The following is a 124670-nucleotide window of genomic DNA, read 5'->3' as shown; positions in this document are numbered from 1 at the left end:
CCACCATAGTTTTAAGATATTTGTGTCCTCTTAAACCAGTGTTTTGAGCCCCAAGCGTTAACTCTGGGGTGGCTAGACACACCACGTGTGCATATGTTCACAGTGAGTAAGAGAGTGAGTGAGTGAGTGAGTGAGTGAGTGAGTGAGTGAGTGAGTGAGTGAGTGAGTGAGTGAGTGAGTGAGTGAGTGAGTGTGTGTGTGTGTGTGTGTGTGAGTGTGTGAGTGTGTGAGTGTGTGAGCGAGTGAGTGAGTGAGTGAGTGAGTGAGTGAGTGAGTGAGTGAGTGAGTGAGTGAGAGAGTGAGAGTCAGATTCAGATTCAGATTCAGATTCAGATTCAGATGTTTATTCAGGTAAGGTATATACATACAAGTGATGTTACATTAATGGATTGATATATAGATAGAGCTAGTACATACAATGCCTAAAGCCACTATTACGCAATGCGTTTCGGGCAAGAAAACATTAATATCTAGAACTTAATACTAATTGAGCATAAAGAATAAAAGATGATGAGAACAAATACAAATAAAGATAAAAAAAAGGGGGAACATGACTGAAAAAGCAGCACAAATACAATTAGGTTGACAAACAGTGTTGATTAAAAAAAAAAAAAAGAAAATAACAGACATGGGTTGACAATAGAGGAGTGAGGTAGATTACAGGGAATTTATTAGGTAGTGTTTAGTTTTTATCTTAAACTGGTTGAGAGAGGTACAGTCTTTAACATGGTTGGGAAGGTCATTCCACATTCTGGGCCCCTTGATTTGCAGAGCATTTCTAGTTTGATTAAGACGTACTCTAGGAATATCAAAACTGTATTTATTTCTGGTGTGGTGCTCATGGGTTCTGTTACAACCTTCTATGAAGCTTTTAAGATCAGGATTGGCATTATAGTTTAGCGTTTTATATATGTATAATACACATGAGAGAATGTGCAGTGACTTAATATCTAACATATTAAGAGATTTGAGTAGGGGTACCGAGTGATGTCTGGGGCCAGAGTTGGATATTGTTCTAATAGCGGCTTTGTGTTGGGTAATTAGAGGACGTAAGTGATTTTGGGTAGTAGAACCCCAAGCACAAATACCATAGTTGAGATAAGGATAGATAAGGGAGTAATAGAGAGTCACCAGGGCAGGGCGTGGTACATAATATCTGATCTTAGAAAGAATGCCCACAGTTTTTGAAACTTTTTTTGATATATTTAGAATGTGTCCCTGGAAATTCAGCTTGTGGTCAATGAGAATGCCAAGGAATTTGCCATCTAATTTGTTACAAATTTGGGTATTGTTTATTTTGAGATTTATAAGGCTAGAGGATTTATTGCCAAACAGAATATAGAAGGTTTTGTCAATGTTAAGGGTGAGTTTGTTGGCAGTTAGCCAAAGATGGACTTTATTTAGCTCAGTATTTACTGTGGCATTTAGAGCAAGAGGGTCAGGACTGGAGTAAATGAAGGTCGTGTCGTCAGCAAATAGAATTGGTTTGAGGTGTTGGGAGGCATTTGGAAGGTCATTAATGTAGATGAGAAAGAGGAGAGGGCCAAGTATGCTGCCCTGAGGAACACCAATGTTGATGGGTAGGGTGGGAGAAATTGTATTATTCACAGAAACATATTGGAGCCTGTCAGTAAGGTAGGACTCGAGGTATTGTAGGGAGTGTCCTCTGACTCCATAATGATGTAATTTAAGAAGAAGGTTATGGTGGTTGACAGTATCAAAAGCTTTACGCAGGTCCACAAATAACCCAACAGGGAACTCCTTTTTATCAAGAGCTGTATGAATCGAGTTAAGCATACTAATAAGTGCATCGTTAGTGCTTTTTTTGGGCCTGAAGCCATATTGGCAAGGGCTAAGTATATTGAGTTTGGCTAGATATGAGTAAAGCTGCTTGTATATAAGTTTTTCAAAAATTTTTGACAAGTTTGGCAGGATTGATATAGGTCTGTAGTTGTTAACATCTGTGGGGTCACCACATTTGTGGACAGGCGTTACTCTCGCTTTTTTTAGAATATCTGGAAAGGTTTGGAGTTCAAGTGACTTGTTGAAGAGCAAAGCAATAGCAGGGGCTAAAGATCTGGAGGCTTTTTTGTAAATTAAAGTTGGTATCTCCTCAAGGGCACCAGACTTGGTTTTGAGGGAAAGGATTATCTCATTGACGTCAGAGGAGTTAATAGGCTTTAGGTACAGAGACTGTGGATAGTTACCTGTAAGATAGTCCTTAATGTCAGTACTGGAAGATGGAATATCATTTGCAAGGGATGAACCAATGGAAGAGAAGAACCTATTAAACTCAATAGCAGAATCAGAGGCTGAAAGCTGACCATCGTTATTAGACAGGAGAGTCGGTTTGTTATTTAAAGATTTCTTTGATCCCAATATTTGTGAAATTGTGCTCCAAGTTTGTTTAATGTTGCTCTTTATTTGAGTAAATTTATCTTCGTAGTAATTAGTTTTGGCTCGTCTAATTATCTTAGATAGCAATAATGAGTAATTCTTTGAGAATTCTTTGGAGACAATTCCTAACCTATACTTCTTCTCAAGGTCGTGTTTTTTGTTAATGGATTTCAGTATTCCCTTTGTAAGCCAAGGATTGTTAAGCCTTTTGCTTGTGACTTGTTTTGTAAGCCTAGGACAGTGGGTGTTATAAAGGCTAAGAGTTGTTTGTTGCTAATGTTAAGGTGGTTTGCTAATGTTAGTTATGAGAAATGTGGGGTAGTGGTCTGTAGTGCTAGAGTGAGAGAGAGTGTGTGTGTGTGTTTGTTCTGTCCCATCAGGAAAGTAGACTTAACCACTAGGTTGTTTGTGATCCTCGTCTCCTGTCTATGTGGATTCAAGGAGTTAACGTAAGATCGAGTTGATAAAGTATTTGTTGTACTTTGGGGGGTTAATAAATAACAACTAAGGTGGTAATCAGAGTATCTTGCCCAAAACGCCATGCGTACTAGTGGCTTTAAGGTATTGTATGTACTACCTTATCTTTAAATCAAACAGAATATTTGTACTTTACTCTGCAACTATGTATGTACTTTTCCTAAATAAATTATTATTATTATTATTATTAGTATCCTTTTACCCTGGTCGTAGTGGGGGGGAGGGGGGTAATCTCTCTAGACTGCAGATGTTTTTAAGTTAAATATTATTTGCTGGGAATTGTCTTCCCTGGGGGCCGGGCCTAACCTAACGCCACTGTTTTAGATGATTGATAAAGATTAAGCAACCCAAAAGGTGGCACGGGCATGAATAGCCCATAAACCATTTTAGGAACGCCTTGACCTTAGATATTGGCCCCTCACAGAGCAAGCACTAGTTCATTCTTAACAGTGAACCTATAGCACATTTATAAACACCAGTACCACTAACATTGTACACCACACTGCAAAATCAAACCAAAGGGATTAATCATCAATTTTAAAACGTTATTAAATATAAATCATCAACTACAAAACCCTGTGTGGAATCCCTAAACTTTGCAAGACGTAATGACCCTTGATCAATTCTTGTGATACAGTACTGTGACGGTAAAGGCTCGGCTCTATATTGGTGTAGGAGTACCTTGAACAAAAATGCTTCCAATAAAATATTTTTTAATAAATTAAGATTAAATTTGCCAAATGAAAAGGTAATACAGTATGTGTTTTATCTGGTTATACTACAGTATAAAACTGTATATTCATATCTATAAACATTGATTATCACAAGCCTATTATGGTCTTCATTTATAATAATATACAATTAAAGAATTTTTACTTAAGATTTATGGACAAATGCTAATAAAACTTATATAAAATTCACACACATATTGCCTAATATATCTTGGTGTCGCCTAGAATGTCAAATGCAAAGTTCACATGCTTCAGACAAAATTAACTTTAATTATTGAATTAAATCTTTGCCAATTATAACAAATGCAACAGTTATGGATTACAATTAATAGTCATCGTAACAAATATAAGCACTTGCTTTTGAACCAATTGCTGGGTTAAAGAACGACAATGACCCATAATTAACACCCAGACGGTGCACCTATGTAAAAGTACACGACTAAAAGTGGTTAACAAATCAAATGAGGGAGGAGGGGGGGACAGATAGTGATTTAAGCAGTGTAAGGGTCAAGTTTGGAGCAATGTAAGCATCAAATTTGGAACAGTGTAAACATCAAATTTAGAGCAGTGTAAGGATTAAAATTGGAGCAGTGTAAGGATTAAGGTTGGAGCAGTGAAAGGGGCAAATTTGTAATTACCTAGGTAAAATTAAGTTAACCAATCACATGTGTAAAAGTAGTTAACAAATCAAATAGGAAAAATCAGATAATGTTTGAAGCAATGTATGGGTCAAATTTTGAAGCAGTGTAAGGGGGGTCAAGTTTGGAGCAGTGTAAGGGTTAAGATTGAAACAGTTTAAGGCTTGAGACTGGAGCAGTGTAACTGTTAAGGATGATCATTGGTGGTGGGGGTGGGGGGGCAGTATACAGCTATTTACTGACAATGTGTGCACAACCCAGCAACCTTTCTGTACCACAACCTTAATCACATAAATACTGTGTTCTAATACTAATAAAAAATCAACATTCCAGACACACACATCAGTGAATTAGATATGTTATATTATTAGACAATTAAAAAAAAAACAAATTTCTTAAACTGTTCTATCATGTTCTTAGTAATTATTAATTATGATCATTGACTTTTAAACTCTCAAGAGATTCAAAATTGTCAGCTGTTAATTTATTCAACTTGTAATAATTATTTTACAGTCACTTTTCTCTTTACTGTGGAGTAAAGAGAATGCCTTTTAAAATTCCTTTTACTGTGGAATTGGTTGATTCATTATAGGTCTACAGCACTATGAATACCTTCACTATACACTAGCTGCCACTTAATGTGAAATAGACCACTAGCATTATGCCTAAAAAAATTTTTTTTTTCATAGTTTCTTGCTTGAACTACTGTAAATTTATAACTTCACTTGTCATTTAACAGCCACAGCAAGACTACCTAACCTACAGCTGTAAGCACCATTATGACTAGGACCATCATTGTATCTCCAGTTTCTCGCTTCATCTTGAGTTTATTTAAAAAAAAGAGTTTGATAAACTACTCATATGTCTGGATAATAATGGCTAAGCATCTTCATAAAAACATATAAAGTCTCCTGAAGTAATTCTGTATGAACAAAATGCTCAACAAAAAATTTGTCAATTTGCTATTTATGAGTCTTGTGTTAAAATTATATTCATCCAAATTAATTGAAAGATTTTGTCCTTTCACTGATCCTGAGCAACCTCATCACAACCTGCCACCACTCTGCGGCATGTTGAGTGCTACCTCAATTCACATGCAATTTTGACTTGAAGGAGACTATGACTGAAACAAGCAAAATAATAACAACAATTCTACGTACACAAGCCCATCCCACACATGGAATGTCAAATACAAAAATAATTAAATTATTTTACATTAAATATCACACCCTCATAAATAATCCCACACCAAAACATCAATGTTATTCACCACAACTAAACCAGTCAAAAATTAGAATACTATACAGGATATATATAAATTATTATAAAATTAGTAAGGTACCATATTCAATGTTAATTTTCAACAAATGTAGAAGTAATGCATGGAACATTGAAGTGCTTAGTTATACTTCAACCCCTATTAAAAGTACATTTGCATACTAATGAACTAATGGCACCTGAAAAACAACAAAATTATTATCAAACTAAAGACCACTAATAAAATTTGTTTTTAATTTTTTTTCTACAAAAATCAACATAAAAACAATGTGTCTTGTATCAAGTGTGCTTGAATGCTGTTTCAAATGTGAAAATAATGGTTACTTATTTCAATTGCTTAACCAAAGAAAATAAGTACAGTAATTATCAAAGAAGGCACCAAGCCGGGAAGGCTATGTAGCACCATCAAATGTGCAGAATAATCAGAGGTTGCTAAATATCACTAAAATACCAATAAGAGAACAGAAAGGCATGAGGCGAACAATATCAAAAGTATCCGATTCACCAAGAATTCTATCGAGGGACAAGTGACCGAGAGGGACGGTCGGAAAGCAAGACGCACGCGTCCTGGAAGTCAAGACATTCAACATGGATATGCACAACTGTAAGAGGGACAATGCAGTTAGGACAATAAGGAGCAGGGCAGCGTTCCATTAAGTGCTTGTGAGCTAAGTGCGTATGACCAATACGCAACCTTGCCAGAGCCATTTCCTACAGCCGGTTATGGTGATATGAGGAAGGCCACAAGGACACACTACTCTTGAGAGTATGCAGTTTGTTACCAGTAACAGACAACCAACAACCCTGCCAATGGGCAAGGATGGAGGAATGAATAAGTGGGTAAAAGTCGGAATAAGGAATACCTTTACGGAAGATGGGACAAGTGCGGATGGCTTCCTTAGCGGCAGTGTCCGCACGCTCATTTAAAGACACACCAATATGGCTGGGAACCCAGCAAAACTCGACTGTCTTAGATTTACTGGAGATGAGAAACAGCCAATGTTGAATCTCGATTACCACTGGATGGACTGGATTAAAGGACTCAGAACCATGAGGGCACAGAGAGTCAACTACAACCACAAAGGAGGATTGACAGCGAGAAAGCAGGAGACGAAGAACATAAAGAATAGCATAAAGTTCTGCCGTAAAGATGCTATTCTCCGGATGCAGGCGACACATATAGGTGCGGACAGAAAAAACAACAGAAAAGGAAAGCACTCACATAAACCTAATGGTAAATCTTTACAATTAGGTTTACACATATAATTGTAAATAAAAAATGTTTCCATATTATAATATTGTAGCAAACTACAAACATCTGCTCAGTTTTTCAATGCCGTTTTAAAATAATACACAACACAGTAGTTGCCTAGATAAGTTGTCTAACAGTGCATGTCGCATCGCTGGCTCGTGTGCTAATTTCATGAATTTTCAATTGTTTGTTTACATTGTTCGAGAGTTCTTTTGGGGATTTTGAGGCATCAATATTTCTTTACAACCAGCAGTAGTCACTTTTTTTTTCCGCTGATTTTGTGGGTGCTTCCCCGAACATGATTAAAATTCATCGCCAATTTTGTCATACTATCAGTGCGCCTCTTCAGAGGGGACCAGGTTCTGGCCCATGTCTCCAGGAGGTCTAAAAGAACTCCACAACTGATGGCACCTAGTAGTTAGGTTCTGTATCAGCATTGCAGCTTCAGAGGGGCCACAAGGGGTGCCCACTAGAAAAGAAGTTAAACTCTTAACTCAAAAGAGTGGATATGAAAATTATCCCCTCGCCTGTGCACAAAAACTATATCAATAAAATGGAATGTGTATGTCTGAGGTGGAGGCTATATATTTGGAGTTAGCCTCACCCAACTTTCCAAGATGAATAAAGCTCAGAAGGGAAGTGTCAAAGACTAGTCAGGGTCGGTCCAAGTAAATTGATTTAAGAAATATTGGTATTTATAGACCCCCCCCCCCATTGTGATTTTCAAGACGTCTGAAATGATGGTTGTTTCCCATAGAGTTGTTTAGCAGTCGACGTACAGTACTGTACTTTGTAATACATTTCTGAGCATCGGAGGGTGGGAGGGAAGAGACAGAATGAGAAGGGGATGGGGGAGGGAACGAGGCCCCGGTGCAGCCAAGTACCCCTTCTAGTACCTACCTTGAGGTTACCTTTACCTAGTACCTAGTAAATAATAAAAAAAATAATTTGTTCTTGAAGAATATAAGTACTGTATGGAAAAGGTAAAGAAACATACATATATATTGAAGTCTTTTCGGACTTCATAGACAGGATAAAATACAGAACAGTTTGCCAAATCATGGTGCAGGGGTGAGGACACTCGTGTTCAAGTTGGATGGTTATTACGTTTGTTGCTTCACTGACAATCAAATTTCCCAAGTAAAAATTTGTGTACTCGCCTCCATTGATCTCCGCACAGCTGCTAACCAAAATGGTAGACTGGAAGGCAACAAGTGAGGGCTGCCATCACCCCTGACTCTGGTGATGGTGGCATGTGTTGCCATCTAGTTGCAACTGGGGCAGTGGCTAGCTGTCAATCGGTAATTTGCACAGCAATAATTGGGCACTATGATAAATTCAAATTACAGTACCATTTAAAGGGGCTTCTTGAGTGATATTTCCTAACTTTTTATTATAGAAAGCAGTAATGCTGTGTGATACTGTTTGAAATGTGGTTTCACTAGTAAAGTGAAAATTCCATCTCCTTTATGTACAGGAATCAATCCTGTTAAAACTACCTGTGTGTTCATGTATATGTGAACTATGTGAAAGGTCTTTGAAGGCTCAGTATGACTACGAAATACAAGAATTTAATTTTTTTTTAAATAAAATACACAAACTTATTTTTTAGCAAGTTCAGTACTACAATTTTCATTTGTATGCAGACGTGCAGTTTTTCAGCAGAACAAGGTTCCATATTCAAATACAGAGGCAATGACTGTATATACAGTACATAATAGAAGTCTAAGCTTTTAGTTTACCATTTTTAATCAAACTATCCACTTTGAACCTTTGAATATACAGTGAGAAACAGAACTACCAACTCTTTACTGGTGAATATATAGTAATTGAGAAATAAAAGAATACTTTGTATTTCAGTAAACATTAAAATTAAATTACAGATTTAAAATAATGATTAACAAGTATTAATGTGGAACATTTACATAACAAATCTACTACAGTACAGTATATTAATCATCTGTTGTAGAAATCCTTCAGAACAAACAAGAAACATAATTAAATAACATAACTACAATAATAACAGTGATTTTTCAACATCTAACAATGCTTTCGGATAACCCAACCAACACACATGAAATTAAATTAAAGTGACAATATTTCGGTTTGTCGTGGACCTTTAAAAAGTCGTGACACAACTGAATATAATTAAGGATCCAAGACAGACTGAAACCTTGACATTTCATGTGTGGGTTACATTGTTTGTTTCAGTCATGTTATTGTGACTTATTCTCTGCAATAGGTTCTAAATTGTTCTACCACATGTAACATGGCATTAAATGTAAGCAATATTCTATAACTGGTTAACAAATACTAAAACTTCAGATAAAGCTTTACAAACAGACTTCACTACTGAAGGAAAGCTAACTTATTTATATTTCATTCTGTCTGATATTATTTGCTAAATATTACTGGGCACTACTATATCAACATCAGACTAGTAAATATAATACAGTATCTAGGTCCTTACAACTACAAACATTTTATAATTTAAGAAATATCTTTCACGTAACCTTAGAATGTGGAAGAAAATAGTACTGACTAATTTGTACATCTCTGTGATTAATGCCTAACACCCCAAGACTGAGGTTTAGTACGTGCAGCACATCTCTGTGATCAGTTTAGTAGATGTAGTACATCTGTGATAATGCCTAATACCACAAGACTGAGGTTTAGTACAGGCAGTACGTCTTCAAAATATAACCCAGGCCTATCAAGCTCAGACAGAGGCTATGGAGACAAAAATCCAAACAACAGATATTTTCATAGGATATTTGGAAATGTAATATACCTGGTGACTACTCAAATTTCCTCTTCACAGCTATCGATCAAATTCTAATTCAATTAAATAGAATGTTTGAAAATGGAATTCAAAAGCTGTACTAAATTACCCTCCAAACAAACATTGACTGTGTTAGGCCATACGAGGCATCAATCACCTTCTCATCATACCTAAGTGCTGCACATAATTTGTATAAAACTTATTTGTTTACTTTAAAATTAAATACAAATAAAATAGAAAATACGGGTAAAAAATATTTTTTTTACTAAAGTAAACTTGTAAATTACTTATTGTAAAATTATCAGTCTTGAATACATAAGTACAATAATTACAATTATGGCTACTCTAAAGCTTTTATTCCACGATAAAATCAGAATAAAGCACAAAAAATAACAAGCAAGAAAAACATTGAGGCTGTACAATGGGCTCAAACCCGTACACAGCTGCAACATTTCCCCCATAGATGCATCACATTGTTGTGATTTCATTGTGTGTATTGCTCCATCTTCAAGTTTACCAGGAGAAATTAGCCAAGGTAGTTGCAGTTTAGTTCCCACTACTGTATTATGCACGCAGTAGTTGACAAAGAGGTGCACCATCTCTTCAGTACTGCAATTACCACATCAACCCCTAAAACAGCTCGCCAATGGGTGCATTCTGAAGCCACAGGTCATGTAAGAAATTGTACAGGTCATCTGTAACGCCAACCTAGAATGAGAAAAATAGCATATATGTTGTAAATATTTTAAACTGAAAATACTTCATGTTGATAAGTCACTGATAATGAGGACACATGATTATTACAATACTGATTAATACATAACAAATATTTAAATATATACATAGCTGCAAAATTTTTTAATAATAATTTGCAAAATACAGTACATGTAATGCAATGCATTACATATGTAATTATGCAAATATGTGAGAATGCAAATATGTAAAACTAAAGCTGCTAATAAACCAAAGTAAAAATACACCTATTTGCACTGTGTATGACATCCAGACACAGTGATCAATGTCATTTCCACCTTGCCTCACTCTCATGAGATATGGGAAGACACCTGTTAGGAAGGGACGCACGAGCATTATTGGAAAAGTGGGTTAGGTACATCAAATAGTGGCAGCTTATCTTTCATGATTCAGTACCTCCCGTGCTTGGCAAAATATATATTTCAAGATATCAGTACAAGGCATTCAAGGAACTATTTCAGTAGCTCTGTATGAAATACTGTACTGCAAAGCACAAATTAATTATCATTCATTCCCTCCTAATAAAATCAGTGTTGAATGTAATGAAACACCATTTTCTGGGTGAGCCCCAGAGGCTCCCTGGAGCTATTGGACTGATATATGCTGTATTAGTCTGGGGCTTTAGTCAATGGAGTTCTGTCTACCGGGGACCACTAGCCAGAACATGGCCCCTCAGAGAGGTGCAGGGAGCAATGGCCCTAGGAAAATCCCCTTGTATTTGGGGGTATTCCATCTGACATTGACCGGGGTTAGGTACTCAAAAGTAGGCATCTCAAAACAAACCCCCTCATGGTAGGAAATGGCAAAAAACCCAAGACCGAACAGAGAAACAGAACTCCCCAAAAGGAAGCAAAGTTAACAAGCAAAAGTCATTCACCTCAGTCGTGCCGCTTGTCCAAGCAGCTGTGCCGCTTGTCCAAGCAGCCGTGCCACTTGTCCAAGCAGCCGTGCCGCTTGTCCAAGCAGCCCTCCCCAGGAGGGGGGAGCCCCAGACCCTTGCACTGGATACTCACATTTCAGTTCAGAGGCTGAGCATCAAACACTAAATCGCCGACTGGAGGGAGAGAGCTCACCAAGAAAATGGCGCTTTATTACATTCAATGCTGATTTTCTGAGGGGGAGCCTCTCAGGCTCTCTGGAACTACATAACCAAAGATAAGTAAAAGAGGGACATACCTGGGAGGCTTCCACACCGCGTGCCTGAACTCAACTGGCAACCGGCTGTAAGACAACAGACGAGACAACTGGCTGCAACCTGTGTCCCAAGGCAACACATGAACAACTGGGACCGGGAACATTCACCAATTAGCACGGAATTAACATGCATTTTCAAAGACAGAAAACACAAGACCGGGCAAAAAGACCAACACCCAAACGTTCCAAGAGGAACAGACAGGGTAGGGCACCCCAAAGAAAGAACAAAATAGAAAGATAGCAACGGGAGGAGAAAAAGACTCCAGATGGAGGTGAAACAACAACCCTTAAAAGCGAGCTCACACGCCCCCACAGTTACATGTAAACAAACAAGCTACAGCACCACCCTGGTGGCCAGAAAAGGAAGTGCCCACAGAAGAAAACGCCATCAAAACAAAGGAGACGCGTCGGTCGTAAGGAAGTCGAAATCCTGACAGCAAATGGGGGAAACGAAAGCAGATGTGAAGGAGGAACGCAAACAACCCCAGCCCCAGCTCCGACCCCAAAATCTGCAGACATTAGGAAGCCGACAGCAGGGGAAGGAACAGAGGAACCACAACAGCAGGGAAAGGGTCCACGGGCATGGACTAAACCAAGGCCGAAGTGACCAGTACCCCCAAGGCTGACCTTACCAAAACGGGGCAGCCTCGGGGCATTCGAGCGGGCAACCAACCCAGTGCATTGCAAAAACCTAAACCAACCAAGCAACGTGACAGCTGCTTGACCCCTAGGATCTTCCTAGCCCCTAGGACCCCTAGGAACGAACAACCTACGAACTCACACAGGGTGAGATAGGACTCAGAGGACGCATCCAGTGGTCAACCAAGCCCCGACGGGATTTTCCAGGGCCCGCAGGGGGTTTTGTCTGCAGGAAGCCCAGGCACAGGTGCTGCAAAACCAGTTGAACCCAAGGAAACAACGGCAAAGAGGGAACTGGGCTAATAACTGAATCCCCATGAAGTGTACAAGTTCGAAGGCCTAGAGGAGGGCAACCAACATTATCCTAATTAGATTGAATAGTTAAACTAAGTAGATCTCCTCCATGCAAGAAACAAAAAGAAACTAAAATCCCTGCAAAAGTACAATGACAACAGGAGGAACAGGAAACACGGCAGCCACTAGGCATGCACCCCTATCCAGCAACAATAACACTCCCTACCCAGAGTCAAACAAAGGCCATGAAACCCCAGCTTGCCACAAGGGTGGGGTAAATGCCGAGCAGCAGGAACCCCAACAGGAGTGGAAGCCCAAAGATTCTAGGGAAGGCAACCCCTAGAACCCAAGGGTAGTATTTATAGGACGCTCAGGGAAGGCAGCCCTAAGCTCATGCAGTCACAGTACACTATGTTACTCCTGGCCACTACGCCACAAACAGCAGGAAAACACCACAAGTGCACAAAATCCAGCACGAAACCAAGGCCAGAGTTGACAATCGCCCCAGAGCGCTTCAGCCTATGAACTGAGGTGTGAGTAGCTTGTCCAGGGCTCCCCCCCACCTCCCCATACCGAGGAGGGGGAGGGCTGCACGGACAAGCAGTGCGGCAGTGGTGAATGACGTTTAATTGTTTCCTTTTGGGAAGTTCTGTTTCTCAGTTTTTTTTTTGTTTTTTTTTTTCAATTTCTTACCATGTGGGGTTTTTGACATGCCTTCCTTTCTGGGTGCCTAACCATGGTCGATGGCAGATGGAATACCCTCAAATACACGGGGATTTTCCTAGGGCCATTTGCTCCCTGTGCCTCTCTGAGGGGGCCATGTTTGGTTAGTGGTCCCCGGTAGGCAGAACTCCATTGACTGAAGCCCCAGACTAATATAGCATATATCAGTCCAATAGCTCCAGGGAGCCTCTGGGGCTCCCCACAGAAAATGTTTCCAGCTTATTGTCATCTAAAGATGAACTTATAGCTAGTTTTTGATCTACACCCTGTAATCTTTCATATAGAAGAGGATAGCAGCACATTGCTGTGTATACCTAAGCTTGTTTAGATTAAAAAAAAAATCTATTATGCATTGTTCACATAATTCCTGTTGTCAGGGACAGGAAGCTTGTACCTATAAGCTTATCTAAGTCCCCTCTACACTAACTACACTCGACTTTCTTCAAGATTGCAAACCCTTACAATTTCCTAACAACTGGATACCCATTTAGCTAGTAGGTGAAGAGGGGCAGCAAATGAAAGGAAACGTACCATTTCACTCCTGTCCGAGGTTAGAACTCGGGTCCCCGTGTCCGTCTTCTCCCGTTTCCTTACTTTACTCACTAATACTGGCATATACACTGTATAGTACTCTCATCATCTATTCAATCCACATTGCCATAACATTCTTGCATGCTTTCCTAACTATTATGAATCAGACTGTCAAACTCCATGTCTGATATTGTTACAGTGTACTGTATTAACTTTTTATGTAATTACCTAAGTGTAGTTACAGGATGAGAGCTACGCTCATGGTGTCCCGTCTTCCCAGCACTGTCATATAACGCTTTGAAATTACTGACATGTGATAATACTCGTATGTTCCTCAGACTCTAATGAAGATTTTTCACATGTTTTGTATTCTAACCCATATATATACAACTTTTTAAATTAGAATTCAGGCTAAAAGTTTAGCATTAAATCCAAGTGTACTTATACCCCCATACATTAAATATATGTATGTATGTATGTACAGTATCAAGTATGATGTATGTGTTTATGTATAAATAAAAAAAAAAAAAAAAAAAAAAAAAAAAAATAGGCACTGAATGTACTGGACTGTACATGATAACCATCATCCTGAAGAAGCCACTGGCACACATTTCCTACTTTGGTTAAAAATGGTTTAAACCTAAATTTAAGTGACCTTGATTTGATCAAACAAGTCAAAGTCTAATTCATCAATTGAAGTACCACTGAGAATTACAGTAACTAAATTTTATGACATTTTGCATAGTCACAATAATTCCTAAGAATATCTTAGTACAGCTGTACTGATTTCACAAAGCCTGCTTCCCATGACACGAAGTGCAACTGATCTCTAAGCATTAAAATCAACCCTCGACCTTTGAAGCCCATCTAATTGGTTTGGATTGCCATGGATTTCAATGCTCTTTAATTTTGACTACTGTATGTTGCTATATATATATATATAAGAAATTCACATTTATTAGCAACATAAATTAACAAATGTAACGATAAAAACTGGATCTTAATATTAAGTTTAAATAATTACTAAAAATCAAAGAAAAGTTTCCAAACCAAATGTAGTGAAAATTGCCTCAGAATGCAGTTTATCAGCTTGACGGGGCTAGACCCGTTTCACCCTTGTTGATTCTCTGCTCCATCACCCTGACAAGAGCTTTACTGCTCTTGCCACAACCAGGCAGCAAGAATAACGGATGACCAAAGTGAGCAAATAATCTAACCCAATAATATCAAATAATCCATGGATTAAACAGATAATTTCAGAATACCACTAACAAATAGTGGACAGAAAGGTGCAAATGACCAGCCTCCCTGCACATGCAAGGAATAACAATAGTTGTTACACGAGATCTCATTACAAATGTTTATAAGGATTATGCTACGTACGTATTTTAAAGCAGGGTAGCACAAGCAAAAATCTTCCTAAGCGCTTGGTAACTAACCATGTTCATACCGTCTAGTATAAAACACCCAGTAGAATAGAAAAATATATATTATTGTGTGAACAAAATATTGGTAGCCTTTGCAAGTAAACAAAACACTAAAATTAGAAGTGGGGAAAATCTAGGACAGATTTTTGAGGTTTAAATTATTTTAAAATCTAGGACAGATTTTAAATAAAGTATTGGAAGACAGAAACATGAGCTAGAGCCATCTTCATAGGGTAGTAGAGCAAGTCCCTCTAATGTTGTAGTCTAGAATTTGCACTTGCACAGAATATATAAAATTGTTACTATACGAAAGTATTTATATATATATATATATAAAAAAAAGCATGGCGGCATAGGTCCATATGCAATATCACCCCAAATTTCAGAGCCCACCATCAACATACCTGTAATGATCATCCTTTAATTACTAACAGTAACTGGTCATGATATATGTCCCACTCTCATGACAGTCCATGCATTTCTGAAGCATCACAAGTACATTAAGAATGTTTTTTTTTTTTTTTTTTAACTGTAGTAACACAAATGGCTGCCTAAATGTGGATGAAAATAGTTCCCATGAAAGCATGGCTACCAAGACAAAATAAGAATGACTAAAGCAAAGCTACACGAGAGTACAGTGGCAGTATTGCAAGGTGCACATTAGCTATGGAGGGACATGCTCCACACTCCTCTATTTCTAAGCTGGATATTTCTCTTACCAAAACTTTCTTTACATATTTTTGCGATGGTCTATACAGTAGTCCATTCTGCGAGCAGGAAATCAAGTGTTTTAAAGTACAAAATTTCTTCATGGTTAATGCAATATAATATTCAAATGTAAATCTCTAATTGTCAGAAATGCACGGCTTACATGCAAATTTTGATTCTAAAATACAAGATGGTATCAAATTCAATAAATGTATAAAAATATTTACATTAAGACACTACACAGCATTCTAAAACTAATACCAATAATATTATCTTCATCAAAACATAAGTGTTCAAATTAAAGCACCAAAAGTTAAATAACAAATTATTTATTGAAACCAAGGTTATGCTTTGTATGACAACAAATTAATAACCACACAACAGAAGATGAAGAAATGACAACATTTCTGTGCATCCTGGACTATTATCACGTCCACGCCTGACTTGATAATGCTCCAGCACAGACCAAAATGTAGTCGTTTCTCCATTTTCTGATGTGTGGTTTAGTCATCATATCTTCAGCCATGTTCTCGAGACTCATCGCCTCCATGACAATGAACTCTTTTTGCTCTTTCAATAAAATTTTCCTTAGAAAATCTAATTTCAGGATTCTCTCTGATAAGGAATAAATTTCTTTACTTGCCAAGACATTCACGCACTCTTCATCAAAGGTTATAATAATAATAATAATAATTATTATTATTATTATAATGTTTGATGAATCTAATGTTATCAATTGTAGGCAGAGAGAGAACTGGTTACCACCATTAACCCTTAAACTATGCAGGCTATTTCATTGCATTGTCTATCATGTGCAAGAAAAAACAAATCTGATTTTTGTTCTTTTGACATTGTTCATTAGTATCCACGAAGCACAAAAATCCATGTAAAAAGTGTCTACCTTTCATGGTGTAGCTATAGTGGCCCAGAGAAATTGTATTTTTCTTATACAGTATAGAAATGAAGCGAGGTGCTGCATGGAAATAACTTGGTCCATTTATTTTCATTGTTTCACTATTTATTTAATTTTTTGGCGCTCACGTGTTGTATTGATGTATCAATAATGGTATTCATTATAATTTGGGAAATAAAGATATGTACAGATATATATATGTGTATAAATATACACACATCCTGTATACAGTATATTTATTCATAAAAATATGAATCCTATAACTGTACATAGCACATATTTTACATGCCAATATATTCGTGGATATCACTGATTTGCCATCTAAAAGTTCAATGGCTCATAGCATGGCCACCCTGCATGTTTCTCTGTTAGAGGGTGATGTGCCATATATGGTCTGCATCTTTTTACCAAGGTCCTGGAAGGAAACTAAGGGACTCATGATTTTTTCCAAATATGCCATTTATTTTGGCAAATAGACCTCAACAGAGGTCTAGTGTCAAATGACATCCCACCAGAATCTAGAATGGGTGGTACTTTTAATAAAATGCGGCACCTTAAATCACCTCCAGGCGAATTAAGCCTGTGGACTAGAATCTTGAATGGGTGGGGCTTTTCAATAAAATGAGGCACCTTAAATCATCTCCAGGCAACTTGAGCCTGTGGGTCAATCGCCTGAGAGCAACTGAAGCTGTTTAAGGGTTTAAAGTGATATCACACCATGATTTTTCTGGCTTAGCCCCCTCCCCCCCAAGTGAGTACCATCTATATGGACCACTCAGAGAACCATTAAGTGGAAAGCATCATCACTGATGAGGTATGGAGAACAATGCATAATAGCTCAACAAGAGAAATCCCCTTTCAAAAGGAATTAGGCATTAGTGTCATGGAGGAGGAAGTGTATTAAAATTATTAGGAGGCAACTTATAAACATGAGAATTTAACAACCTGGGTCACAATACTAAATCTCTTTTATTTAACTTTTACTGCAATCTTTTCAACCATCCTTGTAACTAAGATAAAGCTGCAAACACACAAATACATACATACACCAACAAACAAGGGGGCCTTGCGGCTGAGTGGACAGCGCTCTGGGGTCATAGTCCTAAGGGCCCAAGTTCGATCCCCAAAAGAGGCATAAACAAATGGATAGTTTCTTTCATCCTGGTGACCCTATTCACCTAGCAGTAAATAGGTACCTGGGAGTTAGGCAGCTGCTATGGGCTGCTCTCTCTCTCTCTCTGTATATGTATGTGTGTGTATTTTATATATTATATATATATATATATATATATATATATATATATATATATATATATATATATATATATATATATATATATATATATATATATATATATATATATATATATATATATATATATATATATATATATATATATATATATATAAATATAAATATAAATATAAATCTATCTCCATATACCTGTACATGCAATAGACAATCACAAAACACTGATCATTTTTATGCGGAAAAACAGCAGAGAAATGTGAAAGAAAGTGAACGTTTTGGCCTGATTAAAGCCGTTGTCAACACCAGACTGACTAGAGGAAAGAGAGGGAGGGTACAGGCCAACACCTGGGACCTGACCAACCCATCTCTAGGGAAAGAATTAACCAGAAACAGGTATAGCTTAGCTTAGAATAGTCAAAACGGATTAAGCGGTCAGAGAATAAGGATGAAAGAAACATTCACCTCCTTTCACATTCCTCTGTGGAGTAACAGCCTATGTAAGGTTTTTCAGACATGTAAGTATTTTTCATATATGTAAAGTACCTCTGAGTGGATGTTTGAAGGAACATGTGTAACATGAGCTAAAGCATATCTACAAGTTGGCTTGCCTATCATATAGAGTAAAAGGTTCCCCATTGCTTACAATGACAGGCAGTAAAGAGTGAGTAGGATTGGGAAGGTTGACCTAGTACTGTATATACAAGTAGCATATATTATTTTTTGTATTTATATATACAAGAGTTCTTACATTCTTGTACAGCCACGACCACACACAGCATTTTGGGCAAGTCCTTAATCCTACTTTTCACATACACACCCAGGAAGCAGCCCGTAGCAGCTGTCTAACTCCCTGGTACCTATTTACTGCTAAGTGAACAGGATTATCGGTATGAAAAAACTGCCCATTTGTTTCTGCCTTCCGCCAGGGATCGAACCTGGACCCTCAGGACTATGAACCCCAAGCACTGTCCACTCATCCGGCAGGCTTCATATATACACGCACACACTTACACAAACATGTAAATGTGTACACACACATGTACACAAAAGCATACAACAATTTATCTTAATACACATTTAGTAGTTTAACTTAATTATTTCCTTTAAATATTTTACAAAAGATAAAAGTGCGAAGATTGCAATTTAATTCGTTATTTCGTCCGTAATCAAAATATAAGCTAAACATTACAATGCATGGCATTGCATTGTTTTATGGTATATCACACATTCAAGCTTCATTAAAAAAAAAATCAACATACAATAAAATGCTGACTGAACAAACTTTTTTAGTACCAATGCTTCAAAATGAAAATTAAACGACATGCTATTTTGCCAATGGGTAAAAGTGAAGAAAGAAAGACATGCTGTTTTCCTTCAAAAGTTGTGACACATACTATAAAACATTCTACAAAATAATGTCTCGCATACTACTCTATATTCCTGAGAATAATATCTATCATACTGTGCCATTATTTGTCAACTTTACTATTTAAATGATTGGTTTTATAAAAATATTTATATTCAGAACATCAGTGAGTAAAGATACATGTGAATCAAATTGGCTACTGCATCAAATAACAAGTGTAGGGTTTGTATATTGGTTTGAAAGTATTAATAATACTATAATTTAAGCAATGTGCAAGTCTTCGTTTGCTCTGTTTTGTCTTAAAAGTGGAATTTGTGCATTAAATACATTTATTTAATCGTATTTAAAAGGATAGGACATTAGGTAAGAAATAGGTGGATTTAAATGGGCTAAGTATATGTGAGTGGGTATATTTGAGAAGGATATATCACATGAGGAAATCATGAGAGTGAATGTATTTGAAAAGGCATATGGTGTGAATTGGCACATATGAAATACATCTATCTTGAGGTTATCTTGAGATGATTTCGGGGCTTTTAGTGTCCCTGCAGCCCGGTCCTCGACCAAGGCCTCCACCCCCCAGGAAGCAGCCCGTGACAGCTGACTACTAACACCCAGGTACCTATTTTACTGCTAGGTAACAGGGGCATAGGGTAAAAGAAACTCTGCCCATTGTTTCTCGCTGGCGCCTGGGATCGAACCCAGGCCCACAAGTCCAGCATGCTGTCCGCTCGGCCGACTGGCTCCCAGAAACACCAAGAGATACATAGAGATAGTTAACCATACATAGAAGAGATAACCATACATAGAGAAACACCAAGTAAACAGCAGAATATACTGAAGACAATATTTTTTTCTGCAAAGGGAGGGGGGCTTCTTTATTAATTCTAACAGATACATACACAACTAGTGCTTATAAAGAGGAAAGACGACAAGATGAAGGTGGGCCAAGGCTAAAAGTGTGATGCTCCTGGGTAACACGCTCATCCTCTCTAGGTTGTACCATGGCATTAAGGGTATGGATGGGTTTTGTTGGTTATATTAAAATATTACATTACAGCCTTGGAGAAACTTGCCAGGATCAGGGGCCAGATTCACGAAAGCACTTACGAACCTGTACATCTTTTCTCAATCTTTGGCGACTTTGTTTCCAATTATTAAACAGTTAATGAGCTCCGAAGCACCAGGAGGATGTTTATAACAATAACAACAGTTGAATGGGAAGTTTTCATGCTTGTAAACTATTTAATAAATGTAACCAAAGCCGTCAAAGATTGAGGAAAGATGTAAACGTTCGTAAGTGCTTGCGCAAGTGCTTTCGTGAATCTGGCCCCAGAATAACACCCATCTCGTCTATCTCTCCTCACAACTTCCACTTTTGCTTAATCTCACTTCTTCAGGGAAGTCTAATCTTTCAGCTTGGTGTTCATATACATTAGCGTCTCTCAACCTTAGCTTCGTGGTACCCTAAGGTAACTGGGGGGGGGGTTCAACAAGAGATAGTGATCAATAGGGTAATTCTAATCATATGTATTTTTGAGTCATTTCTGTGTTGAATTTTTCTCATTTAACCAGCATCAAAAGCAAAGACTGAAATTGTCTCCTTTCAGTTGTCAATGAAATGTTCGTATCTAACATACAACTCAGAATTATTTCAAGGGTTTGCTCTAGGGGGGCAATATCACCCCCATTGAGGATGGCTTCTCTACATCATTATTAACACCATGCTTTCTTCAACAATATTTTGAAAAGGGCATATGACACAAGGAAAGTATGCGAGTAGATATAGCTCAGGGTTTATGAGTGGCTACACCTGACAATTTGTGATACAAGGGAAGTATGTGAGTAGGTATATCTGAGGGGATTTATGAATGAGTACGTCTGAGGATTTGTGATATGAGGAATTATGCAAGTAGGCACATCTGAGGGATTTATGAAGAACGGATATATCTGAGAAGGATATATAATGTAAGGTAACAGAAGACTACAGAAGGCCAAAGATGTATGGAAAAACATACACAGAGAAGAAGAAGATAAATTAATGAGAGAACACCACAACTGAGCCAAACCCTATCTGGACGTTAATTTTCATGACATAAGAAATACAGGTACAGCAATTCAGAATGTACTGGGTTTCTCTTGCCACAGACAAAGCCCTTAAAGCAGAGAAGCAGTGTGGTAATATCTATAACCGCATAAACAACTATGACTGGATATTTTAAACATTGATAATCAATGTATACATCCATCAATCAATACTACCAACTTTACCAAGCTATTAAAATATGAGTAATATGTTTGACAAGTAAGAAATAAATGGAGATATCAGAGTAAATACCGTACTAAATAAAGGCAAATTGGGGGACCTTTGACAAGCTGCCAGCTTCCTGTCTTCATTGAGGCCACTAGTATAAGTGGCCCTTGGGTAAATTCAGGTAAATATCATAGACAGCAAATAAGAATGAAATTAACGTGGATAAGACAAACAGACGAGATGGATTATCGTAAGTGATATTGTATTAATTTCCCTTCAAGTGAGGATCGAGAATATAATATGGGGGGGGGGGGCAACATTCTCAAAGACTAGTGGTCAAATATAGAATGATGTGCACGACATTACTATCACTGGCATTTTGGCAAAGAAAGAAATGCTGGAGGAATGATGAGTTTATCTGGAGTAATACTGAACATTTCAAAGTGAATGTATACAATACAAAGTAGAATGTATAACATTGAAGTGAATGTATATAGTACAGTATTTAAAATCACAATATATGCTGATATTAAATTGCAGTGTTGTTGAATAGAGATGTTTTTATGAAAATATAGTTTTGATACACGGCAACTTTTATGAACATGTGCTAGTTTTGATCAATATGTGAGACTCGATGAATACGTGGCAATTCTAATGATTATTGTAATGATTTAGTAAATAAGACAGTGTATTTATTCTAACAATTACTATAATGTACTGAATAAAAGAAAAACATCATGTTCTGCATCAATCAAGGCATAACTCCTTGCATCAGTTTTGAATGTTAAGTACTATTGTACTAAAGTTACTATATTCAAAATCCTGTACTGGTGTGTAAATTTCTTTAATATACTGTGCCATACTCTACTGTGAATGTAATGAGTGATTGAGTGAATGTGATAAGCCTTTAAAATACAGTATTCAAAATAATTCCCTATGGTAATTTGGCAACTAGCAGAAATACACACACCACTTCTCCTTATAACATTTATATTATCTCGTGTTATCTTTATCTCCACTCAAGTAGGTCCCACAAAATGTAAATATTTTATGTCTTCTTACAATCATACTCAAAAGTGAAAACTAAGCACAATTGTCTTGTGAATGGAAGTATGTACAGTACAGATTAACATTCTGAAACCTTCCTTCCATCAAACCATACACTTGAAGCAGTTTATATTAACATCTAAAAATATGATAACTATCTACAAGCCAATTGTTGTACTCTACATGATTTCAATGCCACCAAATTCCTGAACTGCTTCATTAACATACCTTATAAGGTGTAGGGTTGAGGTTACGCTTGTGGTCCTGCCTCAGTGTCTGCAGTGACTCCGTCACGCGGTCCCTGATTTCCTCCAGATTTGGCAAGTCTTGTTGGATTTTACCATCTTTCCAATACAGCTGAAATTAAAATGCAATTCTTGGTATGGCTAAATTTGGTGCTCAATACTGCTACATTTGATTACAGGAGTGGGTAGACAAATGGCTGCTAGAATACTACGCTGTATACCTACATTCATATTCAATGTAAATTATATGAACATGGAATGCAATCCACAATAGCGTGATTAATAACATTTCATTCATTTAGATCACTGGAGATTCAAACTTGGGCTTCAAAAGTATGAGTATCCCAATATACTCCCAAAATAAGTATTGTATTCCAATATATTCTCCAAAAGTATTACAATTAATTCATTCAATCCATGATCCACTCTACAGCATATCATATGATGAAAATAAAAATAAAAATGTAGCATAAATATAAAAGTAACAATACTCATTATCTAAGTGTGTAATTGTACATGTTAAATTGCACAAGTTCTTCTTTCAAGTTTGTATGCAAGAGGTTTTAATTGAACAAAGTTTCAGGTACTTTGACTACAATATGTATACTCACTTTGAACAAAGACTCCACTTTAGCAGGACTGACATATGCTCGTTTGCTCTCCTGGAATGGGTGTCGACAAAGAACTCTGCTGCCACATTTCGGAGCCGATTCCGAGGTCCGATGCATCAGGTCTATCAGTGCATGACCTGCAAATTGCATAATACAAACCATTAACTGAGAATGCTGATTTTTCTTCGTGTTTATTAGGCAATTAAGAGTAAAACATGAATGGAATGAGAAAGTGATCTTAGTGTGTGCTGTGAATAATGATAAAAGCTTATTTTTTTAAATTATATTTGCTATTTTTCACTGTATGCAAGTCAAGGAACAGTGTGAGTGGATGGAACACCTCATTTTTTGCTCGACCTTTCCAAGGTCAAGGTACAAAAATTACACATAGCACAACTTGCCGACATACTGTACAAGAGTTCACGATTTCTGCATGGAATTGAACCGATTTCCAATGGATACTTATCTCCCAGAACAACATGACCTTTTAATTCTTCACTAAAAACAGCCCACATCATGAAATAAATAAAAATGTACGAGTTCTGCACAGCATTAAACTACGTGGATAGGATTTGAGCTTGCTGTTGATAGGGCTGTAAGTAATGTTTCTCCAAGCCACACGTCTCTGTGTGAGGCATGTAAAAACTGTGCTTTGGGCTGGTGCAGCTTTAAAAGCATGTGTAGGTCAGAGATGTGGGGAATGATTTTTGCATCTTTTGTGGGATCTGATGTAATGTATAGCATGATGAACTTTTATCCAGTGAGCAAGGGTTCAATTTCCTACAGAGTCCATAAATTTTTCAGTTATTTCATAGTACAGCACCTTATTGTGAGCTCCTTTTTAAAAGCACAAAACTGTTCAAGGGCTAAAGACATTTTAATGTTAAAATGTATGAATAATACTTCCAGTGTATTGCACTTGCAAATATATGGTATAATGAAGAATAATTTATCCCCTTGGTCTTCCTTATTTCAACAAAACAGACGATGGGGGAAACTGTTAGTCTGACAATGTGTTAGCCACATATGGTTAACTCATGGACATATTCACATGAATTAGAAATAAAATCCAGTAAGCAGATAAATACAAAACTTACCAATAAAAACCAATGAAAGTAAATCTAACAATTACAGTATGTGGTGTCTGACATTACACCCAACTTCCCAACATCACTTATTGCCTGCAAACTGACACTAGTTCCTCCCCATTCTAGAATTATTCTTATAATTCACAAAGCCACCATAATTAAACCACAGCATGTGGAACAGTAATTTTGGTAACCAGTAGGTACTCTCTGAGTTAGACCTAATACTGTAACTCAAAGCTCTGGGTAATTCTACCAAAATCGAGCCCGAGTTGTAGATTCGGCCAACACTAGATTCGGTCAGAAATCCTAATCACAAGACTTTGCCATCGAGTTACTGAACAACAGGTAGAAATCTTTGTTTATGTGATGCAATTACATGTACATTAAAACAATGCATTAATAACAAAAAGAAAAATATCAAATATTTTAAACAAACACTTATTATCAATTACTGTATAACAAATACTGTCAGAACTGTATGTACAGGCTGTATAGTGCATTTCCCTGCTAAAATAAGGGAGTTTATTTAGTTTGCCAGTTTACGTATAGTGCCTGCCTCCAGTGGATCCATCCCAGCCCTTGCACCAGTATGATCAGGAAGGGACATTTGAAAAGATTCCTCCTGCACTGGTGTGCAATACATACTGACTATGCCCTGACTGTGCATCATAGTCCATGGGACCATTATAACCTGTAAAGAAGTAGCTGAATGATTAAACACACACAAACGTGTTGGCAACAGATACTAGAGATCAGTCAATGAAGACATTTTGACACCAGTAACAAACAGAATTTGATGTTAAAGTTGTAAACTACAGAATAAATAGTGAAGGATAAAAATAATGACAAACTCCAGAAGGTTGTGGTCACAAAAACAAGGACAATAACAGATGCAAGTTGCTCTTACCATCAGAACCATATAATCTATAAACAGCTTTCTTCCCCGGACATGTGACCTTCTCAACATCCTGTGAGAGCTTTATCTTCGCTTCCCCATTGATCTCCACTAACTTGAAGACACAACCCAAGGCAGGTTGTCGCTGGCAGGTTACTGGAAGAATAATTATTAAGTATACAAAGACAATACACACATTAAAATGACATTTTGCATATTATTGTATTTATACACTTTATTATTTATTATCCTTAGATTTGCACAAAACTCTGTTCATAATTCTGGCCTTTATTATAACCATTTGCCGCAAAATACTGTGAACAAGTGTGTTCAGAACGTGTATCGCAATGTGAAAGAAAAAATTGTTCTCAAGTATACAGAAAGGGCTAACAAGTGCACCAGCTCCTCTGGTTGTATTCTAGTACATCACCACTGTGTAGAGATTAACAATGTGACTCAAACACACAACAAATCATACTCTGATTCTAGCTAGTGTTCTAAAATGTATAGTAGATTCAGCTTTAATCATTTCAGTGAGCCCTGGCATCCTTGACAAGTATAAGTGCCTCAGAGGACAGATAAATAATATATCTGATATTGTATTTAGAATTTAGAAGTGAACTGCTGGGACACCCGTGACAACCTGCTGCTGTTTATATAGTTTCTCCACATTATACATGCACTTTATATAATAATTTCTTTACCTACAATGTAACCCACCTTAATATGTCCAACGTAGTGTATATTTATAAATGAAGCATACAGTATTTTAAATATATACAGCTCATCCTCCTGTTTAGGTAGTACTCAAAGTAACAATGAGGACCATCATACATACATTGACGTAAATGGCAATTGGAAAGTAGAAATTGGTACTATTGAATTTGGACAAACTAGAAGTTTTTGTATTGACGTTGTAAAGAAAACTGAACTTAACCTAACCTAACTTTCCTAGGCCTAAGACATGCTATCTGAGGCCTAAAATAGTACATGTGTGCACTATACTAGGCCAGTGAATATTTAAGTTTGGTTTTTAGCTTTATTTCTTTTGGATTATAAAGTGAATCGTACCAAATTCTACTATCTAACTGTCCACTACATTTATGTATATACGTTGGTCCACACAGTTACAAAAATGACTATCTAAACAGGAGGATGGGTTGATATATAATAATAAATAAGAGAAATCCAAACAGACTTAGTTTATGACCTAACAATCAGGGTGAGATAGGAGGTTGATAAAGGATCAATCGAGGCCAGACATCAAACAAACTTTTTTGTAATGTAATGCTAAGCAACCAGCTTTTCATAATGTATTACAGTACTTCATGAACTTTCTAATGCCATGATCAGTAGTGTTATTGTGTAAATATAAGTACCATACTTGCTACAATCTCATTTTCTGCTCAACATCAAATACAAAACACTTTCTTCTGCTTAAACCAATTCCAGAAGCATAGTCTGTAGTATACACGTCTTTTTTAATATTAGGCAACACTCCTGTAATAACATACCTGACTCCCAGGTGTTTGGCACCCCACAGCCGGCACCCCGGGCTCCAGAAGCCAGGACCCCCAGGATCTGGTTGCCAGCACCTCAGGGTCCAGAAACTGGCACCCCAGCGTCTTGACACATACACCACTACTGTACCCCGATATTCAGTTGCTCATTTCTTAGGAACCATTGGCACTTGGCTATGATTTTATGGGGCATGTTAGCAGGATGTGCCAGTAGTCTTTAACTGCACTCTCATAATGTTTAGTGACTTTTGACGAGAGGAAAGAAGGCTGCATTGATGATGAACCTTAATAATTAAGAATTATAAGTTGGTAGAAAAGAGCAAGAATTGAATGTAATGTAACTCCCTTTTCTGGGGGGAACCCCCCCCCCCAGTAGTTCCCCTAGTTTATCTATAGTACCACCAAGCTTGAAGTCCAACACATCGGGCCTCTGAGCACCCACCCATCACTCACAGGAAGCCAACACCAGAATCTGGCTCATTCTATGAAGTGTCCAAGAGCAGGGAATCAGATCAACCACAAAATTTAAAAAAAAGATAAGAAAACATAATTGCAACAAAACAGGAGACTGCTTGAAAGATATTGGGTACAGCTTGAAGGTAAATGAATTTGTTAAATTGCAATGTATTAAGTGAGAGCAGGTTAATACATGGTACAGTACTTTAATATTTAGTTAACTTTTGGCATTTCCAGTGATATACACTTTTTTGTTTACCATTATGATTACTGAAACATTAAGTACTGTATCAGAGGGAATTTGTAGTAATCAACACATTTTTTTTCTTTAGGCACATTTGTGCACTTTTGAGAATGAACCCAATTGTGCACTGGCAGATGTGTACCCATGTGTGTGTAAGAGCGAGGTGTACATATGCACGAACAGTGAATGCTGCAAATTCAGAAACTGGGCCTACGTTGAAATACACTTCAGTACATGCACACTTCCCTATCAAGGAATGTTTCAACCTGAACATGACAGGCATTGCCAACTGTAACCAAATTGAGAGTCGAGATGCTTTAGATGGAAGATGGAAACAGGTACAAAAACACAGGCATTATGAGAGAGGTTACCTTATTGGCAGGACAGATAAAGTTATCTGAAGATATTTTCATTAGCCTAATCCTTTTAAACTCTTACCTAGAATTTTTTAATCATTTAAGCAAAACAAGATAAATCAAAGTATCTTATAATGTTTATAATCATACTTCAAGGTGTTACAATCTACATTAAATGCCTATTTCATAATAACTTTATGAAGATTTTTAAAAGCAACACTAAAATGTTTAGTAATAGTCGAGCCTGGATCATTGGTTGCACATATTCAGCAGTAAATGCGAAGTCTGTACCCCTGGGAATGGTGACCCAGTTCAAACTGTTGACAAAAATAATTTTTAATTTGTGGAAAGGATAAAATTAATGATGTACATTAATTTAATAACTAAGTTGCAAATTAATTGTGCATTAAGTTAATTACATGTATAATACAGTATATTTTATATAGAATGTCTACTGTATAAGTTGGTAGAATTATTTAAAATTATTTATGATACAAAGCTAATAGATATTAGATAAATATAATTAATTACAAACATTAGCTCGCACGTATTTTACACTTACACACAATACAAGAATGAAGATACATGTTATAAATTCAATAATAAATGCCTAGTTGAAAAATATTTATATATTATATTATACTTTATATACTGAAGCTAGCAAACAAGAAACAAAGTTGTAATTAATATTAAGCTGCTTAGTAAATTACTAAATTATCATGTTTAGTTTAAAGGCAAATTTTTTTTTATTAAATAATACAGTATATTGATTTAAATGGTATAAAACTGACCCACATTCAAGAAAGTAGCGAGGTAGTGTATGTGGCAAGTTACATTGTTATGGGGTATTCTACCATTACTTTAGTCAATTTTACTGAGTAGTTGTAGAATAATAAACGAAGGTAACAGGCACTGAACTACACTAGCGCACACACTCACACGATTTGCAGTTCAAAGTTAATAATAAAAATGAATTTATATTGGTTACTAAACCAATGCATTAACAGCATAATGGTAATATGGCCCCATGTTCAAGGTAATACCACACAAACGCAATAGTATTAATCCGCCTACTATTTACACACACACAGCATTTTGGGCATGACCAGTTCTTCACCTGCAACTAGTTCTGGCATAATGGACGAATCCTAGATGCAATGTTTGTCCTAGTGGACAAACACCTCACAATCATGTCTGCCATCTTTCTACCTATTCCCATTTAAATCATATAGGTTCCTAAATACACTAGAACCATTCCTACATTATAAGAGCAACTTCACTAATATTCTTTGTTTCAAAGAAAAATCAAATGTGGTGCAGGTAGTTGGAAAAAGTGAACCACTACACGATATGTATTGGAGCACCTTGCCTTGATAATGTCATGTTTATTAGGTCTACCTATATTCTGAGAACAAACTCGGATTTTATACTTAATTCAAAAATAGCAGCAGCACGTCTTCAGCTGTTTTTTTGGTTTTGGTTTTTTACAAAAGTGGGCACAATTTACAAAACTTGTTGTACAAATTGTCTGGAATTTCAACGTACTCCATGCCTATAATATCTTTCACCTTTTTATATCTAGCATGCACCATGTCTTGTGCATGAAGGCTGGATGCAGCAGCAACAGCAGCACAGTACGCTCTTTGTTAGAACAATGTGCCTGGCATTACCCGAGGTGCCATCAACTTCCTGGCCTGAAAACCAGAAACAGAATAATTAGAGAATTACAACTTCCAAAAGTATCAAATTATTCCACTTATATAATTCTGGGAAGAAGGGAAATAGTCTATGAGTCTATGATGTGAGTATCTCTTACAAAGCTGCTTTTAACTACAGGATCTATTTTGACATACAGTATAAGATTAGGAAAGCAAAATAAAGCAATTATTAGATTATTAGAAAGGGAATAGATGGCAACAGATACAGAATGCAAAAAAAAAAAAAAAAAAAAAAAAAAAAAAAAAAAAAAAGACAGCATAAAAACAAAGATAGATAAAGACACACAAATAAGGTTCATGATGTATGAAAGAAACTGCTTTGCGAGTGTCAAAAGGCATTCTACAATTTCCCTTGAGAAGGAACGTAAATTACAAGGACTAGATCAAAGATTAAGGAAATGAACATACCTGACAATGCCGGGAAGCTGACCATCTGTACGACTTTCTTTTCCATCCACTATTTCATTCTATTCTTGTCGGTGCAGTGTTTATCCACTTTTTCAACATGTCAAGTGCATCTTGTTTATTGTCACTGGATATGACAATGCCATTTTTTTTTTATTCCTGAAAGAACTGGCAAAAACCTTGTCACACATTCCTGATGAACATCCATAATTGGATGTTGAAATGAGAGAGAGACTGTATTGAGTATAGACTGTTTACAGAGAACATTTCACTACACAAGCCTGGTCAAATCCACAAAGTTCTTACTGGCATAAAGTATTTGTACACCTAGGCACAGTGAGCAAGGTCATGTTAAATAGAGAGACAGGTGAATTAATTGTAGGGAAAACATTACCTACTGCATTACCTCTTTGAAAGTATAAATGACAGTGGGTGATGATGGGGAAACCTTGTGGTTGAATGAGGTGTAGATACAGCTGAGGGGTGACTGTTCAAGGTTGGGGAGGGGTAAGGCTGAAGGAGAGTTTAGGGCAAGGGGAAAGACTGGTAGAGGAAGGGAGTGATGGAGCTGGCAGGAAAAGAATGATGGTGTTAGCGAAGTAACAATGATGGTTATAGCAGGGAAAGGCAGAGATGGTAATGGCAGGGGAAAGGCACTTGGTGAGAAGAAGACCGTGACTGAAGGTGGCCAAGAATGGTATTTGGGGTGGTCTTTATATATGGGTTGACATCTGGTGAGGAAGCAGATGAGAGCCAGTGTAAGGGATGAAGTCAAGGGGCCAGTGTAAGGGGTGAAGTCAAGGGGCCAGTGTAAGGGGAGAAGTCAAGATCCAATTTCATTAAGCATTTATGCATCAAATTAAGAACCCTGTACACCTTTCTTAATCATGGTGACTTTTTTACATTTATTAGACACTTTATGAGCTCCAAAGTACTACAAGGGTGTTTATGGCCATAATAACTTTAGGTTGTGAAGTTTCTAAACTCAAACTGTTCAATAAGTGTGTAAACAATGCCACCATGATTGTTGGAAAATGTATGTGCAGGTTTCATAAGTGGATGTGTAAATTCTCAATGAATTCTGGCCCTGGTGGGATGCGGAACTGAGAAAGTCGAGTGTTGGAGGAAGACCGTTCAGCTACACACACACACACACACAGCTATACGTGTACAGTAATTCAATACTTTTTATATATGTAACTTATGCATATATCTCATCAGTTCTTATACCAAACATATACCACAAAACTATTACTAGCAGTGTGGGTGCAGGGCACGGGCATATGGTAGGTGGTGGTGTGATGGACAAGAACATGGTAATACATATTACATAGTAAGAAAAACATGAACAAGCAATAAAACATTAGTATGAATCTGACATACTATATTAAGTTTTATAATAAAATGTACACAAATTACTTCCTGGGGCCTACACTTCCCATTATTGTTAGGAACCTCTGTTCCTAATGAAAAATCAAGGCACTGCTCAAAACCAAGAAATAGTGCCATAGAGCTGCAGTACTCTATAATAGAAAGTAGCTCAGTAGATCACATACGTGTTAAGATTCAATTCAATATAATGAGCTCTATATGTAGAATGATAACTTCAACCGAAAATAAAATTAAAATATAAACATAAAACCATAAGGTAACCTTACTCAGAATACCTAATTACAGCACAGTATATAATATACACCATTAATTTCTACCCCTTTAACAGATTTGAAAACAATTTTGTCAACAGTTTCAATCAGGTTGCCATTCCAGTACAGGGACTAGCTTTCACTGCTATACATAGAAAACTGACAGACCAACATCATAACTATTAAAATCTATACATGTTAAACAGTTTACGAATCTTAAAATGTAAATATTAGTGGTACAATACCATTTCATGTTCTATTTAAATCTACTGTTAATAATTTTAAAATTATCAATAAGTGTAAATTAATAATGAAAGACCTTAAGGTGACCCTCACCTGACCTCTTATTAAGGTGGTCTGTCTCATAATACCTCATCTCATTTGTACTTGATCCCATTATCCCTCTTGTGTTATGAACAATTTTAGTATGTACTATATTTCTCCATCCATGCATTTAAAAGTGATTTTGAAGTTTGCAAGCACAGCATGGAGCTCCTCTCACAATCTCCTCAATGTGGTCCTTGGGTGATAGTTTACTATCTAGAACCACCTTATATCTATCTCTGTCAAAGTTTATTAATATCATTTCACAAAATTTTAGTTTTTTTTTCCACTATTCCACATTTCATAACGTGGCATTTATTCCCTTTGAATTCCATACATCATGTGTTGCTCCATTCATTAATTTTGCTCAGGTCATCTTGAAGGGCATGGCAGATATCGGTCCTTTTTTTCTCATTAGTAACTTCGCATTATCAGCAAACATGTTCACATATTGTGATGTGTGAAATTACCCAAAATATAATGTAAGTGCAGTGACTGGATGAGAACTATGCCTGTGGTGTCCCTTTTATATATTTTTGTCATATGACGCTTTGAAATTACTGACGTTTTTGCATCCATTTTTAGCCTTTTTGTTTCCTTTGCTTGAATCTATTGCTTCTTGTTCTTGAAGTTGCAAGTTCAGAAAATTTCTCCTTGTCAATTCATGTAACTAATTTGCATGTGATGATGATCAGTGTTTGTGTAATTACCCACATGTAGTTACCGGATGAGAGCTCTGCTCATAGTGTCCCGTCTTTCCAGCACTCTGTTATATCACACTATGAAACTACTGATGGTTTTGGCCTCCATCACCACCTCACTTAACTTGTTAGTCTACCACTCTGTGAAAGTGAATTTTCTAATGTTTTTTTGGCAGCTTTGTTTAGTTAGCTTATATCTATGAACCCTTGTTCTTGAAGTACCAGATATTAAGAGTTCTTCTTTGCAAATTTTGTTGACTCCCATTATTTTTTTGTACATAGTAATCATATTGCCACTTTCTTCTATCTTTTAGCTTTGGCATATTAATGCTCTCCTCATAGGGTTTGTCTTTCAGTTTTGGAAGCCATTTAGTTGCATGTGTTTACATCTTTTCCAGTTTGTTGAAGTGTACCTGGGCATTTATATGGGCACCATACAACCACTGCATATTCCAACTTTGGCCATGTGAATATAAACCACACAGTATCTATATTATTCATTTGTAAGTCTTACTATGCAGAGCATTGCAGTTAAGCTTATCAGTAAATATATAAAAATGAGACATTTTAAATACATACCCAAATGTGTGCCAATGCCAAAGCAGTCTATCTTGTGCCCTTGTTCATTCAAACTGATGATTGTTTCTTCATTAATGTCATTACTGGCCACAATTGATAAATGTTCAAACCAATCCAGTTCAAATCTGGAAATAAATTAATTGCATAGATGTAGCCATCTAAACAAAATTTCATAACACTGCCACAAGCCAGACAGATGTACCAGTCACCAATTAATAAACAGATTAGTACACAAACATTTACTAAACACAATTAATATTGATTAAATCTTAGTTATCTCCAAGTATTAGACAATACAACATATGCACAATGGAAGTACCAGTACAGTACTTTCTTACACTTATTATAAGACAAAGAAACATTGATTAATCAATATATCTCCAGTATATATGAAACCTTTTCCTCCTCACATCATACCCACCGCCACCTGCTGATAGTCAGTCATACCCACCACCTATTTGTTTTGAATGTCCCAACCTTAATGTATACAAATTTTGCATTCACATTCTCGAAGTCATTTACCCTTACACTATCTAATCTTTCACTCAAATCTTAATATTTTTCAAATTTCCACTTTTTCCCATTTGTCTCCAATTTCCTTACATTTAGACACTCGCTCTACTCTCTGATCGGAGAAGATCCACCTCCAGTTTATTCTAATTGTACACAATAGTGTATAATCTGACCCCCCCTCCCAATGTGCCCTTTCAAAAAGACTTTCTCTATCTTTCACACTACTTTTATATCTCCTAGCAATACTACACACATTATCAAACTTTCTTCATTTCATCCCCTTTGACTGGAAGTCATCAGTTATTTATCATTGTATCTGAAGACAACAATTGCTTAATGACAAATTTGCTTAAATATCCACTTCATACTTTTAATTTCTTCTGTATCTAACTGGAAATGATTTACAGAAAAAATGTTGACTCGCTTATTAAATATGGGTCCAGTTATCAACAAGTGTAAATTTGGTAATGAAGAAAACAAGGGTACTGGCAACAATGTAAATGCTAAGAGGAGGGTAAACTTTAATTGTTTATGTCGCTCAGCCTGTCTAGGCTCAATAAAAGTGTTACCGGTGAAAGGTTTTCTACTATTAAAGTTCACTCTCTTTATGGTGTTACAACACAAAAGCCTATGTTCATAATAACACTTACGACTTTGCAATAGTTGCAAATGTTGATCTGGCCACACAACTGAGATATGCAAGATCTCCCGAGTCAATTCTTATACCAAGGGCTCTATAACCCAAGTCATTGAGCCCTAGAGCTACAGCAGAGAAGTTGAGAATTCCACTCCTGTAAATGTAATCATTATTAGGAAATACAGTACTGTACATGTTATCAAAGACCTTTCTTAAAAATCTTAGGTGATTCTCAGGTTTTAAATAAGCATAAATCAGTCCTCTTAACCTCTTAAGGAAATTTTACATGAAAACAGTTATTACATAAAGTTGTGTTTTAAAAAACATAACTTCATCCTCTTACATCTTGGGAGCTTTTAACTCACGACCACCGTAGGAGAGGGCACGAGCTCTACCGACGTCACTACGAATATCCATAATAAGAGAGTTTCAGAGACAATCACTCGTATCCAACTGGGACTTTTAGCCTCTCCTGAGGTATCACTCAAGTCTGGAGGTATTGGGGTTTTTTTTCAGGGATATTCCTGCACGAGCCCTAAGCCTCTGGCTTGCCCAATAAGGTATTAGGTGATCCAGTCAATAGGTGGATCCATTAGGTGCATCACCTAATACCTCCAGACTCAAGGAAAGGTTGAAAGTCCAGGTTGGAAACCAGTGGTGTGTGTCTGGGACCTTCTCTTATTGTGGATATTAATAATGAGGTTGGTAGAGCTCCTGCCTTCCGCTATGGTGGTTGTGAGTTTTAGGCTCCGATGGTGCAAGTGAATGAAATGTTATTTCCACCTTTATTGTGGTTTGCAATTTATAAAAACATATAAAACTTAAATGATAATGAAACTCCTGAAAGAAGCAAAATATACTAGCAGTTTTTTAATCTTAAATGCTCAAAATTTACTCTGACTAAACATAGAATACAGTATAAAAGCACATACAAAGCAGATAAAGACAAAAACCAGCATTTAATGTAATGAAATACCTCTTCCTTGTAGAGCCTCCGTGACTGCCTGAATCCAAGATGATTTACTCTTCTGAGTCACATCAGCAACAGGAGTCCTGTATGGCCTACCAGAGACCAGAGTTAGAGCCTGGCTCCTTTGCAGAGGTACAGGAGGCAGGACATTGTGACTATCACCCACACCCCAAGAAAACATACAGAAAGTACATAAAACAACGTAAAGTATGTAAATTAGCAGGAGAAAGTGCTAAACCATTACAACTATATAACACATGGAAGGGATTAGGATAAGGATTTGGGACAGGATGGGGGAAAACTAGTTTCAAACAGATCATTTAGGTCTGAATGAATCATTTACAGAGTTGTTTGGCAGTTTCAGCGATTCATTTTCTGCAAACCTTGTAGTCGTCTGGCTTACTTTGCTTACTTCCTAGATGTTTTTTGGCGAGGATGATCATTAACAATTTCCTGCTCCCTATGCCTCTCTGAGGGGGCCCAGTTCTGGTTCTGGACCCCAGTAAGCTACACAGGATTCCTATGGGAAATCTTCTCTGTTTTAAGGAGCCCCCTAAAGGCTCCTTCAGAAAGATACTGCCTTCGTAAATTCTACAAAACATTGTCTCCAAGCATATCAAATTGCACACAACTTACTTGAGCACATCGTATGTGTCAATGAGTGCAATAAATCCAGATGGAAATGCAATAGCAAATGATATAAAGGCTGCCAGCTCTCCATCCGAGGCTTCCGATTGGAGAATATTTAATTTGTCGGCCAGAAGACTTCTCCAAGCCAGTGATACATCCTTCAGGTTCATCACTGCTCCAGTCTCCTTGTGTTTTAGTGTCTGAAACTGATATCTCATACAGGAAAACTATTTTTGCAAAGGTATGGTCATAAGTAATAAAGAAATCGATCCATATCAAATACATATTCCCAATACAGTATATATACAATTTTTTATCTACCTAATATCTTAAATAATTCTTATATTTAAGCTTATTGCTTGTATAGTAATAGGCATTACCGAAAAATAACAAGACTAAATAAATATTTGTTTAAGTTATACTGTACTCAAAACACTATGTGCAACTAGTGGCTATGTATAATAAATAATTACTTTACGCACCACCAGGGGCCAGATTTACGAAGCAGTTACGCAAGCACTTACGAACCTGAACATCTTTTCTAAATCTTTGGCAGCTTTGTTTACAATTATTAAACAGTTAATGAGCTCCGAAGCACCAGGAGGCTATTTATTACAATTACAACAGTTAATTGGCAAGTTTTCAGGCTTGTAAACTGTTTAATAAATGTAACCAAAGCCGTCAAAGATTGAGGAAAGATGTACACGTTCATAAGTACTTGCGTAACTGCTTCGTAAATCTGGCCCCATGTATCCACTATATTACTTATGTATTAGCCATTGTATAAATCAAATTTATCTTATTCTTATTGTTAATACTGTAATCTGAAGCATGCCAAAAATATGGTCTTCTCAGCAAACAACTAATCTTGATTCTTGATCACGTGTAATGGCGAACCTCAATTCAGCACATCCATTACATCACTCATTTTGATTAGAACTTACACACCAAAGTCTGCAAACTAATGCACTGTAAAGCATCGTATGTACAGAACAAAGACCACTGACCTATAACCTCAATAATTTTATATATAACATTTCTAAACAAAAACAAAAAATTACAAATTATTATTATCGACCCTTTTATAAAGCGTGTTTACATAGCATGCTTTAGACATAACTTGGTTTTTATTTAGTCACCAATAATTTATTCAACATATAATGGGTAAGTCTCAAGAGCTCAACAGATGACGGAAGTTGAGGGTAGATCACACAAGACCTTGTTTGGGGAGCATCCAAGGGTCTTTAACTCTGGAGACATTTTAAATAGAACAAAATTATACACAGTTGGTCGATTAGAACGAAAGTCAGATTGCATCATGGTCTCATTATGTGGTTTTTATTAATTAGAGGCTTCTTTGTATTTAGCAGTGAAATATAAAGTCCAGCAATACCTCTGAATGGAGATCTTCAAGACAAGAATACGACGAGACGTAAGAATGTGCGTGTGTCCCCTTGACAGGAATATTATAAAGTTTGCCTGCCAAAACATTGCTTGTCCCATCAAAGCCACCTGAAAAATATACAATTAATAATAACCATTTCTGTATACTGATGAACTTAAAAAAATATACACCAGAGTTATGGGTATTTTCTGGGCTTCTGGGCTTGCACAAGGCTACTTGAGCAATAGGATCAGAATCTTGTATACTGAGAGGCAATGGGGGAGTAATAAAATCTGTGATCAATCCAAAAAAGTAAAACTTTCCAGAATGTACAAATGAAGCAAACTATGCATCATGATTAAAGAGGAAAAAGACTATAAACAACACAAGTGGTAGTCTGCCAATCACTAGCCACCAGGTAGTAGTTCAGGACTCGGAGGTCCATCCTGCCTGTCTCATAAAACATGTGCCACCACCAAGACACATCCAATTCCCGCTGGAAAGGAGCAATAAAGGATCAGTATACGAGGATTATTTTAGTCGCTCAGAAAAGGGGATTTCCATTACACTTAACATATCATTTTTGAGTTGGCCGTTCCATAGCTGCCCAGTGCATTTTTCCAATGGCATGTGAAAGAGGAAACCAGCTTTGCAAAAAGAAATATATTTATTATCTATAATACAGACAGCCACGACGTGGTTTGTGAACACCATCTATTCAAAAATGCCAGTTTCCCTATTGGGGTTGGTTTGGATTCTCAAGTTCAGGAAACACAAGGTTCACATAAAATGGTTCGGGTATCTTATCAGGCAAGTGTCCGACAGGCCTCGTGGCCCAAGGTGGTGGAGGGGTGGGAGATGGGCCTAATTTGCCCATTGATAGTGTGGGGGTGCCACTTTTGTGCCTACTTCCCTGTGACGTCACAGATTCACGGCCCATTGTTCCCATTGTCCTGAGAATGTGGTATAGTCAAATCATACAACTACTGTAGTTCAAAGCAGAAACTTGGGCCTGGAAAACCCAGCCCAGTGCCACACAAGACTGACTGGGACCAGGCACACTGACCAAATACCAGGCTGCCAAAACCTTGTTCGACATCTAAAACCTCCAAGCCTTATTATCAAACCATGACAAAGAGGAAACAGCAGCCCAAACAGCATATTTACGAATATCATGGGCCCGAAGGTAAGCTGCAGGCTAGCTAGCTAGTTGTCAGTACCATTGACAACCCGAGAAATACGAAACAAGGGACCACAGAAACAGGAAACAGGGTCAACCAACAAGGTACCCACTAATCATGGAAACTACCATGATTGGCAAACGGGTAGCAGCAAAGAGACTGGGTTGCCAGAGGTGATGTAGTTATGCAGGAGGTCCTAGGAATGAGAGTGAAGGTAGCAGGCAGGCAGGACTTGAGGTGACCTGAGCTGCCACCTGGTGGCATGGATGCTGGTGTAATGTATAGTGTGTGTGTAATGTATAGATGCTGGTGTAATGTATAATGTGTGTGTACTTGTGGCAAACTACCATGTTACGAACTTTACCTCCTGTGGAGATTAGTTTCTATTATGAATTATTCATTAACACGAAGGAATTGATTAGAGAATGTTTTCTTGAAAGAAATCTGCAGCTATCTGCAACTGGGAGGCCGCAAGTGACTATTATCACCCCGCCAGTAAAGTAGTACTCTTCAGCTGGAGATCGTTTGTGAATAATGTGTATTGGAATAGCCAAGCTGTGTGAAGGAAAAGTGGACTCAATCAAAAGACATGCGTGGGGAATGTGGTTAATGGAGTAATTAAGGGGTTGGATTGGAAATGTTTAAGAATAGAGTATTAAGGGGCAATAACACAGGGGGGATGGACGCCATTTTTGACCTGACACGGTGCACCAGCTGTCTGTCCTCATTCCCCTAGACAACATTAAAATACATAACGACCCCACCTGTAACATACCTTCCCCCATGCCTCATTTTTAATCTTTTCTTTTTAATCTTTTCTCTCTAATTAAGGTATGTAGTTTCTTCATTTTGCCTGTACTTTTTGGGTGGTTTTACTTCGTTCTGGATCTATTTCAGATCCTCGTGTTCCCTTCATATCTATGAGCACAACAGATTCTGGTTCTGGTGTTCAGTAGGCCCGTGCAAGTTCAGAGGCCCTGTAGCAATCTGAATGTCTCCATGGCACCAGAGTCGAAGCATGGGAAGCTACCCAGGAGCCAGCCCAGCAACACGGGAATGAGAGTAGCATTAATATTAAGAACAGACATTAGTAAATAAGAATGTAAGGAAAACATCAAGAATAAGCTGACTACCTGTACTGCAAAAATTCAAGATTTTTCTTTAGAAAATACCAAATTATTTCCTTTGTGTTTGTCATGCATTATTATTATTATTATTTATGATCAAGTATATAACAAAATAATGAGGCAATTTCATAAATATAATTTTGAGAATATATATAAGAGAGAGATACATGCAGTGACAGAGGAACTGACCGACATAGGCATATTTTGATGCAGTGAGGCCTCCATCTGGTCCTTGAGCTCTCCTCAGACCAAACTCCAACAGCTTGATCTTGCGACCAGCAGCCATTCTGTATCGTGCAGCATTTGTGGCCACCAAGCTGTAAAAGCAAAATTTGAACACATTATTCATCATCATGAAAATGTCAACTGCTAATAAATGATTCAAAAAAAGGAACTCTGCAGTCAGTCATTATTAACTCACAATAATTTAATAATAAATCATTGCGTCAGGGGGACCGGCTACTAGTGTATACACAGTATATACACAGTATATACACAGTATATACACTGTATATTCAGTACATTCAGTGGGGAGCCGGTCGGCCGAGCGGACAGAACACTGGACTTGTGATCCTGTGGTCCTGGGTTTGATCCCAGGCGCCGGCGAGAAACATTGGGCAGAGTTTCTTTCACCCTATGCCCCTGTTACCTAGCAGTAAAATAGGTACCTGGGTGTTAGTCATCTGTCACGGGCTGCTTCCTGGGGGTGGAGGCCTGGTCGAGGACCGGGCCGCGGGGACACTAAAGCCCCGAAATCATCTCAAGATAACCTCAAGAAGAAGATACATGTTGGGCTTATATCTAGGTCTCCCCAAGGTCGAATTACTGACCCTTCCTCAGTATGCAACCCTACAACAAGCTGACTAACTCCTGAATACCTATTTACTGCTAGATGAACATGTGCATTAGGTGAAAGGAAACAAGCCCAACCATTTCTGTCCTGCTAGGGATTCAAATTCGGAATTATCAATTTTGAGTTTAAAACGAAACCAACTGTACTGCAGGGTATAATAACTAAAATTAAACCAACCCCTAAAACTACCGGGACCCTAATCATGTTATTACAGTACATACTAGCAAATAATTTACATTTACCTAATTTAACATGAGGGGCAACTAACACACTAGTGGACTCAATGGGGACAGGAAGCCAGCAACTTGTCAAATGTCCCCCCATTTGTCCCGATTTTTTCCAGCTGGATTATCTACCTCGACTATCTGAAGCCCACTAAACTGAATATTTGGGTTACCAGCCAAAATTGCCCCCCCCCCCCCCCGAACATTTTTCTGGCAAAACTTAGCCACAACCAGACAGAAATCCAGATAACCCATAGGCTAGGTTAAGTAAATGTTAAAAAAATTACACATTTCAAAATGTACAGTATCAAACAAGACGACGAACTACAACAAGACGAGCTGAAGTTGGTTTTAAATTATATTTTTGATATATAGGGTATATGGAAATTCATATTATGTTGGTGGTTGTACCAAAACATTACGAATATGGTTATTTTTTTAGCTTCCCTGGTAAAAAATCTGCTTATCTGGATGTCAGGCTTAACCAGCGAGGGGTCATTCCCACACGGTCTGGATAAGAGAGCTTAAGTGTTCTATACAGTATTTTTATATTTACAATGCATTATAAATTATCTATGCTCAGTTATCCAAATCATAAGAGACCCACTCCTATTCAACTTATCCAGACATTCAAGTTGTCAGACTTTTTTTTTTTTGCAGGAACATTAAAAGTGAAGAAATTTGAATTTATTCGGGTTTCTTGTTTGCAAGAAATTGAAGTACAGTATTGTACAGTGTAACCCATATTTCTATACGAATTCAGAAGGCAAGAACTTGAACTCAAATTTATTCGCGTTTCATGTTCAATGTAACATTTAAATCCTAATTACTATTTGGGTTAAAATAGTAAAATTGCACCAGAAATCTGCAAATGAATTAATTCAAATAACTCAAAGATATGGGTAACCGAAATCTGAATTACCGAGCTCTTTATGTAAATATATTACCTATCTTTAGTGACAAGAAAGTCCTAAAATCCTTCAACGTAGTGAAGAAAATGTTGAAAACTTTGATGCTCCATAATAGGTTAATTTAAAATATATACTACGGTATTCCATTCCATCAAGGATACACAAGATATGATTACAGTACCGGAAGTGTATACTTAATTTGATTTACCCGACTTCATAATATTTTTTTGTCACTTTATACATTGAAAAAAAAAGGCAGTCTTGGAGTACAGTACACCCAGCAACAGAATTATTCAGCTTACCTGGCATAATTCACGAGGGTGAGTAGTGTCGTCTCCAAGAGTTGAATGACAATCAAAGGACCATCTAACACCAGCAATGGAACTCTGGTTAATAAAAAAAAAAAAAAAAAAAAAAAAAAAAAAAGTAGCATCTTAATTTGTATTGTTTAAACAAAAAAATTACGTGTTAATTCTTAAACAAATAAGAAAATCCTTGGTTAATGTAAATTTTAAAAATGACCTGACTTTAAACTTGTACCATACCAGGAAGCAAAATTATTTTCAAAACTAATGAACTTTAGAAAAACACAGAAATACGAATCATCACAACTAATTACCCCAATTCCCACTTCCAAGGGGTTGGGGGGGGGGTGAGGGGGGGGTGAGGGGGGGGGTGAGGGGGGTGGCACCTGCCTAGAGATACACGACAGCAAAAAGGTGAACAATCTGAATCTATAAAAGAAAATGTCTGCTTATCTGTCTGTCTGTGTTCAAAGTTGGAGGGCAGATGCTTGAAGTAGCCTTAGCCAACTTTTCTGGTTGACACATTGGTGATAGGTGATAATCATAGGCAGGTCAGGGTCAGCCTCATTGCCCCCCTTTAATAGGACTGGCTCTTATTGCAACTCCCAGTGACTCCTAGGGAGTATAAAATGGGGGGGTTTGGTTTTCCAGAGGTTTTCAACAATTTTCCAGCTGTTCGCTACATGCAAAACTGTTGTTAAAATAGGATAGAGGGGAGGGGGGAAAGAGGAAGGGTGGGAGGAGATGGGAAGGAAAGTGGGAGGGGGGTGGAAGGGCATTGCCAGGTAACCCTTCTAGTATATAATGAAAGGTCAGTATAATTATTATTAAAATATTTATATTACAAAACAACAATTCATTAATTCCATCATCCATGCTAAATAGCAAGACACAAAACAACCCCTACAACACCCTGGCACTCTTCCACAACAAAACTCTGAAACAACTACAGTACAGTACAAATAAAAGCAAAAAATACTGCAAATTAATATTCTCAATCAAATCATTAAACAATTTTCATTAGACCTTTTACAAATGAGCATGTCATGTAACAGTGCTAGCAAGAGTAATGGATCCTTATATAAGCCTGCCTGTATAGCATGAGTACAGGTATCCCACCCCCCATACACCCATTTTTATTTAACACTATTTTCAAGTACAGTATTTCAAACCTTACACCTGTGAAAAAAAAAACTCCTAATTTTTATCTTCAATTAAATTATCATCCTACTACAGTGTAATTTATAATGATCTACACAATCCATGATAAGCAATACCTGTATTCCTTTTTTCTCAAACACCACAATCTGGCTATAATCTGCTCTTGCACACGCTATCAAACATAGTATCTTCTACAATGTCTCCTCACACTCTGCAAAAACATCACATTATCTGCCTACAAATGTCATTTGATTTGTTAGCACCTCTATCTCGGTCTTTTATCCTTTAATTAACACACACTACACACCGAAGCATATGCACTTATAAGTGTATAACTTGTGTTACCCATCGTATATTTCAACATATTCTTGGAGTAACATATTCATACTACCTCACATATTTCCGTCATTCTCTCTAAAATGAACAAAGCATGCTCCTCCTCCTCATAACTTATCAGGTGTTAACTCATGTGTAGTCAGGAATATCCATTCCTGACCACAACAACAAATATAAATGGTCATACATACTGTACAGTATATGTTTATATGGTCATTCCTGACCATATAAACCCAACAAAAAGAAAGACTAATTACCTTGGAAATACAACTTTGCCTTCATCAATGGCATACACTTTCACATCTTTGGTAGTCACACTGGCCAAATAGTCGAAGAACTCCGGCTCTACCGTCTCAGGCATTGTCTCCCTCAGGTACTGAATATCTGCCACATACAAACCACAGGTCCTTTTGAAACTTAACCAGTATAAAATACAAGAGTAAATTTTGAATTATCTTTAATGACTGTGCACTTTGTTATTTTTAATGCATAATGAGGCACTATGTCATACCAGACAAAACAGATTGAAGGCAATTTGTACTCAATATATAACTACTGTAAAGGCAGCATGTTGGATATTGTTGAAGTTTGCTGTAAATGTACAGGTCTAAGAACCTACCCTTTTTCTTACTCAATGTGGTTTGCTTTAAGGTAGATTTATTCAGCTGACTTGTTTCAAAATAAAATATAGTTAGTCTTTTCAATGTTTTGTGAGAGCTTGTGAGTTCACATCCATGAGAGTACTTTTTTGATCAATTATTTTATCATTTATTTTATCATTCAGGGTGTGATGCTTGGGGCCTAAGAAGATAATATAGTAGCATCATAAGGAAATAGTACAAATTTAAGAAAACTAAAAGCATTTAACAATAACTCACACACAGTATACAAGAAACAGAGCGACTAACTTTATCCACAATAACAAACTAATACAGGTATATATAAATATACCAACATATACAATATAATATTAAAGTCAAGTTATTATTAAAGCAGCATAATATTTTGCTCTGTAGTACAGTACAGTACTGTGTACACACAGTACAGTACACAGTACAGTATATACAAACCTGATTCCGAGTATGTGAAGTTCTCTAAGAATTTAAGACATTCTTCGAGTCCTGCAAAGATGGTGAACTCCCCATGGAAGGGGTTCTTACGAAAGAAGAGGTCAAATACAGCTGTATCATCATGCTTGCCTGATTTCCAATAGGCATAGGCCATATTTATCTGGTACATGTCTGAAATGACAGAAGACGTATGAGAAAACTGACCTCAATTTGCATTCAATATTCAAAAAAAAATCATATCAATGTAAACAAATCCAGAAGGCCCATGATGAGGGTTCGCATATCACATGTATATTATCATATACAGTGATAATATTCATATCACTGTGCTGTCAATTATTACTGATGGACAGCAATTCCTCCCTCAACCATAAAAAAAAAAACGTGGTCTTCTTAAAGTTTCTCAAACTATGCAGCAAGAGCAAGTCTTTCCTAAATATTTATTTAAGATTCAAATGCTTAAGGTATGGATACAATTCTTAGCCAGTCGTCAGCCATCTGTGTATAAAAATTAAAAATAAAAAAAAATGTAAAAATAAATTAAATAAATTAACACTGTACTATACTGTAATGACATGCTGGAGGGAGGGAGGAAGGGGGGGAAGGGAACTATCAAGGAAGGGAAAGCACCAAGCCATCATGATTATATAGCACTGGGAAGGGATAAGGATATGGGATGGGATGGGATGGGACGGGGGGAGGAAGGAATGGTGCCCAACCACTTGAACAGACGGGGATTGAATGCCGACCTGTATGAAGTGAGACTGTCGCTCTACCGTCCACCCCAAGTGGTTGGGTGGTTGGGTGGAAGGGAGGAGGGGGCATCATGAACTTTTTGGTTATCAAATATAAGAGTCCAATTAGTTGTACAATGCTGCATCTTGAAATTTTATCCCCCCTCAGTTGGATAAATGGTCTTTAAACTGTAGAATGATGCAAAGAAAGACACCTAAGAAGAGTACTTTGAGTGTGACATACGATTATGTTACGTTGTTGGGTAGATTAGATACACAGTGTTTAATATTTATTTAGTAGTCTTGATTACAGCAGTAGGATGTTGGCAGTGTCGTAGACGTTGAGACTGAGCTTGGAGCAGAGCAGAGAGAGGCCGGAGCTGCGGAGCTCAATGAGGGTGAGCGTGGCGACTTGATGGAAATCGTGAGTGTCTAAACTCGATGGGGTGTGAGTGTCTAAACTCGATGCGGTCGTAGTCTGCTGTTTGCTCTGTGTTGAAGCTGAAGCATCTTGGGGTCGATTAGAACTGTACACGCTGAGTGCTACATTCTTGAGGTTGAAGAGGTGTGGTAACTCCCAAGCGTCTGTACTAAAGTTAACTGAATCACTGTGGAAATTGTACTATTGGCTATTCGTTCTAGTTTTAGATTCAGCTACTCAGAACTAAAAGTTCCAAGTAGCTATGGTGAGCCCATTGTGGACTTACCTGCACAGGTGAGAGGCTATAACTTGTTGGCTATTCGTTGTTGTTGTTATAGATTCAGCTACTCGGAACAAGTTCCAAGTAGCACGGGCTATGGTGAGCCCATAACTTACCTGGCACAGGAGTGGGGCAAGTAGCACGGGCTATGGTGAGCCCATAGTGGACTTACCTGGCACAGAAGCGGAGATAACCCAATGGTTCGCTATTGATTGCTTAATGAAGATTAAGCCACCCAAAAGATGGCACGGGCATGAATAGCCCGTAAGTGGTGGCCCTTTGGAGCCATTACCAGTATCAATAGCTGATACTGGAGATCTGTGGCGCTGCGACTGCACCTTACAGAGAGGTCATGACCTCTTAAAAGAGTTGGCTATTCGCTTCTCGATGCTTATATATTGGATTACACCTCAGCTTCCTCCCATAGGATGGAAAGAATGTTACCTGTAATTAGGGAAAAGATTATAGCTTCGCAATTAGTGCTAATTGAGTTTGTCATTAATGTAATGAGAAGTTGGAACGAGTATAATGTTTACTCGCTACATGAGTAAAACCAATTTTAACATTCTACAGGAACAACAGAGTCCATTTGTCAGAAGAGCCCAGGTGCCAGTGAGTAGCCACACCAATGCTTTATAAGAAACACCTCAAAACAGTCATAAAATTAATTTCTGAGCACCTCTCCAAACTTAGGATTCAATCATGATTCTGTACATATATGGAAATCCAAATCGTTCCATACTGACCTTTCCAGATTATGCTTTTAAGGTTTATACTCGTGTTGGGAGGTAGAGTGTCATGCAAGCAGGCATCTCTAGTGCTGACATCATTCTGGTCTGACTGGTCAGTACTGTACAGCAGACTTCAACACCAAAGTCAGCAACCTTGCTGTTATGACAAAGGCCAATATTTTCAAGGTTCCCTATCTGGCTCAACCTCTTGGAAAACCAGAAGTTGGCAACCAGCAAATGAATAAATCCCATGCGATAATTGGGATTATCATATGGGATATAAATTGTCATCCACACTTTCGTGGAAATAAACATTCTATTCACTTGGGCTGTATGGGTCTCGAACCTTGGACCCTACGTGTGTGAGGCCGAAGCTCTATCGACTGAACTATGAGTTGTCCAACCCATGGGAGCTGGTCGGCCGAGCGGACAGCACGCTGGACTTGTGATCCTGTGGTCCTGGGTTTGATCCCAGGCGCCGGCGAGAAACAATGGGCAGAGTTTCTTTCACCCCCTGGGTGTTAGTCAGCTGTCACGGGCTGCTTCCTGGGGATGGAGGCCTGGTCGAGGACCGGGCCGCGGGGACACTAAAGCCCCGAAATCATCTCAAGGTAACCCATCCTCCGAATTGACAGTACGATTTAATACTAAGTGTAATAAGTACACCTTCTTACTGTCATAAACAGTGCATAATTACACTTATGGGGCTGTTACATTTACCCAACTCCCTCCCCAGATTTAATTCTCCTTGTTTTCTGTTAAGACACTCAGAATTTTATGATGAAGTTTTCAATTTCAATTTGCAATACACAAGTTTTAAATATCAGGAATTTCTTTTTCAGGTTTATTAAACAATATCGATTTTATACAAAAATTTAAAATATCCTGAGTTACTTTACAATTTATTGATATATTTTAGTTTTGTTTTATTAGTTTTATAAAACTATAATATCAATATAGCCATAGGTTAAGTACTAATTGTAATTAAGAAACAATAAAATTATTATCTTCAAAAACTAAGACGGTTAGGTGAGGTTGTGGTTTTCTATTCAGTTTTTCAGGTAAACTCAAATATTCACAATATATTTGGCAGTACGATTTAATACTAAGTGAAAATAAGTACAATTCCTAACTGCTATGAATAGTACATAATTGCACTTATTTGTCTTCTTACATTTCCAGAAGCAGCATCCTGCTGCCAAACTGGAATCATATGGGATAATCACAGCAACCACCAGCCATGTCGTGGTTGCCGTGGCCACCGTGGGTGGTGGTTGCCGTGGCCACCGTGGGTGGTGGTTGCCGTGGCCACCGTGGGTGGTGGTTGCCGTGGCCACCGTGGGTGGTGGTTGCCGTGGCCACCGTGGGTGGTGGTTGCCGTGGCCACCGTGGGTGGTGGTTGCCGTGGCCACCGTGGGTGGTGGTTGCCGTGGCCACCGTGGGTGGTGGCTGCCGTGGCCACCGTGGGTGGTGGTTGCCGTGGGTGGATATGTGGTTGCAGATTTGTTTGGTAGAGGTTTTTGTGGTGATAATGGTAGTTATTGTAGTGCTTTAACAGTTTTTGCAATTTGTGCTATCGGTTTGAGAGGGAACTATGGAGATGGTTAAGGAACACAGTATGTGAAATTAGCCAAGAGCCACCTTGGTCTTGACAGGGATGGGAAGCCTGCGGTTTGTCAAAATTCCCCCTCCCCTCCCTCACTGTTCCTGATGATTTTTCTAATCTAGATTTTGAACTAAATTAATGTCTTGCATTTATATCTTCAGCAGATAGGCGGTTCCATAGGTTTATAAACCTATGGTTGAAACAGTATCTCCTGTTTTCTGTCCTACATTGTGGCTTGTTGACCTTGAAGCTGTTGCCCCCTTGAAGGCGTTACATTTGACGTCCTAAAGTAGTAGTCTGGATTAAGGTGTGAAGGATAGATGAAATTGTTTACGTAATAATCTAAGATGAGATCTGATAAAGACCTTTTGAGCCCTCTGTAATGCTTTTTTGCGCTACCGCTCACAGGATGGGTATGGGTTGCACAATAAACTAGCCGCCTCCGGCGGCAACAATCAAACAAATCTGAGTTGAACGTTTTTTTCCAAAGCAAATGTTTCGTTTTGAAAGTGATGTCTCCACGATTGGCTACGGCAGTCCAGATGAGGCACGACCATACTTGTATTGTTGAATAACCACTTTCGTTTACAAATATTCCTAAGGTTTGGATGAATTTTTGTTTCCTGCAGCTCCCACTTGTTGAGCAACCTTTAATGACTGCAGGTGGATCCTAACTCCTAGGTCCTTTTCTTCATCAATCTGCGGCACGATAATGTTGCTGATATGATAGTTATGATGGAGTATTGTTAAGCCTTACTTTCAACGTCTTGTTGCAGTTCACAATGCTGAAAAGCATGCGAAACAATCCCCATGTGCCTCAAGTTCAAGTTCAAGTATGTTTATTGAGACAAGAAAGAAATACATCTCAAAGGGATAGAGTAGCTTAGGCTATTTCTACCCCCCCCCCATGCGCCTCAAGTTTGCCTACTCTTCCGGTTAAACTTGCTAATGAAACAAAATCATTAAACTAAAACTAATCTAATCAAGAAACCAAATGGTAAACGTTGGCCCTGGCTGCTGATGTGTGTGTGTGTACACAGTGAAGTTGCTGACCTACAGGTTGGTCGGCACTAAAGAGGCGGTGACACGCTTCGCTCCCTCACACCACGGATGCTAATTCCCTTAATGGGCTGGTGCATTATGACAAAATATTCTGCCTGAGATGACGCTGGGTTTGTCGCACACCTCACGCCATGTCTTCACCGCTCCGCACCAGACGCCCGCCCCTCACGCAAACCTCACTGCGGGAGGTCGACCTCGTGGGCGAATTGTCCCTCGCCCCTTGGAGGAATTTGCAGGGGGCAACACTCCCCTCCGTTGAGGTGGTGGCCACCCCACAAACCCCATCAGGAGGAAGGGGCTGCCCGGCAAATCCAGCCGGGAAATGGGTCTATCCTCGCCGGGAAAATTGAACCACTCCTACAAACCCTACCAGAGAGAGGATCATCCCCAGAAAACCTTCCTTAGGGCTGTTAACCCCGTAAACTCCATCACTAAAGGGGGGCCACCCCGCAAAACCCCACCACAGAGAAGGCTAAGTGTGGCCTCGACGCATGGGGCCAACCCCCCCGCAAACCCTACCACAGGGGGAGCCACCCAAGTCAACCCAACCACTGGGGGGTTGAAGCCCCACAAGCCCCACCAAGAACCGGTTACCAACAGCCTAGTGATCTCTCATGATAATGTTCAGCACTGTTCAAGTAAATTGACAAAAGTTAAGAAGTTGAGCAACAGATCAAGACAACAAATTACCAACACTGCCCGTTACTACTCCTGTCACCAAATGCAAACATTTATGTATCAAAGTACTTAGCCATTTTCAATGCCGCGCCGACCCATTAATTTAAAAATAGAGCAGAGTTAATATTTAGTTGCAAGAAACCCGTCGAGGTTCTGGTTATATATTATTGTTAAAGATTATTTTGATTATTATAGTGGGAAAGTTTGGTAACTTCCCCGGCCTGTCTTCTTTAAGGTTTCCCAACGTCAGGAAAATGTTGTATTAAAGTACCTTTAGCCTAACCTACCAGAAGACAATACAGAAAACAGGACAATATGTCACAATTTTGCGAGCCGCTATACTATTTTCTAGTACATCAATTTTGGGCCGTAGGTAGAATATATGTTAAAATACGACGTTCTATTTGGAGGACAATGCCAATATTGGATTGGTTGTCATTTCTTGTCATCCTTTGGAGACAATGGAACATTAATAACGTCGCTCTCAGTCAGGAAGAACGGCCCTGAGTTAGGCTACCCATGATGACGTTATTAACAATGTCATCTCCATGCTTCCGCACTCAGTACTTCCATCAGTTTCCAGCTCGAGAGACAAGCAATTGTAACAACAATGTTGCACAGCTCTTTACCATTATTGCTGGGAAATTGTGTTGTTATCTCAGACGTGGCTGTAACGTCGTATGATCAGTACGTGTTGTAGTCACGTCAGTGATACAGGATCTTGAGACTTTGTGTATACGTTTATCTCGTATAGGTAAAACTTGCTTATACCACCACAGTCACCCATCACCACCACAGTCACCCGTCACCACCACAGTCACCCATCACCACCACAGTCACCCATCACCACCACAGTCACCCCCACAGTCACCAGTCACCCCCACAGTCACCAGTCACCACCACAGTCACCCGTCACCACCACAGTCACCAGTCACCACCACAGTCACCCGTCACCACCACAGTCACCAGTCACCACCACAGTCACCCATCACCACCACAGCCACACTCCACCTTCTCTGACCCTCAGGTTGCATGACCTTCACAAGATCAACACGCGCGCCAGCACACACATTATTATTAAATCTCCCAACCACATAAAAGGACATAAGTTTTTCTCGACTTTGATTCGAGTCTCCTCTGGAAACACACTTGACCTTATGTTTCCAGAGTCCGTAATGTGCAACATGCAACGCTAGCCACTATTACCTGGTTGATTATTATGATTGCTAAAATTTAACTATGCAGTTTTCTCCCGCCTCTCAAGACTCCCACCATACAGGGTACATTGTATCATCAAGGCTCCTGTGGATTAGTTCAGGGTACATTGTAATGTGTAGGTCAATCATGTACCTCATAAAACAACCCGTCCTCGACTCAAGTCCATTACATTCAGCGGTCAACCCCACAGACGCATTCATAAATTTTAACATACTGTTCACTCAAAACTGGAATTTTCTCAAGTATAAATTAATATTATAATATATTAGCATATTGTGTATATATAGGCATAGGATAGGATAGGTTAGGTTAGGTGTTTAGGTTCTGTTGGCGATTATTTGTATTTGTAGTACGTGGGTGAAGCATTTATAGCGTTGTGATTCGAACAAAATTCGTCAGTGAAGCACTTGTTCCGGATATGTTCGAATGTCAGCAGTTGAGTCGTGTGTAAACCGCTTTTCATTCATAAACAGGGAGTTTGGCGGGTGGATGGAATCATTTTTGGATCTTTGTTTGGAGGACGGGCTGCATAAAATGAACAAATCCACAAGGGCCGTGACGAGGATTCGAACCTACGTCCGAGATCATCCCAGACGCTGCCTTTATCGACTGAGCTACGACATGGTAAAAAGAGTTGAAACCGAAGTTCTACTGAACTTACTGGATCCTGCAGCCTCTCCGAGACACAAACCAGGGTTTTACACAACTCCCCCCTGCACTCGAGCACTTGGCCTTAGGCCAAGACCCGACCTTCTCCCAGGGTGTCACTCACAAGTTGCCTAACACCGGGGAACATATTTAATGCCCAAACGTCTCTGTGAAGTTGTAAGGAATGTCGGGGTTGTGCGCGCACTTGCTTGTGTTGGCAGGGAGCAATCCATCCTCGACTCCAACCCTCCATTCCATCCAGCGGTCGAACCCCACAGGCGCATTCATAAATTTGAACATGCTGTTCATTAAAAACGGGAATTTTCTCAAATATAAATTAATATTATAATATATTAGCATATTGTGCATATATAGACATAGATTAGGTGTTTAGTTTCTGTTGGCGATTATTTCCATTTGTAGTACGTGGGTGAAGCATTTACAGCGTTGTGGTTCGAACAAAATTCGTCAGTGAAGCACTTGTTCCGGAAGTGTTCAGACGAAATCAGTTGTGAGTCGTGTAAACCGTTTTTCATTCATAAACAGGGGGTTTGGCGGGTGGATGGAATCACTTTTAGCTCTTTGTTTGGAGGACGGGCTGCAGAGAGAGCGCCCCGGCTCACACAGTTCGCCACTAAGGTTCTCAACTGTTGTGATGACTGGATAACTGCACGTTGTCACAGTTACGTCTGTAGTCGTGCATGGTGCTTGTTTATCACCGCCTCTTCCACTGGATCACTCGCCGATACGTCCCACAATCAACTCACATCTTCTACATCTCTCATTTTGATTGAAGGATTCCCTTTCAGGAAAAATGAGAGAACCTTTGGCAAGCCGCCGGCTTCCTGTCCTCGTCGAGGCCACTAGACAGATGGTAGCCCTCGGGTAAATTTAAGATTCCTGAAGGCTGTTCTTAAACCGCAGTCCACAGCACCACCAGTTATTATTCACGATATGGTAAGCATTTGATATAACTAGGACGTGGATCACCTAACATCCTCAAGCCAAAGTGGTACCCCATGCAGGCCTAAAGTTCCAGATGGGGTACCAGATGGGTGTCTGCGAGATCCTTCCTTATTGTGGGTGTTGGTGGCTCGGTTGGCAGGACTGTATTCACCTATTTGTGCTTGCGGGGATTGAGCTCTGCTCTTTCGGCCCGCCTCTCAACTGTCAATCAATCAACTATAACTAATTTTCCCCCCTCCACACACACCCAGGAAGTAGCCCGTAGCACCTGTCTAACTCCCAGGTACCTATTTACTGCTAGGTAACAGGAACATCAGGGTTATAAGGAAACTGCCTATCTGTCTCCGCCGGGTGCGGGGATCGAACCCCGGTCCCTAGGTCAACGAGTCTAGAGCGCTGTCCACTCGGCCATTGTGGGCTGCTGCTCTTGTGGTATGCGGTTCGAGGAACAATAATAAATGATGGGTGAAACAAGCAGAGACCGCAGTGTGGTGCAGCGTGACACTGTTGTCAGTTATGACTTGTGCGATGCGCTCCTCTGCCAGGTAAGTCCACTACGGGCTCACCATAGCCCGTGCTACTTGCAACTTTTCGTTCCCAGTAGCTGAATCTGTAACAACAACGTGCTGTTGTTGTATCTGGTATCAACAATGTGCTGTTGTTGTATCTGGTATCAACAATGACTACAATATACCCCCACATTACCCATCCTCCAGTGTGTGGGGGTATCAACACTCTATACATACCAACCATAAGAATGTTGTAGTTTTGATTTTCTAGGTAATGGTAGAGTACATCTATGGAGGATGAGGATTCACCAAACTTTTACTGTACAATTACGAAACCATTACATCTTTCCTCAATTATGGCGGCTTAGTATTTAATAGTTTATGAGCTCTGAAGCACTACGAGGCGCTCTATAACAATAATACAACCTATCTTCCTAAAATTATACAACCTATCTTCCTAAAATTATACAACCTATCTTCCTAAAATTATACAACCTATCTTCCTAAAATTATACAACTTGTCTTCCTAAAATTACACAACCTATCTTCCTAAAATTACACAACCTATCTTCCTAAAATTATACAACCTATCTTCCTAAATTATACAACCTATCTTAAAATTACACAACCTGTCTTCCTAAGATCATACAACCTATCTTCCCTATTGCCCTTGTAAAATTATACAATCTATCTTCCTAAAATTATACAATCTATCTTCCTAAAATTATACAAACTTTCCTAAGCCTAGTATATCGCACACATCTTAGCCCTAAGAGAGCGTATATTAGGATTTCCTTCGACATATGTTTCTTTACCTTTTTAGCATATAATTTGGAACAATTCAGAAATGCTAATTATTTTGTGTAATGTCCAGCAGACTATTTTATAGGTTTGACCAAATGGTAGGCTACTATTAGCATGACCCGGAGGAGAGGCTGATATAATACCCTTTGGGGCGGCGAAGTTTTTAACCGCTTAAACTGGTTCATAAATGCAGCCTATAAGCAGTTATAGATGAGGAAAGATGTACATGTTTCGTAAGTAGACAGTATAAACACTTGACGAATTTTGGCCGAGCTCAGAAATATATATATACTCTTTACTGCCTTCATATTAGTGAACTATAATGCCGTTCACTTGGCAATATTATTACACATTTATTTCGTGCAACTGTGAACGTCGGCCCGGTCTCAGAAACTGTAGATGAACGCGGAAAACTTTCATCTGTGAACGTTGCACGTTTTAGTGTCATCGGTCAAGACCCCATTTTGTTTACACAAGTTACTTATGTATGCACGTCTCTTTATCAGACGTTACTGTTTATGGCGGGCAAGATCCCGGGTCTCGACCAGACGATTACTCTAGACAATGACCAGGTGTCGATATACCATTTACCCGACAATATGCAGTGTCATGTAAAGTCACACACTGGTAGGGTCGTATAGGCATGACGAGTTAGTACAGTCGTCGGAGTTGTTTTAGTCTACCAGAACGTCCGTTGTCATTCCCCTTCACTCCACTAGAGCATGCCACACCAATGATGGCCCGAGGCACTCTTGCTCTCTCTCCTATATATTTCTCTATTCCATATATCTGTGCTATATAATGATAACTTTAAAATACTCAAAATGTATTCCCTGTAATAAAGACTAGAAGCCTCTTATAATATTCGAATACAAGCTTCCTAGAGCTGTGCGCATCTGCAGAAAGTGTCTTACCGGCCTAGGATGAAGCGTTACCTGGATTTACCCGAGGGCCACTATCACTATAGTGGCCTCGGCGAGGACAGAAAGCCGGCGGCTTGTCGAAGGTTCCCCCATAATCCCTTATGAGTTTTTCCGATTGGACCTTAAAATATATCAGTTTTGGCATTTATGGTTTTTGTGGGTGAAATAGTATCTCCTGTTCTCCGTCCTACATTGTGGCTTGTTGAGCATGACACTGTTGCTCCTTGTTTGTGTTACATCTGACCTTCTGAAGAAATTGTCAGGATCAACATCCTCCAAATTGTTCAGTATTTTGAAAGTTTCGGTGAGATCCGCCCTGTCATGTCTGGCTTGTAGTGTTGTTAGTCCTGTGGCCCTCAACCGTTCCTGATACGAGAGATCACTTGGTTCTGGGAAACACTCTTCACATACTCTGGGTTACTGACAACCTCGGACAGCTTCCAAGGCTTAAATTGTTAAATGATAACTAAGCCGCCATGGGTAGAGAAAGATGTACAGATTTCGTAAATGGACTTTTAAGTGCCTGATATGAAAAACTGGATGGCACGTACCGATACATCACACAGCCGGAGTCAAAATGACACTAGTAGAAGTGAATATGTAGTACCAAAATAATACAAAACATATCAGACTAGAGAATGTTGGAGCAGACAACAATGTCTTTTCACTTGTGAAATGTTACTTATAGTAACTATTTGGTCGAATTTGCCAATATGTAACGATAGATCACCAGTAAACCACTTTTTGTACCATTAATTATAGTACAGAAAAAATAAAGGTAAAAACCAAACAAATATTCGTAGGCCTAATATAGCACATATATGTACTGCATTAGGCCTAGTTTGCCTAGGAGAGGTTAGGTCTTATATTTATGTTGCTGTTAATGTGTTTCCGGTTTGTCCAAATTCATTCGTACAAAAGTTAACTTTCTGGTGGTCCATCACTACATACTGGTAGGGGGGGTAGAAATAGCCTAAGTTACTCTATCCCTTTGAGATGTATTTCTTTCTTGTCTCAATAAACATACTTGAACTTGTACTACATACTGGTACCTTCGACTAAACAGTTACTACAAGTACAGTACTTTCACTTTTGGAAGATGGGCTACCTTCACCGCAGGTGTTATCTTTTATAGCAACTTTTATAATCACTTTCATATTACAAGAGGACAGCGGCACTTCCTTTCACCTCAGGCAATCACCCCCTTTCAAATTGCTATCCCCTCCCTACCATGGATAAATAAAGATCAATCCATACTTCGAGGGAAAGTGTAGCGTATCAAGTCAGACTACGGCGCCCTCCTGACGGAGCAGCCCCTCTCCGTAACCATTGATATGTGCCAACACCACTGGTGCTGGCCGGGGCGCGGCTCTCCTGGCGAGGAACCACGCCTATCCTGAGTGCTTGTGGCTCTCCTGGTTAGGAACCACACCTATCCTGAGTGCTTGTGGCTCTCCTGGTTAGGAACGACACCTATCCTGAGTGTTTGTGACTTTCCTGGTTAGGAACGACACCTATCCTGAGTGCTTGTGGCTCTCCTGGTTAGGAACGACACCTATCCTGAGTGTTTGTGACTTTCCTGGTTAGGAACCACACCTATCCTGAGTGTTTGTGACTTTCCTGGTTAGGAACCACACCTATCCTGAGTGCTTGTAGCTCTCCTGGTTAGGAACCACGCCTATCCTGAGTGCTTGTGTCTCTAGCAAAGCACACACAAAATCATTAATGAGTTTGCCTTGTATGGATGTCATCCCACAATGGCCTCGAAATGCACGATATTACGGCCGAGTTAAAAAGAGAACACGTGTTATTAAAAAGAGGCGGTTGATTGCCACCACATTAATAATTGCCAACAGGCAGATAAGGGGAAGCAATAATGCCGAGTACTCCAACAAACCTTAATTGATTTGAGCCAGAGTAAAAATTTGCACTACAAGGTAATTATGAGGAGAAAGCGCTGAGCCAGCATGACTATACCCCACATGGAAAGGAATATGAGGGCAAGAAGCTGGGATATGAGAAATGTATACTAAAGTATACATCATCATACACTGCATACATCATACTGCACGGCAGGAAGAGCCACGAATCTATATGGGTCATCCAGTGAGGTCAGCAGACTTCTAGACTGCTAGGTTTAGGCTTGGCTACAAGTGCTTCAAAGTTTACACCACCTGCTGAAGTAAGCCTGACAAAGGCTAGCTAGCAAAACTATTCACATTCTATAAGTCACAATGCAATTTCAATGGAAAAGTCTAAGAGTTTAGAGACAGCACTGTGACAAATCGTCAAGAAATGTATTTAATCCTGGATGACATAACACCTAAATCGAAAGACACAAGCTCGCATCACCTTACTTTGCGGTTACCTAAGGTTGGTACCGAGGATCAACGTCCCCGTGGCCCAAGTTCAAGTTCAAGTATGTTTATTGAGATAAGCAATAAATACATCTCAAAGGGATAGAGTAGCTTAGGCTATTTCTACCCCCCTCTACTTCAAGTCCCTCAAGGGGCGCACAAATTCCCCGTGGCCCGGTCTCTCACCACCAGGTACTAACCTATAGTAGTGCACCCTATTGCCCTTGTAATGATCCCAATTTAGATGCAAATGAAATCTGTAACTAGTTAATTCACCACCAATGTAAGCTGATTAGCTGAAACATCAATAGTTTCCGAAGATAAACAAGGAAATTACATGCTCCTCAATGGTAGAATACTATAATGAATAAAACAATGGTTAAAACAAAGAAAGCAAATAATCTATAATCTTGCTAAACGGGAAGGAATGTGACTGGGGAGGTGTAGCGAGTGGAAACCACAGGGGCCTATATTTTGGGGCTAACCTTCTTTGCAATACGGGGGCACCGCTCCTGTGCCAGGTAAGTTACGGGCTCACCATAGTCCGTGCTACTTGGAACTTGTTCCGAGTAGTTGAATCTATAACAACAACATCTTTGCAATATACATTATTGACATGTATGAGAATGTTACAAACCACATCAACAAATCTGTGTACGGCACTAAGATTTATGGTAAAGTGAGAAGTGAAAATGATATTGAGGCCTTACTGAGGCCAGACATGAACTTCACAAATGGTCAAAAGATTGACAAAAGCTGTTTAATGTCGAAAAATACCAGACCTTGCATGTAGGGAATAACAACCCATGTCACAACTACCAAATTAACAACATTTACTTGCAGAACATTGATGAAGAAAAGAAGCTTGGAGTCAAAATCTATCACTCGCTGAAAATTGCACAATAGGTGGGAGCGGCAGTAAAAACAACAAATTCAAATTCAAATGTTTATTCAGGTAAAGTGCATACATACAAGAGGTTATACAAAAATTGATAAATTTATAGATAGAGCTAGTACATACAATGCCTAAAGCCACTATTATGCAAAGCGTTTAGGGCAGTAAGTCAACACAATCGACTTGAGAATGGCCCAGGACGGACCGGAACGTCGTCGTCCCTTCACCTTCTAGTGTGTGGTCTGGTCAACACACACAGTAGTTGCTTTTGGAGAAAGTTCAACACCGGGCAATAAAAATCATTCCCCCAAAAATCAACTCTAATACCAGGAACGGTCGAGAGCCACAGGGCTAACAACACTACAAACCAGGGAAGACAGGGCGAATTTCATCGAAATTTTTAATACTGAACAAGTTGGAGAATGTTGATCCAGACAACTTCTTCAGAAGGTCAGACGTAACACAAACAGATAGCAACGGTGTCAAGCTTAACAAACCACAATGTAGGACTGAGAACAGGAGATGCTTTTACACCCATAGGGTTATTAACCCATGGAACCGCCTACCCGCCGAAGCCGTAAATGTCAAAACGCCGTTGAATTTTAAATTTAATTTTTTTAAATTTTGCCCCGAGGGGCGAGTTTATTGGGCAGCGCCACTCATCTTGTGAGTGGGCATACCGCCATAGCAGCATGTACAACACTCCTCAATAGGAAGAAAATCCGCTGGGTTGTTCATCCTGTCACTTGTACTTAGACACAGCTGGGACTTGCTTAACTGTATCAAGTGAACAGCTCTTCAAACAAGAAGATTAACATCTATCAACCCTTAAAAGCTTACGTTATATTGAGTGTGCAAAATGGGGAAATCTTTTAAGAACAGTATCAATATTTGACAAATAGTGTTTTCCTAACTCAAACAATGTGGGGTTTATTATTCTACACATACTTCTGATGTCTCTCAGGTGTTCACATTCACATAGACAGTGGTCAAGGCGGTGTCCATCACACTCACCACAGATTCTGCAACTTCGCTGATGAACTGTTGTTTCCATTCCATATCTCCATGGATATTTGTATCCAAGACGGATTCTCGCTATTACTGATTCTCTCCCTCTTTTAAAATCCAGCTTGAAGAAAAATTATTAGGCTAACAGTTTTGACATTTACGGCTTCAGCGGGTATGTGGTTTTATGGTTTTATAACCTTGTGGGTGAAAAAGCATCTCCTGTTTTCAGTCTTACATTGTGGCAAGACAGTAAGATCACACTAACGTGATGCATCAAATGAACAAATCCACAAGGGCCGTGACGAGGATGCTCCCGTGACCTGCGTCCGGGAGCATCCCAGACACTGCCTTAATCGACTGAGCTACGACAGGGTAAAAGGGTTGAAACCGAAGTTCTACTGAACTTACTGGATCCTGCAGCCTCTCCGAGGCACAAACCAGGCTTTTACCCCCCCCCCCCCTGCTATGTCTCGGGTGCAGGGGGGGGGGGGTTGTGTAAAAGCCTTTTACCCTGTCGTAGCTCAGTCGATTAAGGCAGTGTCTGGGATGCTCCCGGACACAGGTTCGAATCCTCGTCACGGCCCTTGTGGATTTGTTCAAGACAGTAAGATTACATTGTTTGATGGGCTTGAACCGGTGCTCCTTCTTTGTTATATCTGACCTTTTGAAGAAATTGTCTGGATCAACGTCAATATAGGGACTAGGAAAAAAATTGAGGGGAAGGCTGGACAGGAAATAGGCCAACCAGCACCCCTCCCTCCCTCCCCTTATATTGTATCATCACGTGAGCTCTGAGCCAAGTTTATTGTTCCTCCTGAAATTAACGGTTGGCGGGAGTCAGCCAAGGTTGCCTCACAGTTGCCAACCTAACTTAAATATATCAATAACAAATACATTTGATTTCTTGACTAAACAATTCCATCTTTTCGCTTATAAAGTGATCATTAAAAACAAAACAAGTTTTTGTAATTATACATGAATTAAATAAGTTAAAAGGCTTATAATAATAATATGTGAAGTTTACAAAGTGTGGTAGACCTGGTTGGGCTTAGACGCTTGGTGTGTTGGCCCGGCGTTGCCATGGTTACCGCGTCTCGTCCGGGGTCAAGCAAGTCGACACATGCTTCAACAACCTTTTATTTTCGATGCAAATATCCGGTCATTAGTACCTAAAAACAACTCTTCTCGTTTTATTCCCCCCCCCTAGAGCCCCGAGACAGGAGAGTGAGTGAGAAGTTACATTATATAAGATGTAACACTTTTCCCCATATCTAATTCAAATTGAATTAATGAGAATAACTATAATTACAACGATAAGCATAAATATGACTATATTAATCTGGTTTCAATGTTGCACGTGTTGGTTCTATTACACTGATCATTTATTTTGTTTTTCTCAGGGTTATCTTTCGATGGTTATCTTGAGATGATTTCGGGGCATGGCGTTTTCGGAGGACCGGCCTCTTTTGTTACACACCCCCAGCAATAGTCCGTAGCAGCTGTCAAACTCCCAGGTACCTATTGACTGATAGTTGAACAGGGGCATCAGGATGAAAGACACTGCCCATTTGTTTCCGCCTTCATCAGGGATCGAACCCAAGAACCTTAGGACTACGAATCGCGAGCGCTGTCCACTCAGCTGCCAGGGTGAATAATTTCTTTTCAAATAGTTGCTTGATACACACAGAAATCACAAAACTGTGTACACATTGAAAAAACACATGAAGATAATCATGTGATTGGGGACAAGAAGCCGGTATCCTTAACCGGATACCCCCGCCCCCTACCTCAAGTCAACTACTAACCTTCGCTAGGATGCAACCCCCCTAAACTCTCGAATACCTATTTAGGCGAGAACATCCATCAAATGAAAGGCAACACCCAACCGTTTTCCTCCTGTTAGGATATCGAACCCGGGATTGTGAGTCGAGGACGTTCATCACTGTACTACACATACATAGGGTCGATAATAACCGAGCTTGGGAAATGAACCACATTCAATCGTCACTAATGACGACAAAGGTCACCGGCAATTATACAAATGTATGTCTGCATAATACATCACTCAGTGGTGGTTGGGCTTATGTAACCATAATATACATTCAGTGAGTTAGGCTTCCACCTCGCAAAAATTCATGTCAAATGCCTATGGCGTACTATAATTAGTCGATTAGAGGCCCCACCCACGTTCCGAGGGCGGCGGTGGGAAGATTACACAGCGGTTTCGGGAACAGAACCCTAATGTAATGATGACCAAAGATCATGGCCTCAGATCAAACCACACAGAAAATTAAGAAACGTCGCTAATGTGGACCATTATCTTTGGTCCACGTTGGTCCAGCGTTTTTGCCCAAAACACTGTACGTATTAGTGGCATTAGGCATAGTATATACTAGCTCAATCTAGAAATCCAACATTCTGCTTGTAACTAATTTTGTATATATACGTTTACCTGAATAATCATCATCATCATCATCACACGACTTTATATTGGTCCAAGACGGATCGAAACGTCGTCGTTTCTTACTTTTCTGACGTGAGGTTTGGTCACCATATCTTCAGCCACGTTTCATTGTGACTCATCGCCTGCTTAAGCTAAGCAATTTGCATCCAGCTGATTGCCTCTCACAGCTAAAATAACGAATGAGCTTCACTACCGGGGAGTGAGTATGCAGGAAACGCTCCCCTCGAAAGGTTCAATCTGGGAGCCTATTGACAACCTCAATTATATCGACCTTCCAAACCGAGCCTACCATTTCCGTCAATGGTAGGCTGTACATTGGCTGAGATTAATGAACCTCACTGTTCAATAATCTCAGCGGTAAACAGGGGCTGCCAACATTAACGGTAAACAAGGGCTGCCAACGTTGACGGTAAACAAGGGCTGCCAACATTAATGGTAAACGAGGGCTGCCAACATTGACGGTAAACAAGTGCTGCCAACATTAACGGTAAACGAGAGCTGCCAACATTAACGGTAAACGAGAGCTGCCAACATTGACGGTAAACAAGGGCTGCCAACATTAACGGTAAACAGGGGCTGCCAACGTTGACGGTAAACAAGGGCTGCCAACATTAACGGTAAACGAGGGCTGCCAATATTGACGGTAAACAAGGGCTGCCAACATTGACCGTAAACAAGGACTGCCAACATTGACGGTAAACAAGGGCTGCCAACATTAACGGTAAACGAGGGCTGCCAACACTGTCGGTAAACAAGGGCTGCCACTATTAAGAGTAAACAAGTGCTGCCAACATTAACGGTAAACAAGTGCTGCCAACATTAACGGTAAACAAGGGCTGCCAACATTGACGGTAAACAAGGGCTGCCAACATTAATGGTAAACGAGGGCTGCCAACATTGTCGGTAAACAAGGGCTGCCAACATTAACGGTAAACAAGGGCTGCCAACATTAATGGTAAACGAGGGCTGCCAACATTGTCGGTAAACAAGTGCTGCCAACATTGTCGGTAAACAAGTGCTGCCAACATTAACGGTAAACAAGTGCTGCCAACATTAACGGTAAACAAGGGCTGCCAACATTAACGGTAAACAAGGGCTGCCAACATTAATGGTAAACGAGGGCTGCCAACATTGTCGGTAAACAAGGGCTGCCAACATTAACGGTAAACAAGGGCTGCCAACATTAATGGTAAACGAGGGCTGCCAACATTGTCGGTAAACAAGGGCTGCCAACATTAACGGCAAACGAGGGCTGCCAACATTAACGGTAAACTAGGGCTGCCAACATTAATGGTAAACAACTGCTGCCAACATTAACAGTAAACTAATGCTGCCACTATTAACGGTAAACAAGTGCTGCCAACATTCTTCTTCTTCTTGATAGTAGGCGCAGTTTGCATTAGCCAACATTAAACAGTCACGATGATACGCATATTGTGCGTGACCTTGAACCGACTCCATGTCTTGGGAGACATTCTTGACCTTTATGTTGACATCAGTGTCTCCCTTGCCTTGTGTGCTTCGTCAATAGCTGGACATGGCTTCGGATCATTTACCCATATAAACTACTGAAGTGTCGGATGCAATGTCCTTCCTGACGGAATATCTAAACGAAACCCGAGTGAGTGATGCCAGTGTGGGATGGTGAGCCAAACTTAGCAGCAGGGAAGGACAGATTGTCGGAGATGAAGTATCCATCTGGATACACTTTATCCAGATGGCTGGACCGTGGGACATTATGGCTGGTCTCATGGCTGAGGGGCTTTGGTCACTGAGGTACGCAGCTAAAACATACTGTTGGCTACTTTCTGTGATATATAATAAGACACTGGAAGCAGATGAACTACAAGGAAGTTGGAAGACAGTTAAAAAAATACGACAGAGGAGTAACTAAATTACATGCCAGTATCTTTTAGATGCATGCCATGCAAGGTGACTGAAAAGATCATAAGAAAGAAGTTGGTAAAACAACTGGAAAGAATCTTGCCTTACAAGCTTGATAGAATTCTGTGATTGGATACCAAAGCCGATATGATAAAAGGTGGACAATGTATTTATTTAGAGTGCCAATGCCTTTGACACAGTAATCCAGCCAATAACACGAAAAGTGCTTCAGTAGATATGAAAGTGTCTAAGTAACAGAAGCAAGGCAGTAACGGCACGAGACTTAAGAGGGGCGAGATATTAATAGCAGTCTCTCACAGGTGTCTGTGTTAGGTCTTGTCCCATTCCTGAGCTACGTAAATGATCAAAAGTAATAGACTTCGTCCTTCTCAATGTTTGCTGATGAAAAAATTATGGAGGAGTAACCATATGGCAGAAGACCAAGAAAATTAACATCTGGACAAAGTATGGCCAGAAAGTGGCTACTAGAGTACAACTTGGGCAAATGCAAAGCAACAAATGTGGGTGCTGGCAACACAGTACCAAATGGAAAAGGAAAGCATCCTTGAATTTGACCAAGGGATTCATATCATACTGAATCATGTACCCCGAAACCTACATCAAATGGATGTCATTCATTGCATTTGCCACATATCATATGCAATGAGTTTTGAGCAAGGATCAAATGCCACTGGAAGCCAAGTGTTAGAGGAAATGATTACAACACATACAATTCTCAAGAGAATTAACAGGGAAGGCAAGAACAGATCATATGGAATGGGTGGTACATGAACAAGAGGGCACTGAGAGAAACTACTGTATTGTTGATTACTGAACAAATGCAATGCACAATAAACTGAAGTAGCATTGCCAGACTTCATGCACAGCTTCAAATGTATATTTGATGGAGCCACATAGGCTCATGACTGTACACCAATTGATTGAAGTTCGAGACATGAGACCAGGAAGCTGAAGCTGAACCCCTACAATGATGGTGTTTTTTTAAGACACTAGTGCTATTTAGGGTAGAATGTTGTTGCACACTAACAACCTAGCTCATCTAGCTCATCAAGATTGTAACTTGCTTATTTAAATGAATTGTGGGGTTCAGTCCCTGAGCCCATTATGTGCCTCTGTAACCCTTTCCACTACTGCCCACAGCATGGGTATGGTGTGCATAATATATGAACTAAACTAAAACCCCTATCCAAAATTGAAGATGATCATGACTTGGAGATCATGCTGAGAACTTTTACTGCTCGAATCCATTCAGTAAAACAAATTATCGAGACATCAAAAGGGCTGCATTTTGATGGTAAAGCAACATTCTTATTTCATGCAGGTTGGCATTCAACCTCTGACCATCCAAGTGGTTGGGCACCATTCCTTACCCCCTTCCCCATCCCATCCCAAATCCTTAGATCCCTTCCAAGTGCTATATTGTTGTAATGGCTATGGCTATGGCTTGGCACTTTCTCCCAATAGTTCCCTTCCCTCTGACAGGTAATTGATCAAGTAGGCTGATTCATGTCTGACTGCATGCAGCAGTGTCTAACAGCCTAGCTGGCCAAATCATCAACTAGGAGGCCTGGTCAAAGACAAGGTAGTGGGAATTGTAATCTTTGGAAACAATTCAAGATAGCCTTAAAATACTGTACTGTATCTAAAAAAAATACGTACAGTATATGTTTTGTATCGGTATTTTTATATTATCTATCAGTATTGGGTAATATGGTAGTATCAATCAAAATATAGGTACTGTATTGGTATACTGTACCTCTTATTCTGAATACGCTGGGAAGGGAGTACAGGATCACTTCCAATAATGGTAATCATCACATCTATTGCATTCTTAGCAAGTGGGGCTCTGACCTAACAGACATTCAAATGTCATGGTGTCTCAGATACTTCCCAGAGACTTATCAAAGTCTCCCTTTACCAATGACTGGCCTTTCCCAGGATCCAACCCACAACAGCTGCCTAACTACTGTATTTTCACCTGTTTTCTTCCAGAAATACTCCTCTGTCAGTTTTTATCATTTTTCTACACCAGTTAGCCTATTTTTTGTGGTTAATGTTTTTGTACCCTATCAAGATACCTGTTTTTCTTCCTGCCATGACTAGCCACTGACATTTATCTTTTCTACTTTTAAATTATAAAATTTCACAAGAAAAATACTTATATGAAAATCCTTGAATTACAGAGGTAACTGAGCTAATACAAAAGGAAAAGATCACATGTTCTGGACATGACTAGTATGGACAATACTTGGCCAGCCACAGAAACAAAGATCACATACTAACCATAGTGTACCATTATATTTACTGTAAGTACAGTAAAGCATTTAAGTTAAAGAAAGACCATCACATTAACGATACAAAATAATTTTTTATTTTCCACATCTGTATTTGCAAGCTTCTTTCCCCCATTCTGAACTATCAAATATTATTTGGTAGCCAAATTTTTTATATTTTTAAGGTTTGTCACATCACGGTCTGGGTTTATGGGGTTGCACTGTATTAGAATATGGTAAGGGACAAGGTTAAGTGACTGTGGTTTCTAAGGAGTGAATGTATTTGTTTGTACTGTATACAGTATATATATTTTATGCACATTCATATAATTCATGAGAAGCACAATACACCAGGTCATATGAAGTGATGGAGTGCTGCTGCTGCTATTTACTCAAGCAAATGTAGTATGTACATTACTGCATTTTTTTTATTCATGATGCTATAGTGTATGGATTCAAAAAATAGTTCTTTTTTGCTAATAACTAACCATTTTTAATTCTCTTGCTTCCATTGTTGTTTTATACAAGTATATGCCTCTCCAGTCCCCTCCCATATTATAATGAACAACAGGATAATACTGCAATAATATAAAAATACTATAATATTTAATAAAAATACAGTAATTATAAAATTAATTTAAAATACTGTAATAATAATAATACAATCAGCAAGCAACGTTTAGGTAGCCACTTGTGTACAACTCACAACAGTCTTCTAATGCTTTAGTAAATATTTGCCATTAGGTGAACAGAGGCATTGGGTGGAATAAATCAGCCCCAACATAGTCTGTACCTTGATCCTCGATGTAGGTATTCCTTAACCATCTTCACTACTAACATAAATCATTCACTTAGGTACTGGGGTGTCACCCCTACTTCCTCTCTCCTTCCAGCTCTGTGTTTCTCATCATTGGGGGAGGAACAACTGGGGTTAGACAAGGGTAAAGTTGTGACAGTTTTCGTTATGTACTCTAACTTAATATCCAGCACTAGCAAACAAGTCGTCTGGTTTAAGTACTGTACTCTCCTCCCAGCAAACTATTCTTTTATAACTTTATAAAGAATTCAAGTTAGGTAGGGTCCATTTATTTTGTTAAGAGTATGATCGGGTTTGGTTACTTTGTTTTTTTGGCTTAGGAGCGACTTGTAACGCCACCAAGACTGTCAAGCAATGTCACACTCACCTGTGAGCAGAGGCTGAATGACTCCATTCTGCGAGTGATTATTGCGGATGCGGTCCGACGAAGTTTCAACGCGGTCAATCATGATCATGTCACAAAGCGCGTCTCAGATGACAACAGCAGTCCTGTCGCCTACTCTGACGATGCTTCGTCTGTTCTACGCCAGGATCACCTGTAGAATTATATGTGACGGAGATCCTACCTAATCCCTTAATGTAAGTTGTCGACAAATTTATAAACAAAGTAACATCATTATACATAAGTTAACTACAATTTGCCTACTGAATGCTATTATAAAGATAAGTTTAGAGTAACAAATACCACATAAACATCAAAACAATAGCTTTATATCATTTATATTAGTGGGCGGAGCCTGCGCAGACGACACAACCAGGACACGCTTTCACCAAAGTCTGCGTCCTAGTTTGAACCTCTTAGTCGGCGCTTGCTGAACATCCCCATTAAAATCATAATTTTTCAGGTAATGCCACGGGTTTCTCAATGTATTATATAATTTTCAAACGTAGGACACATTAATCTACATTTTGAGTCCATATAAATTCGAATGTATCAAGTTTGATTGTAGATACAGTAAGATACATTTGGTGCAAGATACATTTGCTTTAAGAATGGTGAAAGATTATGTTGGTTGGATGATGTTATGTAGATGTACCTGTTGTTAAGCGATTTGGCAGGTCGTATTCCAGGTGAAAATTGCGATTAAGGACCTGCCCGAAACGCTATGCGTGCTAGTAGCTTTACAAGAATGTATGAACTCTTGTATATATCCCCCTTCGTGCGACCACCATATTTTAAGATGGACTACAAGTATAGAAACCCACATAAAGGTCATAAGGTGATGAATTTCTAGATTAGCAGCAAGGTGACTATCAAGGAATGAGAGAGGAACTGCAAACCATCTCCTGGAGGGACCTGATGGGCGAACATGGCACGGAAGCATCATGGCACATGGCCCCCCCCCCCTTTTTTTCATTTTTATCTTATTTTTTCTCAACACAATTTATACTTTAATCTCAATTAGTATTAAGTTTTAGTCTTAGTGTTTTTCCTGCTCGAAACGCTTTGCGTAATAGTGGCTTTAGGCATTGTATGTACTAGCTCTATCTATAAATCCATCAACTTTTGTATTTCACCTTATATGTATGTACTTTACCTGAATAAATATTTGTATTTGTATTTGTATTTTGTATTTGTAAGCATCATGGCAAAATTTCAAGAGGGTCATCACGGAACTCGTTCAAAAATATGTGTCGAAAAGAAGAAAGACAAGAAAGGGAACTAGATGGATGACACAGGTCGTAAGACGAGCCTTATAAACCAAGAGGAACCTCTGGAGAACGTATAAATCAACGATGGACGTCATTGATTATAAATTGAAATTGAATTGAAATTGAAATAAGTTTATTGAGGTATAAATACACACAAAGTTCACAAATCCTTAAATTTCACTGTAATGTACCTACTAATTTTCTTACAATATACCTGTTAATATTTTTCAATTTTGCTACAAAATACCTACTTAAAATTATCTGTTAGATTAAGGACCTGCCCGAAACTTGTGTATGTATATATGTATACGTATATATATATATATGTACATGTATGTATGAGAATGTGTACATGTATATATAACATTAATAATTTTGTAACTAGCGTCAAAAATTTTTATTTGCTTAGCTAAACGAACTAGAGGGTTCAGTTCCTGAACCGATTATGTGCCTCTGTAATCCTTTACACCACCGCCCACGGGATAGGTATGGGGTGCATAATAAAGAAATAAATTGATTGAATTGATTGCCCGAAACGCCATGCGTGCTAATGGCTTTACAAGAATGTAAAATTATCAATGCTATGTACTCTCATAAATCCAATGTACCTTCTTATATGTATGTGTGTGTGTATATATATATATATATATATATATATATATATATATATATATATATATATATATATATATATATATATATATATATGTCGTACCTAGTAGCCAGAACGCACTTCTCAGGCTACTATTCAAGGCCCGATTTGCCTAATAAGCCAAGTTTTCATGAATTAATGTTTTTTCGTCTACCTAACCTACCTAACCTAACCTAACCTAGCTTTTTTTGGCTACCTAACCTAACCTTACCTATAAATATAGGTTAGGTAGGGTTGGTTAGGTTCGGTCATATATCTACGTTAATTTTAACTCCAATAAAAAAAAATGACCTCATACATAGAGAAAAGGGTTGCTTTATCATTTCATAAGAAAAAAATTATAGTAAATATATTAATTCAGGAAAACTTGGCTTATTAGGCAAATCGGGCCTTGAATAGTAGGCTGAGAAGTGAGTTCTGGCTACTAGGTACGACATATATATATATATATATATATATATATATATATATATATATATATATATATATATATATATATATATATATATATATATATATATATATTAGTATATTTTGGTAGCAGTCTTTCCTGTAGACATATTTTATTAAATATGACCGAAAAAGTAAGATTAATAATTCTAACACGAATTTTCTCAATCTTTCGTACATTATGCTTCACTGTTGGAGGTAAATCAAAAATCACTTCTCCAAAATTCATTTTTATTTCTAGTCTGACGCGACACGGGCGCGTTTCGTAAAACTTATTACATTTTCAAAGACTTCACAAATACACAACTGATTAGAACTTGCATTTCCCTGATTTTATATCTACTTTTGAGTGAGGTGGGAAGGGTGATGTGGCATTACATTTGAGTGAGGTGGGAAGGATGATGTGGCATTAGAGGATATTAATAGGGTATTAAAAGTATCAACACAAGACAGAACACGAAACAATGGATATTGAATAGAAGTGTTTGTAGAAAGCCTATTGGTCCATATTTCTTGATGCTTCTATATTGGAGCGGAGTCTTGAGGTGGGTAGAATATAGTTGTGCAATAATTGGCTGTTGATTGCTGGTGTTGACTTCTTGATGTGTAGTGCCTCGCAAACGTCAAGCCGCCTGCTATCGCTGTATCTATCGATGATTTCTGTGTTGTTTACTAGGATTTCTCTGGCGATGGTTTGGTTATGGGAAGAGATTATATGTTCCTTAATGGAGCCCTGTTGTTTATGCATCGTTAAACGCCTAGAAAGAGATGTTGTTGTCTTGCCTATATACTGGGTTTTTTGGAGCTTACAGTCCCCAAGTGGGCATTTGAAGGCATAGACGACGAGAAATCGCCAGAGAAATCCTAGTAAACAACACAGAAATCATCGATAGATACAGCGATAGCAGGCGGCTTGACGTTTGCGAGGCACTACACATCAAGAAGTCAACACCAGCAATCAACAGCCAATTATTGCACAACTATATTCTACCCACCTCAAGACTCCGCTCCAATATAGAAGCATCAAGAAATATGGACCAATAGGCTTTCTACAAACACTTCTATTCAATATCCATTGTTTCGTGTTCTGTCTTGTGTTGATACTTTTAATACCCTATTAATATCCTCTAATGCCACATCATCCTTCCCACCTCACTCAAATGTAATGCCACATCACCCTTCCCACCTCACTCAAAAGTAGATATAAAATCAGGGAAATGCAAGTTCTAATCAGTTGTGTATTTGTGAAGTCTTTGAAAATGTAATAAGTTTTACGAAACGCGCCCGTGTCGCGTCAGACTAGAAATAAAAATGAATTTTGGAGAAGTGATTTTTGATTTACCTCCAACAGTGAAGCATAATGTACGAAAGATTGAGAAAATTCGTGTTAGAATTATTAATCTTACTTTTTCGGTCATATTTAATAAAATATATATATATATATATATAAAGGGATGAGGTAGCTCAAGCTATTCTCACCGTCTTCAGTACAACGTATTCATATTTATATAGACACATCACAAACAGTAAGCATATAAGCATGCGAAATAATTTGAAAGAACATTGACAAACTAAAAGACTACAAAATCCCAGGTGTGGATGGAATACAATCCAAAGTCTTAAAGGAACTGGCAGAAGAACTTAGCCTGCCGCTGAAACTACTTTTTCACAAAACCTCTTGACCAAGGGTGATCTATCTATCATCATACTATCATGCAAGAGAAACCACACATCTATGGATCGTCCAATAAAATCAGCAGGCTTCCAGATGTTACTACTGCCCGTCTTAGACTCTGTTACAAGTATCTCTGGGAATTTTCATTGTTTGATGAAGTAGACCAAAGGTGTATTTCAGGTCTACTTGTCGAAGGTCCAAGGAAGAACCTCCGACAAGCGGCCGACTTTCTGCCCTCGTCGAGGTCACTAGGGCTAGGGGCCCTCAGCTAGATCAAGTAAGAATAAATAGATAAATATTATTTGCGTGAATGCATTGGTTATCACATACGAATATATATTTAGTGTCTCACAAATTTACTAGACAAGGGTTCCTCAAATGCAAGTCACCTGTCAATACGTATATTCTATAAATATACAAACCTAAGGAGTACGGACACCGTATAGTCACTGGTAGGCAAGTACAGTACTGCAGTTACCGGCGGACAGCTCGGTTGGTCTCTGTGCTCGCTAGCAGTTCTCTCTTATCTCCCCCGTGTTGTAGGGGGGACCCAAGGTGGTTCTCTCTTATCTCCCCCGTGTTGTAGGGGGGACCCAAGGCGGTTCTCTACTCTCCCCTGTGTTGTAGGGGGGACCCAAGGAGGTTCTCTCTAATCTCCCCCGTGTTGTAGGGGAGACCCAAGGTGGTTCTCTCTAATCTCCCCTGTGTTGTAGGGGGGACCCAAGGTGGTTCTCTCTAATCTCCCCTGTGTTGTAGGGGGGACCCAAGGTGGTTCTCTCTAATCTCCCCTGTGTTGTAGGGGGGACCCAAGGTGGTTCTCTCTAATCTCCCCTGTGTTGTAGGGGGGACCCAAGGTGGTTCTCTCTAATCTCCCCTGTGTTGTAGGGGGGACCCAAGGTGGTTCTCTCTAATCTCCCCCGTGTTGTAGGGGGGACCCAAGGTGGTTCTCTCTAATCTCCCCCGTGTTGTAGGGGGGACCCAAGGTGGTTCTCTCTAATCTCCCCCGTGTTGTAGGGGGGACCCAAGGTGGTTCTCTCTAATCTCCCCTGTGTTGTAGGGGGGACCCAAGGTGGTTCTCTCTAATCTCCCCTGTGTTGTAGGGGGGACCCAAGGTGGTTCTCTCTAATCTCCCCTGTGTTGTAGGGGGGACCCAAGGTGGTTCTCTCTAATCTCCCCTGTGTTGTAGGGGGGGACCCAAGGTGGTTCTCTCTAATCTCCCCTGTGTTGTAGGGGGGACCCAAGGTGGTTCTCTCTAATCTCCCCTGTGTTGTAGGGGGGACCCAAGGTGGTTCTCTCTAATCTCCCCTGTGTTGTAGGGGGGACCCAAGGTGGTTCTCTCTAATCTCCCCTGTGTTGTAGGGGGGACCCAAGGTGGTTCTCTCTAATCTCCCCTGTGTTGTAGGGGGGACCCAAGGTGGTTCTCTCTAATCTCCCCTGTGTTGTAGGGGGGACCCAAGGTGATTCTCTCTAATCTCCCCTGTGTTGTAGGGGGGGCCCAAGGTAGTTCTCTCTAATCTCACCCGTGTTGTAGGGGGGACCCAAGGCAGCTCTCTCTAATCTCACCCGTGTTGTAGGGGGGACCCAAGGCAGCTCTCTCTAATCTCACCCGTGTTGTAGGGGGGACCCAAGGTGGTTCATTTGTTTTCTTGAGAGCAGGAAGCCTGTACTCACCTAGTTGTGCTTGCTGGGGTTGAGCTTTGGCTCTTTGGTCTCTCCTCTCAACTGTCAATCACCTGTGTATATATTTCATTCACAGAAACGGTGGTGGTTGTCACTGGTGTAAGTTATAAATTATTGTAGGAAGTGACTCCATATAGAGATGAAATTTAACAAGAACATAATTATTTTGTTTTATATACATAATAGTTCTTACATTCTTGTAAAGCCATTAGCACACACAGCCTATTAACAATGTCAAAGGCCTTTTGAAGGTCAAAGTCTTATTGGGTATTAACTTTTGTCAAGAGCCTCGTGTATAAACTCAAAGAGTCGAGCATCAATATTAGTGCATCATTGGTGTACAGAGTATCTGCACTAATCCCCTGATCTACTACAGTAAGTCAGATATACTAGCCTAACGACATTTTGTCTTGGGTTTTATTATGCATCACTATTTAATTTTTCCCCCCATATACCTGGGTTCAATTCCCAGGAGGGACAGAAATGTATGGGTATGTTTTCTTTATGCCTAAATTCACCTACTAAATAGGTACCTGGAAGTTAGGAAACTGTTGTGGAGTTAGATTCTAGGGAAGTTAGTTTAGTCATTATTTATATAATAATAATTCATTGTGTCTGGGGACAGGTAGCCAGAGTGTATTCATACACGTTTGGCTTCGTCAAATCATTAAGGTTCCTTCCCCCCCCCCACCTCCCACAAAGCCGAATTATTGACCCCGCCCAGGTTGCAATCCCAAACAAGTTGACTAACTACTGAGTACCTACTTACTGCTAGGTGAACAGACCCATTAGGTGAAAGGAAGTGTGCCCAACCATTTCTGTCCCGCCCGAGATTCGATCCCGCAATTCTCGAGTGCGCGTCGAGAACGAACCCGAGTACTACCAGGACCCTCAAATTATGGGCACCTATACCCATCCTGTGGGCAGTAGTAGAAAGAGTTACAGAGGCACGTAATGGGTTTAACCTGAATTTACCTGAGGGCCACTAACACACTAGTGGCCTTGATTAGGACAGGAAGCCGGCAGCTTGTCAATGGTCCCCCCCCCTCACCATCTGGCCCGAGTATTTTTTCTAGCTTTATTTTAAAATTCGATAGCTTTGGCATTAACGGCTTCGGCGGGTAGGCAGTTCCATGGGTTAATAAAAAAAAAAAAGTGAAAAATCATATCCTGTTTTCAGTCCTACATTGTGGCTTGTTGAGTTTGAAACCGTTGCTCCTTGTTTGTGTTACATCTGAACCTTTTGAAGAAATTTGTATAATCACTGTGTGAGAGGACAATCAGTATATACACACAATACAGTATATACACGAGGCCCCTGGTGGGGGCCTCGTAGCCTGGTGGATAGCGCGCAGGACTCGTAATTCTGTGGCGCGGGTTCGATTCCCGCACGAGGCAGAAACAAATGGGCAAAGTTTCTTTCACCCTAAGTGCCCCTGTTACCTAGCAGTAAATAGGTACCTGGGAGTTAGTCAGCTGTCACGGGCTGCTTCCTGGGGTGTGTGTGTGGTGTGGGGAAAAAAAAAAAAAAAGTAGTTAGTAAACAGTTGATTGACAGTTGAGAGGCGGGCCGAAAGAGCAAAGCTCAACCCTCGCAAAAACACAACTAGTAAACACACAGTACATGTTAGGCTCATATTTAGGTTCCTCTCCCTCCCCCCCCCTCAAGGGTTGAATTACACACCCTCCCCAGGATGCAACCCCACAACAAGCTGACTAATTCCAAGGTATCTATTCACTGCTAGATGGACAGGAGCATTAGGTGAAGGAAATACACCATTTCCTCTCTGGACCACGACACTGAGGCGCTGGAACAGGAAACTGGCTGCTCTTGAGTCTTTAGTTTTCCTAATTTAACTTCCTATATATACAGTATATATACTATATATACACAGTATAAATAAACAACAGTGAAATATTATATGTAAATAGCTTAGTGCTTTCAACTCATTCGAGCCGTCATCAGATCTGAGCTAGTTCAGCTCTGATGACGGAGCCCGTCTTCCAAACAAATACCCAAAGTCCATTCCATGCACCCGCCAATCTCCCCTGTTAATGAATGAAAAACAGTTTATACATGTCTCACAACTGATGACGTTTGAATTCTTCCAGAATGAGTGCCTCACTGATGAATTTTGTTCGAACCACAACGTTGTAAATGCTTCACCCGCGTACTACAAATACATACTGTATATGCAAAAAATACACAAAAAATATGTGTATTTTTTGTCATGAATGTTTTCACCCAGCAAATGAAATGTAGCCTGTATATGATTTTTCAAATAATTTTTGTTTTGATATTGGTAGTCATATTATTACTTATTTGTTTATTATTAGCACACACTATTATAAATATTATATTCACTCAGCTCGGAAGAAAATGGCCAAGAAGACTAAACACCGCAAACCAAAGCACATGCTGTGGCCAAACTGGGACAGGAAGCGATATATAAAATTCAGGAATGACAAATTTCCCGGAAAGGTTACAAATATATCTGTTGCTGAATTAATTGAGCAAGCAAAGGATTCCATTCTGAAAGAAGTGCGAATTGGTGTGCGTTTTCCTCGAAAACGCATCACTGAAAGAATGAAGAAAAAATATCCATTCAGGAAGTACATCAGGAAGGAAGCAGCAAAACAATCCCAGGGCAAGAAACTTCCTAACCAAGAATTCGAGATGATCCCTAATGAAGAAAAAGACGTAAACACTGAAACACTGGTGAATGAGCTCAAGTGGACCCCACTAGACGCGGTCATGCCAGTCACCTTGTCAGATAACTATGGCGATCACTTTATTGGGGTGCGTATATCATCCATGATCCGGGCCAATGAAGCCATCACTCGTGTACTAGGTGTTCTCAGATCTCCGGAACAGCTTCTTCCTAACACATATTACCATTTATACCAAGTCTTCAGCCCAACTTGTGAGTACATATCTTTTCTTATTTTTTTATACAGTATTGCTATATTTTATATATATACCCAATATTTATCTATGATTGGATCTGTAAATAATCTATTTAAAATTATTTTGTACAAATAATGTTGAAAAATAATTTGGGATCTTGAAAGATGCACATACAATATATACTGTATTGCCTCTAACTCAGTCTTTTGACTATTCCTCTCAACACACTATGTATTTTAAACCATGTCTTTACCTTCATGTTCTTTGATGTTGCATGTAGACATAATAATGACATATGACAAAGTCAGCAGTCAAATATCTTTGGTCCCATTTTATTTTTCAAATTACAAATACGGAATTTGTTTGCTACAGATGACTCGAGTACAAACTATCTTGAGGCGTCTGCAGATTGGCATTTTGAAGCGTTGCTGTCAATGGCAACAATTGTATTGTGCACCAATAATCATCCTGAAAGCATGAGTTTACTGTGCATCCCGTACTCAATCTGTGAGCAGTAGTTTATTGTCAATTTATGGATAGGATGTTTACCCTGCAGCAATGATTATTAATTTTGTTTTCCTCGGGGTGAATAATTTCTTTTTAAACAGTTGCTTGATTTAATGCACTTATACTTTCTGGTGTTTTTTCTTCTTAGTTTTAGACTGACCTCTGTTCCATAAGCTTCCCTCTCCTTGTAGAGGATCAGATTGTGATCCCAGTTCGTGGTAGGCTCGAGTGGGTCTCAGTGGCCTGGTATGATTCACTAATACCCTGCAGTCCTGAGCAAATTTATCCAAGTAAATTGTGTACTTAGATGGCATCACAACAACAGAACATTGAGGTGCTATCTGTTTTATGTTGGATGAATACTTTTTATGGAGTACCTTGTCCAAAACCTTGTTTGTCAGAAATATTTGTCAGTAATATTCTGACAGTCACATACGATCACCTAAAAATTCATCCCCTATTCATATTTTTATTCAATAAATAAAAAACAAGTGTATACAAACATTGAAAAAACATATTACTAGCTTGAACAAATACAGTACAGTACATTATTCAGCCACTAAAACAGGAAATGGGAACTTTGTTATCTTGATTATTTATCAGCTACAAAAATAATGTAGAGATTTATATTACTGATGCAAGAACTGAGCCCTGTGGCACTTCACTAGTAACATTTCTCCAGTCTGATACATTGCCTCTGATTACTGCCCTCATTTTTGTCTGAAAATTTTTCATTCATGTCAGAAGTCTCTAGTATCTCACATTTTCCAGAACAACCTCTCATGTGGGACTGTTGAAATGTGTAAACTACATGGTGCTATACTGTACTGGCTCAGCACATCTTTGATACTTACATCTTAAGTGATCTTACTTCTAACTCATTATATGTTGCTCTTACTGATAATTCACTACATCATGCATCTTTAAGAATGCCTTTTATTCACAATTATACAATTATTTAATCTCATTTCCATACTCTGATTCTTACTTAAAATCTTTTAACTGTATATGCTCTAAGCTTTGTCTTGCAGCCACATACCTCTAATTAGGTATGTTGACATGATGATATATATTCAGGTATGCGCAAGATGCCACCGAATGAGAAGATTACGAAGTCACAGGTGATGGGTGTGCAGAATTACACTTACCTTGTGAGAAGAGACACAACACACTACAAGGTGAGCTGCTGAATTCATCTTTATTTGTGGTTTCCAGAGATGGGACAGTGTAAGATACTGTGCTGCATGATTGATAAGTTAATTTTCAGTTGTTGATTACAAATAATTCATAATTTTTTTACCTTATTAATATCACCACCACTATAAAATACAGCACTGCTGTTGCTGCTGCATTACTATCACAACCATCACTGTTATCTTAGTATTCTACTACTAATGATTACTGCTGCTACAAATGCTAATAATGCCTTTCAAAATTTCCAGGTGGAGGAAGACTTGACTTTGAGCTACTGTCGTGAACTGCTGGGGAAAAATAGGAGTCTGCAAGTGTGGCGTTTTCAGGAGATTAAGGAAGGCCGTCTAAGGGTGCTCAGAGCCAAGATCACAACCACTAATCAGATGGTAAGGTGACGTGCAGTTCAACTCACCAAGTCCATGAATCTGAGTTGGATAGAGAGAGAGAGAGAGGGGAAGGGGTCTATGGTTGACAGATGAAGTCCCCACCCTGCTTGACAGCCTGGTCTGGCTGCAGCCTTATGACAAGTGAGCTAACTCTTGCTCCTGCTCAATGTCAACCCTTCTGTCTGTTCTGTTCTGTCCCTTGAATGTCCAGTTCCCTGGGTATTTATGGGGGAACCGGGAGTTAAGCCCCGCCTACCAAGTAGATAGCCTCAGGCCATCTACCTACTACGCCTTAAACAGCGGCTTGTTTAAAATACACACTCGGCTACCTGTCTGCAATTATCGGCTTGGCGGAGAGTAAGGTCACTTGACACGACCTGACCCCTGGTCAACTCGTGATCATTAACTTCTCTGGGTGTGACTTCTTAATTGATCATGGCCGTCAGTCTGGCAACACCAAATGTCCTGCGTGACTGACTCATGTTGTTTAATAAAATATAAAACACCTTTATGGTGTTACACTGTCAGTTCTTTGTAAATGCCAAAACTGTATTAAGTTTTAAAATCTACCTGAAAAAGATCGTCAAGGCAATATCAAGGCAAATAGGGGGACCTTCCTGTCCTCAACAAGGTCACTAGGGTTAGTGGCCTAGTGGCCTCAGGAAAATCAGGTAAAAATCCGGAAAGATAAACAGTTCTTGGCTTGCAGAATTTGCATAGGAATGTTAGTTATTCCTATTGAATTCTAAACTTTTGTCTTGGTTAATGAAAAAGTAGGAGTATTTCCCTAGACAGGATGATGAAAGAAAGACAAATTGATAGGACTAAGGACAGACATGACAAGGCTGATCTCATCAAAATATAAAATACTTAATTAACACACAATCTTGTAATGAACATATGAACCTCGCATATAATTTTCCTATCTGTTTCAGTTGTGGCTGCTGAAGATGCTGAAGAACAGAGCATTTAGGTCTAGTATAAATAACATGACCCAGGAAGAGGTCACACAGCTTCTTATGGCTATTGGCTGTCCGAGCGATCCAATGGCCAATCTTTACAAGAAGGAAAAGCTACAAGAGCCACAGATGGTAAGTTGACCTCAAGAAGTTAATGGATTTTAATTAAAAAAAATAGTTGGGAATAATTATATGTAGGTGTGAGCCACTGGTAGATGATTAATGTGATTCAAAGGTGGCCGTGGGAGGCTTGAATGAGTGTTGGATACACACAGAAATCACAATAGCTTGATGCATCAGATGAACAAATCCACAAGGGCCGTGACGAGGGTTCGAACCTACGTCCGAGAGGATCCCAGATGCTGCCGTCAGTAGAACTTCCAATTGCAATTCTTTTACCATGTCATAGCTCAGTCAATTAAGGCAGCATCTGGGATCCTCTCGGATGTAGGTTCAAACCTATGAGTCAAGCAAGGTCATGGCCTTTGTGGATTTGTTCAGAGTTGGGTATTTTGGGAGTATAGATCAGTAGATGTGACTCAAAGAAGGATGTAGCCAACTAGAAAAATAGACTCAGGTGCTGTCAGATAAATGGTAGTGCAACTCATTGAAAGAGGCACAAGAAAGGTACATGGATGTGTGGGGCTCAAAATCAGTCAAAAATGGAACTATGGGACCATATTAGTTACACCTTGCTACAGTACTGTATAGAGTGGAGGATAATGGGATGTACTGAGGCAGTGGGTCATATTACCGTGGGCACTCACCTACCAAACTGTTCATTGGTAAAACTTTCATTACCTGCTCATGTGCCAAAATTAAATTGCAACTAGTTTATCACTACTGTAACATGTTTTTCCAAATTTTTCCAAAATGACGATTCTTCGCGGCAGGGGATCGTATTCCAGGGACCATAGGATTAAGGACTTGCCCGAAACGCTAGTACGCGTACTAGTGGCTGTACAAGAATGTAACAACTCTTGTATATATCTCAAAACAAAAAAAATTAACATTTTAATTAAGTTTCTGAGCTTATTGTGTGTCACAAGATGGATATGAATTACGTAATATACTAATCAAATTAATGACGTATAAAGACAGTAAAAGATAAACAAAAGAAACTAGAATGTGAACACTATGGTACTTGTGAATGGTTATATTTTGTTATTACAGTACATTATTATTATTTATATTTACCTTAATTTACCTGAGGGCCAATATCTCTAGAAGTCTCATTATTCCTTAGGATTTTTTCTAGCTAAATTTTGAACTGGAGTACTGTCTTGGTATTTGCAGCTGGAGCAGGGAGGCAATTCTATGGGGTTGGAATTGTCTACTGTACTGGGAGGCAACAATTTTAGAACACAAGTGCTTGGTCATTAGCTTAGTCAAAATTCAGTATTAAAGATATAGCTTTACTTACTTTAAAATACAGAGTACAGTAATGTCAAGACAACATGGTTCTGTTAAAAATAAATCCTGCCTTTCTAACCTGCTCACATTTTTGATAATGGTAACTAGCTATTAATTAAGACTTCCAGTAGATATAGTATACATGGCTTTTTCCAAAGCTTTAGATAATATACTATATGTGGCAAGGACATGGAATAAATAGCAATGCATCAGAATGGATAAAACAATGGTTAAAACAAAGAAGGCAAAGGGTCATCCTAAATGTATATGAATCTGACTGGGAAAATGTGGTGAGTGGAATACTGCAAAGTTCCATCTCGGGCCAACCCTTTTTGTCATATACATTAATGACATAGATGAGAATATTACAAACCACATCATCAGAGTTGCAGATAACTCTGCAACATCTAATGTAAATTATGAAGTAAAAATAATGGAAACCTTATAAGAGATCTACATGGCCTCCACAAATGGCCGGAAGACTGGCAAATGCTTTTTAATATTGAAAAACAATATTTGTAATATTGAAAAAGTCCTTGCATGTAGGGCATAATAATGCACATTACAACCATCAAGTCAACAGCACTACCATGCTCATTGATGAAGAAAAAGACCTAGAACCCCATGATCCACTAGTCATTGAAAGGTGCACAACATGGGAGAGCTGCAGGAAAAAAATAAAGCCAACCAAACCCTAGAAACAGTCAAATGAACCTTTGACTTCAAGGAAAGAAAATTGGTTATTTAATTACAGTATACAAATCTATGGTGTGCCCATATTTGGGTTACTGTATCCAAGAATGGTCTTACATTCTAAAGAACACATCTGTTTTGGAGAAAGTTCAACACAGTGACAAAAATCATCCCAGAATTAAGTCGATGCTCATACCAGGAACACTTGAGGCCCAAATGACTTACAACACTGTAAACAGGGACGTCTCATCAAAATTTTTAAAATACAGTACAGTACTGGACAAGTTTGGTATATTAATCCAGACTACTTTTCAAAAGGTCAACTGTAATGTACACAAGGGAAGAACAGCTTCAAGCTCAAGAAGCCAAGGACCAGAGCTAGAGCTCAACCCCCACAAGCACAACTAGGTGAGTACAATGCAGGACAGAAAACAAGAGATGCTTTTAAACTCATAGGGTTATAAATCCATGAAACCACTTACCTGTCGAAGTGGCTCTGCCATGGTCACTAGAGTTAGATGATATCAGATGCGTACAGGTAAAGGAAGCATTCATTCAGACATTTAGCCTCCATTTCTTGTCTTGGTCTCACCTCTTTCCAATCAGCTGTATTTCTCCACACTCACTCATTCACTTTTTCTTGTATTCTCACAGGATCAAGATGGTAGCAAGAAATATTACATCAAATTGCCCAGATGGCACTGGGGATGCAACAAGACCAAGCTAAGACCTCATTCTGTAATACGCTATCAGAATATTGTAAGTGACCTTCGCTGACTTTGTAATTTTAGTTAGTTCTTCATATATATATTTATGTATGTATGTTCTTGAATATGATAGAAAGGATGAGATTAATGATTCTACCATGAATCTTCTTTATATCTACCTCTGTACCAGGCAGTACAGTCAGGTCCATTCTTGATTCACAATCGAGAATTCCAGGTTCGAATCCCGGCCAGGACAGAAATTGTTGGGCAAATTTCCTATCACCTAATGTTCTTGTTCATCTGGAAGTAAATAGGAAGATCAGCTTGTTGTGGGGCTACATCCTGAACAGGATCAGTAGTTCGACCTTGGGGGGGGACCTTGATATAAGCCTAACATGTATATAACACTTGCTGCCTGTCCCCGACACAATGAATCATTATTAGTAATATATGCTTTTATGCTTTTTTTATGCTTTTCTCTTGAGAATGAAGTTCTTTCAAAGATCATTTTACAGTATTATTACAGTACTACTATTTAAAGTATTATTACAGTAGTATTATTTAGAGTATTATTACATTTCTCTTAGCCTGACACTAAGAGCATTTACCTTGAGTAAATTCTATATGTCAAGAGCCCCACAGCCTGGTCTCTGACCAGGCATCCTCTTTGATGGTCTAGTCAAGCAGGCTGTTAGATGCGGCTGCTCACAGCCTAGTTTATCAGGTATCTTTTGGAGGTGTTTATCGAGTTCTCTCTTGAACACTGTGAGGGGTCAGCCAGTTATGCCCCTTATTGGCAGTGGAAGCGTGTTGAACAGTCTCAGGCCTCAGATGTTGATAATTCTTTCTCAGAATACCTATTGCAACTCTGCTTTTCAACGGGGTATTCTGCACATCCTGCCATGTCTTTGGGTCTTATGTGATGTTATTTTTGTGTGTGTAGATTTGGAACCAGCCCCTCTATGCACACTTTTTTATTTTTGTCTTAAGCAATCACTAAAGTTATTTGATACCCAGGCTAATGTAGTATTGTGGTGATTGACTGAAGAAAATTGTGTACATTGCCTTTCACCCCATCAGAAAGACTTGAGTACTTACTGAAGGAGAAGCCAAAATGCAGTATCATACAGTACACACTATTGCTGGTCTCTCGAGCAATTTTCTCCATGAATGCAGATTGCGTTATGTAATTATGTATATTCTATATGCATTCCCTCTAAAACTTACTTTCACACTTTCCTTCACAGACACACAGTGCAAATGATCTTGAGGATAGACAGAAACATGGGAACCCTGACTATGGGTATCTGCAACGGTTTTGGCACTACTGTTCCAACAAAAATCTTTCAAAGGTTATGGAAATGTTGAAGACAGAGCTGCTAGACATGAATGAACAGTACACAACCTTGCTTTCCACTCCTCCTGAGACACTCTATGCTGAGGAAGAAAGTACACTGCTGGATTGCCTGGTGAGTTGAAGTATTGTGGCTGGTCCTATTTTGATCTATGAAGTTATACTACAGTATTGAAAGATTATAAATATTAAAATATGAACTGTTGCAAAAAACAGATTTTTTTTAAAAAGTGCCACCTTGGCAGCTTCCCAAACTAGTAGTACAGTAGTAGTAGTAGGCATCCGTCAGTCTCAGGAGACTATGGATTTGCCCTCTGGTTGTCGGTTTGAGGTGACCTCTCCAGGGCGCGAAGCCAGGGTAGGTTAATACAGGGGAAAAGCTGTCATCCATGCATCAGGTCACCCCCTCTCCACGGCTTCCCAAACTACAAATTGGTATACCTGTCAAACCCTTAGTACCACACCAGGTTATATCAATTCAGGATTAACTACTTGAGACCAATACCAAAGGGAAGGAGAGTCTAGGGGATCTAGGACCACCACAGTAGCCGAGAGAAAGTTCTCCAGAAAAGTAGAGCGCACCAAAACAGACAACTACAGTACTTGGATCACGTATGCAACACTGACCCCTAGCAATGTACATAATTGCTAACTGGACTGAACCACTGGTGAGACTACTTGGTAATGCTGGAATGAGCTACTAAAGTGTTGTTCTCAATAACATTTAATTTAATATACCAACATTATTGATACAGGATGGAGATTGGCAATTGTTGAGAAAATTATACAAATCTGGAAAAAAAAATTGAACCAGGACTAATGGATCTGAGACTGGATCAGGGACTGATCCAGAACAGATGAATGGACATAACAAAGGGGAATATTAATAGGGTATTAAAAGTATCAACACAAAATAGAACACGAAATAATGGGTATAAATTGGATAATTTTAGATTTAGTTTAAGTCCTGGGTAAATATTGGTTCGGTAACAGGGTTGTTGATTTGTGGAACCAATTACTGTGCAACATAATAGAAGTAGGATCCCTTGATTGTTTCAAGTATAGGTTACACATATATATATATATATATATATGAATGAGATTGTGTGGATATAAATAGGAGCTGCCTCATATGAGCTAATAGGCCTTTTTCAATTGCCTTCATTCTTATGTTCAGTATAATTTTTTTTTCAGTATGAGAATGAACTGAAGGCAGAAGAATCCCATAAAAAACATGAACAATTCTTGAAAACTCTTGAACGACAGCATAAGTCTACAAGCCGAGAGTACTTTTGCACTGTACAGAAAATGAGGACAGCGTGGGACCAGTACCAAAGGATAATGCTCAATTTTGAGAAGGATTTATTTATAGTAGGTTCTTATGTAACATCACTTACTGAATACATAGCAAGGGTGATTTGGCATAATATGAATGGGCGCTTAACTTTGGTTACTCCAACAATAAATAAAATTATGATACTCATTAAAAGGCTGAAGAGAGCATTACATCGTGCTTATCAACATATGAAAAAGGGCGAAGCTTTAAAGATGCAAGCTCAGGGTCCAAAAAAGAAAAAAATTAAAGGATTGATTAGAAAGAGCAGCGAGCCTTCTCAGAAGGTTCAAGTCAATCATTTTACCACTATCGCATCACAAAAAGATTTGGCGTTTACTCAGGTCAGACCCATTATGCTTCAAGACAATGCTAATGCGGTGAAAAGAAATAAAGAGGAAAAATTTGATCAGACTAATTACATTACAAAGAATGATGGAGCAGAAGCGACAAAATGTAATCAAGCAAATAATGGCATCTGTGAACTGAACAATGATGAAGTAGTGACAGGTAATAAACTTAAAATGAAAAAGGCTATTATTGATTACATACTGAGTGATGTGAGAAAAGACATCATTGTTAGACCTAAGGTTGCAGGCAGTGTACCACCACAAAAGAAAATTGCTAGACCTAGTGCTACAGGCACTGTATCACCACGTAAGAAAATTATACCAAAGAATAAGCAGAATGAACTAAAAGGTGAAGAAAGTACTACAGTGCCAGTGAATGATGAGGCTGAAGTGACAGCTGAAGGTGTCAATAAATGTACAAGTACTGTAGTTCCTGGAAAATCTTCATTTTATGTAATGCTTGAAAAGTTACTAGAAAGACAAAGAAAACATTTTAGATGCTGTATTAAAGGTCTATATTATCAGGAACTTGAAAAGTGGCATAAAATTTTGAAGAAAGCTGTTGTAATGAGAAGGGAAAAAGACCTTTCAGATGGTGAAAAGGAAGGATTGAAAATACGAAGAAGAATGCAAAAAGTGGATATAAATAAACCTTCATTTAAAAGAATGGGTAAAAAGAATCTGCAGCAAAGGACACATGCAGTCCAGTGTGAAATTAAAAGGAAAATAGAAGATCTTGTTCTGGGATATCAGGTTTGGGAATTATTAGATAAGGAAAATAAATTTAAAGTAGCCCAGAGATACAATGCTAAAAAAGTTTTTGACAAATTTAAGGAACTGATTTTAAGATTTGTGGGGACAAGAACAAAATCTATTAAGAGAAAGAGAGCTGGTACTGTGGCAGAGAATAAGAGAGCTGGTACTGTGGCAGAGAGTAAGAGAGCTGGTACTGTGGCAGAGAGTAAGAGAGCTGGTACTGTGGCAGAGACTAAGAGAGCTGGTACTGTGGCAGAGTGTACAAGAGCTGGTACTGTGGCAGAGACTAAGAGAGCTGGTACTGTGGCAGAGACTAAGAGAGCTGGTACTGTGGCAGAGTGTACAAGAGCTGGTACTGTGGCAGAGACTAAGAGAGCTGGTACTGTGGCAGAGACTAAGAGAGCTGGTACTGTGGCAGAGACTAAGAGAGCTGGTACTGTGGCAGAGACTAAGAGAGCTGGTACTGTGGCAGAGACTAAGAGAGCTGGTACTGTGGCAGAGACTAAGAGAGCTGGTACTGTGGCAGAGACTAAGAGAGCTGGTACTGTGGCAGAGACTAAGAGAGCTGGTACTGTGGCAGAGACTAAGAGAGCTGGTACTGTGGCAGAGACTAAGAGAGCTGGTACTGTGGCAGAGACTAAGAGAGCTGGTACTGTGGCAGAGACTAAGAGAGCTGGTAAGTAAATTGTGAGATAATTAAGGAAAACACAAAATTGTCTACTTGAAGATTTTATTTAATCTATGCCACGTAATATGCCCAGCTGTTATACAGTGCTTCCTGTTACTAAAAACAATTTGTTTTATTTTGAAAACTGGGTTTAATGTATATGGTTACCATTAATATAATTTTTATTCAACAGTTTATCAGGAAAATATAAATGTGCTGATTTTCAATATGTATATATATTGTGCATGTGTATATATATATGGCGGTACAGTATTTACATCTCTCTTCCTCAACTGTAACAAGGATAACATTATTTTGCTTATGAAGTTGGTTTAAAAAAAAAAAAAAGGCTCTGCAATAATTTTGGCCATACATGTGGATTTGTTTATATTGGATTTGGTTGAAAAATAGTAAATCTAAGAAAATGAGATCTTAACCAAAATTATATATTATTGTCTTTATTAACTAAAACAATCAGGATTACATTGTGTTTTATTTTCAGGAAATTTTTTTCTTCTCTTAGCAGAGATGATAATCCAGTGGAAATTTAGCAATGTACTGTACAAGGCATAGTATGCCACAGTTGTCGAGTTTTGTTATATGCATGTTTCTAATCGCAGGTACACCCTGAGGGTACACTCGAGACCTTGTGTCTGATCGCAGGTACACCCTGAGGGTACACTCGAGACCTTGTGTCTGATCGCAGGTACACCCTGAGGGTACACTCGAGACCTTGTGTCTGATTGCAGGTACACTCGAGGCCTTGTTTCTGATCGCAGGTACACCCTGAGAGTACACTCGAGGCCTTGTTTCTGATCGCAGGTACACCCTGAGGGTACACTCGAGGCCTTGTTTCTGATCCTACGGGGCATATTTAAGGGCTTGTTTCCAATTTCTGCATGTAAAATATGGCAAGTACCTAATCCTATGTGTACAAAAATACTATTAATTACATATACTATGAGCAAGATTTTACCGATGAGAATTTTATTCCTACAATAAGTTAATTCTTTCAAGACATTTTAAGTACAATTTAGTACTGTAGTACTTTTTCTTCTCAGTGTCAACTGTTGGCAAGCATAAAAAACAAAAATTGACGTGCTATTCAAATGAAACATGTCTTTGATCGATCATGGTGTCTGGGTTCCCAGCTGGTATTACCTCTCATGAATTTGAGGATACCACATTTAGGGATGCCATTTGTGCATGTTAGTCCCTTCTCTCCCCCAAAAACTTCCCTAATCAAATTTCTACTCAGTCATTCATAATGCAATCTGCAACCACTGGAAAAAATACGTGGCCAGGTATTGTGCTGCTTAACCACCACACTGTGCACCTGGTTTCGGCAAAAACTTCATAGTGCAATTGTTAATGACATTTTTGTTTTTAAAAATGTTCAGGTAAAGTTAATGTCAAAATGTTTCCAAACTCTCATTTTCATTTCAAAACACAGTGATGAAAACATTAAAAAACCTTAAAATATAGCCTAATTAAAAACAAATTGCACAACTCTCAAAGCGTCTTAAAGCGCTCTGCTCATTTGGGTGGTTAATCTTAAATGTGACCTATGTCTATGTAGCCCTCCTACCACCATAATAAATGGGAAACTGCACTGGCTCCATGCACATTTAACTTGTGGATACTAAACAGAACAACAGAACAAAGACACATTCCTTCTTGTCCAAACTGCATTGTTGTACGCCAGGTGCGCAGCACACCTGGCACTCACCCTCTACTGGATACACTCGCTGTATTGTCCTCAGCCGTGCTGCATCACTTGTATCCGACACTTGTGTTAGGTTGTTGTTATGCCTTGCTTCATCAATATCACTCCCTTTGTCTTCTTCAAACCATAAGGTCTGAATTTCAACATCAGAGAGCGATCTTTCGACACCGTATCTGACAGGATTGGGAGTTGGAGGCGTGCGTGCCAGCCATGGTTGCTCACTCGGAACCGAACTAACCCGCAACCCTGAGGCATGATGGAAATTTTTTTCAAAATGGCTGCTGCTCACTGAAGGTCTCGGGCGTCCATCTCGTACCCAGCCTACCGCGCACACGTTTTGAATCTTACGATATCCTAACATCACTCCTGAATCGGGTGGCACACCACCATGCCCCGTGTTATGTTGTGTGGCACAGTGCCTTGGTTAATACAATTTTTGGTGAATCCAAAACCTTAGACAGCGCTCATTTTTTCATTTTGCTCATATTGACATCCTGAATGGTATCTAGAAATTCCTTACCTTTGTGCCACAGTATCTTGCAAGTTTTTCATTAGTGCCTCTGATAATTACAGTACAGTACTGTATCTCAAATTCCTTGTAATTTTTCGTGTCGCTAATGTATTCGTTGCACTTCTGTAGTTTTATTGATCAAGACAACAAGGTGTATAACTGGCCAGCCGAGGTCCTAACCTACTCTGGGTCTGTGAGAGAACTGAGCCTGCTGCAAGCACGGCTGATGCTCCTCTGTCTGGCATGACGTCAGGCCTACTCGCCTGTGATTGGTTATGTCTCAACCGCCGTATAATTTGAGTATAACAAATGGTTTGTAGTGTGGTCATGTTATGCAGTCAATAGTTGGACAGTAATGCCTCAGACAAGGCATACATCTATTTACCAAGTCCCAGGATGGAAATTGGGGTTAATTTTTTGTTCCTTCCACATTATGGATGACTTAGAAACTTGTGGGAGTGAATGTCCCCATAAAACTAATGACAAATATTGTGAGGTGACCAAAATAATCCAGACTATTTTAGCCATAAGCCGAGTGCTGTGGGGAAAGGGTTAAGTAAGAAACCTTTCGTTACATTCTAGCTCCAAATTGTATGGCACAACAGTACAGTATTGTAATATGGTTAATTAATTATAAGAAATTTCTACCATCCTTTAATATTCTCCATAATATATACATTGTTAACAAAAACTACAACAGTTTGTGCAAGGAGCTTTGTTGAAAGCAGCACCACTACACATTCTGCACAACCACACAGTATTGTGCTTCTCGGGTCCTGGGCCACCAGTCCCTCCAGATTGCAACTCAATATAGCTAATTGTAAATTTACATGTGGAATGTCTTAATCTACTGTCCATGTCATTACTAATATAACAATTTAATTACAAATGTAAAGTAAAAGAAAAACTAACATACACAACATGGATAGATATATAGCACAAACATTAATCCTCATTATTAGTACAGTATTATTTCTCTACAGGCATTATACAAATTATACAGGGTACATCATCTAAACTGTACTAGCTATACTGTAAAGTTGAACATGTACCACCCAACAAATATACATCATGGAAAGTGCAGCTATACAGCAAGTTGATCCAGCCTCTAAAAGTGCTGAAAACTATGTACGTAACCACAAATTTGATCAAGATAGCAGTTATTCTTATATATTTCATAAAAGAAACATTTCGTTTCAAACAAAATAGTATCGCTGATATTCAAAATAAAATGGGCAAGATTAAGTGTCGTCTCCATGAGTCATTTAGTAATAAAATAATCTCATTAAATTATTAGAGATAAATTACAATATTTACAGGGTGAAAAAGAAAAAAAAAAGAAAAAACTGCTTTAGGGTTTCAGAATATAAATACCTGTACTGTAAACACTTCTCAGACTAGACAGGTTTTTCAGCATGTGTTATGTGGATTGATGGGCTCTATCCATTAGTAGCAAAATTGATATTTCATGAAAAATGTGATATAGAGGCAAGAGACTAACCATACTATTTCCAACTATGATTTTAGAAAAATTAACCACAACAACCTGATTACTTATCACTATCAAGTAAACTTCAGTAATTTATTACATTTTTGAAATGCAATATTTATTTTATTTTCAAAATATAACTAATTGTATTTCCATGTTAATGTGTTTTCTATATTTTAAGTTCTGAAAATGGCATATTCTAACCCCAATGCCAAACATTGTTGCTAAAATGTAAAAGTAAGATTATTATTTCTTAAAAATATAAATTCCAGAAATATTGTATAAAACCCTAACATGCTTACTATAATTGAATGTTTCAGAATTTCTTGCCTTAAACTTAAATATGAGAGTTTAGGTGGAAGGTACTTTACAGAATAGGGATGTAGTTGTCAATCTTGGCTCTGTGCTTCTGGGCAATACACTCGGCAATCCAAACAATATTCCGGCACTCTTGTTCCTTCAGTTTGAGATATGCATAGAAGACACCAAAGTGGAACTGATGCAAGAAAGCATTAACATTCAACTTTACCTCGTGCTCAAAGAACTTGTCTTCCAGGGTCTTCTCGCCGGGATTGTTGCCAGCGCCCTCAAACAGTGCACGGTACTCCTGAGGTCAAACGTGTACATCTTCGTTACAAACTCAATATTATTACTGTAAATTACACACTAGTAAAAAATTTGTTTTAGAACAAAAACTAGAAATATTTTAATATGTTATTCCTTGCATTCAAACTGGATAAACAAACAGGTTAATATAGAGCAAAAAATTACCACATTAAAAGATGGACATTTGACCATTTTGTGTCTTTGATGACTTATACGAAGTGGCGCTTGGTGATTTCTCTGGCACATTATCAGTTTGGGGTCAGTAAAAGCTAATGAGATTATAATTAAGCTCCATAAAAAAAACTAACATTAGTGCAAACATTAATGTCTAGTGCACCCAAAGAGGCTGCTAAATACTAACAAAATGTGTGCTCTGAGGTTGCAATCTTGAGTCCACTGATCAGTCTATGGACTGATGTCTTAATTCAGTTAGTAAAAAAGTTTAAAGTCCCTTTAGATCTCTATGGGTTTAATATCGTAATTGGCAAACTAAAGTGACGTTAAAATTCATTCTGATGAAGATGAGAAAACACCGCCGTCTGGAACCACGTGGAACCATTTACACTCATCAGTCTCTCCTACACTGCTATAGTATCAATGTGTGCCATGAAAAACAAAAACAAATGCTGAATTTAAAGCTCTGAAAGATGATGTTGATTATCAAGATGGAACCATAACATGCTTCACATTGGTAACAAATTAGTATATGATAAGATAAATGATAAAATTACAGTAGTTTAATTCAGTTGCAAGACCATTATTGTAACCCTTCAACTGTAAACTGAAAATTTCAGAGCTGCAGAAAATGTCAGGTTATTTCTAGTTGTTGATTTGTTATGTATATGGCAGATGGAAAAATTAAGCATTTAGATTATAAAACTTTTGTATAAAAGAATTTTATAAATTTTATTACTATTTAATTACATATTTTTACTATTTTTAGTTACAGAAACCCATAAGTCTGCTAAAAAAAAAAAGAGGAAAAAATGTATAATGCTAATATAAAGTTCAAGATGTTATAGGTAGAAACACACAATACAACTGAATTAAAACATCAGTCCATGGAACCATCAATGGACCCAAGTTTGAAACACCAAGTACTGTACACCCGTTACCAGCCCTTATTTTTAGGTGTACTCGTATTCCCTCAAAGACAACGACCTAGTGATAAAAACATTATGAAAAATTTGAGACTTTTACATTATTACAGAATGTTGAAGTGATGAAAATTTTACTTGGTAAATCATTTTATATTTAATTCATACATTACTGTAATTATTACTATCAATTGCTGCACCTATTTCCTTTATTTACCGGACTTTTCCTATTGATCTGAGTTGTCCCTCTGTCCCATTTTACACTCTGAATTTGGCACATGCTTGTGGCTGTAGAAAACCAAGGACTAGCTCTTTATGTGCCGCCTGTTAGCCTAGTTGTACCCATTCTGTTTTATTTTAACTTTACCAATGTAAATATTGATCTGAATTATTTATTAGATACAGTAATGGGAAAGGCAAGTTTATTACAGAAAAAAACTGTAGTTGTCAAAGTATTTACTTACCGTATAAAACTCTGCTACTTGTTTCACATTCTCTGCATCATCAGCTCGAGCCAAAGCAGCAAGTCCATCAGGGTAGAGCTTGCCGCACTGAGGGTACAGTTTCTTTCGATCCTCGTTTGTTAACTCTGTCCCAAAGCTGTTCAGTGTGATTATAAATGCTCGACGGTCGGCTTCAAACTGAAATTTATTCGAAATATGGGAAATGTTGTTACAGACAGTTCAACATCACTAGTACAGATCAAGTGAACTTAGAAAACGGAGTTGGGAAAAAGTGATGAAGGGCCACACATTACCTACTGTCTCTGCAACAGGAGCCTAATGAAGTCGGATGGGAAAGAAACCTTCCAGTCACTGTTACAAGTAATGTGTAACCACAGGACCACACAAATGACAAGTGTGTGTGAGAGAACAATACAATGCTATTCAACCTTTCCATAGCAATAAAAATACATGGACAGTGTAATTGTTTTTTTTATTGTGCGAGATATGCAACTGAAATTAGAATATGTCCATATTTAAATAAAACATTTAGCTAAATTAGAAAGACTTCCAAAGCATACAACAAAATATGTTCCCAAAATGCTTAACTTATGGAGACTAGATTTACAGAAGCTTCTTAAACTGGATGATAAAATAAATTTTATGAATACTGTATGGTTACCTTCAGAGAACCTTCGAAGGTTACGAGAACCTTCAGGCAAAAGCTGTGTATGCCAAAACTGGTGTTGGTTTCAAGTCAAAATTTAATAACGTGTACAAATATGGGCCACCACAAGCATAGCAGTTATCCTGAGACAATTTCTGTAATCTCCAACACATTCAGGAAATAGAAAGAACCCCCCCCCCATCCTTTCCCTGAAACCAGAACTAGAAACAAAGATCCATGAGCAAAATGTGCAGAAAAAACACCAGAAGGGGCAAAGAACCCCATAGAATTTGACAGGCATGAATCTTAACACTTTCGCTCACCCCGCGCGCCACCCGTCGACAGGGCGATATGGGCCCCAGCGTGTCACGGAAGCGCGCGTTAATTCCGAAAAGTGTATACTCTCTTCAACTTTGTCACCTCAATTCTCCTTCTACGAGAATAAATTTGGTATCATTGTGTTCGCAATAAAATTCTCTACAGCACTAAATGCATATAAACTCCAAAAGCCCGGCTAATTACCCGCAGCAAACAGAGAAAGTGCGAACGAGTTACCCGGGAGCGCGCAAACGGGATAAAATGTTTTCACTATTTTCACTCTGGTCACCTCAATTTTTGTCCTAGGTCTTTCATTTTGGTCTCAATGGGTTCGTAATAAAATTCTCTAGAGGAACATTAGCATATAAAAAAAACCACCTGGTCACGCTCCAACCGCCGACGAGTTGAAGACGGGCCACGCGTTAGCCGTGAGTGAGCGCTCAGAGGCCTTCCTACTACACTCCCAATTCCCACCCTTTTCAAGCCTTTCTTTCGCAATTTTCTTCCTGGAAGGGCCTTGTTCATGATTACTATCCATCGTGGAGTAAGCGTAGATAGTTTCTAAAGCCGCAGTAAGAAATATAGCCACGGAAAATAGCCGAAATGTTCACACGTTTGAGATGCGAGGGGAGACGACATTGGTCACAACAGTGGAGCAAAGACAATGGGCCCACGGCGTGTGCCAAGCCGCCTGAGGGCCACGAGGCTCAACAAAGGAAATGGGAAGACATCGGCGCACATTTTAAAACCAGTCCCCAAAAAATCGGATACAAACCTGATTTTTGGCGAATTTTTAAAGTGGATGACGCAATGCTGCGTCATCCCCGGCATTACCGCCAGTAAACGGATGACGCAATGCTGCGTCATCCCCGAGCGAAAGTGTTAAGCCATCACCAAAAATATGGAAGAGTCAAACGTCACTACTACAAAGGCAGAGGACTACTCTAGCTCCACATGTGCAGAGATTGGCAGCAGATCACAAAAGCAGTAAGAGGCACAAAAGCAGTAAGAGGACGGCCCACCTGCATCAACAAATGAACAGTGGACACTGCAACCTGAGGGTCAATTATGGAAAATGAATGGCTATGCAGAGAACAAATAAGGAAAAAACATAAGGGAAATCGGCTACTCAAACAGTTGCAGACACACATGCCGAGCACAAGGAAGCTTCTTGAATGAATAAACGCTATAAACCATGTAATATAATATATTATATAACAATGTAAACCCCCCAATGTGGAGCTATGTAAAATTTAAACAAACCTATGAAGCAGTCTTATTCCCAAAATGATGTGTGTTAGTGGCTTTACAAGAATGTAAAAACATCAATGCTATGTACTTAAGTAAATCCAATGTACCTTCTTGTATATATATAAATAAATAAATACAAAAATTCAAGGCAAGACAATATAAATTAAAAACTATTAATCACAACCAACACCACCTTAGCAATTACCTGGGCCAACAGAGATCTGCACTGCATAAAATGTTGGTATTTTTTTTACTTGTGTATACAGCATCATCTCTCTTTAATACTGTACTGTATTCAGTATTGGGTCTGACTGCCATCACAACATAATGCTGATGAATGCCAGAAAGAAAGTTGACCATTGTTTCCACCAAAACAAGACTAGATATGATTTTTTCTGAAGAATTTTGAATAAAGATTATCATTTCACAATTTTTTATAGTTTATTTTTTATTGTTTTGATTCACTGAGAGAAAGCTACAGTACTGTACATGTAGAGCCAATTATTAAAAGTTTGTTCCCAGACTACACTATATCCTTTTTTTTTTCCATCGAGATGTTAACCTACATTACTAAGACGAGAGTAACGTTTATTAATAAATATAAACAACAGACTTACGGCAAGAATCTCGCACATGACCTCCGCAGTGATGCCACCCAGTGATTTGCAGTAACTATAGAAGGATTCCAGGTATGCCTTGTATAGCGTGTTGCGGATGATCTCAATGTTCAGCTCGTCCAAATCTTGCTCACTCACACACTCGCCAAAGAAATCGGCTGCAATATAAATGCAATTACATAAACAAATGGGACCTCAAAATACATGAATATTTGATGTACAAAAGTTTATATATAAATGAATAAGTGTCTATGCAGAAGCTACCAAAGCCACAAGGTACACCAACTGTACAGTATGTATAGTAGTATTGTTTACAAATATAATTTGTAAAAGAATATGGTTCAACTAAAATCTTAAACTCATGGTCCATTTATAAGAACCCCTGTGACCATGATACTGAAAAAAATACTAATTAGGATCAAAGCATATTACAGAAATTGCATACAGTATACAGTATTTGTAAAGTTGAAATCACCCGCACACTTTCACACACAGTTTCTCCGAACTTAAATTTAAACAGGATATCAAAATACAGTACAGTATGTTATGTCTTTAGTATAATCCTGTGCAATTCTTCTGTTAGCCTTAGAGGACACTACAGTACTCTAAAACCAGATGACCTGAAAATGTCCCCGTGGTGTAGTGGTTAAGATGCTCGCCTGGCATTTCGCGAGCACTTTGTCCTGGGTTCATATCCTGACTGGGGAAGATTTACTGGGCGTAAAGCCTTAACTGTAGCCTCTGTTTAACTCAACAGTAAAATGGGTACTTGCTTGTTAAACGATTTTTCGCAGGGTCGTATTCCAGGGAACATAGGATTAAGGACTTGTCCGAAATGCTATGCGTACTAGCGTGTGTAGAATGTAAGAACTCTTGTATATTTAAATAAAAAAAATAATTAAACAGCTGATAACCTCACACCATCTACACCAAGCCTGGCCATGTAAGGATAAACCTAGGGGACAACCACCTCCCTATTTCATTCACACAACAACATAAGACTATAAATGAAACTTCAGAAGGCCTAGAGGCCCATCCGAGGCAGCTCCTACTTATATCCACCCAGACTCACATACATGTTTAACCTACACTTGAAATAGTTGCTTAAAGCTTTTTCTGCTTTGGTTTTATTTTAGGATATTAAGGGTAAATACAGTGCAATCAAATCAAGCAAGGCCAGACTATGTTAAATAACTAGATACTTTGGATCTTTGCTTTGTTGGCAGATTTAATTTCCAAAGGTATATATACATATTATACTATATATATGGATTAGCAAAGATAACCTTGCAATAATAAATTTTTAAATATTATATTTGGTATGAATTCAAGTTACAGCATTCAAACAAATCTCCAACTAATATGTAAAGGTTACTCATAAAAGTATAACTTAAGAATACCAACCCAAAGGAGTATCAACCAAGACAGCATTGTAGAGCTCAGAGCTAGTTGAGGCAACATTGATGGCCTCAATCTGTTCAAATGTACCGAGGGGATGGCACTTTGGCATCAACTCTGATATTGGCCGCTGGTGGAGAGCCCCAGTGATGAGTAGCACAATATTGTCAATCATATATCTGGAGGGAATAAGGAAATTTAAACACCCAGTAGTAAAAATCACTTTATGCAACTTTGGTACCTGGTTTCCTCAATGATTGCCTTAAACACACCCTCAAGTGTTGCTCTGACGCACCTACCATACATAACCCGACCCTTCCCCTCATACTACAGGAAACCCAGACCCCTCCCATCTCATGCCACACAAGATCCGGGCGCCTTCACATGCCACGAAACGCCAGCCCACTTTGCTATGCATAACCCAGCTACATTTTACATTTCCTGGCTCTGATATTTTGCCTGTCTTGTTGAAGGAGGATATGAACACATAGTATTCTATATGGGGAGAGAACTAATGATACGAATAGTATCAATGTGTGGAATAGTTTATTTTAAAGGTTCTCATTATTCACTATAATTTTTCCATCAGCTGCTACATTTGTTTTATTGTGCTCTATAAAAGATCGTCTGACATTATTCCTAGATCTTTGACTTGATCTTTCCACACTATAGAAATAGCACACGTCTATTATGCACATGACCATCACTATATTCATTATGAAAGCCATCTGGAGGCAATACAGAGGTAACATACTTACCCATAAGTAATGTAGTCAAGGAAAGTTGCTAGGGGTTCTACAGCATGATTACGCATGTGTTGAAATTCTACCACTAGCTTGTCCCGCAACTTATCATCAATGACGGACACTTGTAATGGTGAAGCCTCGTTGGCCAAGAAGTTTCCATAGTCCGTGCTCTGTAGGTGCAGCTTTAAATCTGAGGGAATGATTATAAATTACTACACATACATTTTTTTGTAAGTATTTTATTCAGCAAGTCATAACACAAGTTAAATATTATTCCTAATAATTAAATTATTTCTTACCATCTAAGGTTTCACACTGCACTAGATTTAAGTAGTCAGTCTGCTTCAAGATGCCATTTTTGAAGCCTCGAACAAGACCCTCAAGGTAGCCGTTGTCGATGTTAAAAATACTGTCGAGCATCCTGCCTGTGGAAATAATATTGTTCTATATGTGATGTATGAATTTTCACACTGCAAGAACATGGCATCTTTAAACCTAAGGCAATGCTACAACAACATTATTCAACAAGGGTATTTAAAGATAAATCACTGGAGGCAGGTTCCCCCTATTTACTACTAGATGAACAGATGAACCAGGTGCCAGGAAATGTCCCCAAATGTGTGCCCCCCCCCCCCTCACCAGAAACAAATTTGGCTCTAATCATTTGCGAGTCAAACCATGGAAATGCAGCTTTCATGAAGTTATGACTGGTAGTGTATTTCCAGTAGGGTAAAGTTGGCAACATTCAACCACCTAAATTAAGTTACCCTATATTGTCCTTCATATCAGAATAAAAGATAAAATTACCTTTAATAATAATACTGTATTATAATAATAATAATAAATAATAATAACTCATTATGTGGGGGGGGGGAGATATGTCCGTGGTCAGGTTTTTAAAATGAAGCTCATACAATATTTGTTTGTATTTTGCGACACATGAAACTCCAAAGTCTATTAACGAATCTGCGTGAAATAGTCATTGTTCCGAAATGAATATTGCGGGTTATGAGCTCGACAAGCGATAAAAACTGCCATTTTTATACTACATATATCTTCGGTTTTACTTATATTATTTTTATGGTAGAGGCTTTACACTTAGATCCCATTTCTGTCTTTCTTCTGACATAAATAAATTTCATTTCATAAGTTATAAAGATGTTTTCAACAACATTCTTTGGGCATTTGTCTATTCCAAAATGGTTAACCATTTTGAAGATAACACATGGGTTCCTCTGGTGTGTTGACCATATGTTCACATCCCATCAAGAATTACACTTGAAGGCTAATAAAAAATATCCACACTATCAACAGTGTAAAACGACCTTTAAGCAAAAATTATGCCACAAAATTTTACTTTCATTCAATCTTACATGACTTACAATAATCACTCTTAGAATATTATTTGATCTTACAGCTCTTGTGATTATTTATTATTTAAAAGGTTTACCCAATACTTATAAAGATAATATATACCAAGTTCCCCCAAATTTTAGTTGGCACGTGAGAAAATTTTGCATCAAAGATTTGGTGATTTTGGCATGTGCACTTAAAAAGGTCGCCCACCCCTATTCTAGGCCCCTATTCTAGACGGACTTGTAGCCAATCAGCCTCATTAGTAAAAAAATAGACAATGTAACACATTTAACACCATACTTTTCCTTAATAGACACTGTGTAGTTGACCAACATAGAAATTCGGCCAACTAACAATATGACCTAATTTCCGTAAATAAACACATTGCTACAATCTTCAGCGATACAAATGATCTCCCTGCGGTTATCATTCTTTTCCGCCACACTGAAACATGATACAAATCATTATAAGCTACCTGTATGAAGGGAAAAGTTGTGGAAGGAGCCTCGCCTCTGACAATGTTGTGGTGTGAGTGTTGAGATCGATCAGCTGTGTCATATGACAGGCCAGGCGGTGTATGCTGTCTCCTGATTGGTCAAGCTCGCTTCCTCCTGCCAATCACCGTCTAGTTCTCAAACGTGGTGGATCGTGCTTTTAAGAATTTGATGATTACATATGATTTTATTTAACTAGTATTTCTTATGCTAATTTTAGTCGACAGTATATATATTTTTTGATTATATAAAAATAGTTTTAAGTTCAAATATCCTCTTCAAAATAAGTAAAAGTTATAATGTAAGTTACAGGATGTGAGGTGTCCCGTCTTCTCAGTACTGTACAGTACTATAATAATAATTATATTAGTAATATTAATAATAATAATAATAATAATAATAATAATAATAATAATAATAATAATATTTTATTCACACGAAGGAACAATGGATTGGTGAGATCACATAAGAATGGTATTTGAACACTCAGCCAAAGCCACTAACATACATAGCGTTTCGGACAGGTCCGTAATCTAACATATAAAGCAAGATGAAAAGGTAGAACAAACTTCACAGATCTCCAGTATCACCTATTGATACTGGTAAGTATCAGCTACTGATACTGGTAATGGCTCCAAAGGCCCACCTTTTGGGTGGCTTAATCTTCATTAATCAATCAATCGGTAGGACAAACCCTTCATGTAAACTGCACCTGCTGTCAGGAAGAACAAGATGAACAGGCACATTGTAGCGAGGTTTTTATATCAACAAATAACTCCAATGTAAGTTGAGAGAGGTGATTACACTGGTAAAGATATATGTCTTATGTACTAATGTTGGGGGGAAGTGGGTAGTGCAATACTGTATACAGTTTGAAGCACGAGGGAGGAAACTAATGAGGCTGAAATTTTTAAGTAATTTTTGGTTTTACTTTCGTATAGGACATCTTTCCTGAGGTTATCTTGAGATGATTTCGGGGCTTAGTGTCTCCCGCGGCCCGGTTCTTGACCAGGCATCCTTTTTGTTACACACTCCCTCCCCCTCCCCAGGAAGCAGCCCGTAGCAGCTGTCTAACTCCCAGGTACCTATTTACTAAGGTGAACAGGGGCATCAGGGTGAAAGAAACTCTTGCCGATTTGCTTCTGCCTCCGCCGGGGATCGAACCCGGAACCTTAGGACTACGAATCCCAAGTGCTGTCCACTCAGCCGTCGGGCCCCTGTATATACTATACCTACATACTATAGCTATATACTATAGCTGTTATATGCCTAGGCACAGGTTGGACAATTTTTTAATTCATCTGGGAGTGAGTTCCAAAGACTGGGACCTTTTATTTGCACGGAGGGTTTGCACAGATTTAGTTTGACTCTGGGGATATCAAAGATATATTTATTTCTGGTGCGATGCTCATGGGTTCTATTACACTTATCAAGGAAAAGTTTCAGATCAAGTTTAGCATTTAGGAACAATGTTTTGTACATATAAATAGCACATGAGAATGTGTGGAGTGAGTGTATGTTTGGCATGTTAATAGACTTAACAGAGGGGCTGTGTGTTGTCTGAAGACAGTTTGCCATAGTTCTTATATCAGAGTTTTGCCAAAGGATGATCAGCTTGAGGTAATTTGCAGTGGTTGAACCCCGTGCAGGTACCGTATGTACGATAGGGATAGGGGGATTGAATGTCAGCCCAGTAAGAAGCAACAATGTCACTCTACCAGTTAGTACAAGTGACTGGTGCCTACCTATCAGTGACTATGGGAGATTGAGCTCTAGCTCCTCATGCCCTGCCTTTTATCCATTTATCCCTGGCACATAAATTACCTTTCATATATAATATAATATATATATATAATGTGTGTAAATCACGAAAAATAAACACGTGATTAAAAATGGGACAGTGTCAGACCACGGAGGAAAATTGAAACAGGAATTTTTCCTTAATTAAGTACTTTCGTATATTAATACATCTTCACAAGGAGTGAACTCCTTCACTCCTTCAGAAGATGTATTAATATACGAAAGTACTTAAGGAAATTCCTGTTTTCAATTTTCTTCCGTGGTCTGACCCTGTCATTTTATATATATATATATATATATATATATATATATATATATATATATATATATATATATATATATATATATATATATAATTATATATATATATATATATATATATATATATTAGAGGAAGAGAAGTGGTAAATGGTAATTTTAATAGGACAAAATAAACTCATATACTGTACTCATACCCAGTTTAATTATAGCCACAAGTAATGTAGTTATACAGTAAGATGCATCACACAATAATTACTACACTTCCATCATCACAGGTCACCAAAGGTCAATACACATAGCACATGTTATCATAGACTATTATAGCCACATAAGGACATGTAGTAATTATCACAAGGTACACTATATTCACCACTCTTCAGAATCAGTAGAGGTCACAATAGTTACACTGGACCTCTGTAGTCACTATAAATCAAATCACCATAGTTTGCTACAGATCACACCACAGTCATCACAGCTCATTAAAATAACACCGGGCCACCAGAGATAGTTTTCTTCAAGGAGTGCCGAACCAACCGGGCTGTGGTGGGTATGTGGGCCTGCGGGCCGCTCCAAGCAACAGCCTGGTGGACCAAACTCACAGGTGAAGCCTGGCCTAGGGCCAGGCTTGGGAAGTATAAGAACTCCCAGGACCCCCATCAAGCGCTAATGCTATGCGTACTAGTGGCTGTATAAGAATGTAACAACTCTTGTATATATCTCAAAAAAAAAAAAAAAAAAAAAAAACAGTATCAAGCAGGTACAGCAACAAGCACATTGTATATCCCAGTTAACATTGCATTCATCATTGTCACATTCTTCATTAGTCATCAAGGGGGCCACTTTTTGATTACCTGAGGTGGAAATTGTTACCAGAAGTCACAATAGGTTACTACAAGTCACTACAATCACCACAGTTCTTATTAAGGTCACTACAATATAATGTAGTGACTTATGTAATCTTGCCAACTCATTGTACCTTCTTGCCAATATATTATTATTATTATACAAGCCAATATAGCCACCACAGGTCACACTAGGATCATTACAAGTCGCTACAGTTACCACAGTTCTCCCTAAGGTCACTACAAGTCAATATAGTTCCTACTGGTCACACTAGAGTCACTATAAGTCACTGCAGTTACACAAGGTCACAGTAGGGTCACTACAGTTACTGTAATAACCACATGACACACTAGGGTTATTACTAGTCACTATAGCTAACACAGGTCACACTAGGATCATTATTTGTCACATCAAGGTCATCCTGTAGTAACTGTCCAGGTCATGTTGCAGTAACTGTCCATGTCATGCTGAAGTAACTGTCCAGGTCATGCTGCAGTAACTGTCCAGGTCATGCTGTTGTAACTGTCCAGGTCATGCTGCAGTAACTGTCCAGGTCATGCTGCAGTAACTGTCCAGGTCATGCTGCAGTAACTGTCCAGGTCATGCTGTAGTAACTGTCCAGGTCATGTTGCAGTAACTGTCCAGGTCATGCTGTTGTAACTGTCCAGGTCATGCTGCAGTAACTGTCCAGGTCATGCTGCAGTAACTGTCCAGGTCATGCTGCAGTAACTGTCCAGGTCATGCTGTAGTAACTGTCCAGGTCATGCTGCAGTAACTGTCCAGGTCATGGTGCAGTAACTGTCCAGGTCATGTTGTAGTAACTGTCCAGGTCATGTTGCAGTAACTGTCCAGGTCATGTTGCAGTAACTGTCCAGGTCATGGTGCAGTAACTGTCCAGGTCATGGTGCAGTAACTGTCCAGGTTATGGTGCAGTAACTGTCCAGGTCATGGTGTAGTAACTGTCCAGGTCATGGTGTAGTAACTGTCCAGGTCATGCTGCAGTAACTGTCCAGGTCATGCTGCAGTAACTGTCCAGGTCATGCTGCAGTAACTGTCCAGGTTATGGTGCAGTAACTGTCAAGGTCATGGTGCAGTAACTGTCCAGGTCATGGTGCAGTAACTGTCCAGGTCATGGTGCAGTAACTGTCAAGGTCATGGTGCAGTAACTGTCCAGGTCATGGTGCAGTAACTGTCCAGGTCATGGTGCAGTAACTGTCCAGGTCATGGTGCAGTAACTGTCAAGGTCATGGTGCAGTAACTGTCCAGGTTATGGTGCAGTAACTGTCCAGGTCATGGTGTAGTAACTGTCCAGGTCATGGTGCAGTAACTGTCCAGGTCATGGTGCAGTAACTGTCCAGGTCATGGTGTAGTAACTGTCCAGGTCATGGTGTAGTAACTGTCCAGGTCATGGTGCAGTAACTGTCCAGGTCATGCTGCAGTAACTGTCCAGGTCATGCTGCAGTAACTGTCCAGGTCATGGTGCAGTAACTGTCCAGGTCATGGTGCAGTAACTGTCCAGGTCATGCTGTAGTAACTGTCAAGGTCATGTAGTAACTGTGCAGGTCATGGTGCAGTAACTGTCTAGATCATGCTGTAGTAACTGTCAAGGTCATGGGGTAGTGACTGTCCAGGTCATGGGGTAGTAACTGTTCAGGTCATGCTGTAGTAACTGTCAAGGTCATGGGGTAGTAACTGTCCAGGTCATGCTGTGGTAACTGTCCAGGTCATGCTGTAATAACTGTCCAGGTCATGCTGCAGTAACTGTCAGGTCATGGTGTAGTAACTGTCCAAGTCATGGTGTAGTAACTGTCCAGGTCATGGTGTAGTAACTGTCCAGGTCATGCTGCAGTAACTGTCCAGGTCATGCTGCAGTAACTATCTAGGTCATGCTGCAGTAACTGTCCAGGTCATGCTGCAGTAACTGTCCAGGTCATGCTGCAGTAACTGTCCAGGTCATGGTGCAGTAACTGTCCAGGTCATGGTGCAGTAACTGTCCAGGTCATGCTGTAGTAACTGTCCAGGTCATGCTGCAGTAACTGTCCAAGTCATGCTGCAGTAACTGTCCAGGTCATGCTGCAGTAACTGTCCAGGTCATGCTGCAGTAACTGTCCAGGTCATGCTGCAGTAACTGTCCAGGTCATGCTGCAGTAACTGTCCAGGTCATGCTGCAGTAACTGTCCAGGTCATGCTGTAGTTACTGTCCAGGTCATGCTGTAGTAACTGTCAGGTCATGCTGTAGTAACTGTCAGGTCATGCTGTAGTAACTGTCCAGGTCATGCTGCAGTAACTGTCCAGGTCATGCTGCAGTAACTGTCCAGGTCATGCTGCAGTAACTGTCCAGGTCATGCTGTAGTAACTGTCAGGTCATGCTGTAATAACTGTCCAGGTCATGCTGTGGTAACTGTCCAGGTCATGCTGTGGTAACTGTCAGGTCATGCTGTAATAACTGTCCAGGTCGTGCTGCAGTAACTGTCCAGGTCATGCTGCAGTAACTGTCCAGGTGATGCTGCAGTAACTGTCCAGGTCATGCTGTAGTAACTGTCAGGTCATGCTGTAATAACTGTCCAGGTCATGCTGTGGTAACTGTCCAGGTCATACTGTGGTAACTGTCCAGGTCATGCTGTGGTAACTGTCCAGGTCATGCTGTGGTAACTGTCCAGGTCATGCTGTAATAACTGTCAGGTCATGCTGTAATAACTGTCCAGGTCATGCTGTGGTAACTGTCCAGGTCATGCTGTGGTAACTGTCCAGGTCATGCTGTGGTAACTGTCCAGGTCATGCTGCAGTAACTGTCCAGGTCATGGTGTAGTAACTGTCCAGGTCATGCTGCAGTAACTGTCCAGGTCATGCTGCAGTAACTGTCCAGGTCATGCTGCAGTAACAGTCCAGGTCATGCTGCAGTAACTGTCCCGGTAATGATGTAGAGACTGTCCAGGTCATGCTGTAGTGACTTGATAGATAATGATGTAGCAACTGTCCAAGTCTTGTAGTAATTGTACAGATGAAATAGTATTTGTCCATGTCATTTAGTAGAGATTGTCCAGGTCGTATAGTGGCAATAGTCCAGGTCGTATAGTGGCAATAGTCCAGGTCGTATAGTGGCAATTGTCCAGGTCGTATAGTGGCAATAGTCCAGGTCGTATAGTGGCAATAGTCCAGGTCGTATAGTGGCAATAGTCCAGGTCGTATAGTGGCAATTGTCCAGGTCGTATAGTGGCAATTGTCCAGGTCGTATAGTGGCAATTGTCCAGGTCGTATAGTGGCAATTGTCCAGGTCGTATAGTGGCAATTGTCCAGGTCGTATAGTGGCAATTGTCCAGGTCGTATAGTGGCAATAGTCCAGGTCGTATAGTGGCAATAGTTCAGGTCGTAAAGTAGCAATTGTCCAGGTCGTATAGTGGCAATTGTCCAGGTCATATAGTGGCAATTGTCCAGGTCATATAGTGGCAATAGTCCAGGTCATATAGTGGCAATAGTCCAGGTCGTATAGTAGCAATTGTACAGGTCATATAGTAGCAATAGTCCAGGTCGTATAGTGGCAATAGTCCAGGTCGTAAAGTAGCAATTGTCCAGGTCGTATAGTAGCAATTGTCCAGGTCGTATAGTAGTAATTGTCCAGGTCGTATAGTGGCAATAGTCCAGGTCGTATAGTAGCAATTGTCCAGGTCGTATAGTAGCAATAGTCCAGGTCGAATAGAAGCAATAGTCCAGGTCGTATAGTGGCAATAGTCCAGGTCGTATAGTGGCAATAGTCCAGGTCATATAGTGGCAATAGTCCAGGTCGTATAGTGGCAATAGTCCAGGTCGTATAGTGGCAATTGTCCAGGTCGTATAGTATCAATTGTCCAGGTCGTATAGTAGCAATTGTCCAGGTCGTATAGTAGCAATTGTCCAGGTCGTATAGTGGCAATTGTCCAGGTCGTATAGTAGCAATTGTCCAGGTCGTATAGTAGCAATTGTCCAGGTCGTAAAGTGGCAATAGTCCAGGTCGTATAGTGGCAATAGTCCCGGTTGTATAGTGGCAATAGTCCAGGTCGTATAGTGGCAATAGTCCAGGTCGTATAGTGGCAATAGTCCAGGTCGTATAGTGGCAATAGTCCAGGTTGTATAGTGGCAATAGTCCAGGTCGTATAGCGCCAATAGTCAAGGTCGTATAGTGGCAATAGTCCCGGTTGTATAGTGGCAATTGTCCAGGTCGTATAGTGGCAATAGTCCAGGTCGTATAGTGGCAATAGTCCAGGTCGTATAGTGGCAATAGTCCCGGTTGTATAGTGGCAATTGTCCAGGTCTTGGTGGCAATTGTCCAGGTCGTATAGTGGCGTCTGTCCAGGTCATATAGCAATGACTGTCTAAATCATATAGCGGTAGTTGTCCTGGTCATATGGTTGATTTTCTAGGTCGTATAGTGGCAGAATTCCAGGTTATATAATGAGGAAAGGTCAGACAACATAGTGGTGACTCTCCAGGTCATAATAATGACAACTACTAGGATCAACTACATCTGACCTAGGGGCCACAAGGTCCTCAATTACAAACCGGACACGGCAGGGGCAGATCTCATTGAAACTTTTTAAATATTGAATAAATGGGAGGATGTTGATCTAGACAATTTCTTTTTAAGGTCAGATGTAACACATTCAATTAACAATGGTTTCAAGCTCAACAAACCACACTGTAGGACTGAAAACAGTAGATGCGTTTTCACAGTGTTATTAACCATGGAACTGCCTACCTACAGAAGTCGTAAATGCCCAAACTGTTGAGTGTTAAAACTGAGCTATAAAAAATCCTCATTATAAATGGGGAACCTGTGACAAGCCCCCGGCTTCCTGTCCTCGTTGACGCCACTAATGTGTTAGTGGCCTTCAGGTAAATATAATCAAGACGACCTAGGTTATATAATAGTAAACTATTCACTCATATACTATAGTGGCAACTGTCCGGGTCATATACTCTGGTAGTGAGTGTATAGTCATGTAATCTGATATAGGAATCACTGTTCAGGTCATATAGTGTGGCAATTGTTCAATTTCATATAATGGTGAAAGACCAGGTCATATAGTGGTGGCTGCCCTCATTATCTACTAGTTGTAGCTTTTTTGGTCACAGAGCTGAGTATTAAGGTCATACATTGGTGACTATTTGCCTGACCATATTGTAATGGCTCTCCAGGACATACAGTAGAGACTGTGCATTAACATCAACCATCATCAGTGGATGATATCAGTCAGGCAGACATTAAATTAACCAACAATGCCCACTTGAATATACAGTATCGTTGTAACAATTTGGTCATTTAGTAGTTAGTCATTATACTGAGAATGTGACTTTCTATTCCAACTTTGGCAACTAGACAATAGCGCAACAGGTTATCTTTAGATGATTTCGGGGCTTAGCGTCCCCGCAGCCCGATCCTCAACCAGGCCTCCTTTTTGTTACACACCGCCAGGAAGCAGCTCGTAGCAGCTGACTAACTCCTAGGAACCTATTTACTGCTAGGTAACAGGGGCATAAGGGTGAAAGAAACATTTTGCCCATTTGTCTCCGCCTCCACCGGGGATCGAACCCGGAACCTCTGGACTACGAATCCGAAGCGCTGTCCACTCAGCTGTCAGATGCTCTGACCATATTGGGTAGGTAAATATATTTAAATACTGGTAACTGTTTAAATCATATTACTTATTGGTAGCTATCAGAGCCATATCATATAATTCATTTCACCAGGGACAGGCAGCACGCGTGTGTGTGTGTGTGTGTGTATTCACCTAGTTGTGTTTGCGAGGCTTGAGCTTTGCTCTTTCGGCCCGCCTCTCAACTGTCAATCAACTGTTTACTAATTACTTTTTTTTTCTCCACACCACACACACACACCCCAGGAAGCAGCCCATGACAGCTGACTAACTCCCAGGTACCCATTTACTGCTAGGTAACGGGCATTCAGGGTGAAAGAAACTTTGCCCATTTGTTCCTGCCTGGTGCGGTAATCGAACCTGCACCACAGAATTACGAGTTCTGCTCGCTATCCACCAGGCTACCAGGTCCCCATATATATGTAAGTCAGATGTGTGTGTCACATCTACCAGGTCCCCATATATATATGAAGTTTTCATGAATTAATATATTTCCTCAATTTTTTCTTATGAAATGATAAAGCTACCCATTTCATTATGTATGAGGTCAATTTTTTTTTATTGGAGTTAAAATTAACGTAGATATATGACTGAACCTAGCCAACCCTACCTAACCTAACCTAACCTATCTTTATAGGTTAGGTTACGTTAGGTAGCCGAAAAAGTTAGGTTAGGTTAGGTAGTCGAAAAAACTAAGTCATGAAAACTTGGCTTATTAGGCAAATCGGGCCTTGCATAGTAGGCTGAGAAGTGCGTTCTGGCTACTAGGTACGACATATATATATACACACACCTTAAGTCTTACACCGAGGACCCCCAAGGTCAAACTACTTACCTTCCCCAGGATGCAACCCCCACAACAATTGACTAACTCTGGGGTACCTGTTTACTGCTAGGTGAACAGAGGCATTAGGTGAAAGGAAATGTACCCCACCATTTTTGCCCTTCCCGGGATTCCCGATTGTGAGTAGTTATATTAACTTGTGATGAGTGTTCAGGTTATATAGTGGTGGGTGTTTGTGTTATACTGTAGTGACTGTGTAGGTCATAGAGTGGTGGCTGTTCATGTTATATATTAGAGACTAATAATTGGTTCAGAGTTGTTGGCCAAGTCTCATTGTAATTACCAACCTTACAGTTGGTATATATAACACTGCTTTATAAACATCAAATCAGCGTACAGATCTGCCATTAAGGGCATTGAAATGTTGGTCCTAAACATTAGAAAACATTTAAACATAAATGACCATACCATATACACATCATAACTGCAGTATATTATTTAGGGCTCTAAAGGTCATTTGGGATTTTAATATGTTGGTCAAATGTTTGATCAAATTAATACATGTTCTCCCTGAAATAAAATGGAATGAATAAAGCACAGAATCAGAGTCTAAATCATCAGAGATGGTTTCAGACTCTATACAGACTAATGTAGGATTAATGCAACTTATAGTACAATATGCATCCTAGTTTATTGTCATATTATAAGCAGTCCATTGATGTCAAATTTCCTGCCCTGTAGTCATACAGTCAAGCTAAGCACCAGGGTAATCACTTCTTCAGTATAAATTATTTTACAGGAAAACCTTTATGTATCAAGTCATCCAAAATACAGTATCGGTACTGTATGTGAATTTGTATAGGAAATATGACCCCCCCCCCCACAATGATCTCTTTTTTGATATCTTTAAAATGCACAGTACAAGTTTTTTCAACACAAAAGAAGACACGAGTTCACTGATCAATGCTTTTGTAGTTAATCACTTGTGAGATTTGGGAATACAGTACAATAGTTAATGGACACTGCTTTTAGCAGAAAAGCGGTGCTGTTTCTGGCGGGAAAAAAGAGATAATTGCGCAGCGCGTCCCGCAAGCGCAGCGCGGACGGTACAGGTGGCTATAAATAGCCGAGGGAAGAGGGCTGAAGCCCTCATTTTTGCGCCTGCCTCGGTCCGCCGCACTCGAAACTGGTAATAAGCTGTTAATATTTCCAGTAATAAACTGGAAATAATGTGGTAGATCCAAAATTATTCTTCAGTCATCTTGGTGTCTTTGGGACTCGTTGAATACTACAAAAGACTAAACCTATTAGTCTTAGATATTGTACAATTTATCTCTGTTCTTGATGACAAGTGACTAAATACTAGGTATGAATAATGCACAAGTATCTAATCTTGATGACAAGTGGCAAGAGTATTAGACATGGATATAAAAACTAAGAATATTTCAGTGTCTTACATTGGTATTAAGATCTATGTACATCATGAACTTATGTGTTCAGGAAATATATTCTAAGAAATAGAATTTTGTCCTTAAGACCTTTTAATAACTTGTTAATAAAAGTGCATTATAAGGTTCAAACATTATTCTATTATTTCATAGCTGTGATTTTCCCTGATGTTAACATATAAATACAAGACAAATAAATATTTACAAAAATCAGTCAGTTAAGTCTTTGGCTACATACACAAGCATGGCAGCTTCGGTCCCCCGTTGCTCCCCAAACACTGACAAAGTTTATTTCTATCATATGGTCAGTTTGTCTTATTTCGATCAGTGGTAAATTGTCTTATCAGTGGTTTGTCTTGATCAAAATCTTGATCAGTGGTAGATTACTTTTGATAATCATTATAAGCATCAAACATGACCATTCTACAGCTCAGACTTCTACAAACTGTCTTTGGTAACTAGAACATGAAATGTCAAATTCTATCAGTCAACTATTCGTAACTGTGATTTCAATAAATACAGTAGAGTGAATAATGTCAGTCAATACAAGTTGTGGTTATGGTACCAGTTTTGAGTTTCTGAAACATAAAAACACAACGATTCATCCAAAACACTCCCACACGCTGATCACTGCTCAATCACGCTTTCAACCACAGAGTACACTTCATCACGATATGTATTACATCTTAACACTATTGCCAATGGCATGTGACAAATATTGTCTATAATGTCAACTGTGAGTTGATATAGCAAACTCTACTGTCAAATCACCACATCATTTGACGTTCTTGGGACAAACAAATGCCATAACATCAGATAATCCCCACCATTGTGGCCTATGGTTCATGGGTTTGCACTAAATATTAAAAATAAATTACTATAAATATAACAATATTAATATAACAATAAGAACAATAATATCCCCTATAGCTTATTATGGCTTACAGTATTTTTTCACGGTGAGAACTTTGGTTTCAATTGATAATAGATTTTTTAATTTAAAGATATTAGTCTGAATGATTTTGTTTGTGTGTGGGTGGGAAGTGGGATCGACAGGAACACAGCAACATTTTAAGACAAGCTACAGCTAATGGAAAAATGAGATTAATGAACATTAACTCAATTAGGATTCTGTAATTTTTGCTCAGTAAATGCTGTGTGGAGAAAAAGCCACAGGTTACAAGCACAAACAAAACTTAACAACAACAAACAGATATGACCATCCAGACCAAACCTCACAGGGGAAAACAGAGGTCACACTTCCCGTAATTCCTCTCCAAGATATTGTCTTATCTGAAGATACCCACTAGACCATATCCAAAATTTTCAATGTGTTCACCCAGAGCAAAGATAGCATTGTAAACCCTCCCTTTTTAACCTATGTCCAAAAGAAGAAAATATCCTTTCGCAGAAATCATTGCCAAGAAAGCCTATTTGAACCATATAAAATACTTGAGCGTAGGAATGTTTGATTGCTGCCATGAAACCCTAAAGGTTGTTGACAGATATAATTTGGTTAATCCATCCAATAAAGGAGGAGACCTTGACGTAGACTCCAGGAACATCTTGCCGACCGCACCCAAAGCCCCACGATACAAGTCCACTTAGCTCGTAATATCCATCCACATTGCAGACTAGAGGGCCACCACCATCACCCTGCAACATGCCACATCATAATATAGGATCACATCTTAAGATGTTTAGGTGACTGCAATGGGACATCAGAGGCTTAAGCAAAATAAAACTTTATTTATTTACAAATGCATAAATGAAAATTTAAGATCCATTGTGAAGATCGCAAAAAGAATCTGATGAGACTGATTATAATAACAGAAACTGTCTTACTATGGGTTTGATACAGTTTATGCACATTTTAAAAATAAAAATAATTTTTGCTTTTTGCTGCACTAAATGTAAGACTTTCCTTCACAGGCCTTCTAAAGCCATTGACATTTCAGTCTTTGGTGACATGGTATGTCTGCAATTAAAAATACATGAAAAGACAGTACAGTAATCTCACCTGACAGGCATCATGTCCACTCTCCCCACCAGCACAGAAGGAGGAAGCTGGCAAGATAAAGATTTTCTCGGTAACGGCGTTGATTTTCCTGACACACTCATTATCCGACACTACAGGCACCTCGGCCTCCCTCACACGCAAGGGAATGGGCCCAGCTGTGTAACAATAACACAGTATTAAAAAAAAAATAACACTTTCTGCATGTTTTTACAAAAAAACAGAGTTGACTGTAACCTCTAAGCCTAAGACTATAGAAATACGTAAACCCCTGTGTGACGTGCTATAGAGAAAACAGATTGCTATTACATCTATCAAGGAAAAGTTTCAAAATAGGATCAGAATTTAGGAATAGGGTTTCGTATGTGTAAGTAGCATAAGAGAATATGTGCAAGAAGTGTATGTTCAGCATGTTTAGGGATTTAAACAGGGGCTGTGTGTTGGCTGAAGACAGAATTTGTTATAGTTCTGATAGATAGTTTGCAGTGGATGAACCCCATGGACAGATACCATCATTTAGATAGGAATAGATTAGCAAGTAGTATAATGTGAAAATGTATGGGGATTCTATGGGGGGGGGGTGCAGTCTACTTATAAAATATGTATGGGTGTTCTGTGAGGTACTACAGCCTAATAATTTAGATGTATGGTTCACATATGAGGTGATACAGCCCCATTATAGAGAATGATGCAACCCGTTCTCGCAAATTTAATAAGTTAATATTGACTTATTAAATATGTGCATAGGTGACATACTTAACATAATAGATACCCTTAAAAAGATTCATAGAAAACACCGACCTTACCTAACCTACTTAGTATGTTAAGATAAGCATCTTATTGCTTCGTAATTACAATTATTACCTAACCTATAGCAGGTATAGGTTAAGTAATAATTGTAATTACGAAGCAATAAGATGCTTATCTTAAGATACTAACAAGGTTAGGTAAGGTCGGTGTTTTCTATGAATCTTTTTAAGGGTATCTATTATGTTTAGTATATCACCTATGCACGTAGTTAATAAGTCAATATTGACTTTACGAATTTGCGAGAACAGGTTGAATGACGATGTGCCAGGAAAAGTACAGCGAGTCAAAAGTTCTTCAAAATCATGAATAAATAACACATTATAGAAAACTTAGAAAACAAGTATATACTGTATCAGTTTTAAAGTGCAAACTAAGTTATTGGAATAAGTAAACTTCAGAGTACCAATCATTATTATTATGATCTAGACTTACTTTCACCCATGTAGCCATAACCTGTAACAGTGCATCTGTTGCCGGCCACCTGACTAACGCCTCGTGCAGGGAGGCACACTAGGCACACACCCTCCTTCAGGTCAGCATGGCCATACAGCTTGAGAAGTGCAATGTCGTTATCCAGCGTCTGAGAGTTGTGGTTGTGATGAATGTAAGTGGTGGCGACGCGCAGAGTCTGGGCTCCCGGGGAACCAAACTTGGTGGTGAGGTCATGGTCACCAACTCGCACATATATGGCATCACCAGAGCGGACAATGCTATGGTAAAATGAGAGTGAGGAAGATGATTAAGTGCTGACATTCCAGTAATATTTAAAATTTTGTACATCCTTAGTTATGACATCTTATTCTCTCCAGCATCCCTTTCGAGACTGTGGTCAGTCACAAATCTAACTAACCCAAACCCTGGGTTTAATGTATGAAAGCCTCAAGGCTGTTCCACTGGCATGCCATAGAGACTATACCATTTCTTTATTACCAAGTGAACCTGTTAATAGTAACATTATGCCCTCCTTAAAAGATGACACTATATAATTTGCTAAATTAATTGAACAATGCTTATGTTAGCTTCCTTCTTGTTCAATATCAAGTGTCTGTCTCATCATACCTTTATACTACCCTACTGAACTGCTGTATTATAAGTCATGCCCAAAACACTTTACGTATTAATGGCCTTGATAAATATGCATACGTACTGTACATTGGAACAATTTTTAAACCACTGCATATTATTACAGTATTATGTACAGTATATAAAAAAAAATTATTATTATTATAATAAAGATGTGAGATCACTGGATTCTTTCATGTGTAGATCAGATATACTGTACTGTATATACGAATGAGCTTGAGTGGATATAAATAGGAGCTGCCCTATATGGGCCAATAGTTCTTCTGCAACTTCCATATATTATGTTCTTAAGTTATTATTTGTCATCATTCTTTTCCTTAATCTTATGTTCTTCAGTTATTATTCTTGACACTTTTAACTGACTCTAGTGTTGCAGTTTAGGAAGAAGGTTATTATGGCTGGGAGTTTCAAAAGCCTTGCAAAGATCAACAAATAAACGTACAGGGTACTCATGTCACAATTACAAGCTCCATGAAACTTTAGCTATAAAATCTGACAACCAAATTGTATTTTTTTGTTATATGTACAAAAGTTGTTACATTCTTGTACAGCCACTAGCATGCATAGTGTTTCAGGCATGTCCTTATTCCTAATTTTCACACACACCTTTCCCCAGGAAGCAGCCCACAGCAGCTGTCTTAACTCCCAGCTCCCTATTTACTGCTAGGTTAATGGGGCATCAGGGTGAAAGAAACTGCCCATTTGTTTCTGCCTCCACCGGGGATCGAACCCAGACCCTTAGGACTATGAACCCAGAGCGCTGTTCACTCAGTTGTCAGGCATTGCAATTTTAAGTTGCAATGTTAACTTGGTATGCATTTCTCACTCACTTGGTGACACAATGGGCAGCAGTAAGGACCCACTGAGTGCCAATCAGTGCTCCACCACACAGGTACTGGTTGAGGGAGTTGATGAGAGCCACCTGCCAACACCACTCTCCAGGAAGGGCGTCTTCTCCGCCTACAACACGCCCACTCCTCTGTGTGCCCTTCACACCACACACATATTTGTTCCTCACTGCCGACTCGGGTGTAGGTCTCAATACTTCAGAGGGTGCTGCACGCAACAACAAGAAAATAATTTTTAGTGCATATAATTACGAATCTATACGAAGTTGTATACACCTCTTTCCTTTGGGTCACTGCAAATATATCATTCACACATTCCTTTATATTGTAATTTTGTTAAATATCGGTTTAATCTGTTCTAAAATAGTGATTTACATGCTACACTTTTGACATGTCAATTTTTTGCTGCTGCAACTAATTGTCAGCAATGATGAGCTGTTATTTAACAATAACACTCAATTATCTAAATATATTTAGGTTAGAAGGACACTGATTATTAAAAAAAAAAAAAGATAAAACATTATCAATTAAAAACTGCACTCGAAATTAAATTCAAGCCAAGCTAAAAGTTGTGAAAGCTATATAACTTACAAGTACTGTATATAAAGTCACTGTTATCAGTACATACCTTGTGTTACATTTGCCAATGGTGTGTAAGGCCGCTCATGTTGGTGCTCTGGCTGGTATGGTTGATACGGTGGCTGTTCATAGGAAGGTTGTTTGTTAGCTGGCTGACCATACGGTGGGTGCTCGTAAGGTGAATGCTCATATTGTGTGTGCTCGTAGGGTGGATGCTCGTATGGTGGTTGCTCATATGGTTGATGGTCATAGTTATGAGGCTCATATTGGGGTGGCTCGTAGGAAGACTGGTCGTGAGGCGTCTGGTCATACGGGGGATAATTTGAGGTGTCAAACGGAGTCTCCTCGTACACATTATGTTCATAACCGGGCTCACCATATGGCTGAACATACGACCCTTCGAAAGGATGAGCCAGTACTGTGTCATTTCTTGCTGTGTTTTGAATCTCCTCATATCGAAGAACATCCCTGAGGGCAGACTTTGGGGAGCAACATTCTGTGCTTGGTTTACTACACAGGAACAAGTCTGTCATCTCAGCATTTCCTGCAAGGAGAGATCAGATATACCTTATTCCATTTAAGCTATTTTCTAAATTTATCATTTCAAATAATGTTTAGAACAAAGTACTTACCAAAACAAGTGAAGGAGAGGAATGGCTGTATGCAGGTACCGGGACATTCAGCTCGTAGATCAGGTGGCTCAGTTGTTGGCGCAGGTGTTGTTGTGGTGGTAGTAGTGGTAGTGGTTGTGGAAGTAGTGGTGGTGGTTGTTGGAGGGCGTGGAGGTGGTGGTGGCTGTTGGATGGGTGGTGGTCTATAAGGATTTTCTATTGGTCTGTGATGTGCAGGGGGACGTGTGAAAAGTGATGCTAATGTCTCAAATGTTGGTGAGATTGGCCTCTCCGGAGGGGGTCGTGGTCGGTAAGGTTCCCTGGCAGGTGGTGGCTGTGGACGGTAGGGTTCTCTGATAGGTGGTGGTGATGGGCGGTAGGGTTCTCTGGTAGGTGGTGGTGATGAATGGTACGGTTCTCTTGTAGGTGGCGGTGTTGGTAGTGGCGTCTGATTCTCGGCACGGTTGTCACAGCAGACAGTGCCTTTCTCACAACCAGAAGCTTCGACCAAAACAGAGGGTTGGCTGCAGAAGGATGAAACAAGGGTAGGAAGACAGGTACCTGGACAGAGGGGTAGAGATGGAGTAGGAGGTGATCGTGAGGGAGGGGTCTGTGGTGTGGTGGTAGTGGTGGTTGTTGTGGTTGTGGTTCTCACAGGTTGTGAGGAGTTGGTGGAAGGTTTTTGTTTGGTTGGACGTCGCTGAGTGACACAACACCTGCCTCCTCTAGGACACACTCCAGAACGGTCAACTTCATCACAGAGGAAGGCAAAGAAGCCAGCAACACAAGTGCCTTTGCAACGCAGCTCTTGTGGAATATCTCTGTTGGGCTTAGCAGTGGATATTGGCTGACGGGTGTAAACTGTGGTGCGGCGAGTGGAGGTGCTGGTGGTGGTGGTGGCGCTGGTGGTGCTACTGGTGGTTCTTTCTGTGCTTGTTATCTCTTCCTCCTTCACATTCTGATGAAGCTGTTGCAAAAGTTAAGATTACAATATTTAGTCTAAAAATAGATTGTAGAATACTAGGAAATTGTTTATGAAGTCATGAGAGAAATGCTTCACACCATCAATGCCTTGATATGAAACAGTGCATATGGAGGAGACTATGATGTAGCTTAACAATAAGTGAACTGGGAAGGCATTATAAAGCTGTCTTGAATGATGTTAGTGGGGGACCATGATTTATGTCCATAAATACATATACACATATATATATTTTTATTTTATTTTTATTTATATACAAGAAGGTAAAATGGTTTGTGAAAGTACATACATTGGTCATTATGTAGATTATTTTTTTTAAATTAGGGATTGATATAATAAATAATGTATTTATCCACTTATTTGCATGGCATGTTTGCATAGATTTAGTCTGACTGGGAATATTAGGGAGATTAATTTTGAGTGTGATATTCACGAGTTTTATTACAGTTAACAAGAAGAGTTTCAAAACATGATTACAATTTAGGAATAAGGTTTTGTAAGTGTAAATAGCACAAGAGAATGTCTGGAATGCATGTATGTTTAGCATGTTCAGGGATTTAAACAGAGGAGCTGTGTGTTGTCTGAAGGCAGAATTTGTTATAGCTCTGATTGCAGATTTTTGCAGAGTGATAATGGGCTTAAGGTAGTTTGCAGTGGTTGAACCTCATGCACAGATACCGTATGTTTGATAGGAATAGATTAGCGAGTAGTAATGTATGAGAAGATTGAGTGGGGAACATAATATCTGATGTTTGAGTGTATACTAACAAATTTAGAATTTTTTTTGGCTAGGTGCTGTATGTGAGTACTGAAGTTGTTTCCTGTCTACGTATCAACCAAGTTACCTTCCCCTCATTTTTACTATTAATTTTGACACTATCTGAAGGTGTATTTGGTTTGACAATTTTTTTTTTTTTTTTTTTTTTTTTTTTTTTTTTTTTTTTTTAAGTTTAATGAGTTTGTTCGTTGACTTCCACAAGTGGACTTGGTTTTATTTCGTTATTTAAAAAATTATTTAGTGTGTGGAGTTGGCATTTGAAAAAATGAAGGTAATATCATCTGCAAACAGTATAGGTTTAAGAATTTTAGACATATTTGATAAATCATTCATGCATATAACAATTTAGAGGGGTCCTAAGATGGTGCCTTGTGGCACTCCTATTGAGGTGGTAGAGTGGATGATGATGTCATTGATGGCTACATATTGGTGTCTGTTACTGAAAAATTATCACATATAGTTCAGAGTAAGACCTCAAATTCCATAATGATGACATTCAAGTAGGAGGTGGTTATGATTTATGATATAGGCAATGAAAAATTAAAAACACAAAGGTGAAAATAAAAAATATATGAAAAATTGAATGTAATATGTATTACAAAAATGTAGCTTTCTATGGTATTGTCTAAGCTCACTTATCTGGACTAATGTATATGGAAAGGACCCTTCATTAAATAAACAGAATTTTTACAGGGAAAATCCTAAAACGACCATATTTTGCAATTTTTGGTACCACAACCAACAACGTGATTTGAATTTCCATACACACTTTAAATCAAAAATATAATTAAAAAGCAGAGCTTCAGCTTGTCTTGTTGTAGTTTACCTTCTTGTTTGATACTATACAGTAGATCTTGAAAAGTGTAGTTCTTGAAAATTTTGGCCAGATAACCTAAATATTTGATTCAGCAGAATTTGGATAAGTGAGTGCTAACAGTATGTAAATAGCTTACACTATTATATATCGCCATCAAATGAACTGTGCACTCTACACATTATGTGTATTGTATACATCCTAGTACACATTAATGAGCCAACTGATCTCTGTCTCATATTAATTGAGGAAGCCAATCTCTGCCTCCCTTAATTACAAAGACAATTAATCTCTGGCTCCCTCCATTATTGTGAAAGTCAACTAATCTCTGGTTCTCTCCAATACTGTGAATGTCAACTAATTTCTGGCTCTCTGCATTACTGTGTTATGAAAGTCAACTAGTTTCTGGCTCCCCCCATTACCAGAGAAGTTAACTGATCTCTGGCTCCCTTAATTAATAAGAGCCAGCTGACCTGTTGCTCCATCAATTATTGACAGTCAACTGACCTCTGGCTCCACTGTGGACTTCTTGGGGTTGAGAAGGACAAATTCTTTAGGTGGGTCATCGACGTCAGCGAAGAGGTCACCGGAAACACAGCAGCGAAGTCCTGTCCGGCAAAGCTGACTGACGTCCAAGGCTGCCTCGCAGTACTCACTGATACGGTTTGCCACACATACTCCAGGGCACACTCGCAGGCCTGGTGAACAATAACAGTGTACTGGCAGAGGTGAACAATAACAGTGTACTGGCAGGGGTGAACAATAACAGTGTACTAGCAGGGGTGAACAATAACAATGTACTGGCTGGGGTGAACAATAACAGTGTACTGGCTGGGGTGAACAATAACAGTGTACTGGCAGGGGTGAACAATAACAGTGTACTGGCAGGGGTGAACAATAACAGTGTGCTGGCAGGGGTGAACAATAACAGTGTACTGGCAGGGGTGAACAATAACAGTGTACTAGCAGGGGTGAACAATAACAGTGTACTGGCTGGGGTGAACAATAACAGTGTACTGGCTGGGGTGAACAATAACAGTGTACTAGCAGGGGTGAACAATAACAGTGTACTGTATTGGCTGGGGTGAACAATAACAGTGTACTGGCAGGGGTGAACAGGAACAGTGTACTGGCAGGGGTGAACAATAACAGTGTACTGGCTGGGGTGAACAATAAGAGTGTACTGGCTGGGGTGAACAATAACAGTGTACTAGCAGGGGTGAACAATAACAGTGTACTGTATTGGCTGGGGTGAACAATAACAGTGTACTGGCAGGGGTGAACAGGAACAGTGTACTGGCAGGGGTGAACAATAACAGTGTACTGGCTGGGGTGAACAATAACAGTGTACTGGCTGGGGTGAACAATAACAGTGTACTGGCTGGGGTGAACAGGAACAGTGTACTAGCAGGGGTGAACAGGAACAGTGTACTAGCAGGGGTGAACAGGAACAGTGTACTAGCAGGGGTGAACAGGAACAGTGTACTAGCAGGGGTGAACAGGAACAGTGTACTAGCAGGGGTGAACAATAAGTGTACTGGCAGGGGTGAACAATAACAGTGTACTGGCTGGGGTGAACAGGAACAGTGTACTAGCAGGGGTGAACAGGAACAGTGTACTAGCAGGGGTGAACAGGAACAGTGTACTAGCAGGGGTGAACAGGAACAGTGTACTGGCAGGGATGAACAACAACAACAATGTACTAACAGGAGTGAACAACAATGTACTAACAGGAGTGAACAACAGCAACAGTGTACTAGCAGGAGTGAACAACAGCAACAGTGTACTAACAGGAGTGAACAACAATGTACTAACAGGAGTGAACAACAGCAACAGTGTACTATCAGGAGTGAACAACAGCAACAGTGTACTAACAGGAGTGAGCAACAGTGTACTAACAGGAGTGAACAACAACAACAGTGTACTAGCAGGAGTGAACAACAGCAACAGTGTACTAACAGGAGTGAGCAACAGTGTACTAGCAGGAGTGAACAACAACAGTGTACTAACAGGAGTGAACAACAGCAACAGTGTACTAGCAGGAGTGAACATTAACAACAGTGTACTAACAAGTGAACAACAGCAACAGTGTACTAACAGGAGTGAACATTAGCAACAGTGTACTAGCAGGAGTGAACAACAACAGTGTACTAACAGGAGTGAACAACAGCAACAGTGTACTAGCAGGAGTGAACAACAACAACAACAACAGTGTACTAGCAGGAGTGAACAACAGCAACAGTGTACTAGCAGGAGTGAACAACAACAACAGTGTACTAACAGGAGTGAACAACAACAGTGTACTAACAGGAGTGAACAACAGCAACAGTGTACTAGCAGGAGTGAACAACAACAACAACAGTGTACTAGCAGGAGTGAACAACAACAACAGTGTACTAACAGGAGTGAACAACAACAGTGTACTAACAGGAGTGAACAACAGCAACAGTGTACTAGCAGGAGTGAACAACAACAACAACAGTGTACTAGCAGGAGTGAACAACAACAACAACAGTGTACTAGCAGGAGTGAACAACAGCAACAGTGTACTAGCAGGAGTGAACAACAGCAACAGTGTACTAGCAGGAGTGAACAACAACAGTGTACTAACAGGAGTGAACAACAGCAACAGTGTACTAGCAGGAGTGAACAACAACAACAACAGTGTACTAGCAGGAGTGAACAACAACAACAACAGTGTACTAGCAGGAGTGAACAACAGCAACAGTGTACTAGCAGGAGTGAACAACAGCAACAGTGTACTAGCAGGAGTGAACAACAACAGTGTACTAACAGGAGTGAACAACAGCAACAGTGTACTAGCAGGAGTGAACAACAGCAACAGTGTACTAACAGGAGTGAACAACATGAAAACTAAAGAATTGAAAATATAAACTACAAATAATATAATTTGCAAAATAATAATATTAATAGTAACACAACTGAGGAATAATTTAAAAAATAAAATTATTGCAGTAAGAATTATCATTCCTTATATATATTTACGGGCTTGAAAATATATCAAATCATGATATCACTTAATATATTAAGAAGAAAAGAGACATTATAGAGCAGTGAGACTCACTGCTGGAGGGGGCATAAGCTTGGGCCTTGGGAGGAATGGTGGTCGGCTCTTCAGTAGTGCCCGTCTCCTCCACCTCGAAGTCTACGGACTTGGTCTCCTCTATACTCTGCTTCTCCTCCACCTCCAGGGGCTTCTTCTCCTCCTCCAGGGGCTTCGCTCCTGCCTCTGGCGAAGGGTCGTCGGGCGTGTGGCGACGGAGGGGCAGGTCCGTGGAGGGTTGGGGCGTGGGCAAGGGGTCTCCTCCGGCCTCTACCCCGTTCACCACCGTCTCTTCTCCGTCTATAATGCCGCCCCACGTCGACAGGGCCTCCGTCACCGACGTCGTCTGTAACACACACATTTCAATTTCTTTATCATGCACCCCATCCTGTGGGCGGTGGTGGTGGAGTGGGTTACAGGGGCACATAATGGGTACCAGGAACCCCATAGTTCGTTTAGCTAAGCAAGTGACAATCTTTTTGAAGCTAGTTACACAATTGTTAATGTTATATATATACATATACAATCATTTACACAAATACATATACATATCGATAATCTGGACCGCCGCTCAGTATAACACATTTTATTACCAAACATTAAGATAATACGTATATGATTTAGATGTAAAAAGAGTAACCAATACGCCTTCAAGCCCCCATGCCTGGGGATCTACAACCCAAAATTACTTTTGACCACTAATTACTTAACATAAACCAGCAATAAGAGCTATCACCAACTCCAGTCCCAGACAGTACTCGGCTCCGTTACTGAAATCCTTAAATATGTAAAGTATCGAGTCATTGCTCATCCTTGCCAGAGTGCTCCTCAACCACTCTTAAAAGAGAGACTAACAAATATTTACTTAATATCATGGCATTGATTATAAATAATAATTACATGTAACTAGTTTCACTCACATTTATCCTTCTAATAAGTTATATTTGTGTTCCTCTTTATCTTAAATTTGTATTTACCAAGTATTATGTAATTTCTACATTTATTGTCATCTAATTTCTTGCATTTCTTTGTTAATGTGTTTACTCATGTCCTTGGGGTGAACAACGGTGTACTAGCAGGGGTGAACAACGACAGTGTACTAACAGGGGGTGAACAACGGTGTACTAGCAGGGTGGACAACGACAGTGTACTAACAGGGGGTGAGCAACAGTGTACTAGCAGGGTTGAACAACGACAGTGTACTAACAGGGGGTGAACAACGGTGTACTAGCAGGGTTGAACAACGACAGTGTACTAACAGGGGGTGAACAACAGTGTACTAGCAGGGGTGAACAACGACAGTGTACTAACAGGGGGTGAGCAACGGTGTACTAGCAGGGGTGAACAACGACAGTGTACTAACAGGGGGTGAGCAACGGTGTACTAGCAGGGGTGAACAACGACAGTGTACTAACAGGGGGTGAGCAACGGTGTACTAGCAGGGTTGAACAACGACAGTGTACTAACAGGGGGTGAGCAACGGTGTACTAGCAGGGGTGAACAACGACAGTGTACTAACAGGGGGTGAGCAACAGTGTACTAGCAGGGGTGAACAACGACAGTGTACTAACAGGGGGTGAGCAACGGTGTACTAGCAGGGTTGAACAACGACAGTGTACTAACAGGGGGTGAGCAACAGTGTACTAGCAGGGTTGAACAACGACAGTGTACTAACAGGGGGTGAGCAACAGTGTACTAGCAGGGGTGAACAACGACAGTGTACCAACACTAACACCCTAAATTACTATTTTAATCTTATGTTCTGCAGCCCGTCTTCCTCAGGTTTCCCAATGTCAAGAAAGTGTCGTATTATAGTGCCCCAGGGGGCCAGATTCACGAGAGCACTTACGAACCTGTACATCTTTTCTCGATCTTTGGCGGCTTTGTTTCCAATTAATAAACAGTTAATGAGCTCCGAAGCACCAGGAGGCTGTTTATAACAATAACAACAGTTGATTGGGAAGTTTTCATGTTCGTAAACTGTTTAATAAATGTAACTAAAGCCGTCAAAGATTCAGGAAAGATGTACACGTTCGTAAGTGCTTGCGTAAGTGCTTTCATGAATCTGGCCCCTTATCTTGACCTACCAGAGGACCCAAAACAGAAAACGGAACAGCATGTTAATTTCGCGAGCCGCTACCATTGTCTAGTACGACGATTTTTGGTCTTAGGTGAGAGTATACGTCAAAAATGCGATGTTCTATTAGGAGGACGAGTCGTCTATGTTCCGAAGAAAATGTTATAAGAAGGACTCCAGTTATTTTTTTATATTTATATTTATATATTTTTTATATTTACCTTGTATTTCTTTTTTTTCCATTTTGTTATTAATGTAAATAAACTACTGTACAATAAGCTACATCTAATAAAATAAGCTACATCTACTGACTCCATATTGTAATTGTCTATGCCTGTTATCCTTAATTATCACCATTTTTTGCATTCATTGATTTTTCCATAGACGTTCTCATTTTGTTAATTTACTTCTTTAGTATTAAGTGTTTTACCACCTCACACTTATTTAAATTTGTTGTCTATTTATTTTATGTTTTGCCCGAAACCCTTTAGGCAATTAGTGGGTTCATTAGCATGTTTAACTCTTGTCCCGACAATTGTACATTATTCTTCTTTGTACACAAATTCTTTTAGATAATAATAATAATTATTATTATTATGATTATTATTATAATACATGTATAAAACTCTGCACTGCACTGCTACTCCTCTGCAGTGCAGGAGTAGCACTGCACAGGAGTATTATCCTGACCTTAAGCTCTTCCTAGAAGGCTGTAGCGGAACCCTTGGACATCACACGAGAAACAATTATAATTTTGATATCCCAGGAGTGCGACTTGACCAAAGCAAAAACGCTCTGCAAATCAAGGGTCCTAAACTGTGAGGTGACCTTCCTAATGAGATTAAAAAATTGTCCTTATCTTGTCCAGTTAACAAGAAAAACTAAGCATTACGTTATTAACTTTAAGTAACCAATTTTTCTTACCTTTTCTGGTCCTACATGTGAACCAGTGTTTTGGTGGTAATTGTGAACATTACTTATTATTTACCTCATATTTGATGCTACTAAATACTGTTATTCCTATATATACCATAAAGCATTGCATGCTGTTTTTCTTATTCTACTTTTATAAATTAGTAACTTCATATTAATTGTAAAAGCAACTGTTGTTTATGAATGTCTCTTGTTTAATTGTGAATTATT

General features: G+C 39.2%; 3 protein-coding genes and 1 long non-coding RNA gene across 7 annotated transcripts in view; all 4 read right to left on the bottom strand.

The window, feature by feature from the left end:
• Positions 1 to 3574: 3574 nt before the first annotated feature.
• LOC123772349 (nicotinate phosphoribosyltransferase) lies at positions 3575 to 67550 on the bottom strand. Of its 3 annotated transcripts, none has more exons than XM_045765445.2 (13): positions 67410 to 67550; positions 44744 to 44914; positions 43931 to 44057; positions 42174 to 42257; positions 40073 to 40200; positions 37585 to 37703; positions 36198 to 36397; positions 34605 to 34745; positions 33442 to 33566; positions 25508 to 25651; positions 23513 to 23649; positions 22885 to 23013; positions 3575 to 10263 (listed from the first exon to the last, which is right to left on the bottom strand). In XM_045765445.2, the coding sequence occupies exons 1-13, from the start codon at positions 67495 to 67497 to the stop codon at positions 10186 to 10188; spliced, it is 1671 nt and encodes a 556-aa protein (XP_045621401.1). In that variant the 5' UTR covers positions 67498 to 67550; the 3' UTR covers positions 3575 to 10185. The 3 variants fall into 3 exon arrangements, with proteins under 3 accessions (XP_045621401.1, XP_045621402.1, XP_069180376.1); XM_045765446.2 differs by having other exon boundaries at positions 36198 to 36391; XM_069324275.1 differs by lacking the exon at positions 67410 to 67550 and adding an exon at positions 46925 to 47369.
• Positions 28197 to 33435, bottom strand: LOC138364579 (uncharacterized). Its single transcript, XR_011228444.1, has 2 exons — positions 30198 to 33435; positions 28197 to 29765 (listed from the first exon to the last, which is right to left on the bottom strand). It is a non-coding gene; the product is annotated as an uncharacterized lncRNA (long non-coding RNA).
• Positions 67551 to 89257: 21707 nt separating the features above from the next.
• On the bottom strand, positions 89258 to 99237 carry LOC123772371 (V-type proton ATPase subunit VhaAC39-1). Its single transcript, XM_045765455.2, has 7 exons — positions 99080 to 99237; positions 97548 to 97673; positions 97261 to 97438; positions 96509 to 96681; positions 95105 to 95262; positions 92273 to 92449; positions 89258 to 90712 (listed from the first exon to the last, which is right to left on the bottom strand). Exons 2-7 carry the CDS (start codon positions 97666 to 97668, stop codon positions 90473 to 90475), a joined length of 1047 nt encoding a protein of 348 aa, XP_045621411.1. The 5' UTR covers positions 97669 to 97673; positions 99080 to 99237; the 3' UTR covers positions 89258 to 90472.
• Positions 99238 to 109857: 10620 nt separating this feature from the next.
• The window catches only part of LOC123772376 (protein masquerade-like), a 65901-nt gene continuing 51088 nt past the window's right edge, over positions 109858 to 124670 (bottom strand). For both annotated transcript variants that reach the window (XM_069324273.1, XM_069324274.1), the window contains 8 exons: positions 121472 to 121796; positions 118894 to 119084; positions 115834 to 116779; positions 115251 to 115745; positions 114605 to 114830; positions 113124 to 113401; positions 111885 to 112039; positions 109858 to 111520 (listed from right to left, as the gene is read on the bottom strand). In XM_069324273.1, the coding sequence (XP_069180374.1) occupies positions 111353 to 111520; positions 111885 to 112039; positions 113124 to 113401; positions 114605 to 114830; positions 115251 to 115745; positions 115834 to 116779; positions 118894 to 119084; positions 121472 to 121796 (2784 nt within the window). In that variant the 3' untranslated portion in view covers positions 109858 to 111352. The remainder of the gene's footprint in view (positions 111521 to 111884; positions 112040 to 113123; positions 113402 to 114604; positions 114831 to 115250; positions 115746 to 115833; positions 116780 to 118893; positions 119085 to 121471; positions 121797 to 124670) is intronic.

The sequence above is a fragment of the Procambarus clarkii genome, chromosome 14, assembly GCF_040958095.1.
Source record: "Procambarus clarkii isolate CNS0578487 chromosome 14, FALCON_Pclarkii_2.0, whole genome shotgun sequence".
Taxonomy (NCBI): domain Eukaryota; kingdom Metazoa; phylum Arthropoda; class Malacostraca; order Decapoda; family Cambaridae; genus Procambarus; species Procambarus clarkii.
The sequence above is the reverse complement of the archived record's forward strand: the minus strand, read 5'-3'. Positions and strand labels throughout refer to the sequence as shown.

What these genes read in the sequence shown, in the direction of transcription:
- LOC123772371 (XM_045765455.2), bottom strand. Translation starts at nt 97,668, where the DNA reads ATGCTCGACAGTATTTTTAACATCGACAACGGCTACCTTGAGGGTCTT. An exon ending in CTTGACTACATTACTTATGG is followed by an intron (nt 96,682 to 97,260) that starts GTAAGTATGTTA and finishes TATTCCCTCCAG; the next exon opens with ATATATGATTGACAATATTG. An exon ending in CTTGGTTGATACTCCTTTGG is followed by an intron (nt 95,263 to 96,508) that starts GTTGGTATTCTT and finishes TTTATATTGCAG; the next exon opens with CCGATTTCTTTGGCGAGTGT.
- LOC123772349 (XM_045765445.2), bottom strand. Translation starts at nt 67,497, where the DNA reads ATGATCATGATTGACCGCGTTGAAACTTCGTCGGACCGCATCCGCAAT. An exon ending in CATTCAGCCTCTGCTCACAG is followed by an intron (nt 44,915 to 67,409) that starts GTGAGTGTGACA and finishes CTGTCATTTCAG; the next exon opens with ACATGTACCAGATAAATATG. An exon ending in ACCCTCGTGAATTATGCCAG is followed by an intron (nt 40,201 to 42,173) that starts GTAAGCTGAATA and finishes TTGCTTTTACAG; the next exon opens with CTTGGTGGCCACAAATGCTG.